General features: G+C 44.0%; 1 protein-coding gene across 1 annotated transcript; it reads right to left on the bottom strand.

Moving 5' to 3' along the window:
- Positions 1–68647: 68647 nt before the first annotated feature.
- Positions 68648–140876, bottom strand: LOC146780109 (uncharacterized). The gene is made up of 12 exons (XM_085638021.1): positions 140767–140876; positions 118573–123396; positions 114648–114752; positions 109399–109517; positions 105388–105446; positions 105127–105251; positions 99714–99767; positions 96511–96682; positions 92171–92338; positions 90007–90104; positions 84631–84698; positions 68648–71674 (listed from the first exon to the last, which is right to left on the bottom strand). Exons 1-12 carry the CDS (start codon positions 140852–140854, stop codon positions 71639–71641), a joined length of 5916 nt encoding a protein of 1971 aa, XP_085494147.1. The 5' UTR covers positions 140855–140876; the 3' UTR covers positions 68648–71638.
- Positions 140877–144179: the final 3303 nt, after the last annotated feature.

Here is a 144179-nt window from a genome sequence, read left to right as displayed (position 1 = left end):
CCATCTGTACCTCATGCTGCAACACCCTCCGCATGCTGCAAATGATCCACAGATAGATCCACTCCAGGGCAAGACAGACCATCCCCCAGGTCCATGACACCAGCCGGGTCAACTACAGCAATGCCCTGTACGGAGGGACAACAGCAAAACTGCAGGAGAACTTGTCCACATCCAGGGTGCATCCGCACACCTCATCTTCAACATACCCCGCCCCAGCCACATCACCATCCACCTGAGATAGCTACAATGGCTCACTGTCTGCTGTAGGATCACATTCAGACTCCTCAACCACACTCAGGAGGCAGTCCACAACCCCAGACCCAAATCCAACCTTGGACGTCTGTCATCCAACACCACGTTGGCCCAACTCCGTGCAGCCCACCTTGCCCTGGCCACCATTCATCACATCCACAGAACAACTGCATGCAGGAGATATTTCTCCCACCTCGCCAAACAGACCTGGGACTCCCTCCCCGGGCACCTCAACACGACCCATGACCTCTACACCTTCATGATACTCTACCAAATTGGTCTGTCTGAGCAGTATTGCAAGCCCCCCCCCTCAGCAGCTTGAGGCCCTCACGGGTGAGTATTGGGCTCCATGTCTGTATTTGGTGATACATTGTGACCCATGTGTGTCCTCGACCGGATCCAAGTGTATGGATGGCTGGAGTTATTTCCACACTCAGGCATACTTTGACATATCCCCACACGTATGTTGTGGACTCATGCGAAATGACTGCAACATAAAATTACAATTATACATTTTTTTATTATAGGTCTGGGGCGTGATTTGTACACAGAAAAAGGTGCAATACAGGGACCATAGAATCCAAAGTTCACAGGGGGAGATGGGATCCTTGGCATTTGAAGTTATCAGAGTCCAGGCCACAGTGTTTGGCATCATTGGTCAGAGTGGGACCAGCAAGTCCATGTGGCAGATGATGTCAGTCAATGAGGTGATGCTGTCGCACAGGGCGGCCAGGTGCCAGGCCAGGTGACCTGGGAGATGTGGATGGTCCGCTGCCTCTCACGGTCTTTTCCGTGGATGACCCACCTTCCTCCGGGGACCCTCAGATGCAGGCCTTGACGATGCTTGGGACGCTCCGTCGGACGAATCCTCCTCCTCCTCCCTCCCTGTGGCTGGTGGTGGTCTTCGCCTGGTGGCACAGGGAGGCTTGCCCATGTTGTCGGCGATCCAACGGAGTGAATGGCTTATGTCCCTTTGCACCGCCAGGAGCTCAACCAGTCTTGCCTCCATCCATCCTTGGTGTTCTTGTTGACTGGCGTGTTGCTCGGCCTGCTGGTTCTTCATCTCTGTAAGGGTCACCACTACCTTCGCTGAACTCCCTGGTGTCACGCCGGTATGCGTCCATGATGTTGTCTATGTGTGACATACCGGTCCCTTCAGCTGGCTGGTCAGGTTCTCACCTCCGCCTGCCTCCACTCCCACCACTCCTGCCCACACGAGCCTGGGCTGCCGTTGTGGGCACATCGGGTCTTCGGGACCCCTGAGGGATGGCAGTGGCGGTGTTGTCTGCCTCCTCCTGGGTGCCCTGCGCACCTAGTCCCTCCTGGTCAGAGTGGCTCAGTTGTTCACTGCGGGCAAGGCTCCTCAGTGTCTCCTGGGATGTGGCAGGAATGGGGGTGGTGGTTGGCACAGATGTTCCTGAACCAGGTGCAGCAGGGGCTTGGACACCAGAGGGTCCAGGTCAGTCGGGGTCATCGGCGGAGTGTTGAGAGGCGTCGCTGCCGGTGGGATCAGGTTCCTCCTGAGCCTGGGACTGTGATTCTTCACCCCATTGTTGGGTGGAGATTCATCACGTTGCCCTGTGTGTGAGAGACAGACAATGTTAATGCTGTTTCATGCAACATCCATGTTGCATACACATTCAAGTTGGCACTGTTCCTCCAGGTAGTTGTATGTGCCTAGCATTCTCCTCAATGTTCACTTGTGGATGGGTATGTTGCGGGGGACAGATTGATATGTTCTCCGGAGTCTTTGACATGTAGATTTTTGGCTTGGATGCTTCTTTGGCTATGTATTGGTGTTGTTGTGTTACATGTCCATTGAGACAGTGGGTAAATCCATTGCGTGTCCCGGGCGTGTCTGCTTGTGTAAGGGGTGTGTGTGACAGGGCCTGCTGGTGGGTGTAGTGTGATTTTGCACTGGGGCTCCCAGGTGATGTAGCTGTCCCCCCATGGAGCATGCTGCCATGACAGTGAGTGGGAGTTCCTGTCCTAACTATCTGACCTTGTTGTCTTGGTGTTTGTGTTTGCACTGGTCACAGGAGGGCCTTGTGCTGCCTACACCAGGGCCAAGTGTCAGCTATCTTGTCAGTACTTTCCCAGTTCCTGTGCATTGCGCATGGTGCATGGGTATGTACCTGGGCCATATGGGATGAGGGCAATTGTGTCTGATTTGGAGTTCAACAATGCGTTTTTTGACACCCACCCTCCCAGCATACCGGACATCCATTCTTGGGTTGGTGCTTCGTGTAGCATGGGACATAGCATGGCCTTGCTTTCTCAATGGGGTATACACATGTTATTGGCATTAGCGTTGTTTTTGACTGTGGTTCTGGCCGGTGAGGGCTTGGGGGTAGTTGCGCGGATTTTGTGTAGTTGGGGTGTGGATGCCTTTACCCCCATGTTACATAAGTTGTTTGTGTACTCACCAGGCTCTGGAAGTCCTTGAAGTCTATGTACTCCCACCGGCGGAAGCAGGACCATCACCTTCTCGTCCCAGGGATGGAAATGTACTGGTCTACAGGGCCCACCACCTCCAGTGATGTTGCTCTGGGCGTAGTCGTCATTCATTTTTCACTTGACCGCCCTCAAAAGATCGTACCAGCTGGCTTGGCATTCAGTCCTGGTCCTTCTGATGGGTGCAACAGCATTCACCCTATCGACGATCCTCTGCCACAGGCGTGATTTTTCGGCTATGCTGGTCTGTCTGACCAATGTTCCAAACAGCTGTGGCTCGACTCTGATGGCTTCATTGACAAGGATCTCCAGCTCCTCCCTTGTGAACTTTGGATTCTTGTCTGTTGGCATGGTGTGGGGTGAGGTTGTGGATGGTTGTGGGTGTGTGGGTCTGAATGTGAAGTTATGAGTCTGAATGTGAAGAGGGGGTATGTGTGAAGGAGGTTGTGTGAAGGTGTATATGTTAAGGTGGATGGGTGCAGCTGTTGGTGTGTGCTCTCTAGCTGCAGTGAGTCTGTTGCAAAGGCTCATGGTTTGTGTGTGTGGGCCCTTTTTATTGGTCCATTTGTGGGTGGGCCTCAGTTTGAATTTTTGGTGGGTGTGTTATAAGGGGTGGTTGTGAGTTTGGCCCGCTGTTTGCCTGTTTGGATGTGGCCAGGTCAGTCATTTCCATGTTTTGTGCACTGTAGACGTGTTTTGTGGTGTTGTGCGAGTCGAATAGACCCTCCTTGTGCTGTTTTACATTGCCTATGTAAGGTGCGTACATACGTGATGTTGTTGTGAGGTGCGTACATACGCGATGTTGGGGTACGCACCGTACATACGCCATGATGTTGTTGTTAGGTGTGTACATAACCGATGATGTTGTTGTGGGGTGCGTACATACGCGATGTTGGAGTATGCACCGTACATACGCGATGATGTTGTTGTAAGGTGTGTACATACAGGATGTTGTTGTGAGGCGCGTACATACGCGATGTTGCGGTACGCACCGTACATACGCGATGATGTTGTTGTGAGGTGCGTACATACACGATGTTGGTGTATGCACCGTACATACGCGATGATGTTGTTGTAAGGTGTGTACATACAGGATGTTGTTGTGAGGTGCGTACATACGCGATGTTGGGTAAGCACCTTACATACACGATGATTTTGTTGTGAGGTGCCTACATACGCGATGTTGGGGTACGCACCGTACATACGCGATGACGTTGTTGTGAGGTGCCTACATACGTCATGTTTGTGTACGCACCGTACATACGCGATGATGTTGCTGTGGGGTGCGTACATACACGATGTTGGGGTATGCACTGTACATACACGATGATGTTGTGAGGTGCCTGCATACGCGATGTTGGGGTACGCACCGCACATACGCGATGATGTTGTTGTAAGGTGGGTACATACCCGATGTTGTTGAGAGGTGTGTACATATGCATGGGGGGGCCTGTACGACTCATACCCCTCTTTGACTCGCACCCCGGAAACTACTTTTCCCAGGATCCGAGTCGTACAATGTTTGCTTTGTAGCGGGTGAAGTCATTCCCCGTGTACGGGACGTTTTCCGTACGAATCCTAAATCGGAAAGCCGGTCCGGATCGTACTTGTACGGTCGGACTGTATTTTTAGGCTTCGTACGGAAAAGTGTCCAGGTCCGTCTCGTACAACTTTTCCCGATCAAATTCGTATGGATCGGGCCGATCCGTATGTATTTTTCCCGTACTAATCGTACTTCATTGGTGGGACGGGACTTGTACGATTCGTACGGGAAAAGTTACGGATACGAGTCGTACGGAAAACAAAAATACAGGATCGGAATCAGCCCCATAATAAAGCAATGCAATGTTGAGAAATTTAAAAGATCAAAAAATGTAAGTCAAGTAAACATTCCAACTGTAAGAGAAAGAACAATATCATATAAAGAATCGGTGAACATATGAATATTACAATCTATGGGAATATGCACACTACAAGATGAAACACAGTTAAACCATAAAATAACAATATGAAGGAAGTCATGGAGGTTTAGTCATTTCTTGCTGAAGGGGAGTGAGAGACAGAGAGCGTTGAGCACTAGCATCAATAAACAGTGTAACAGAGGACCATAGGTCCAGACGTTTGGATGCCATAAAAAATGGGTATACAAAAGTTGTGTCCAATCTGTGATTATAGCAGACAGCATACCACCATGCTTGATACGACAATTTATTAAAGTCTTTCCAATTCTTAGTTGTTTGCTGAAAGGCAACTGCCAACAACAAATCTATAATTTTTACATTGGAACCAAAACTTGGCCAAATAGGGGATAAACTACCCAAAAAGATATGTGAAACAGAGAAAGGATGACGGGAGCCAAAGATCGAATTAATTTGAGACCACACTTTTTCCCAAAAACTGTGAACAAGTGTACATGTAAAGAGTAAATGATATAAACCGCAAGTGGGGAGGAACAAGACCAACATACATCTGAGAGTGCATTATGTCTTGCATTGAGAATGAAGGGGGAGAGGAGGAGCCTATTGTAAATAAAAAAGAGTGTCTGTGTAGTGTTTGCAGCTCTAGAGGACTTCCTAATTTTAAGCCAAATTCTATCCCAAAGTTCCACAGGCCAAGAAGCTTTTAAATCCTGTTCCCAGGATAGCTCTACGTTTTTTTCCTCTTGGAATGAGTGAACTGTGTAAGAATTTATATATAACAGAGGCCCTAGAGTTGTGAATTATAAGAATGTGTACCTTATCTGCGGAAGTAAGTTCACGCGAAGTAGAGGGACGGAGTTTTAAAATGAACAAGAGCATTTTGGATGGCTTGTGATAAAAGGGAGTATTTTGGGTGGAAAGATGTGAGTAAATCAAAAAAGCTGCTGGCTTGTGAAAAAGTCATAATCTCATCCTGGACATACAACTGTCGCACCCAGACCAGACCTCGCTTTCTCCAAGGTTTCCAAAATAGAGGTTTATTATTTATTAAAATAAAAACATTGTGCCATATGGTGGAGTTGAGAAATGAGGTCCAATCATTGGAGTTCGAGGGGGAAATAGATAGTAAAATCTTAGAGGTGTGTTTAATTACAGGAGTGGACACAGATTGCGGCTTACGTGTGAAAGACAAAGGGCCATATGTAGGAAGGCAAATTGCGATCGCAAATGCTGAAATTCGCCGAATAGCACACAAAAACCCACATGCAAAATAAAGAATCGCAAAATTTGCGATTCCTTATTTTGCTAATGCATTTAAGGAATCCCAAATTGCGATTCCTTAAATGCAATGTAGGAAGCACCCAAGTTGTGCGATTTTGGCTTAAGGAATCGCATATTACCACCAACTTCAGGTTGGTGGTAATTTGCGATTACTTAGAAAAATGCACTATTTTGCATTTTTCAAAGTGCCATGTGGCGCACACACATGCCCTTAGGGCATGTATGTGCGCCACATGTGCACCCATGCTCATTTCAGGGGTGCAACAGGGTGTCCTATTGACACCCTTGCAACCTTGAAATTGCATTCTCAATTTGCGATTCTCTAATTGAGAATCACAAATTGAGAATGTCTTCCTATTCATTCCTATGGGCCTTTTAGCCCATAGGAATGAATGGCAAGGTATTCCTTATTTGCGAATCTCAATAAGAGAATCGCAAATAAGGAATAGGTGGGATTCGCAAAATATTTTGCTAATCCTACCTACATTGCGTTTTGCTATTCTCTAATTGCGATTCCCTAAAAATTGCAATTAGAGAATCGCAAAACACGGTATACCAACATATGGCCCAAATATTCTCGAAATGAGAATGGGGAAATGAAGGACTGTTCAAGCGTGGTCCAAAGAGGACAGTTTATAGAAGGCTCGGAGAGCCATCTCGAAGCCTGATGCAGTAGAAAGGATTTATGATAAATGAGGAAATCAGGGAAATACACCACACCCTCTGATTTTGGACGAATCAATGTTGATAAGGACATACGTGATTTCTTATTATTCCATAGAAGGGAGGATAAAATGGAATCGAATTTCTTAAAATATTTTAAGGTAATAGATAATGGAATATAAGAAACTGTATATAAAATTATAGGATATAGCATAATCTTTATGGTATCCTGGCGACCCCACCAAGATAGATACAAAGGATGCCATTTCGTGGTTAACAAAGACAATCTCTGTGTACAATTCTCCATACATCGTGATATTGTTCCTGAAACTGAGGGGGTAAAATGAAGACCTAAATACTTAATAAACTGGGGACTCCATGTGAAACCTGAAGAGGTAAAGTCGGCTTTAAAAGTATATTTTGTTAAGGGTAGAATTTCGCATTTATCTCTGTTTAATCTGTATCCAGATACGGATGCAAAGGAATCAACCTCCTCCAAAAAGGCGGGGAGAGAGAGTTGGGGTTGTGAGAGAAATAAAAGAACATCGTCATCATAAGCTGCCATTTTGATATTGGTCTCTTTAAAAGTAAAACCATGAATATTATCATTTTGGCAAATTCTCAACAAAAAAGGTTCTAAGGCAAGGTTAAAAAGAAACAGAGAAAGTGGACAACCTTGTCGGACCTCTCTGCCAAGTAGAAAATAGGAAGAAATGCCCCCATTTGCACAAACAGTCGCTCTCGGTTTGGAATACAAAATGGAAATCAGAGCAATTATTTTTGGGCCAAAGCCAAACCATTTAAGTGTATGAAAAAGGTAGGGCCACCCAACTCTATCAAATGCTTTCTCTGTATCCAGGGCTATTGCTGCTAAAGAATATGAAAGATTGGAAGCTTTGGATAGAACATCAAAAAATAAACGAGTATTGTCTGTAATGAGACGTCCTTTGACAAAACCAGATTGTTCTGTTCCTAATAGGTCTGGTAAATGAGATTCTAAACGCGAAGCTAAGGCCGTTGAAAAATGTTATAATGAAGGTTAAACAAAGAAATGGGTCGATAGTTTTTACAATGTTGTGGATCTTTGACATCTTTAGGTATAAGGCAAATTAGGGCATCTGAAAAAGAGCCAGAAGATTTACCTGATTCCAAAAAGGCATTAATGAGTATGTGTAATTTGGGAATAAGTAAATGTGCGAAATGGGGGAAAAATTCAACAGTGAAACCATCAGGGCCAGGTGCTTTGTCTTTTTTGAGTGTTTGCAAGGCGGCAAGAAGCTCCTTTTGTGTGATATCAGATTCTAAAAGTGAAGATCCGAGCACGTGTCAGAAGTACATTGAATATTAGAAAGAAATTGAGAAATAGAATGATCAGAGGAAAGATTTTAAGATGTGTACAATTTTTGGTAAAACTGGAGAAATTCTTTTAGGATATCTTCATTTTTAAACTTCAATGGTTATGATCATAAATAGATTATATATTAAGTTTGTTTTGTTTAACTTTCAAATAATTAGCTAGCAATTTTCCAGCTTTATTCTGACCCCCATAAAATTTTGCAGTAGACTTCAGCCAAAAATTAGAAGCATTATTAGTTGTATCTTTGTTAAACTGAAATTTAGCATTTATAAGTTCAGACAAACAAGATTTCGATTTGGAAGAGTAGTAAGAATGCTTCAATCTCTTTATTTTGGCCAAGAGAGCATTGGTTGTTTCTTGTGCCTTCTTCCGTTTTTTTGAGGTATATCTAATAATAAAATCTCTAGCAGATGCTTAGAAAGGGTCCCAAACCACATGAAAAGGCAAATAAGCTGAGTTATTGAAGAAGAAATATTCATTAAAAAAAGAGACAAAGGAGGACGTAAATGTTGAATCTAGAAGTAAGGCCATATTAAAACGCAATTTTCAAGATAAATTGGGTTTCTGTAAAACATCAAGCTGGATAGTGACGGGGGCGTGATCAGAAATTAAGATAGAACCAATGTCTACCACCACCAATGATTGAGAAATGCTGTGGGACACAAAGATATAATCTAAAGGTGATTGAGTATGGTGTGTCGGGGAGTAGTAAGAATATTCTCTTAATGTGGGGTTACAAAGCCTCCAAGCGTCAATAAGCTTGTGTTGTGCAATTGTTTGTGTGAAAAGTTTATGAGATTTATGAGAGACAAAGGGGACGGATGAGTTTCGATCCAAAAAAGGGTCAATAATATCTTTACAGTCTCCTGTAAGGATAAAAGTATCATCAAAAGATTGTGTGATTTGGTGGGCTAGGGAAGACCAGAAAGAGGTATCTCCAGCTGTGGGCGCGTAAATATTTAACAAAGAGATTGGAGCATTTCCCACCATTAATTTAACAAATAGCCACCTACCATCCTTATCCGTACATTGCGATATCATTTTGATAGGAAGAGACTTGTGACAGTGAGTGAGAACTCCATTACGTTTGCCATCGCCTGGGGAAAAAAAGACCTCCCTCACCCAACCTCTTTTTAACTTTACAGATTCTTCAGCCGTCAAATGAGATTCCTGTAGGCATGCAATAGTTGCCCCCAACTTAGCTAAATGGGTCAAAACCCTCTGTCTTTTAATAGGTGAGTGCAAACCTCTGACATTCCACGAAATAAGTTTTAAAGACAGAGAACAAAACTATAAATGAATGATACGCACCGATTACAACGATTCTCTGAACAATTCAAACAATACCAAACAAACTACATATAAATTGAGTCAGGTAAGAAGGAGAAGAGCAAAGAGAGGAAAGATCGGCAAGGCGAGTAAACAACATTTGAAATGTGAGGGAGAAACGTGAAAAGGAGGATAATGTTACAATGAAAAGGCATCGAGATAAAGCTGTCATGGAGAAGAAAAATTCAAAGAAAAAGAATACGAAACAAAAGAAAAAGAAGCTTAAAACAGTGAAAGACTTACATATAATCCAGGACATACGAAGGTTGGAGGGGTGAGAGGCCACACGGAACGATGACGCGTTCAAAGCCCATGCGGGAAAACGGGGGAAAGAACAAACCGACGGATGATGGAACACAAGGGGAGATGTGACATGAAGACAGAACCAGTGAAGAGAAAAAAGGAAATTATTTTTATAATCGAAGAAATGCTAATGAAAAAATTTAAAAACTTGCATTTTGCCATTAATCAACACACAAGCAACCCATGAACAGATCTGAAAAACATGTAACATGAGTAGAAGCATTTCAGAGGCCAAGGCAACTATTTGACATGTGATGTAGAAATGTCCATGGAGTCAGCATGATAAGAGTAGAGGAAACTCTTCAGCTTTACTGGATCTTCATAGGTGCTGGTCTTGTTGTTGATGGTCACTTTGAAGAGACAGGGATTAAAAAGGCCATAACGTGCACCGATTAAGCGAAGCTGCGGTCTCAATGCTAGGAACTCCTTTTGTCGGTCTGCAGTTGGTTTGGCATAGTCCTGAGAAAAAAATAAGGAGTTCCCTGACCATGTAATGCGATTCATTGCCCTAGCTGCAGATAGAATTTTTAACAAGTCAGTGTATTCCAGAAAGTATAGGAACACTCCCCTCTGTTTTCTGTGCATTAACACGGTCTTCCACATTTAACCATCTATCAGTAAGGAGTTGCAACTTGGAATTGGTTTCTTCCATAAACGGACGCAAGGCCCGGATTTCTTCGAGCAGTAAGTCCATTGTGGCTGAAGTAGATTGTTTAGGAGGAGAAGGAGGATCTTTCTTCAGCCTCTTACTCGGTGCTTTAGTAGCGCCTGAGGATGCGGTGGTAGTAGATGTCAACGCACCTTTAAGTGAGCCGTTGGTAGAATCCTCCATGGAGAGACAACTGTAGTGAGAGCTGGTGCGGATTAAAAATGTACGCGTTGAGAACTTAGGCTGAGAGAAGTTCTTAGTTAATCGTCCCATAAATAGAAACAATCTAGTAAATGGAAGACCAGTAACAATGAATTGTCCATGTGTAAAGCCTTAATATGTGGCTCCTCATTAAGATATAATTGAATAAATAGACAGAGCTAAGCAGAAGGAGAGGTACGGCTAAAAAAGGTGATTACAATAATATAGTTTGTCTAGTGATGCAAAAACAATAAAGGACCCAGCTATCGGTGAGATAACCAGAGAAGGTTGACAAAAATTGTATAGGGTCAGCTATATTGCGAGTAAAAAGTCAGGCGAAGAAAAAATAAATAAATAAATGAATAAAAATAACGCTGATATAGCCTTCACTCGCCGAAAAATGTCACATGCAGAGGGGAGAGATTCACCAAATATATGTGAGCAGACAGGATACAGTTGGTACAAAAGAGAACAGAATCCAGCAGTGCAAGGCAGCCTCGTATGCCGAAAGAGTCAAAGCGTGTGGAAGCATCACTGTTAGATGACCCAGTATTAACTGTATTTAGGCAGAAAAAGGAGAAATTGCTAACAATTCAATCATCAAGCAATCGCCATTCGTTAACCATGGCTCACAGCAGAGCAAAAAATAGCTGGAAAGTTAACAATGCAGAAAGTGAGCATTTGAAAAAGAACCACATTCTCAGTTTAAAAGAATTAGGTGCCGATTACGATCCTGTAAAAACCGGGTACGAACCGTCGGATGGAGCATATTCTCCGTCTGACGCGTACCCGGTCGGAACAATTTACAAACATGGAAGTACGATTCGCACGGAAATACCATTTCCGTACGATTTGTACAAAACACCGACGAAAATATACATACCAATGTGATCCGGGAAAGCGCCGACGTGACGTCGGGACGCATGCAGCCTGCGTTTCATGAACCAGGAAGAACGAATCAAACCCACAGCAGTCCGGACGGCAATATTTTTACGGCACCCAAAAAGTGCCGGGAAAGCGAAGTACGCCGCGAAACGACCAGATTAGGGGGCCCGGTACGTGCCGTACTCCCCCCCCAGCCCCCGTAAGTACGCGCCGAACCCCCACCCGTGTATGTACACCAGTGTACGTACGCACCGTACCCCCACCCGTGTATGTACACCAGTGTACGTACGCAACATACCCCCACCCGTGTATGTACGGCGCGAACCCCCAGCGCCACCCGTGTATGTACGGGGTTCGCGCCGTACATACACGGGTGGGGGTACGGTGCGTACGTACACTGGTGTACATACACGGGTGGGGGTACGGCGTGTACATGCGGGGGCTGGGGGGGTACGGCGCATACATGCGGGGGCTGGGGGGGTACAGCGCGTACATGCAGGGGCTGGGGGTGGTACGGCGTGTATGTGGGCACATGTCTCCATGGTTGCTATGGGAGTTCGGTGCGGATGGTGTTTTTTACATACGGTTGTAACATCGGACCCACGGGATGGATCGTACTTGCGCGGTCGGACTTCACTTTTCACATTTGTACGGTAAATCGTCCGAGGATGTGTCGGACACATTTTCCGACCCGAGGACGTGTGGGGAATTATTCCCAATGCGATTCGTATGGACTTTTTACCATGCGAATCGTACTTGGCAGTTTGTACGGCACTTGTACGATTCGTACGGTAAAAAGACCGGATACGGGTCGTACGGGGAATTGTTTTCCAGGATCGTAATCGGCACCTTAGTCTCTGATGCACTGAGGCGCTTGGGCAGTAGATGGCAGCAAAGCACTTGTGAGCAGGGAAAACAAAGTCAAATATGAGATTCCTGAAGGCTGTAGAAAATATTGCTTAGCATCGAGGAGAGCAAGCTGCATGAGGAAGTGAACTTCGTTATAGCAGGTAAAGCGCATGCAATATGCAAGAAACCAGGCAAAGGAAAAATTGTGGGCTTCAGTACAGCAATATTAAGCTTTGTCAGTCAGCTGAGGGGCATGACAGAGTCACAATATGCAGAAGACTCCCCATATGCAAAGCGAGGTAAAATTCCTCACATAGTGTAGTTTGAAATGGCGGCCGTTTCTGTGACAAAACCGCTCCGACGTGCTAACCAAAAAAGCCCCCCTTACATGCTGTTGCCGCTTTTTTCAATCATTTCAATGTATGCAGCTTCATTTTCGCCGGGTGAGCTCGACTCCTGAGGTCCGTGTGTGAGTTCGTAGTCGCGCTAGGTCGGTCATTCTCTCCCGCGTCCCGGGAGAGCTAGGGACAGTCTGCCATCTTCTTCTGGCGCTAGCCATGCCTCCCCTGCATTAATTACCTTTAACAGTAGGAGATAACTAGGACCCCCCAACTATCTCTGCAGTGTACAGAATGCCATTAATAGGGAATTACTTCTCTTTATCAGCTCTGCTTTATGTGGACAAAATGAGCCCCTATTGTCAAACAAGACGCCCAGGTATTTATCGGTTTTCACTTGTTCTAATTGTCGATTTTGCAAATACCATTTATATTTCTTGCATTTCGATACCTTGTTATTGACTTCCGTTACTTTAGTTTTAGCTTGATTTATTTCCATCCTGTTCTCCCAGAGAATTTTGATATTTTATTTATCAGACGTTGTTATCCTATTTTTGTTTGGCTTAATAAAATAGTCATCGGCATATAGTAGTTTTGAGATTTGTCTGTCTGCCAATTTAGGTGGATGAGCGATCTCATTATCTAAAACGTCTGTTAAGTCAGATAAAAATAAATTAAATAGGTAAGGAAAGAGAGCTGAACACACAAAGGAGGGACTTTTACAGAAATGCACCTTTAAGAAGCCAATATTTCTGAATGCCACAGATAGTAACTAATGACAATCAGTGGATTTGCCAAACCGCATAGAAGAGACATAACCGCGAAGCTCGACCTAATTGGTGTGTTCTCTTCCTCATGTAAAGAGAATGTCCAGTATCTGAAATATACAAAATATCCACCAGATGGTAGCATTGTTTCATGTATTTTGTTTTCAACAGCATTCTAGCCGTAATTACAAGTACAGCATGAAAACAGCTGTGGTAATATCCCACTGGAAATTACTGATAAGGCTGTTTATGGTAATGCCAGGGTTGTGGGTTACTGCACTATGCTGGCATTTAACCCGTGTAATGGGCACCATCTGTGCATTAGAGGTGTTATCACGAGGTTTGGGGAATTATCAAAGAAATTAGGGGCATATTATCAAGCACGGCGTTAACATTATCGCCGCTTTAGCGGCAGAAAATTGCCGCTAAAGCGGCGATAATGGGCTTGATAATATGCCGCAGAGAATTCCAATAGAAGCCCATTTTCACACCAGAACCTGGGCTTCTATGGGAATTCTCAAGGACATATTATCAAGCCCATTATCGCTGCTTTAGCGGCAGTTTTCTGCCGCTAAAGCGGCAATAATATTAACACAGTTTCTTGATAATATGCCCCTTAGTCATTCTGCACCAATTTCAGCATGTGTTCAAATATTCCACGCACTTTTCTTCAGATGCCTTCCACCAGTTTTTAAGTGGCAAAATGATCCCACGAAAAACTTTAGGGGCATATAAGCAACAACCGGCGATAATTATCGCTAAGCGCACTTAGCGCTAGGATAATTATCACCGGCTAACGAGGATTTCTATCGGTGAGATAGCGTGCTATTAGCAACGCTTATCTCAAAAGCGATAAAAATCCTAGCGCTAACTGCCTAACGTGAGATTTTCGCTGGAAACCCAGCGATAATCTCACAAAGTGTGGCGTTAGCTTGTTGATAGGGCCTCACAAATGTAGCCATGATATCCACCTTCCATAGGATATCATGGCTAAGTCAGTCCTGAAGCAGGCGTAAGGAAAGTAGCGATAACAGGGGTTATCGCTACTTTTCTTGCCGCTATGCTTCATAGCGTGGGGCTTGATGATAGCAGAAATGTCGCTTAGCGACATTTCTCCAGTCATGTCAGGTCAGGAACGCCGACTTTGCATCTCATTAGAGATGCAAAGTTGGACGTTAAGAATTTGTGCGCTAATGCAAGGTTTCACGCGTTAGCGTGGGATCACTGACATATTAACGACTACCAAAATATAGACTTACAAAACTATCGATGCCAAAATATAGAATGCAAAAATATCGAATTCCTATCTTCAAACAGGTAAGTACAAAAATATCGATTCTAAAATATCGTTGTTTAAAAATATAGTTAGTCAAAATATCGAATTTTTGTTAATGTCTTAAAAGTAATGTAAAAATAATGAAATAATATATATAATTAACTAAAACATATCTAAAAATACTTAAATAACCTTAAAATAAATAAATAATTAATGTAAGTTAAAAAACAATAAACGTACATTTTTATTTTTTAATAGATATATATTAACGTAATATTAATGAAAAATATTCAATATTTTTTGCGTAGGATAGCGGGCGGGTAAAATGTACTATTACCACTCCAGTACGTGCAACAGTATGGAAAGCGTTGGCTAGCGTAGGGGTAAAAATTACTATTTCCACTCCAGAGAGTGCAACAGTAGGGAAAGCGTTGGATAGTGGGAGGGTAAAATTTACTATTCCCACTCCAATGAGTGCAACAATAGGGAAAGCGTGGGGTAGTGTATGGGTAAAAATTACTATTCTCCCTCCAAAGAGTGCAACAGTAAGGATAGCGTTGGATAGCGTAGGGGTAAAAACTTACTATTCCCACTCCAAAGAGTGCAACAGTAGGGAAAGCGTTGGATAGCGGGAGGGTAAAATTTACTATTCCCACTCCAGTGAGTGCAACAATAGGGAAAACGTTGGATAGCGTAGGGGTAAAAATTACTATTCCCACTCCAGAGAGTGCAACAGTAGGTAAAGGGTTGGATAGCGTAGGGGTAAAAATTACTATTCCCACTCCAGAGAGTGCAACAGTAGGGAAAGCGTTGGATAGCGTAGGGGTAAAAATGACTATTCCCACTCCAGAGAGTGCAACAGTAGGGAAACCGTTGGATAACGGGAGGGCAAAATTTACTATTCCCACTCCAGTGAGTGCAACAGTAGGGAAAACGTCAGATGGCGTAGGGGTAAAAATTACTATTCCCACCCCAAAGAGTGCCACAGTAGGGAAAGCGTTGGATAGTGTAGGGGGTAAAAATTACTATTCCCACTCCAAAGAGTGCAACAGTAGGGAAAGCGTTGGATAGCGTAGGGGTAAAAATTACTATTCCCACTCCAGTGAGTGCAACAGTAGGGAAAGCATTGGATAGCATAGGAGTAAAAATTACTATTCCCACTCCAAAGAGTGCAACAGTAGGGAAATCGTTGGATAGCATAGGGGTAAAAATTACTATTCCCACTCCAGTGAGTGCAATAGTAGGGAAAGCGTTGGATACTGTAGGGGTAAAAATTACTATTCCCACTCCAGTGAGTGCAATAGTAGGGAAAATAATAATTTAATATGTTATTAAAAATAATTTAATTATTAATACTAATAAAAATAGTATTACAATTAATTACCAATCACACAATCTTTAATAATTAATTAATTATAAATACCAATAAATATTTTTTAAATTAATTACCTATTAATAATTAATTAACAACCAATTATTTTTCAATACCAAAAATTAAGAAATACAAATAATACCAATCAATAATTAATTAATACATTAATTATGTATATACAAAAATAATTACAACAATTATTTATTTCAGTCATGTCAGGTCAGGAACGCCGACTTTGCATCTCATTAGAGATGCAAAGTTGGGCGTTAAGAATTTGTGCGCTAATGCAAGGTTTCACGCGTTAGCGTGGGATCACTGACATATTATCGACTACCAAAATATAGACTTACAAAACTATCGATGCCAAAATATAGAATGCAAAAATATCGAATTCCTATCTTCAAACAGGTAAGTACAAAAATATCGATTCTAAAATATCGTTGTTTAAAAATATAGTTAGTCAAAATATCGAATTTTTGTTAATGTCTTAAAAGTAATGTAAAAATAATGAAATAATATATATAATTAACTAAAACATATCTAAAAATACTTAAATAACCTTAAAATAAATAAATAATTAATGTAAGTTAAAAAACAATAAACGTACATTTTTATTTTTTAATAGATATATATTAACGTAATATTAATGAAAAATATTCAATATTTTTTGCGTAGGATAGCGGGCGGGTAAAATGTACTATTACCACTCCAGTACGTGCAACAGTATGGAAAGCGTTGGCTAGTTAGGGGTAAAAATTACTATTTCCACTCCAGAGAGTGCAACAGTAGGGAAAGCGTTGGATAGTGGGAGGGTAAAATTTACTATTCCCACTCCAATGAGTGCAACAATAGGGAAAGCGTGGGGTAGTGTATGGGTAAAAATTACTATTCTCCCTCCAAAGAGTGCAACAGTAAGGATAGCGTTGGATAGCGTAGGGGTAAAAACTTACTATTCCCACTCCAAAGAGTGCAACAGTAGGGAAAGCGTTGGATAGCGGGAGGGTAGAATTTACTATTCCCACTCCAGTGAGTGCAACAATAGGGAAAACGTTGGATAGCGTAGGGGTAAAAATTACTATTCCCACTCCAGAGAGTGCAACAGTAGGTAAAGGGTTGGATAGCGTAGGGGTAAAATTTACTATTCCCACTCCAGAGAGTGCAACAGTAGGGAAAGCGTTGGATAGCGTAGGGGTAAAAATGACTATTCCCACTCCAGAGAGTGCAACAGTAGGGAAACCGTTGGATAACGGGAGGGCAAAATTTACTATTCCCACTCCAGTGAGTGCAACAGTAGGGAAAACGTCAGATGGCGTAGGGGTAAAAATTACTATTCCCACCCCAAAGAGTGCCACAGTAGGGAAAGCGTTGGATAGTGTAGGGGTAAAAATTACTATTCCCACTCCAGTGAGTGCAACAGTAGGGAAAGCATTGGATAGCATAGGAGTAAAAATTACTATTCCCACTCCAAAGAGTGCAACAGTAGGGAAATCGTTGGATAGCATAGGGGTAAAAATTACTATTCCCACTCCAGTGAGTGCAATAGTAGGGAAAGCGTTGGATACTGTAGGGGTAAAAATTACTATTCCCACTCCAGTGAGTGCAATAGTAGGGAAAATAATAATTTAATATGTTATTAAAAATAATTTAATTATTAATACTAATAAAAATAGTATTACAATTAATTACCAATCACACAATCTTTAATAATTAATTAATTATAAATACCAATAAATATTTTTTAAATTAATTACCTATTAATAATTAATTAACAACCAATTATTTTTCAATACCAAAAATTAAGAAATACAAATAATACCAATCAATAATTAATTAATACATTAATTATGTATATACAAAAATAATTACAACAATTATTTATTTACAATTAAATTACTTCCCATAATATTCCCCTATAAACCCACAACCCACTACAAATAATAAATTAATACAATTAACATAATTATCAATTAAACAATGAATACAAATTAATTACCAATTAATACACATTAATTACCAATTAATAATTAATCAACAACCAATTAATTTTCAATACCAAACATTGATAATTAATAAAAAATACCAATTAATAATAAACAGTAATTTAATTATCAATACACAAAAATATTTTCAATAATCACTTAATTATTATTAAATTACTTCCCACCCTATTAACCTATAAACCCACAACCCGCTCCAAATAATAAATTAGTACAATTAATATAATTATCAATTAAACAATTAATACAAATTAATTACCAATTAAAATAAATAAATTACCAATTATTAAAAATTAATTACCAATCATTAATTAATTACAATACATTCATTATGAATACCAAATAATAATTACTTAATAACAATTAAATTACTTCCCACCCTATTCCCCTATAAACCCACAACCCGCTACAGCAGTAAAATGCTAAATTAAATTAAAAATAATTAATAATTCTTAAAAATCAATATTTAATATACTATAATTAAATTACTTCCCACCCTAAATTACACAAAAATTCAATAACATAAAATTCATTACTTTAAAAATATTCAAACATACATTCCAAAATTAATACATACTTTTAACACATATACTAACACTTAAAACACTATTAAAAAATGCGATATTCTTAACAACTTCATTATGACTGTCGATATTACTTACTTCTATATTATGTAAATCGATATTTTATTTCTTACCTGATTTTCGATATTCTTCACCACTATATTTTGGCACTTCGATATTCTGTCCATTCTATATTTAAAACTCGATATTCTGTCCACTCGATATTTCTTTTTCGATATTATGTCTGTTTACCTTCCCGCAGAGCAGAAACACACAGAAGAATAGTAATGAATCGGGATTCTACAATGAAGAACAGGTAAATAAAACGCGCTCACGTTGTTTCGCAGTATTGGCTGCAACGCAATGAGAGTGATTCAGAAGGAAGCGATTGACGGTGCCGAGGGGAGGAAGAAGAGTGCGTACTTGGCGCAACTCTAGAAGTAGACCAGACAGGACCATTTGTAGACGGGAGGGTTAATGATGAAAATATTACTTTCCTAGTGGACACTGGCGCTACTCGATCAACTGTAAGATCAGCTGATGTTAAGAATCTTCCTCTTTCGGATGAAACAATCCAAGTTGTTGGTGTGTCCAACAGACAGATAAAGACATTTTTGACAGAACCAGTAAAGGTTAGTATAGGGAAATTTACAGAGATGCACCGCTTTGTTGTGTGCGACACCAGTCCAGTGAATTTATTAGGTAGGGACCTGTTGTGCAAAATGAATTACACTATATTCTGTACTCCAGATGGAATAGCATTTGAAACACCAGATGAGGATGTACTGTATAAAATGACCATAGCTAACAGAGAAGATGAGGTTGCTGAGACTTATGCAATTTTCAACCCTGATGAATTACCCAAAGAATTGAAGCAGTCAGTAAAAGCGGAAGTATGGGATTTTACCGGAGAAGATGTAGGGTTAATGAGAAATATAGATCCAGTAAAAATAACTGTAAAGGAAGGAATAAGCTATCCAAACGTCCCTCAATATAAATTGACAACTGAGATAATTGAAGGGGTAACTCCAATAATTGAGAAAATGATCAAGCAAGGAATCCTAAGAGAAATAATGAGCAGTCCATGTAATTCACCCATAATGGTACTGAAAAAGCCTAATGGAAAATTCAGGATAGTACAGGATTTGAGAAAAGTAAACAAAATTGTTGTGTCATGCTGTCCCATTGTGCCAAATCCATCAGTGATTCTGTACCAGATTCCCCAGGATGCGGAATGGTATACAGTAATCGATCTATGCCATGCTTTCTTTTCTATCCCATTACATCATGACAGTCAGCAAATTTTTGCATTTTGGGTTGGAGAGAGGATTTTGGCATGGTGCCGAATCCCACAGGGGTATACAGAAAGCCCCTCAATATTCAACCAATTGTTGAAGAAGTCATTAGAAAGTCTACAAATGCCCGAAAGTTCAGTACTAGTTCAGGATATCAACGACCTTTTGGTGGCGTCGAAAACACGTGAAGCTTGTGAGGTACATACTATAGCACTACTGAATCATTTGGCGGACGGAGGATTGAAAGTGTCACCAGCAAAATTGCAGTATTGTAAGAAGGAAGTATAATATTTGGGACATAAAATTGAGAAAGGACTGAGGAAAATAACAATAGACAGAATCAGAATCGTAAAAGGAATGAGAGCTCCCATGACTCAAAGAGAGGTGATAATGTTTCTGGGAATGGTAGGGTACTGCCGTCAGTGGATTAGTAATTTTTCCCTGATCGCAAAGCCCTTGGTGCGTTTGACCAGGAGTGATGTAAAAGATCCCCTGGAATTGAACACGGAAGAATTGGCAGCATTCAAACGATTGAAAGAGGGTTTGTGTGAAGCACCAGCACTAGGCATGCCTGATTATGAGAAAGAGTTTGAATTGTATTGCAGTGAGAGAAATGAATGTGCACTTTCTGTGTTGATCCAGAAACATGGAAGGTTGAGGAGATCAATTGCGTACTTTTCATCAATGCTTGACCCAGTGGCTGCAGCTTTACCTGGGTGTTTGTAGGCAGTGGCTGCAACATGTCGAAGTTTGGAGCAGATTGAAGGAATCGTGATGGGATATCCATTGAGAGTGTATGTACCTCATGATGTGGCGATTCTTTTAACAAGGAGTCGTACTCAGTACATGACACATAGTCGGCTGACTAAGTATGAAAAAGTCATATTAGGTGCAGCAAATATGAGTCTTGCGAGATGTTTGAATGTGAATCCTGCAAATTTGTTACCAGATGCCGAGAATGTGGAAGTGGGAGATGAAGCAGATCATGATTGTTTGGACGTGCTTGAGTATTGTACAAAACCACGACCAGATATAAAAGATGTACCTTTGCCAGAAAGTGATTTTGTGTTGTTCGTTGATGGGTCATGTTTGAGAACAGATGAAGGAGTGCTAAGCGCAGCATATGCAGTACGCACAGTTGCAGCAGTGATGGAAGCATCTTATTTGAAAGGAGTGAGAACAGCTCAAGTAGCTGAACTTGTTGCTTTGACTAGAGCATGTAAAATTGGGAAGAGTGTGAGAGTGACTGTGATAACTGACAGCCAGTATGTCTTCGGGGTTGTCCATGATTTTGGCCAACTTTGGCTACAAAGAGGTTTCCTGACCTCAAGTGGAACCCCTATTAAGAATGTTGAAGTGGTTGGAAAATTGATTGAGGCGATACAGCTGCCTAAACAATTGGCTGTGGTGAAATGTGCTGCTCATGGTCAGGGTAGTGATTACATCACTACCGGAAATAGGTATGCTAATGATATGGCACAGTATTGTGCACGAAATCAGAATTCAGTCAATCGGGCAAAGGAAAAGGAAATGTTTTCTTGCTCCTTAATGTTTACTAACGTTGTGGGAACTTGGGAAGAAGTGAGGCAATTGCAGGAAGAGTCAGGAGATGAGGAAATGAAACAGTGGATAAAAGCAGGGTGTGCACCAAGAGAAAAGGACCGTGTGTGGGTCTATCGAGATGGAAGACCAGTAATGCCTGATAGCATGATATCTACCATGGCAAGGATGTATCATGGCCAGGGACACATAGGGAGAGACGCTATGATCAGGTCCTTCAAGCAGACCTGGTACAACCCCAAGTTTAGACTTGTAGCAGAAAGTCTATGTCAAAGATGTCTAATATGTCAGCAATACAATCCTGGGAGGAAGACAGTGGTGAGTCTAGGAACGATAGGCCGAGAAGGAGGGCCTTTCACTCGAATGCAGGTGGATTTCATTGAAATGCCTCCTTGTAACAGATTGAGGTATGTTCTATTCATAGTCTGTCTATTCTCCAGGTGGGTGGAAGCATTTCCAACTAGAAGAAATGATGGGATGACAGTGGCAAAGCTTCTTTTGAGAGAGTTCATCCCCAGGTTCGGGTTCCCAGTGACCCTTGAATCAGACAGAGGAGGACATTTTCATAATGAGATTATAAAATTGATTAGTGAAGCATTGAATGTACAACAAAAATTACATTGTGCCTACCGACCAGAGGCTTCTGGTGTGGTTGAACAGATGAATGGTACGATCAAAAATAGGATTGGAAAAATGTGTTTAGCCACAGGTATGAAATGGCCTGATGTCTTGCCTCTAGTACTAATGACAATCAGGGCGATACCAGACAGAACTACAGGGTTAAGTCCACATGAAATAATTATGGGACGAGCAATGAGGCATGTGTACATTCCAGTCAACAAGCTGATGACAATAACTGATGACATGGTGTTGGAATACTGTAAAGGCCTGGCTGACGCAGTTCATTCTGTGTTTCATCAGGTTGGAGCGGATGACACCACCCTTGAAAGAAAACCAGCTCATGATCTGAGCCCAGGAGACTGGGTAAGGATAAAAGTCCACAGAAGAAGAATCTGTTTGGCTCCAAGGTGGGGAAAACCAAGACAAGTCATTCTGACCGCGACAACAGCTGTGAAGTGTGCTGGAGTGAAAAACTGGATCCATGCAAGTCATACCTTGAGGATACCAAATCCGGTTGACAGCAAAGAGAAAGAGTACTATGACAAATCAGGATCAAGTACTGAATCAGATAACGAAGAGTCAAAAACACAAGAGAACTCTGAAAGGGGGGAAACAGAACCAAATCAAAATTTGGTCCCCAGAAGTATATCTCTGAGAAGAAGATTGCAGATTTCTGATATCAGTTCAGATTCTGAAAACGAACAAGGAACACAAGGTCCTCAAAAAGAACACAGAAGAAAGAAAGGAAAAGACAATGAAGAAACAGTAAAGGAAAGTCAGGAGAAGGAAGTTTCAGATGAAAGGCTGAGAAAAATTCCACCAGAAATAACCAATTCAAGTGAACAAGGGACAGGTACAGAGAGAGAGGGACAGATTGCGGAAGACCCCCGAGGAGGTGTAGGGAACTGCAACACCCAGTTAGGTGAAGGGACAAGTAGTCAGCAGGAAGATTACGTGTCGGAGACCCGAGGAGGGACAGAAGTAGGGAAAACAGAACAAGTGGTGGAAAAAGAAGTAATTGAAAAGAAAAAACAAGTTGAAACAGAATCGGAAGAGAGTGAAAACGAAATACCTGAAGGTCGAGTTCTAAGGAAAAGGGCTTGGAGAGAAGAAAAGAATAATAAAGAAGGTCCGCGCCGGGACACTCATCTGAGTAGCTGCGCGCGCTAGAAATGCAGATAACATAACATAACATAAACAGAAAAGAGTTAAAAAGGATGAAGTGTAGCCAAACAAAATAAAGAGATTGAGATATCGGCTGACACGAGTGAAATCACCGAGAGCTGAACAGGTGAATGAAGTGACAAGCCAAGAAAAATCAAAAGGAGAGGAAACAACTGAGAATAAAGAAAATAAAAGAACAAGGAAACCTAACCAGAAGTATAAGTCACCAGAATGGACGTACGTGGCGCTGCCTGAAAAAGAAGAAGAGGCAGATAGTCAAGGAAATCCAGAGGAGGCTTTACTGAAAGTGGTTGAAGAAGAAGAAGAAGCAGGAATCCTGAGAGTCATCTTATCCGATATTGGAGAAGAAGAGACGGAAAATCAAGAAATTCTGTACTTGGATGAACTGTAGGAAGTGAAAAACTATGAAATGCCAAATTGAGAAGATCTAGAAAACTACTGATGAAGGAATAACACTTTGAGTCAAAAGATAGATACTGGTAGAACCAAGTAGGGCCTTAGAGCCTAAGGTTAGAAAACTAGTTGTGAAGTAAAAGAGGCCAAGTCAAAAGACACAGTCCAAATTAACGAAGATGGCTAACATAGATAATAGCAAAAGTAGATGTACATTCATGAAAAGATGGTGTAAAATGTGCTGTTGTTGTACAGAATTATTAATGCTACTGTGGAGTATACTTGCTCTACTTATTTCTTTCAAGGTTACTATAGATACATTAGAAGGACACACTGAAAACATTACTAATGTAGGGAAGACTCAAAAGGTAGTTCCGACTAGGATAGATAATAATTATTTGCATAAAGATAGGTCTATTAATGATTTTTCAAATAATGTGTTTTCGAAGTTATTGTATGAATATGTAAAAACCATGGACGTAAGGGACTGCTACGTATGCATGCAGTTACCTGCATCTGTTTCAGAGGGAGTGACTTATCATCACCTTCCAGCAACGTATGGAATAGCATGTAGTGTGATAGCTAGCTTATTTTATCAGACAGGTAAATTAGAATATTTTTTCTCAGATGTAGATAACATTTTTGCGCAAGTACCTACTAATAACAAACTAAACAAAGTAAGTCCTGCTAAGGTATTAGGTGAATTTTTCTTAGAAACTAAAGAACTAACATTAGAATATATTTTTAGAAATAATTTGACTTGCAGTTTGAAGAAAGAGGAGAAGACATTCTTAGACATGGTTGAAGAAAGGAGATTGAAAATGCAAAGAAAAGTAGCAGAAGGAAAAGGGGAGAAAACAGTCTGGGATATAGAAAAGGAAAAACATTTGAAGGGTGAAGCTAGTCCAACTATAGCTTTAGATATGCCTCAGAAAGGAAAGATGTGTATTAGAAGGAATCAAACTGCATATGATAATTATTTTGTAGGGAATATTGAGTACCATGATACATACCGAATCATGGGTGGATGGGGATTTAAAGGTGGAAGAGATCCAGTTTTCCCTGGACTATATTTTATCTGTGGGAACAGGGCATATTATCGTTTGCCAGACCATTGGTATGGCACATGTTAAGTAGGCCTGGTTTTTCCAAAAATCTTTCACATGGACAGAGGAGAAGTTGGTGTACATAGTTTAGGTAATCATTTAGTTCGTAGTAAAAGAGAATCCTGGACCGAGATTATAGGTGATATCTTTGGAGCATTGATACCAGCAGTGGGAATATCTTTGAATGCAGACAAAATTGGAAAATTATCAACAGTAGTGGATCGCTTGTCAACAAGCACCGCTGGAGGATTTATATTGGTAGATACTGAAATGGTTGCCATGCGTGCTATGGTAATGCAAAATCGATTTGCCCTTGATATATTGTTGGCAAAAGAGGGTGGAGTCTGTGGAATGCTGAAAGTTCAACATTTTTGCACTTACATTCCAGACGAAAGTAAAGAGCTGAAAATTTATATTAAGAATATTACAGAATTGCATGACGAAATTGCACCACTGGAGGTTGAAAGTGTTTGGGAAAGGATTGGTAAGAAAATAGCTGCTATTAAGAATTTCTTAGTTAAAATAGGTAGTACATTTATAGGTAAAATATTATTTCCATGAACATGTGTGATTTTCGTATTATTAATATTAAGATTAGGTTGTATGTGTTGTAAAAACAAGACAACTAAGAATAAAATAAAAAGAGAAAAACTAAAAAGAAAAGCAAAGGATCCAGATAGAGATTTAGAAGAGATAACTTTAGAGGAGTGGAAAGAAAGTATGTATAAAAAGGCAAAAAGAGATGAAGAAGAAACTGAATTATAAATAAGAGCAAGAACACATTTTGAGTTTCCGTAAAAGGGGTAAATAAATTTAGTGTTGTTGTGGTGCTAAAATCACCAAAGGGGGGATTGCTGGAGCGGGTTTTAGTTTAGAAATTTGTATACCCTCTCCATTTTGCATGTTTAAATTAATAAGATTAATTGATTAATAATAATCGTATTAGCTGGATTGCTGTGGAATTTAATCAACCTTACTACCATAAAGAATACACGTGGGAATTGCATTTGCATGGCCTAATTAATACGTAAACTAAAACGTGTACGCAGATTGATCATAGATATATGTTGCTTCTGTGATGTATTTGTGATTTGTGCTTTATTAATGTGAGTATAACCCGCATTAAGTGCTGCTTTGCTAGATAAATACATACACATATGGGTATTAGTAAGGGGATAACATTTTAATAGTCATTTCCATGTATTAATTATGTTTTTGTGTCTCTTTGCTTAAGTTGACGATTTGGAGTGGCCACAAAATGGCTGACATCCCTTTTTGACGAGATGACTTCATTGAGAAGGTCTCTGGGTGAAGTGTGCATGCGTCACCAACAGCAGCGATGACCTTACAGTGACCCTAACCCGACTGTGCCTATCAAGGACACACCAGGCAACAAGCCAACTTCCCCTGAAAGAACAATTAAAAGATACATGTAACCATGAGAATAAGAACTACATCTAAAAGAGACATTTTCCGTATGGGAAAGTGGTGGAACGGATTTGGTCAACCAATCAAAAGCTTTCAAAAATATTACTCGTTACTTTTGGAATGTAATTTTACTGTAAAAAAGCATAGAATAGAGAGGTTAGACACGCTCGAGGGCGCATTTTGAATTTCCTGACGTTATGCTGACGGAGAGGACGGTGACACTGCAGGACAGCTGTTTCTAAAGACTCTGACAGATTGAACTGATGACCAAGATTTTGACTTAGAGGACGACTTTAGCCAGAATAGTTAAATATGATGGTCAGCTGCTTGATTAACAAATGATTCGATTTTCAATTATTAGATGAAGATTTAAGATTTATTACAAGAACTGTTTTGGGTCGTTATTATGAAAAGTGTATTTATGTAAATAAATTATAAATTTAGTTATCACTTCAACCAGCAGCTAGCTGATCCATGGCCTATCCATGGAAGGAGTACTAACATTACTGTTACTAACAATTCTGACATTACGCTTAGCCTCAGCCGCAGGAGTGCGTTGTTACGGGGCCATTATCTGTTCCATGGGTACTTGCTGCTGCTTACTCAGGGACATTTGCTGCTGCTAATATTTCCTTTGTTGCTGCTAGTTACTGACCGGATTTCGGTATTTTACTGTGTTTATTGTGTCTTTTATTGTGTTTATTGTGTTTTTACCTGCACTCGAACCGCATACCCTCATTTAAAAACAGAATTCACTCACCTGCCGCTTGAGCGGGATCTTCTTTCTCTCTCCCCCTAGTCACGAGCGCCATCTTGGATCGGTCTAGATCCTATACCTTGAGCGCCATCTTGTAACGCGCATCATTCGCTCTCAGACGGGGAGACTATAAAACACAGAGTCATGCAAGCGCGCATCTGTTTCTGACATTACGCTTAGCCTCAGCCACAGGAGTGCGTTGTTACGGGGCCATTATCTGTTCCATGGGTACTTGCTGCTGCTTACTCAGGGATATTTGCTGCTGCTAATATTTCCTTTGTTGCTGCTAGTTACTGACCGGATTTCGGTCTTTTACTGTGTTTATTGTGTCTTTTATTGTGTTTATTGTGTTTTTACCTGCACTCGAACCGCATACCCTCATTTAAAAACAGAATTCACTCACCTGCCGCTTGAGCGGGATCTTCTTTCTCTCTCCCCCTAGTCACGAGCGCCATCTTGGATCGGTCTAGATCCTATACCTAGAGCGCCATCTTGTAACGCGCATCATTCGCTCTCAGACGGGGAGACTATAAAACAGAGAGTCATGCAAGCGCGCAGCGCGCGCGCGCAGCGGGTGCGCCGCAGGCGCGCCAGAGGCAAGCCCGTCTGCGCCCGTCCGCGACCGGACTCGGCCCAGGGCCACAACCTCTGGCCCTCCAGTGTGTTATTCTTCCCTGCAACTAAGACAGTTGAACCCTGGCCATTCCTACCGACATTGCATTACTCGGCCTCTCTCCACTGCAGTGGGCGTTACCCCCACCCCTTGCCCTGGGTGTCAATACCAACTTCCGCAACCTCGTCTTCCTAGCTCCTCAGCCTCAGACCCCCCTAGCAATATACCTTTTCATGAATTGCATATCACTCAATCCCATGGTTGTCGAGCAGCGCTCATCAATACGCGCTCTCTTCCCTGTCACAGTTTACAGATCAGCGAGTTTATTCTCGCCCATGATCTTGACTTCCTTTTTGCCACTGAAACTTGGGGAGATGCTGGCTCTGGACCGGACTTTTGCCTGGCAACCCCTCAGGGCTATAGTGTCGCTAGGCATGACAGACATATAGGAAGAGGTGGCGGACTTGCTATCATTTACAAGAATCTGTATCGCACTACACTCGATCCCATACAGGCCACTAACTGTGAAGCAGCCACCTTTGCTATTAATATTAATCATAAACAAGCCCTCAAGGGAATTTTGCTATATCGACCTCCTGGGCCCCGAAATTCTTTCCTTGCCACACTCTCTGATTTTAATGATCTCATCATTAGCTCGCCGGAATACATGATCTTAGGAGATTTTAACTTCCCTCTGGAAGAACAGGGCAACCACGAAACCACTCAGCTCACTGCTGATCTCCTAACCTTAGGACTTCAACAATTGGTGAAGGGAATTACACACCAGGCGGGGCATATACTAGATGGTCTGTTTACCAACAACTCAGACATCTTTGTACAGGATATTCTTCCTCTCGCCTGGTCAGATCACAGGGCCATTATCTTTGGGATCCATACACGGCACGCCAACCCTCCCCATCCCAGGCCACGAACTAGGTTAGGGACCCGTGCTTGGAAAAATGCGGATATCCATCAGATGGCAGATATCCTGACACTATCCTCTCCTATGGGGATAGCTAATCCTGTCTTCTCAGCCTCCGACTTCCAAGACTGGATTCGGAATGCTGCTGATCAGGTGGCGCCGGAGAAGCTTACGCGACCTAACAGATTATCCCCTTCGGCGGCTTGGTATACCGAAGAGCTTAGGCTCCACCGACAACATTGCAGGAACTTAGAAAGACGCTGGAGGAAATCTTACTGCCCCATAGCCAAGCATTCCTACAAAGACGCCCTGACAATATATAAAAAGGCTATCATTGCCCGAAAAAGTGCATTTTTCTCGGCTCAAATCGAGAATGCCAGCAACTCTGCTAGAGAACTGTTTTCAGTGGTTACCACTCTGTCCACCCCCTCTACGGGACCTGGAGTTGAACCCTCTCAGTCTCTTTGTAATGCTCTGTCCAGCTTTTTTACCACCAAGGTGGCAGATATATACTCTTCCTTTGCAGGGAATGCAGGGACAAGATCTAAAGTCTGCAGTGGTGAAGAACCTGCCACTGATCATGATCCCTTCTCTGCCTTTGCTCCCATTACGCAAGATCAAATCAGCAGACTTATCTCTACTACCAAGTCTGGCTCTCCCTTGGACCCCTGCCCTCCTTCAGTGATGGCTAACCTCAGCGAGGTGATCTCCTTTCCACTTATGAAAATCTGTGATACCGCATTTCAAACTGGTCGCTATCCAGATCTTTGGAAGAAGGCTGTGATCAAACCTCTCCTGAAGAAACCCTTCCTGGACCCCACAGCTCTGGCCAGCTATAGACCAATAGCGTGTCTCCCCTTTCCTGCCAAAATATGCGAATCTCTGATGAATAAACAACTCTCAGAGTTCATCGATACTCACCAACTTCTCGACGAAACGCAGTTTGGCTTTAAGAAAGGTCATGGAACTGAGACCGCTTTAATAAAAGCTTCAGATGAGATCAGAGCCATTATGGACCAGGGAGGTGCGGCTGTCCTGATTTTGTTGGATTTGTCCGCAGCCTTTGACACGGTCGACCATGATATTCTGGTCGACCGTGTCACAGCCCTGGGGATAAACGGTATGGCTAGAAATCTCATCTCATCTTTTCTTGCCAACCGTACCCAGACAGTGAAGTTGGGTAACTTCTATTCTCCTGTCTCTGCACTCCCTTGTGGAGTCCCACAGGGTTCCTTGCTAAGTCCAACGCTATTTAATATCTATGTAGCAGACTTAGCGAGGGTAATAAAGGCCCATGGGTTGCGACTTACATCTTACGCAGACGACACCCAACTGGTTCTGGCAATCCACAAGGACGGCCCAGCGGTGGCAGCTAATTTCCAAAGCGCCATGCTTGCTGTCAGTACCTGGATGTCCTCCAACTGTCTGAGGCTTAACTCGGACAAAACCGAGGTCATGACCTTTGGTAATCTCTCCCCGGATTGGTCTTCTGCCTGGTGGCCCAACCAGCTGGGCTCTCCTCCCATCCCAGTTGATAAGGCCAGAAACCTGGGAGTCATTTTTGACAGCAAGCTGTCATTTAACCTTCATGTCAACAAGGTTGTGTCATCTGCGTTCTTTATTTTAAAGAAAATCAGGAAAATACTGCCTTACCTTCCCATCTCAGCTGGGAAGATCCTGGTGTCTACCCTAGTGTTCTCCAAAATCGACTATGGGAACGCCCTCTTCCTTAATACTCAGAAACTCGTTCTATCTAAATTGCAGTCCATACAGAATGCGGCTGCAAGAATTCTTCTTGACATCCCCCGCCGCCAGCCAACTACTCCAGCCATTCGTCACCTGCATTGGCTAAGAGTAGAGGGCCGCATTAAATTCAAGGCCCTCTGCATTGCCTATAAGGCAGTGCATGGCGTCGGTCCTAAGTTTCTGATTGAAGCATTCCAGTTGTATAGCCCCAAGAGACAGCTGAGATCCGCCAACACCTGCCTGCTTCCGGTACCTCGCACGAGAACGGCAACCTGGGGAGACAGGCGTTTCCTGGTTGCCACACCCAAACTCTGGAATCTTTTGCCACTCACCATAAAAACTGCTCCCAATTTGATAAGCTTTCGTAGGCTCTTAAAGACATGGCTGTTCAATCAGTAATCCTGCGGCTCGGTCTCTCTTTTTTGTCACATGCGCCGAGACACCTTCGGGTATTTGTTTGCACAATAAAAATCTCGAAATAAATAAATAAATAAATAAATAAATAAATAAAAGGTGAAGCTTAGGCCTTAATGAATAGAGAAAGGTAGGGAAGTCTATTGCTCATTGGGGATAAGTGTGTACTTCCTTCCATTACAGCGAATGGAACAATTGCCTCCTTAGAAAACAGATTAATAGAGGATGAATGTTGGTGTTATGGGCTCCACCAGTGAGTGTAGTGATTTAGTGTGTCTGTGCGATCTATGATCTGTGACGAAGGGAGGGATTTTGCATTCTGCGCTGCAGCAATTAAATCGCAACATCCTTTACATGGCATGCCATTACAACGCAGCCATTACATCGCATGTCACTACAACGCATGTCATTACAATACGTCACTACAACACATACCATTACAACGCATACCATTACAACGCATAGTTTTCACCCTTACACTATCCAACACTTACCCTACTGTTGCACTCACTGGAGTGGGAATAGTAATTTTTACCCATACACTATCCAAAACTTATCCTGATGTTGCACTCACTGGAGTCGGAATAGTAATATTTACCCCTACACTCTCCTACACTTACCTTAAATGCAATGTAATGGTATGCGTTGTAAAGGTATGCGTTGTAATGGTATTATGCGATGTAATGGAATGCGTTGTTAAAGTAGTTTCTAAAAATGCGTTGTGATGGCATGCGATGTAAAAACATGCATTGTAATGGATGTTGCGAAGTAAAAACTGCGTTGTAAAGTCATGCGCTGTAAATGTTTGGGTTGTATCGTGATACATTCGTATGATATGTGTGGTAATCACAACCTCATTTAGCCAACCAGCTTGTGTGTGTGGGGGTGCTTGGATGCTTTTGTGGTGTCTGTTTCTGTAGACAGTGGCATCATTGCTTTCAATTAGGATGCTGCAGCCTAACTTCCTGTTGTAATTTACTCTCTTGGCTACTCTTGCTCTCATGGTGGCCATCTTTGTTAGGCCCAAATGGTCTCCAGATCTCTGTTAATTGTGGCTTTCAGGAACATGCCTGTCCTGGTTCTTCAGGGTCTGTTGTTTTACCCCCGCACTCATTGCCACATCATCAGCATGACAATGTATTTACATCAGTCAAAGAAGCCATCACGGGACTCAGAGTGGTCCTGACCTTGGAGCTTATAATCGGCCCATTTTCCTGGGTCCTCATCTTGGCCATGTTAAAAACAATGAACCAATATGCTCGTCCCACATGATTCATACAACGCATGTTTGGTTTATACTATTGGGTTCTTCAGTGTAATAATCAAGCCTAAGTGAATATATTTTCAATGTTTTATATAAATGGTGGTTGCTTCATTTTCATATTAGCTTGGTATTATTTCCTAAGAGTTTGTAGAAGGTTATTAACTATAGCCCATAGTTTTCAATATTTCACACAACGCAGCTAGCCACCTTCCTGAGCGGTGCAAAAGGGAGAGGGCAGGAATGCACCATATTTAGCATTATACAGCAGATTCCTGCTCTCTGCCTGTGCTGGTGCACAACCGCTGTCTAGGTCCAATGCAGGCACCCTTGCACAATGGTGGAAGCATGCCTGCATTCTAGGCAGGATTGCTTTTGTGCAGGAAGGGGCACCAAAACAAGCCAAACACACAAAGAACAAGCATTGGCATAGCCAATAGGTCTCGCCTTTGGGATCATATAAGTGTTTAGCCATGCAAGGATATTGTGCTGCATGACTAAATTTCAGCCGCGTCCCCTGCCGTCAAGATAAGAAAAAAACGAAATGATGAAAATACTGATGTGCATACTAATAAAATACTCGTAATACAACACCAAGATCACGGGCCCGCTCCCGGGCGCAAAGCGCCGGCACTGACTTCTTATGACGAAATATGGGGCATATTTACAACAGGGCAATCAAAAATTATCGCCGCTTTAGCGGCCGTTTTCGGCCGAAAAGCGGCGATAATTTTATCGCTATATTAGCAAGGTCACGCTAACGCGTGAAACCTTGCTTTAGCGTGGGGATTTCTAACGCCCAGCTTTGCATCTCTAATGAGATGCAAAGTGGGCGTTCCTGACCTGAAATGACAGGAGAAATGTCGCTAATCGACATTTCTCCTATCATCAAGCCCCACGCTATGAAGCATAGCGTCAGGAAAAGTAGCATTAACACCTGTTATCGCTACTTTCCTAACACCTGCTTCAGGACTGACTTAGCCATGATATCCTATGGAAGGAGGATATCATGGCTAAGTTTGTGAGTCCTTATCAACTAGGTAACGTGAGATTATCGCTGGGTTTCCAGCGGTAATCTCACGTTAGGCAGTTAGCGCTAGGATTTTTATCGCCGATGAGATAAGCGTTGCTAATAGCATGCTATCTCAGCGATAAAAATCGGCGCTAGCCGGCGATAATTATCCGAGCGCTAAGTGCGCTCAGCGATAATTATCGGCGGTTGTTGTTGATATGCCCCATGTTTTCACTCGCACTCAGTGTCAGTATACGTGTGTTTCGGCTTGTCTGAATTAATACCCATGGGCATGTCTGGTTTGAAATATTTTATTTTTTAAAAAAGACGCTGATGACCCTGACTTCACGCTGTGTAAATGATATGACACCTCTCCATGACAGAGTGGAGAACTCTGGTTTTGACTGAGATGGATTATGTTTAATTCATGTAAATGAGCATTGACTTGCCTACCTCTGAACATGTAGCTATGTATATAGGTTTAGGCCACCGATACGTGTTTCGCTCTGGGTATTCAGGTCATTTAGTTTTCGTAAAGTTTTCTGATCACTACTATGTGTGTCAAAAGTGTCTGAAATGTCTGGCAGTGGGAGAACTGGCGCAGTCTCTGGTTATAGTTACATTGGTTCAGTGGCGCAATGAACCCCCTTTAGCAGCTACAGCAGGGGTGGGGCTCTTGATGGGCCTCTATTGTCTGAAACTCAGCAGACAAAGGTTCTTAATTAATGTGAAAGGGTGGGTGGGTGAGTGAATGAATGGATGGATGTGTGAATGAAAGGATGGATGGCTGAGTGATTTGGTGGCTAGAGAGATGGCTGTATGAAAGGATGGATGAGTGAAAGAATGAAGGGATAGATGGCTGAGTGAAAGGGTGTATGGGTAGATGAATGAGTGAATGCATGTGTCGATGGATGGATGGGTAGGTGGATGGGTTCATTGATGAGTTGGGTGGATGGATTAGTTGGGTGGATGAGTGAAAGGATGAATGGATGAAGGAGTGCAAGGGTGAATGCCAAGATCTAAATCAGGCCCAGCGTCCCAAACAAACTGTCCTAGATCTGAGTAGCCTTTAGCATACCTTCACATAGATCCTCAACAGGCCTTTAGAGTGTCCCTACCATACCATCACGTCATCCCCAACACACCAACCCCCATCAGACCTCGTCATACAGCTCCATAGAACCAACCCTCGAATCCTTCACAATGGACCCTCACAGAACCTCAAAATAGCACCTAACATAGCTCTGACGCTGGCATCTCACATGGTTTCCAAAAATACACTCTCAAAGCCCTCTAAAGAAACTCACACATAATTATCGGACAGTGCTCAATTTGGGGAACTCGTAATATGCCTGGCTGGACCCCGGTGGTCCTGCCGAGCATATTGCGGCCTCAAAACTGCCAGGGATCCCTGCGATTAGACACCAACACTTATGTTTAGGGACTGGACTAATATTTCATCATGGGACTTGACCGAGAGCAAGAAAATGACAGAAAATGGAGGAAAGAGGATGGAAAAGGTAAGAAAACAGTGATTATGGAAGCACGCAGGCATGAAAAAGAATCTGCAAGAGTGAGATCTAGAGGCAGGAAGTGTAGGGGGTGGGGACAGAAAGAGGTATGAAGTGAAATCAAGACTAGGTAGATTTGGTATTCAGCAACTCGGGTATTTGGCAGTACTGGTTCAGTCACCTAAAGTAAACTGTTGGTTCCTCTGCTTACTTTTTACATTTTACCCAATGTTAACACACCATCAAACAGTTCACAATTATTTGTATGTCCTCAACCTGTTTCTACCTGTTACAGAATGCCTAAGCAGTGCATAAATATGTTTTGTACTTATTTTAACATATAAAATGTAACGCTGAAAGAGAGCAATTGTGCAGTCCCTGGCCTTCCTAAACGTGCTGTTTCATCATGCCCACACTATACATAACACTTTACAGTGTCTGCATCCTTCCAAGGCCTAGGTTCATCCAAGACGTCAGCAAATTCTCCCCAAGCATCCTTACAACAAGTTTGCAAACTCTAATCTCAGAAACACGTCCCTTTCCAGCCACTGACAGTTGAACTTTGACCTCTGAGGCGGAAGCCGGAGGAGAAAACTCGCAGAATTTTTTAAATTGTTGAATCTTTGTTGTGTTTTAACTCACTCACTCGCACTCTCACCTGTGCTTTCTTCTGGGCTGAAGCGCTGACAGGATCCTACAAACCAGCGGATTTAGCGCTGTTTGGGACAGCTTTCTGTCAGGGACGCCATCGCTGCTCTTGCGAGGCCACGCCCACCTTATAGGCCACGACCACACCCCCCGCCTATAACTACAGCGCGGAGCACTAGCGCGTTAGTTGAACTTTGACCTCTGAGGCGGAAGCCGGAGGAGAAAACTCGCAGAATTTTTAAAATTGTTGAATCTTTGTTGTGTTTTAACTCACTCACTCGCACTCTCACCTGTGCTTTCTTCTGGGCTGAAGCGCTGACAGGATCCTACAAACCAGCGGATTTAGCGCTGTTTGGGACAGCTTTCTGTCAGGGACGCCATCGCTGCTCTTGCGAGGCCACGCCCACCTTATAGGCCACGCCCACACCCCCGCCTATAACTACAGCGCGGAGCACTAGCGCGTTAGTTGAACTTTGACCTCTGAGGCGGAAGCCGGAGGAGAAAACTCGCAGAATTTTTAAAATTGTTGAATCTTTGTCGTGTTTTAACAAACTCACTCGCACTCTCACCTGTGCTTTCTTCTGGGCTGAAGCGCTGACAGGATCCTACAAACCAGCGGATTTAGCGCTGTTTGGGACAGCTTTCTGTCAGGGACGCCATCGCTGCTCTTGCGAGGCCACGCCCACCTTATAGGCCACGCCCACACCCCCCGCCTATAACTACAGCGCGGAGCACTAGCGCGTTAGTTGAACTTTGACCTCTGAGGCGGAAGCCGGAGGAGAAAACTCGCAGAATTTTTAAAATTGTTGAATCTTTGTCGTGTTTTAACTCACTCACTCGCACTCTCACCTGTGCTTTCTTCTGGGCTGAAGCGCTGACAGGATCCTACAAACCAGCGGATTTAGCGCTGTTTGGGACAGCTTTCTGTCAGGGACGCCATCGCTGCTCTTGCGAGGCCACGCCCACCTTATAGGCCACGCCCACACCCCCCGCCTATAACTACAGCGCGGAGCACTAGCGCGTTAGTTGAACTTTGACCTCTGAGGCGGAAGCCGGAGGAGAAAACTCGCAGAATTTTTAAAATTGTTGAATCTTTGTCGTGTTTTAACTCACTCACTCGCACTCTCACCTGTGCTTTCTTCTGGGCTGAAGCGCTGACAGGATCCTACAAACCAGCGGATTTAGCGCTGTTTGGGACAGCTTTCTGTCAGGGACGCCATCGCTGCTCTTGCGAGGCCACGCCCACCTTATAGGCCACGCCCACACCCCCCGCCTATAACTACAGCGCGGAGCACTAGCGCGTTAGTTGAACTTTGACCTCTGAGGCAGAAGCCGGAGGAGAAAACTCGCAGAATTTTTAAAATTGTTGAATGTTTGTCGTGTTTTAACTCACTCACTCGCACTCTCACCTGTGCTTTCTTCTGGGCTGAAGCGCTGACAGGATCCTACAAACCAGCGGATTTAGTGCTGTTTGGGACAGCTTTCTGTCAGGGACGCCATCGCTGCTCTTGCGAGGCCACGCACACCTTATAGGCCACGCCCACACCCCCCGCCTATAACTACAGCGCGGAGCACTAGCGCGTTAGTTGAACTTTGACCTCTGAGGCGGAAGCCGGAGGAGAAAACTCGCAGAATTTTTAAAATTGTTGAATCTTTGTCGTGTTTTAACTCACTCACTCGCACTCTCACCTGTGCTTTCTTCTGGTCTGAAGCGCTGACAGGATCCTACAAACCAGCGGATTTAGCGCTGTTTGGGACAGCTTTCTGTCAGGGACGCCATCGCTGCTCTTGCGAGGCCACGCCCACCTTATAGGCCACGCCCACACCCCCCGCCTATAACTACAGCGCGGAGCACTAGCGCGTTAGTTGAACTTTGACCTCTGAGGCGGAAGCCGGAGGAGAAAACTCGCAGAATTTTTAAAATTGTTGAATCTTTGTCGTGTTTTAACTCACTCACTCGCACTCTCACCTGTGCTTTCTTCTGGGCTGAAGCGCTGACAGGATCCTACAAACCAGCGGATTTAGCGCTGTTTGGGACAGCTTTCTGTCAGGGACGCCATCGCTGCTCTTGCGAGGCCACGCCCACCTTCTAGGCCACACCCCCCGCCTATAACTACAGCGCGGAGCACTAGCGCGTTAGTTGAACTTTGACCTCTGAGGCGGAAGCCGGAGGAGAAAACTCGCAGAATTTTTAAAATTGTTGAATCTTTGTCGTGTTTTAACTCACTCACTCGCACTCTCACCTGTGCTTTCTTCTGGGCTGAAGCGCTGACAGGATCCTACAAACCAGCGGATTTAGCGCTGTTTGGGACAGCTTTCTGTCAGGGACGCCATCGCTGCTCTTGCGAGGCCACGCCCACCTTATAGGCCACGCCCACACCCCCGCCTATAACTACAGCGTGGAGCACTAGCGCGTTAGTTGAACTTTGACCTCTGAGGCGGAAGCCGGAGGAGAAAAGTCGCAGAATTTTTAAAATTGTTGAATCTTTGTCGTATTTTAACTCACTCACTCGCACTCTCACCTGTGCTTTCTTCTGGGCTGAAGCGCTGACAGGATCCTACAAACCAGCGGATTTAGCGCTGTTTGGGACAGCTTTCTGTCAGGGACGCCATTGCTGCTCTTGCGAGGCCACGCCCACCTTATAGGCCACGCCCACACCCCCGCCTATAACTACAGCGCGGAGCACTAGCGCGTTAGTTGAACTTTGACCTCTGAGGCGGAAGCCGGAGGAGAAAACTCGCAGAATTTTTAAAATTGTTGAATCTTTGTCGTGTTTTAACTCACTCACTCGCACTCTCACCTGTGCTTTCTTCTGGGCTGAAGCGCTGACAGGATCCTACAAACCAGCGGATTTAGCGCTGATTGGGACAGCTTTCTGTCAGGGACGCCATCGCTGCTCTTGCGAGGCCACGCCCACCTTATAGGCCACGCCCACACCCCCTCACTTCAAATGTGCTTTCCACGCAAGCGCAGCGGACGAGCGCAGCGGGAGCGCCGACTGCGCGCCGAAGTCGCGCACAAGTCAAGCCCGTCTGCGCCCGTCCGCGACCAGCCGGGACCCGGGGCCACAAACCCTGGCTCCCACCCTATCCAGTGTAGGACTTACAGCTTGGCGGCCTTATACAGCATAGGCAGGACTGCCACTTCCCAGTGTTCCCATATCTATGCTCCCACAGAGCTACCCGCCCGATGTCCGGGGTGCAAACACTCCTTCCGCAAATCCTCGTCGGCCACGGCACAAAAGTACAGTATGTACGTTCTAAATTGCCGCTCCTTACCAAAACACAGCACACAGATTGCCATGCTGCTTGAGGAGCGAAAGCCAGACGCGGTTTTCCTGACTGAAACCTGGCTCACTGTTCATTCTGAGCCAGATGTGGTTTTAGCTCTACCCGGAGGCTACAATATCCTTAGACTGGATAGACAGGTAGGGAGAGGCGGAGGTCTGGCGATCATATTGAAGAACCAATACCGATGCCGCACTACTGTAGAAACTATCTCTGAGTGCGAGAGTGTAGCATTCTGCATAGAGTTCAACGGAAACAGCTCCTTCTCAGGCACCCTGATCTACCGCCCCCCTGAGCCTGTAAAAATGTTCCATAGGTCTCTTCCTGAAATTATAGCGGAAAGAATCCTCTCTTCCGCCAACTACACGATTCTAGGGGACTTGAATCTCCATTTTAACTCCCCCTCAGACCACATTGCTCAGGAATTACTAGACGACCTAGAAGCTCTCCAACTGTTCCAACTGGTTGCAGCCCCGACCCATGAAAAAGGCAACTTACTTGACCCTATATTCAGTAACTGCCCGGATATAACTGTTGATCAACCCATTCCTCTTCCATGGACAGACCATTTTTTGGTCCCGCTTACTTGGGTCACACTTAAAACCTCCAAAGTACCTCCTCAAGTCACCACTAGGAGGAACTGGTCAAAACTCCCTTTGGAAACCTGGCTGCACAACCTGGACTCCACTCGCCCGGCACCCTGCCCAGACCCTAATGTGGCAAACGTCAACTATGAAAGTTGGATCAACCACTCGCTAGACTCAATCCTCCCGTTTCATAGATCCGCCTCGAAGAGACTACAGAAATCTGCCCCCTGGTTCTCTGACTCTCTAAGACAGTTAAAACGCCGTTGCAGGCAACGAGAGAGAGCCTGGCGTTTAGACTTCCTCCCAGACAAAAAGGCCTCATATAAAGAGGCGATTAAAGCCTACAGAGAAGGGATCAGAGCGGCCCAGGCAACCTACTACGCTGAGAAAATTTTAGGAGCAAAGTCAAAGCCCAAAGAAATTTTCCAAATTATAAAGCAATGTGCCAGTGCCAATACGGCACCCCTTCCTAAAAAAAACCAGGACCAATGCAACGAGCTTGCAGATTTCTTTTACAATAAAGTTTTAAAAATGTATTCTTCTTTTTCAACTACAGCTACAACCTCGGACGTAATTAATCCATCCCCCCCTAGATTACCTTTCCACCCTGACCAGCCTCGTCTCGATCACTTCCCTCCTCTGGACCTCGACACTTTAAGCAAAGTGGCACGACAGGTCAAGTCGGGCTCTCCTTGTGACCCTGCCCCTCCAGAAGTCCTGATGCAGGCTAGCAAAGCCACCCTGCCTGTAGTTTTGGATCTTTTGAACTCGTCCATATCTGCCTGCTCTGTCCCCACAGCTTGGAAGCAAGCCCTGGTACGGGCGCTGTTGAAGAAACCCAGTCTAGACCCAGATGACCACTCCAGCTACCGCCCCATCTCACTTCTCCCCTGGGCCAGCAAGGTACTAGAGAAATATATAAATGCACAGTTGGTCCAGTTCCTGGAAGAGCATTCTCTATTACACACATCCCAGACAGGCTTCAGACCAAAACATGGTACGGAAACCGCCTTGTTAGCGGTCACCGAAGAAACTAGAAGGATACTGGATCAGGGAGGATCAGTGGCAGTGATCCTCCTTGATCTAAGTGCCGCCTTCGATACGGTCAGCTACACCACCCTGCTGGACCGTCTCCATAACATCGGAGTTTCAGGTGATGCTTTAAGGTGGTTTAACTCCTTCCTGTCTGGGAGGTCGTTTCAGATCTTCGACGGTGAGACAATGTCCTCTAACAAACCCCTGAGCTGCGGAGTACCGCAGGGCTCCTCCCTAAGCCCGGTTTTGTTTAACGTGTACATGGGGCCGCTGGCGGGTGTTGTCGAACCGTATGGCATTAAAATGGTGTCATACGCCGACGACACCCAGCTTGTGGTCTCGCTGGCAACTGGGAATGACAGGCATTCCCCAGCCAATCTGTTAAAATGCTTAGAGGACGTCAAGGGATGGATGACCAACTCCTCCCTTAAACTAAACGGAGAAAAGACGGAGCTCATGCTCCTAGGTCCAACCTCTCCTGTACCTTTCACCTCCTTGTGGCCCAGTACTCTGGGACCCCCCCCCCCTCCCCTAAGGAAAGTGTTAAAAGCCTGGGAGTATGGCTGGACAACAAACTCTCCTTCTCCACCCAGGCCACAAAACTGTCCGCCTCATGTGTTGGTCTACTTAGAATCTTGAGGAAGGTTCTCCCGCTACTTTCCTTAGAGGCAAAAAAGGTGGCTGTACAAGGTCTCATCCAGTCTCGCCTGGACTCGAACAATGCCTTATATGTGGGGGCTCCTGAGATGACCCTCCGAAAATTGCAGGTTGTGCAAAATTGTGCAGCACGTTCTCTGCTGAAAGTCCCGCGCACCCAGTCGGCTAGACCTGCTCTAAAAAGTCTCCACTGGTTGCCAGTGAGGCAGCGAGTGGCCTTTAAGGCACTGTGCTTGTCGCACCGCGCCTTCTGGAAAACGGGCCCAGCGATTAACAACGACCTTGTCATCCCCTACCACCCTAACAGGAATCTTCGGTCGACGGAGGCGTTCCTTGCCGTCGTTCCCAGAGTGAAGCAAGCCAGGTCTGGGGGCAGGCTGTTTTCTTTGAATGCCGCCAGGCTATGGAATGCTCTCCCCTTTTCACTCCGTTCCAATCCAGATCTTTTCTCATTCCGTAAAAACTTGAAGACACTGCTGTTCGCCAAATCCTGCGTACCTTAGCTCCTCCACCCCTCACCTCTCTGTTCAACTTAGCGCTTGGACGCCTACGGGCAGCAATCGCGCTTAATAAATATTTTTACAATTACAATTACAATTACAATTACACTGATGCAACTGAAAGGACGCGGCTAACTCGGCCCATTCCTCTGAATTCCGCAGGGAAATTAGCTCCGCTCCAATTCCTCCAAACATATTATGAACGTCAAATTAAGACTATCATACCTTTTTTAGCAACATCACAAACCGGTGCCGGGCACTTGCACATCCATCAAAGGTGGGTTGCCCAACAATGCAGAAAATAACTACAAAATGCCCAGTAGAACTTCCAAGGCCTCCAGTGGCTACAGGAGCAGGTGTCTCCAGAAAGAGGAGGGGGTGACGCGTCTGATATGCAAAACACTGGCGTCCGATTGGTCAGTTTTTTTCATGTAGTGCACCTTCCTTTTAGATTATAGGTGAGCGCGCTAGGATAAACCAAGCTTTCATAGAAAACCAAACCGCTGTGTCTGGGACATACAGATATTAGCCACACACATGTTTTTTTACTAAAAGAGGGTCAGTGCTAATGGTCCTTAGTTGCAGCTGGAGGGTCATCCTGCTGCAGCGTGGTCCAGCTCAGGGCAAGAAGTGGATTTGTGCAGCTTGACAGGTATTCCCCGGGTTGTGACACTTTCCCGGCTCAGCTCTCCTTGATACCACCTGTCTCCATCACTCTGCACCAACCCCTGTTCTCATTATCCCTATCGCCTCCGACTGGTGATCGCAGAAGAGGAGGCAGCTTTGCATCCATAGCTTCTCGCTCCAGCATGTCCCGGCCACAAAGAAGCCATGTAATCCTAGCCATGGAAGGAGAGCCTGCAAGTGAGTTACAGTTGCATACAGGACTGTGTCCCAATCATGCATGCGAGGTTTGCTTGAGTAAGCACTGCTCATGAACGAGTTCTGAACCCCTTCAACAGAGGTCAGCATATTTTCAAACTATAGGGCGTATTTACAATCCCCTATTGCCACCAGAGCGTCCATTTTGTTCACGCTATTGTGGTGCAGCAACATTCTCAATATTTGCAAGGTGACTCTAAGCCACTTAGCGGGGCTTTACGCCACCTTGTAAATATGCCCCGTCCCGCCGCAGTCCACGGCAGCAAAGGGGCGTGCAATGGATGTTGCTTTGGGTGTTCCACCGCAGCACTTATTGCTTTTTGACATTGCCCCAGATTTACAAGAAGGTGTAAATCTGTGGCAGCGCCAAATACTAATGCCATGCAAGAGCAGGTATTAGAATGGTGCACAAGGGAAAAAGCTTTTATTTCTCCTTGTTTTTGCTGTTTCTATGTGTGAGGCATTCTTCAGAACACATAAAAAGGAGAAAAACCCATTAATGATTGTTTATGTGCAGGAAAGTGTCCTTTCCTGCATATAAACAATCGTTAAATAATGATGATTTGCTACTTCTATGTGTACTGCAGAATGCAGCGCTCATAGAAGTAACCTACAGCTACTATGGATTGCTCATGTGCAGGAAGGGTCACCTCCTGCATATAAACAATCATTCCCTGCAATGCAGACACCCTTGCACCATGGTGCAAGTGTGCTTGTGTTGGCGTTAGGCAGCTAATTATTGCACCACACTAGGGAAAACACAATGGTGTGCCATATAATAGTAAATACTTTCAAAAATTTGAGAGAACGCGCTGACCAAATTTGGCATTGCTCTGCACTCCAACATTTTCTAGTAAATATGCCCCTATACAAGAAAGAACTCTTTTTTCAGAGATGGTTCCAAAAGAGAGTCTGTTGCTTCACCTTCCTTTCTCAAACAACGTAAGAAGATGTAAGTCACTGTACGGTAGACTAGACTGATGCCGCAACCAAGTTACCTTTGCCCTGCAAGCCTCACCCAGTTCTTATGCAATAGACCCTTGGTACATGATAAAACATGAGCCTGCTAAAGATAAAGAAGGACATCCCCATCAAGATACACCTGCAGCCAGGCACGCAGAAGAAGCATAATGTCAATCACAAATACTTCACCTCGACAGTTTCTATTCTCAATAAGTCTGACTGGCTGTTTACATCATTCTGTGCATGTTAGTGACTTCCCCATTCTTCCATTCAGATACTGCTGGCAACGAGATGCCCTTCTCCAGACAGCTCGCTGCCTTTTATCTAAACGAGAATTTTATTTACCCCTAAGTACTCCATAAAATGTGTGTGTTGGCTGACCACCTCACTCTAGGTCTCTGTCCAGTCCTGAAACTGTCACCTACAAATTATCTACAGGTGTTTTTGGTCTAATTAGTTCAATTGGACTGAAAAAAGACTACAACACCCAGAATACATTAGGTTATCAATAATAAGTCCAGGGCTGGATAAAGTGTCCTCTGAGTTTTTGCATACGATTTACAGTTTGAACAAAAATAAAGAAATAATGTGCACAGAAAATATTTGTGCCTCCATTCTGTACATTACTTTTGCATTGCATCAGTTTTGTGCTTGCAGATGCCAGTAGATCCATTTCAATGAGAATGTGAGTACAGAACCGGAGACAGTGCCATTTGCACTCAGCTCTACAGAGGCAGTGAAATTAAAATAAGTGCAAATTCAATGGTATGATAGTGGCTTTGAAATCACTTTGGGCCTGGCACATTTATCGCTTTAAATGGAGTTGGGTGGAGGTTCAACAAGAACGTGTCTTAACAAGCATTGAGCAGTAATGAACCCCATCAGCAAGCCTTTGCAACAATATGATGGTCACTCAGGCCTATGGAGGGAGTTGAGTAGTAAGTAGACCCTACTTAAAGCTCTTAAGAACACAGAAATAGAAAGACTGTGAAACACTATTCCCCTCAACCTCAGAGTACAACCCTACCACAAGCTCAGAAAACTTCTGAAAATTGAACTTTTTCAGATTCAAATTCATCTTAGTTTGTCTTAGAACAAGGGATGTGCTCTAGAATGCCAGACATGGGTAATCACCCCGCTCCCTTAAATGTTAACTTCCATTTCAACAATCAAGATGTTCCAGCACTAGTTTGATAGTGTTGCAAATGGTGCAGGGCAGAATCTCTAGGATGACTCCCAAGTGTTTCACCATTTCACCTTTCTCAGTCTTTTTGGGTTTCAATTTGAGCAAATGTTGGTTTATATGGTCATCAATATTCTTCCCAGTCAAACATAGTGGGGTTTAGGAGTCACCAGTGTAGTCGAAGGATGGGAACCCCATAGTTGTGCCGCAAACGACTGTGATGTAGGATGAAGGACCATAGAGATAATGCCGTCCTCCAAGGTAGGTAACATGATGGTTGTTGCACTGAGTTTTCCAAGCATGCTAGAGAAGACTTCAAGCTAGTTACTGCCAGGTGTTTCTAAAACTAGCCAAGAAATGTAGCCTGCACCCACGATCAGCGAGGTGAGGACCTTACTCGCACCAAGGGTTTGAACACACAGGCCTATATTATTCCTTGTACTAAAGGAGGAGACTGGCTGCCAGGTTTTCCCTGAAGGTCCTGTTGCCCCTACCCTGGGCATCTTTCTTTAGTTGCCTCAAGAGGGTCCGAGGGAAAGTCACTCGCCAGAAGGAGGGAAGAGAGTTCTCGGCCACATGGGCACAAACAGTGGGGTAATCTTTGATAGGAAGGGACAGGAGGTTTATAAGCCCAGTCCATGCCCATTGAGCCCTCTTTGTCTCTGCTCTCGTCTGCACCTACACAAAGTTGCAATTTGAGGAGCCAGGCATATTTTAATTTCAGGTAAAGGTGTTGGCAATGACAGGCAGAAGTTAAGTAGTTTGTAGCTTTCAAGTATTCAATCTTCATTTTAATAATTTTCACTTTCATTCTGTTTAGGCCAAATATTTACTACTTTATTCATTCATTTAGGGCCCGATTCACAGAACTAACTTAAGACAAAATCCTAAACTTACTACCATTGTGGTATTCACAGAAGGCACTTACTCATTTTGGTATTCACAGAAGGCACATACTTATTGATGAGTAAGAGCCTTCTGTGAATACCAAAATGAGTAAGTGCACTTAAGTGGAAGAGTTGGGGCGCAGCGGCCAGGGTGACTGCCTCTGGATCCTGGAGCTCACGGTTCTATACCCAGTGGCAGATCTGCCCAGCACCATGTGACTCTAGGTAATAGTTCAATGGCCCCCAGCACTGGGATGCCTCTCCGGAGGTAGCTGTGGGCTTAACAAATATTGGACATTTACTCATTTTGGTATTCACAGAAGGCACTTACTCATCAATGAGATCAACATTGGATCAAGGGAGGGAAAGGAAGTCTGATGAGATGATGGTCAGTATGAGGCTTGATTTAAGTAGGCAGAAAGGGTGCTGGGTCATCTAGGATATGAGAAGAGCTGCAAGATCACCAGCATCAGGTTCAGTCCCTGGTGTGATTGGCTCCAAGGAGAGCAGTCCTAGATAATATGAATGTGCCAGCAGGAAGGGACTCCTGCATCTGGGTTTCAGATGGAGTGCAGGGTATGCCAGTGGGCTTTAAGGTGACATTCAAGGTCACTCCACATGCCAGCATAATACTGGGAGTGTGGGCTGCTGGTGGAAGGCGGGGAGCACCAGAGAATCGGTGGAGGCTGGGGGAGGTGACCTGGACACCAGAGTTCCGTTTTCTAAGACTGAAGGAGAGGCAATGTGTTCCAGTTTACTCACTTCCCCTTCCGGTGAGAATACAGCCAACCTAAGTTTTTCTGAACTCAATCCCCCAAGTGTTACTGGAAGCTCAGGTGCCCCCAAACTCGCATTTCTGCCTAATTTGCACACATAGCTTAGGTCTCCCTAAATTCACAAAAATCTCACTTTTGATACAGCTTAGTTTTTTCTGAACTCACCGGTTGGCAAGGATATCTGAGGTTTACCTGAACTCAACCAAATCTTCCTGGCTTGTAAAACATGTCCCCTCTGAACTCACATTTGTCTCACTGACTGGCACAGTTCTCCTTGTACTCACAATTGTCTGGCTGATTGCAACAGGGCAGGTCTCAACTAACTCACACAAGTTTCCCTAATTGACATAGGCTGCTTAAGTCTCCCTTAACTCGCAAGAGTCTACCAAGGTCTCTGAATTCATATGCACCTTTCTGTCTCAGACGGCTTAGGTCTGTCTGCCTGCACACATCTCCCCAGGTGACACAGATAGTTCAGTTCTTCCTGAATTCAGACACACCTAGCACGAGGATGTTGTAGTTAAATTGGTGCCTTGCCTGCCATGCCCTCAGTCTGCAGTGCTAGGGCATGGACCGAGTTGGGAGGGCACCAGCAGCTACTAAACAGATGTGGTGATGGTAATCACTGTAGAAGCAACAGAATAAAAGCGGAAAGTGCTCTTGACAGAGACGTTTTAAGGCATGGACAGCGTGAGTAATTGCCAAGAGTCCCCAACTTCCAAGAGTTCCCTGACCCCCTCACCACCACCACCACCCCTCAGCAAAAATGAACATTCTGTCTAGCTCACTTCTGTGAATTTCTGTATCTCAACCTTCAACATATTATTCAGCTGTTTGTGGGGTAACAGTGACTTGAATTAGAAGAAAATGGGTAATAAAATTCAAAGTTGCACCAAACAAGGCCCTCCAAAATCTTTCTTGCCTAGGGCACCCAAAATCCTTAAAATGGCACTGCTCTTATGCTTAAGTCAATCCAGCCTTCCTCTTGTTTGTACGTGTTAGATGTCCATATTCCTTTTATTTTAGATGTTTGCACGCCAGGCTTCACATTACTCTATGCTACACATTTTTGGTGGCCTGTGAGCTCCAAAGACAGATCAATGGGAAAATGACAGTCTGTGCTTACCGGAAAGTCCCAATTTTTGAATTGTGGAGCTCAGAAATGTCTAATTTGAAGTCTGCCTGAGAAGTGAGGGTGGTCACAGTAATTGAATTTATTAGCCTAATTGGGGTATAATTATGGTGCTCTGTTCAGATGAATATTGTCATATAAAAACATTGCTTGGTGGAAGGGGATGCAAATACCCTCCCTAGCCTTGGTCAAAGCCGGGGGAGCGGTGGGGGGGCTCTCTAACTATGCCTGCCCCATAGCAAGGAAAAGTGGGTAAGGAAACACTTTCTCCCAGGAGAACCACCAGATACACCGTCCTAGAGTAAAGGTAAAAACAAAGGACTCTTTTCGAAGGCGGGGATTGCAAAAAAATTAGAAGAGACAGAAATCAATAAATTAAAAAAACTGAAATTATTTAAAAAGGCAATAAAGTTAAAGGAGAGTTAAGATTACAAATGCGGTAATAGTATCCACACTCAAAACCATATAACCCACTGTCCTCACTTGATCTGAACCTGCTGCTCGGCCATGCACTCACATTATCAAACCTCTTTTCACACATATGATACACATTACTTTTTGTACATTATCACAAATTCTATCTTTTGGTAATAATGTACAGGATATCCATGGATACACGGACACAATTCCTAGCAATAGGTGTTAATTACTAGAAGTAAATTAGTTAATTGCTTCTTGTCGCCCCATAAGCGAGTATTAAACAATCGGTTTATTCCGCGTTCAAACGTAGCCACTTGACTTCTGTCTAGTGCTTTATAATACAAGCCTACCACATAATTGTAATCTGCACACCTCTGTTTCACTCTTTGCAGGATAAGTCATCTCTGTGGGAGGCAGCAGGTGTCAATATTTCCCCATTCAATGTTGCTCATGTTGCTGAGCTCAGATAGCTCGGAGGATGAATGGACCCCAATATCTGAAGTGATGACCTCAGGGGACATACACATTTCTTCATCTCATGCACTATTCCACTGAGCTATCTCACTAGCAGTGTCATTCTCGGGATAAACAGACTAATGAGCCATTGGGGCCAAAGTTCCGGGTTGCAGGACAACTTGCAAAGCTCACAGACAGGCTCCTGGCATTGGCTAATGAGTAAATGAGTAAACAGGAGGCGACAGAGGCAGGTGGAGTGGGGCGTACGAGGGTGACTTAACGGTGTAAACAGTTCATATAATTTATGGGATTAATTACATTTTCTACTTTGACCTTGGAGTTTGTTTATTTACAAAACACTGAGGGGCAGATTTAAAGCCCCTTGTGCCACTTTTGCGGCACTTTTAACATTGGAAAAGTGACGCAAAAGTAGGGGCAAGGGGCTTGTAAATAAGCCCCTGAACCTTCAATGATCTTCACTGGTGATGCTTGCTGTGGCGACTCCTCCGCTTAGGCGGAGGAGCGTCGCCCCACTGCAAGGGAGCAGCAAAAGAAAGGAAAAAATAAAATGATAATAATGTATGTTATTATCATTTTATTTTGTCCTTCTGCTGCGGCAGTGTGAGTGAGGGGGCGGAGCTGGGCTGCAGAGCACGGGTGGAGTAGTAGTACACTCCTGTGTGCAATGACTGATTGGTCGCCCCTCTCGAGGCGCCCAAAACAGTCATGCACACTTCTCCGTGCAGGCTTCATTACAACCTGCATGGAGGCTGAGTACTGTGTCACGGCACTCAAACCAATCACAATGCTGCATTGCAGTGTTGTGATTGGCTGCAAGGAGTGTGGGTGCCCTGCTGATTCCTGCTTCCTCACAAGAAGCCAGGAAGAGGACGGGATGGGACACAGGCGAGGCAGCGGCGGCTGGCCAGCTGGCTGGTCGGGAGGCAAGTGATTTTTTTCTCCCGATTTACCCAACGCCCCTCCACCCCCACCCGCCCCACTGCTGCTTCTAGCCTGCAGCAGCGATTGGATGTTTGTCTCCTCCCTCAGTAGGATCAGTAGCCTCGAGTGGTCAACAGTATCAAACGCTGCAGACAAATAAGAGGAGGTGAGAGGATGTGGCCTCACGGCCAGAGCCACAGACTTTGGAGCTGGGGAACCAGGTTCAAGCCTCGGCATGGGCTCAGCATCCTGTGATTGAGGGCAAATCCCTTTATCTCCCGGTGCCTAACAAAAATATATGTGTCCTTGTGTAGCATAACTGGTGCTCAGGTAAAGTGCTCAATACCTTCGGGTCGAGTGTGTGCTATATAAATCTGCAAAATAAATAAAAATAAGGCTGAGCCAGAAGAGCTACTGTTTCTTGGCACAGTTTTGCTTTCAGTTCCTTTCCCAGACTGACACACGGATTACAGACCTCCAGTAAATGATTGACTTCCAAGTGTTGGCCAATGTTATCACTTTCTGAGTTGCCAAAAAGAAAGTGTTTATCCATAAGACCGTAGTTTAAAAGAATCAGGATGTCTGATATAGATGTTTTGTACAGAAACAACCCTGAAATTAGTATATTCTCTGTCAGTAAGATAAGGAGCTTCAGCATTGTCATAAATTAAAGTATTAGTTGAGGAGGGTGAGAACTCACTTCAAATAATAATCACATTCCTTGTCATGGGGAAGGAACCACAGATGTCAATAGATAAATGTGCTTAACCCTCGGGTAGATTGGCACAAAGCAGTCAGGCTTAACTTAGAGTCAATATGTAAAGGATTCATGAAGCACTTAAATGGTAATAACATGGGTACAACACAAGTAAAAGCCCACATGCATTTATAAAAATAATGTAAAGTTTCATAAATAAAATGACACTAAAACAACCAAATTCCAATGAGTAGAACCGGAGATATGAATTTCTAAAGTTTAAATAGCACCAAAGAGCATAATGTGCCCGCTGCAGTTATCTGGTCACGCTAAAAGTTTTCATCAATGAGTTGTCGGCGGTGTAAGCTACTAGCTGGATCAAAGCGGGGCTCAATGATAGCGGGTTGCCGAAGTGTGGGGTACCAGTGTGGTTGTCTGTCCCAATGCAGGCTTCTAAGTTCGGTGGTGCAAACCAGCGAGCTGAGGCTGACCGGCGATTCCACATTGACGCTGCAGATTCAACTACAGTCCTGTCTCCAATGGTTCTCCATGGAGAAGTTTCTAAGTCCCAGAACTTGCAGTTTGGGGACAGGAGGGCTACACTCTAACACCAGCCAAGGGTCCAGGATCTGGGGGGCACCACTTGGTGGTTAGGACTCATTTCAAAAGAGGCCAGCAGCAGAAAATGTAGGTCAAGTTGGTACCGGTCAGTTGAGGAAAAAGGCTTCTGGAAGATTGTTGTGTTCTTTAAGCTCAAACACAGGAGGTCAGCCAACTGACCCTTGGGCAGGGTTGGACTATGACAGAAAATAGACTCAAGCACCAAATTAAAAGTGGCCCCCATTAGCAAATCAGATAAATCAATCAATCAATTAATCATGGCATTTGTAAAGCGCACTACATACCCGCGAGGGTCTCAAGGCGGTGAATAAAAAGTGGTCCACAATTTGAATTCAAGTTTTAAACTTTGTAAAGACAAGCAGTATAGGTTTGACACAAGGTATAGGTGACTGTATGCATTTGCGCTTTCTGCAGGCAACATTTGTGGCAATATCCAAGAAATCAGCTGTAAAAACAGGCCTAGCAGACCATAAAACAGGCCTGCAAGCAGCCACAAAATGAGCCCATCCACTGATCTCTCATATGAGCCCTTCGGCACTGCCTGATTGCCGTAAAGGCCTACCCAGCCTTGTGGTCACTTCTGGGGTCCTGGATCCAAGGCAAGCAGGTCCAATCTTATTTCAGGTTTTTTAGACAGCAAAGCAGTCTGCCTTCTGATTCTCCACAGGTCCAGGGGTGTTCTGAAGAGGGTACTGAGGCTGCAACATTTATGCACAGTGCCACCCTGTGGGTGTGGGACACTTTGGCCACCGACTAACCGGTGGTGTAAAAGATACCAGGGGTGATCCTACCCACATTTTCAGCACCACCCAGGTATTTTACTGTAAGCTATCCCGCAGTACTCCTCTTTCACAAAAAACAACATTTCAGAACCTTTCTTACCTCGTGCAGAGCTCCTGTGACCACCCAGAGGGATATGGAAATGGGCAAACCCTCCGTTGTGGTCACACCAAACCAGTTATTGTGCAGCTACCCTTCCTATTGGGTTTGCAGGCAGGTTGGCTATGAAGACAAACGGAGGCAGGCTTAGGTATAAGCTACATCTGCCAGTGACAGTGTAGGCATCCTATGAAGTTAATTAAGTTCCAGGGCACAGACTAGATGGCCATCCTGCAAGGGGAAGATCAACATTTTATCCTTTGATTCAGCTCTGGGATCCACTACACACCAAATAAAGGAGTCAATCAGCTGTATTGGGGTGTTAACGTGGTACTCATGAGGTGAAAGCTTTGCTAATGCAGTGTCAAAATAGGTAAAAATGTCAAAATAATGTAGTAATACTATCACAAAATATGCTGCATCACGCTGCATATTTTGCCTTTTCTTGCCACATAATTTGGTCAATCCTACCAAATAATTTGGCCCTTGTCTGTTGCAAAGTTTCAGTGGCCCTGTTTATAATGTAACCCCAGTGCTTTCCTTTGAGAGAACAAGCCTTGCTGCGGTAAAAAACTACTTTGGTGTTTTTTACTGCCAGGACATTTAAAGCATAAAATATACATGTCCAACCTTTTAAATACCATGCACCCTGCCCTATGAGCATTTAGGGACTACCTTAGGGGTCACTTATATTATTAAAAAGGAAGGGTTAGGCCTGGCAAGAGGTTTATTTTGCCAGATCGAATTGGCAGTTTGATAACTGCCTACCCAGGCTACAGTGGTAGACCTGGAGACATGCTTTTCATTGGCACGTCAGTGGTGTCACAATATGTGCTGCAGTCCTCTAGTAATGTTTAATTTACAGGTCCTGTGTACACTTTTGTACCTTATACTAAGGACTTATAGGTAACTTAAATATGCCAATTAGGAGTGTAGCAAGTTTGTGAAAGTACATCCACTGGGGCCTCATTAGCAGTATCCCAGAGCGCAGAGTAAAACATTAGCAGCATCAGTTGTAAAAATAAATGGGTGTGACCATACAAAGAGAGGCTCTTTCTTTCATGTCCATCTACAGATAAAAGGTGAGCAGCAACTCACTCATGCCATTGGCAGTTCTCATCATCTAAGTGGAAGAACATGGAAGAGGCATCTACATAGGCATGGTTAGTCCCAGGTAGGTGCTCCACTGTAAAACCCTAGTCTCTATGGAGATGGACCACCTCTACAGTTCCGGTTTCCCCCTCTAATAGGCATGAATCATGTTAGGGGCTTGTGGTCAGTTAGAACCCTGAAATGAGTCCCAAACAGGTATAGTCTCAGTTTCTTCAGTTATTAAATCACAGCAAAAGTTTCCTTCTCTATGACACTCTAACACCGCTGTCTGGAGAGTAGTCACCTGCTAATAAAGGCATCTGGTTGATTCAGTCCCTCATAATTTAGCTGTGATAACACTGTCCCAATTCCATGTTCTGAAGCATCTGTTTGGTCCTTAAGAATCTATTTCTAGTCCACAATACAAGTAGGAGACATGCCAGCCCTTAGTGGTCTCCCCACAGGTCACAGCGGCAGGTGCAGTCTTCTTTTGTCTTCCACAGGTCCAGAGGTGTTTTGAAGAGGGTACTAGGGGTGCCACATTCATACCATGCCACATCCATATTCTTATAGGGGGTGAAACCCTACTGAAGCAACAACCCCAATTCCTATCAGTCTGAATCACAACAAATCTCAGATTAACCTGTGCTGAACCCTCTAGTTGCTAAGCACCAAGCAGTCAGGCTCAACTTAGTATTTATGCAGCACTGCAAACAGTAATAAAGTGAACACGCAATGCAAGAAAAATCCCACAGTAATTTGGAAAAATAGTGTAAAATGTAACAAATTATTCCGGACCAAAATGCCAAAAATCCAATCAGCAGAACAGAAGATATGACATTTGTATACATTTAAGTGAAAATAGTGCCTAGAAGCTCAAAGCACCAACTTTGGCTAACAGGTCACACCAGGCTGGGATAAAGTTATAAGTTCAGGCCAACAGCGATTGAGCATTGACCAATACAGGGAACAAGTTAGACCCGCTTAAATCCTGGCTTGCATAATGTTGCTAGTTCCAGCATAAAGGATGCGTTGAACAGCTATGGCTAAAAAAAAACTGCAGTTCTGTGTTGCGGAGTCTTGCATCATTGTCAAGGATGCCGTCGGCGAGTGGCTTGTGATGCAAAGTCCTGCACAGACGATGCATACTGCAGTAGTTGCAGGGGCGCAACTAGGGCTTAAATTTGGGGGGGGGCTAACATGGCGAACAAAGGGGCATGGCTAATATGTTAAGACTGGTCATAGATATAATTCACACAAAAGGTGACTCTGGACACGTGTCATGTACTTGTCCACCCCCCAAAGACACAGAAGGAGTTTCAGATTTTGCAATATGCCTATTTGCAGTGTTGTTACAAACTATAGCACTAACTAACATTAATTTATTGGCAGTGAAGTCATTAAAGCATGTTTCTTTAATGTATAGGCAGTGGAAATATGGGTGGGGGTGCTGAGCAGCAGCACCCCCAAAATAACCATGCTGGAATTTAGAGGGTGCGTGAGAAATAATAAAGCATTTACATTTTGATAATATCGTGTTACATTTGCTGTTCTTCAAAAGACAGGTCAAATACCAGGCAATGCATACTTCGAAAAACACAGACCTTGGTAATTATATCCCTGTCACAAAGTTCCTGTCCTCACCTCTTCAGCTGGCGCAGCTCCAAATGTAATTACATTTATAAAGTGCTTACTACCCCATACGAGGCGTCGGAGCACTTTTCTGGTGAGTAGCACACGACTCTGGAACCCATAGAGAATTAGTGGTGAATTAGTATAGTGAAATATGAAATTAATTTGAGGGTTGGATATGTTAGTTTGTTATTTGGATTGAGAAGGATAGTGGAGGGATAGAAGAAGGAAAAAGTTTGCATTTATATAGCGCTTGTTACCCCTGATAAGGTGTTGAAGCGCTTGTTGGCGGTAGCACGCTACTCTGGAACCCAAACAGGATTAGTGGGGAACTAGTATAGGAAAATATGAAAGTAATTTGGGAGGTGGCGATTTTAGTCTGTTATTTGTATTGAAAAGGAATAGTGGCAGGATAGAAGAAGGAAGGGTCTAGAATTTCTTTTTTTGGAGGGGTTCATAGCAGTAGGAGGGATTTGGGATGAGTAAAGGGGAAGTGGAGTGGGAAGAGCCAGAGGAAAGGGTTTAGGGGCATATTATCAAGAAACGGCATTAAAATTATCGCCGCTTTAGCGGAAGAAAACTGCCGCTAAAGCGGCGATAATGGGCTTGATAATATGCCCTTGAGAATTCCCATAGAAGTCCATGTTCTGGTGTCAACATGGGCTTCTATTGGAATTCTCTGCCGCATATTATCAAGCCCGTTATCGCCGCTTTAGCAGCAGTTTTCTGCCGCTAAAGCGGCGATAATTTTAACGCCGTGCTTGATAATATGCCCCTTAGAAAGGCTTGTTTGGGAGATCTAAATAGTAGAGGAGGTATGAGATTATGCAACGAGGGTTAGAGGAGCAAAGAGTATGGGGCTTGGGATGAATGAAAGCGTGGAGGTAGAGGATATATTGATAGAGGTATAGGGTTAGAAATAGGGTAGTGCATTGGAGAGAGTAGCAGAGTGACGTTTGAGATGAGTCAGAGTGGAGGTAAAGGATATATTGAGAGAGATATAGAGTGAGCTCTAGGGTAGTGCATTGGATATGCTGAATTAGAAGCAAAGTAATAAATATAAAGATACTTAAGTATATGGAAGGTATATATATTTATGCATAAGGAAGGTAATATATGTAGAACAAAGTTGCATTTAATAAACTGAGACCACTATCCCACCTGAAATAACGGAAAAAGCTAAAAACCTGTATTTTCACTCCGTAATTCCTTCCACCAAGCTGAATCTGCTATCAGTTTCATATCTATAGTGCCAAGAGACTCCTAGCGAGTGAACGTCGATGTTTAACAAGTAGTCAAATAATACTATAGAATGAAGAAAATAACAAAATGAGACTACACACAAGCCATTTTGCATAGTAAACAAATAATTAAATGAAACTAAGAAAAAATAGTTATCTTAAGCTAGCCCCATGGCCTGGGAACAGGCCTGATGTTATACATCACTTAACACATTGGGGCCTGACTTCAGATGGAGGAAATTCTTACAATGTGTATTATGATGGTGTAACAAATGAATTAAAGCACAGTGAATGTTTAAGAGTGGCAGGTTTTATCGGTCTTTATTGAGATAGATAATGAATCGAAGAAAAACGTGTAAATAAACTAAAAATCCACAAATAAACTTAGGAACCAAGTAAGGCCGTTCAGTGGCAAGTTTGTTAAAAATGATTAAAACGGATTGATCATAGAAAGGACTAGTCGGGCATTAAATTAAAGAGTTGCTTTACGCATGGCTGCTAGCTCCTTCCTATTAGAAGTTGGGCCACTTTAGCATGCTTCTGATGACAGCTCCACTCCAGGCACCAACTGTAGGTGCTTCCATGCTCCCTACCTCAATGTGCCACTTTCATAGCCAGCACGAGCACTGTCACCAGTGCCAAAATCCACTAGGTTGTATATTCGTGCTTACGCACATTCATAGCCCCTCTCCACCCTAATAACCACTTCCAATCAATGAAGGGGCCATAGGACGCAATGAGCAGCACTCATTCACGCGCCCCCATTCACTGTGTTCAGTTAGGAACTGATCATGTGTGTAAACCTGAGATGTACGTGCGCATAATGGCAGGTCACACTCCGCATCACAAGCTTCATTCCCTGCACAGACTGGATACAAGTAAGGACGGCTCCTGGGAAAAATTCGATTGAGGTGTTCCTCTAGAAGCTGTGTCCAAAATGCCCAGGGCAGGCAGGGCCTCACTTGAAAGGTCAGTCACGAAACCCAAGCTCACGCTACAGGACTCTTGATTCTGGGAGTGGGAAGATGTGCACAGCAGGGGGAAAGGGATGGCCAGTGCAGGTGTCACTTTTCTTTTGTAAAGGAAATCCTGCAGGCGCCATATCCCCCTGCTGTGCACATCTTCCCACTCCCACCCCATGCTGCACGCACATCAAAATTGCTTTGGTGAAATCCCTGTCTTCAGGGAAGGGTAGCACCTCCGTGGCAGCCCATCTCCAAAGAAACAAAGTGGGGGGGCAGGGCAGTTTGTGAAACTTTGTAGAGGATGGTAGGCTCAGGCTGAACCTGGGCCTCTCGGAAGTGGTATTTAAAATCTGATTCTCAGATGCGATGCTAAAGCATACACTAATAAAAAAGCTACGCTGTGCAGCCTTAAAAAAGTAAACTGGGGAAGAACAGTTTGCTTACTTTCGGTATTGTAGTGCATGTAAATCAGCAGCCCGGGCTGAAGACGATGACGGGGGAGGCTGAAGCCCATTTAGCCTAATGGGTGTTGCGCGCCTCAGTAGCGGTTCTGAGGAAGCTGCGGGTTGCGATGTGAGGTACTGTGTCACTGTTATGCGTTACCAGCAGTTCTAATGCGGCTTCAAGGAGATGCATCACCCTGCATTGTTTCTGCTAACAGGACCACAGCTGGGCTGGCAGAGCACCTTGGGGGGTAAGGACTCACAATTTAGCCCATGTGCTGGGTTCAAGGTTATTGGAACCTTTTCTGTCCCTGAGGCTCTGATCAGAGGCCAGCCAACTAGCCCTCGGAGTCACTTTGGTGTTTCTGGGCAGCTCCTGTCCTTCGCACTCAAGAAGCAAAGGCAGCAGAGCAGCAGGGCATCAGACCACCAGACTAGCAGACCTTACTAAAGAGCAGCATAGCAGTCCTTTTGAGTCTTCTAGAGGTTCAGAGATGCACTGAAGAGTTGAGTCCGAGGGTCCAATATTTATACCGTATGCCAACTTTGAAGTAGAAAAAGGTTCTGGATGGTTCCACCCTAGAAGTGCTCTGAACTTCCTGCCTCATTGTCCTGGCCATAGCTTGCTTGATGGACACAAAAAACTACTGCCATACCTTTTCAAGCTGGTGCTTTGGGATGTGCAAGGGTGCTAGGTGACAGCTCCTCCCTCTATCAAGTTACAAATGGCTCATCCTGCCAACACATATTCCCCCTTTGTCTCACTGTCAGGAGCAAGATACAAAGGCAAACTGCCAGCTACAGCTGGTCATGTGACCTAAGATACAGGCTGAAGGCACCTAATGGTTGGGATAAGAAAGTGTCACATTTTTAAAAGTGCCATTTTCACAATTGTGACTTCAAATCAGACTTTAGCATTAATGAGGGTTGCCAATTAAAATTCTTTAGACATCAACCTTGATATTCCTATTTGCTCCCAATTGAAAGTAATCAATTATTAAATGTAGTAAGTTAACTCAATGTTATCTCATGAGAAGGATAGGCCATGCAATAGTGAAAAACCAGTTTTTCATTACCCAGACATGTAAAACTTAAAAGTACATGTTCACCTTTTTAATACACAGTATCCTGCCTTCTGGCCTATTTATGACCTACCCTAGAGGTGACATGTGTAGTAAAAAAGGATACGCCTGGAAAAACATTTATTTTGCCAGATCGAAATGGCAGTTTGAACTACACACACAGACTGCAATGGCAGGCCTAAGAAGTGTTCAAGAGTTTAAAAGCCTATTTAAGTTGGTGGCACAATCAGTGCTGCAGGCCCACTAGTGGTGTTTAATTTACAGGTCTTGGATACATATAGTACCATTTTACTAGGGACTTACAAGTAAATTAAATGGGCCTATTGGGTATAAGCCAATGTTACCATGTTTAAAGCAGCAAGCACAAGCGCTGTACCCTGGTGAGCAGTGGTAAAGTGTGCAGAATCCTGAAGCCAACAAGAAAGAAGTTAGCAAAGACAGTAGGATGGGAGGCAAAATATTGTAAAACCATGTCAAGGATGTCAGGTCCAACATCCATCAAGGTTGCATTTTGTTCATAACAGTGCTTAATAAGCTCCTGGCTCGCCTTCAAGTTTTTATTATCCCTCTTTATGTACTCAGCCATGCAGGAATGCAGGCCAGCACAAAGTCCACAATGCCCTGTTTGGTTTCGTTGAGAGTTTCTCAAGACAGACTTAAGGTACTTCTGACAGGGTGCCCAAACAAAAGCTCAAAGGGGCTAAATCTCACTCCCTTTTGTGACACCTCCGTGTAGGCAAATAAAAAGCATGAGAGTAGGGCCTTCGACTTCTTATGGAGTTTTTCAGGCAATCCCATAATCATATCTTTTAAGGTCTTGTTGAACCTATCAACAAAACCATTGGTTTGAGGTTAGCTAAGCGTGGTGAACTTGTAAGTCATCCCACACTCATTCCACATAGACTTTAAGAAATGCAGACATGAAGTTTGTCCCCGTCTATGAAATTAACTATTTGGGGACCCTACCCTGTTAAAGATACCAAGCAGGGCCCTGTGCACTCTGGTCCACTTAATGTCCTTAGAGGTACGGCTTCAGGGTACCTATTGGCATGGCCCTCCACAACCAGGATGAATCTGTTCCCTGGTGAAATATTTGGATCCAGGAGACCGAATATTTCGATTCCAGGCCTCTCAAAAGGTGACTCAACCACAGGTAGTGGAATTAAGGGTTCCTTGGTTTGCCCTCCTGTGTTGACACTGATGTGACAGGTAGTGCAGGAGCAACAGAACTCATTCACCTTCTCAGACATGTGAGGCTGTAAAAGTGGTAAGCCAAGTGGTTTAGGTCTGTCTCAAATGCCCAGTTAAAGGGCTAAACTCAAGAGGAAGACCCCATAACATAGAGTGACCACCAATCTCCAGGTAGCTCCATGCTTTGGGTCCTATCCTCACTATAGAGGACACCTTCCTAGTAAATCCTACAGCTTTCACTGATATCCTCCTGCTCCTGGACTTCAAGGATTAGACAAGCTCTCTGTACTTGACAGAATTCCTCCCTGGAGGGTCCTCATGTCCCAAGGAACTCAGAGAGCGTTGGTAGGTCTCTCAGGTTAGGCTCTTCATCCCCTTTAGGTCCAGACCCTCCCTTAGGGGTCCGATTCATTCTGGATCATGGGAGATTTGGAGGATAGTTTACTATGCCTCATGTTCTTTCTCTTGGGTGTAGGACACTAGCTATTCTTCCAGACTCCATGCTCCTCAGACTTTCCTAATGAGCTGTCTGGGCCCTTAAAGCTACAAACAATCACTAACACAGACCAAACATTTCTGATTAGTTTTCCATTCTACCTCAGTCCAAGCATAGGTTTCTAAATCTTTTCCCAACAGACACTCCACGGCAATGGCAGGTCTCACAGCGACCTTCTTCAGACCAGTAACCATGGGATGAAACATCACCACATTGTCAGCATTCTGGGGAAACCAGCCAGTCCATCACTGTAATCATACTGGCTCCTGTATTTCTCAGAGCCTCTACCTTGGTATTTATTACTGGCCATTGCCTATTCTTAATCAAGCTGGAAGGTAAGACGACCTGAGTTGTGACATCCACCCCACCCATGGAGACTAACGTGTTTTCAGCATAACCCTTGGTAACCTCTTGGCAAACTTACACCCCAATTCATACAGTAGCAATCTCTTTGGACTGCCCACCAGTGGGGGGATTCTTAGAACAGGCTGAGTCTCCCTACATATGTCCTGGTCTTATTACAACCCAGGCACTCCCCAAGCTTCATGGGGTCAAAGGGTTTCTTTGCTTATACTCTACAAACTTGGATTTAAAAAAGGTGTGGGACTCCCCCTCTTAAGGAGACTTTTGGGGCCCTTCGGAGAACTCATTAATGTTATTGTTGTTGCTCTCCTCTTTCCCCTGAGGAGGGGATACACCCTCTTTCTTGGGATCACCCCCCGGGGGATTCTTACACAGTCTGGTGCACAGCCACATACCAGCTGCCGTAACAAGCATTCAGGGGTCAGACAATTTGGAATCTACTAGATGCTGTTGTAACTCTGAATGACAATTACTCAAGATGTGGTCCGTCATGCTAAGATTATATAGCGCATTGTTAGAAATTGTGTTCTGGTTGACAGAGGTATGCTCCCTGTCCAAGCAGGAACCACAATCCTCTTCAGGGTAACTCACAAACACACCCTAAGTTAACCTGGGCTCATCCCTGGTATATTGACCCAGAGAAGGCATGCTTAACTTAAAAGGCAATGTGTAAAGTATTTGTGCAACACTTCAAACAGTAAACAGTGAGAACACCACACAAAAAGTTACCACATCTGGATAAACGAATAGAGCTTAATTTAATTAACAAAACAAGACCAAACCAACTCAAATCCAATAAGTAGAACCGGAGTTATGAATTTGTAAAGCATAAACTGATATATTGTGCTTAAAACCATAAAGCTCCAGCTTAAAATTGTTAACCCTTGACTGAACCTAACAAGGATAAGGCCATCATTACTTATGGTAAGCTACCATCCACCCCAACTAATATTTCACTTTCTCGCATTGGTGTTCAGAGGTAGGATCCAGCACTTGTGGTCAACAGTACCCTTCAGCTATTTATTTGGGAATAAAAAATCTCTAAATTGAACATTGAGCAAAAATGTATTTTTGATTCTTTTGGCATCAGTTCGTTGATTGGGTCATTTTTTTTTCCAGATTATTTATAATTCAAATGTTTGCAACGTCTTAGATCAAAGGGAACATGATGCTGGATCTGGATATTTCGACAACTCTCATAGCGGTTGCGATGAAGGCCCTGTGCAAAGAAAGAGAGTAGAAGCTGGGTCACAATGACAAGAAGGCAGATTTTAAGAAGGCCCTTGGGGCCGGGGAGGAAGCATGCCAGGCATTGATTCCTTCTGAGGAAGACACAACTCCAGAGAAGGGGGCAGCCTGTTACAGTATGGATCGTTGGTCGACTATCCAGGGCTGGAAATGAGGGGGCTTGGTCCTTACAAGCCCATTTGAACTGGCCATCTGCCAGTTCGAGCTCAGTGACAGGCAAACAGAAAGGGGGCTGCATGCCATAGCCCAGGAGGATAAGTAACTGGCATTAGATGAAAACAAATAGGTAAGAAGGCCAAGATGGTGACAGCAATGGTGACATGTCTACATGGGGCCACACAACCTTTGCAACCTAGCTTTGTGGTGAAGGGATGACATTGACAAATGTTTTGCTTCCTACAAAAGAGCCTTGAGAATGCGCAGGGTGAGTCAACAGCACTAGGAAGAATTTCTGTTGGAGTTAATGCCAACATAGCAGAGGAATACACTTGTGACTCTGAAAAAAGAGGGAGCGTTGAAAAAGAGGGAGCTGACTCCAACAAGTGCAGAAGCCTGGTTTCACACCTGAGGAGTACCAGGGGAAGCTCCAGGACAAACTCAAAGACACACAACAAACCCTAGTTGACTTTGCAGATGCCTCACTAAAGACATGAGAGGGCTGGGGAAGCCAATGCAGTCACTACTTATTGTTAGATCTGTTAGCCTTAGTTAGGTGGTGTTCCCCCAAACATTTGCCTGCTTGCCTCCAATATGTGCACTTTACCACTGCAGACCAGTGCTAAAGTGCGTGTGCTCTTTCCCTTAAATATGGATTGATTGGATTATCCACAATTGGCATATTTAATTAGGCAATTACATAAATCCCTAGTAAAGTGTACTACCAGCCCAGGGCATGTAAATTAAATACCGGTAGTGGGCCTACAAATATATGACGTCACAATGCATGCAATTACAACGCATGCTTTTACAATGCAGTCTTTACATCGCAACTACCATTACATTGCATGATTTTGCAACGCTTGCCATTACAATGCATTTTAAAACTACCATCGCAAAGCATTCCATTACAACGCATACCATTACAATGCATACCATTACACATAATACTTTTAGGGCAACAGTGGGGTACGTGTTGGATAGTGCAGGGGTAAAAATTACTATTCCCACTCCAGTGAGTGCAACAGTAGGGTAAATGTTGGATAGTGTAGGGGTAAAAATTACTAAGTGATGAATAGTGTAGGGGTAAAAATTACTATTCCCACTCCAGTGAGTGCAACAGTAGGAAAAGTGTTGGATAGTGTAGGGGTACAAATTACTATTCCCATGTACCCCAAAACCCATACCTATCCTAATACTAAAAAAATCTCCATTCCTTACCTTATAATGCGTTGTAATGGCATGCGTTGTAATGGTATGCGTTGTAATGGTATGCGCTGTAGTGACATGCGTTGTAATAGCATGCATTGTAATGGCATGCGATGTAAAGGCAGTTGCATTGTAACAGTTGCGCTGTAAAGGTAGGTCGTTGTAATGACTGCGTTGTAATGGATGTTGACGTCACAACGCATGCAATTACAACGCATGCTTTTACAACGCAGTCTTTACATCGCAACTACCATTGCATTGCATGATTTGGCAACGCATGCCATTACAACACATTTTTTAAAACTACCATTGCAAAGCATTCCATTACAACGCATACCATTACATTGCATACCATTACAATGCATAATACTTTTAGGGCAACAGTGGGGTACGTGTTGGATAGTGTAAGGGTAAAAATGACTATTCCCACTCCAGTGAGTGCAACAGTATGGTAAATGTTGGATAGTGTAGGGGTAAAAATTACTAAGTGATTAATAGTGATGGGGTAAAAATTACTATTCCCACCAGGGCCGGACTGGGAACCCAAACCGGCCCTGGCAAAGTGCTCGGCCGGCACCACCCAGAGGTTGGGGGTGCGGCCGAGCTCTTTGCCACGGCCAGTTTTTGGCCGATTTTGTTACAGGGCCGATTTTGCAGCTGCTGCAAAAAACGGCCCTGTAACAAAAACGGCCCCCAGGGGCCCAAAACCGGCCCCCACCCGTGTGGCGCACCGGGGGATTGCCCGGTGCCCGCTATGGCCAGTCCGGCCCTGATTCCCACTCCAGTGAGTGCAACAGTAGGAAAAGTGTTGGATAGTGTAGGGGTACAAAATACTATTTCCATGTACCCCAAAACCCATACCTATCCTAATACTAAAAAAATCTCCATTCCTTACCTTATAATGTGTTGTAATGGCATGTGTTGTACTGGTATTCGTTGTAATGGCATGTGTGTAGTGACATGCGTTGTAATAGCATGCATTTTAATGGCATGCGATGTAAAGGCAGTTGCATTGTAACAGTTGCGTTGTAAAGGTAGGTCGTTGTAATGACTGCGTTGTAATGGATGTTTCCCGGGCCTGCACACTGATTGTGCCACTCACTTAAGTAGCCCTATAAACATCTCAGGCCTGCCACTGCAGAGCCTGTGGTAGCGGATAGGCTTAACTTAATAAAATGTGTAAAGCATTTAGAGCACCAAAACTTTTAAAAAGTCACAAACACATCACATAAAAATCTCACTCTAATTCATAAAACTAAAGATTATTTTAATGAACAAAAAGAGTCCAAAACAACAAAAATCCAAACGGGGACATATAGATATGAATGTTTAACGTTTGTACATAAAAATAGCATCATAAATTGCTATATCGGAAGCAACTGGTTGTGCTTGACTGGGATCAGGTTAAATTATAATGACAAACGCGATATAGTTTGGGTCGGATACAAAGACTGGGGCCTAGATTTACTAACATTTTGCGTTATGGTGGTGTCCCAATTTTGGCATACCCATGACACAAAGTACTAGTTAAGATTTGCAATCCCACGCAAGGACCGATTGCGTTGTCTTCCGTGGCTTTCAAACATAATGCATCACCTTGTGCTTTGTTGCGTTACACTGCATCAGGAAGGCATTACATGGGTGGGGCATGAGCATTCCCATGCATCACCCATGCATTTGTAGGCAAACCCAGTTTCTAAAGGCAGCAAACCTGAGTTTGCACCACAATAGTGCACCTACCTGAGATATGTGTAACAAAGAGAGATATATTTATTTCTCCTTGTCTCTACCTTTTTCCATGAGTGCTGCATTTTGCCGCACACATATAAAGAGAATTTTTCCTTTTTGAATTGTTTTTGTGCAGGAAGGTATCCCGTCCAACACATAAACAATTCTGCCCATGCTGCAAGGGTGCCTGCATTTGCGCCAGGCTGCCTGAAATTCACCACCACAATGAGAGAGCAGAATTGGCCCAGATGTTACTAGATATTATGCATGTCTGCTCTCTCTCTTTCATGCATAATGGAACATTATACTTCATCATAGGGTTCCACCTCAAAACCATAACAGACTGTTGTGTTGTGGGATACAACTCCTACAATAAGGAGTGAGTGATGGGTGTGGGTGATAGTGCAGAGTGCATTTAAAAAATATTGTGAACTAAAACCATCTCTTGGTGGAATTCCACTGCTTTATTGCGTCCCCACGGATAGGATTAAAAGCAAAACAGAGGACGAAATTCAACCCAGAGTGTAAGCTTGGGCAACATTTTTCTGCAATGTGAACAATAATGTGAAAATTACAACTGGGGATCTTGAAAAGGCGATAAAGAGCCACCATTGTCAAATACCTGTAAACATAATAATATAGAGACAGGCAATCAGTACACAAGTACAATATAATGTACACAGTACTGCATTATGTGTGAAAGACAACAGTGAGCCCTATACACCCATAAAAACATGTGAAGTGGGTGGCTGATCATGCTCTCTGTGGAAGTTTGTCCAAAGATGAAATGTGATGCCGCAATCAACCAGGGTTAACTGTTTTGACCTTTTTGACCAGTGCCACTCACTCTTAGAGCACGCCATTAAAAGCAGCTACTAAGCTGGCAAGCAAGCATATTAAATAAATTATTATTTGGGTTGCACAGGCCAATAATAGAACACACCATTAGTAATAGTTCTGTTAGATAGAATTACGGATGGGGAGGAGTCCCATATGGCACTTCCGAACATATATATGTTTTTGGTTTGGGTAAACCATGCCTATTATGGCTTCGGTTAGTCAGCACATCCTTCACAGCTGTATTCTGTTGTAAAATTCAATAATAATCTTTTGGAGCAGCATTTACTAGACCTCAAACCCACACAATAACTACAAGTATTTGAACTACATATTGAAACCTCAAATACAGAAGTTGAATATTGTGCTACAAAGAGCTGCGTCAGATAGTGGGTCTAATAAAGTGAGATAAAGCTCTGGGTGTGTCCCCTGTTTTTGTTGGTCTTTCTTGGTGACCTTTGTTGATATACAATTTGTTTTGGTGTGCCTCTCAGTCACAGCCCTGGTTCCTCTTGCCATGTATCTTTGAGTTGGGGGTTCATACGCCAACGATAGCGGGTAAGTAACTATCATGCTTACACTCTCGTCTCTGGATTCTGATGGTGGGATCACATTAAGGCTTGGCGCAAACTATCACAGAGAGCATAAGCATCCACCCAAACCGCATGTTTATATGGGTGTATAGGGCTCCCTGTTGTCTTTTGCACATAGTTCACTACTCTGTAAATTAAATTGTACTGGCGTTCTGATGGTCTGTCTCTATATTATTTTTTTTTTACCGGTATTTGCCAACAGTGGCGCTTGATTGCCTTTCCCAGACCACATGTTGTAATTTTCACATTATTGTTCACAGTGCTTACGTTAGCAGAGTGACTACCTAACATTTAGGCCTGGGTGGAGTACGCAGAGTTCCACACCATGGACCTCCACAAAGTGACCCAAAAACTCTGACACGGTACGTGGAGCTCTGCAAGCGGCGGAGTGCATTATTGTGCCATTCGCACTGATTTTTAGCTCTGGTTATTCGTCCAAACAGTACCATGTGCAGCGCAAGAGGGCACTGCTTCCTTATGCAGCTCAAGTAGACTTTCTAATCAAGTGACAGCCTCTTCAATGAGAACAAATAGTTTCTTAATGTGAGAGGTTGCGACCATCTGCGACTGCCCGTGTTGATAAATCTTGCTAGGAGGTGGTCTAGCGATGGATTTTCCTCGCTCGCCAACGCAAGGAAAGAAATCCACACCGGAGTACGGAAAACTCCACAAACTCTGCAAACGGAGCAGAGTTCACCACCCAGGTCTTCTTACATTCTTGATGAATGCTACCACTCCTCATCAAGGGTAACAATAGCGCAGAAACATGCTGACCAGAAACATTTTGATCATGTTTACTTTCATTTTGGGAGTTGAATTTCTTCCCGGTTTTGCTTTTAATCTTATCCTTAGGGACACAATAAAGCAGTAGAGTTCCACCAGTGGATAGTATTTGTTCACAATATTTTCCAATTGCACTCTGCACCATCACTCACACTCCTCATTTTGTATGGATTATATATCCAGAAGAGCCTGTCCTGATTCTAGGAGTTGTAGCCCACACCACAACAGTATGTTGTGGTGTGAGGAGGAATGCTAGCCAGCAACAACGACATCACACCATCGCAAGACCTCTGCAACTCCCTCGCCACGTTCTTCTACCGCAAGATCGCAAGATCGCCGATATACACAACAGCTTCGGCGCCCAGACTCCGCCTCCAGTCACCAAACCAACGCCCCCCACCACCACCCTCAGCACCTGGACCCCCATCAGCACTGAAGACACCACCCACGTCATCAACACCATCCACTCTGGCTCTCCCTCTGACCCATGCCCTCACCACATCTTCAACAAAGCCGACACCACCATCGCACCCCACCTTCGGAACGTCATAAACAACTCCTTTGCGTCAGCCACCTTCCCAGAGAGCTGGAAGCACGCAGAGATCAACGCCCTTCTGAAGAAACCCACAGCAGACCCTAAAGACCTCAAGAACTTCCGCCCCATTTCTCTTCTTCCCTTCCCAGCAAAATTCATCGAGAAGACCGTCAATAAACAGCTGACTGCATTCCTCGAGGCAAACAACTCGCTCGACCCATCCCAGTACAGAACGCCTCCGCACGACTCATCCTTGACATCCCTCGCCACAGCCACATATCTGCACACCTGAGAAACCTGCACTGGCTCCTAATCAGCAAAAGGATCACGTTCAGGCTCCTCACCCACGCCCACAAAGCACTCCACAACATGGGCCCCGAAAACCTCAACAACCGCCTCTCCTTCTACACTCCTACCCGCCAGCTCCGCTCCGCCAGCCTCGCCCTCGCCATCATCCCACGGATTCGCAGAACCACCACCAGAGGAAGATCGTTCTCCCACCTGGCTGCCAAGACATGGAACTCCCTCCCCGCACACCTACGACTGACCCAGGACCATCTAACCTTCAGGAAACACCTCAAGACCTGGCTGTTCGAGCAGCAGCAGCACCCCCTCCCTTCAGCGCCTTGAGACCCTCACGGGTGAGTAGCGTGCTCTATAAATGTATTGATTGATTGAATGCTATGATGAATCATGTCACCTAAAGGTTAGGTGAGTATTCTTTTTCTATAAAATATCTATTTCTAGCATGTTAGAGATAGTGCCTTTCTTTACTGAGTGACAAGAAGTATCATGATAGTGTATAGAATGATGTAGTTTGTGTATTTTGGTGCAGCATTTATGCCTTTTGTCAACTTGTGAGTGGGTTAACTCCTGGCTACTCCCTGACCACTGGGGTAAAAGTTCCCAGCGGTGGCCATGCCCACTTTTACAGTACCTGAGTGTTCTACTGTAAACTATCCCAAAGTGACCGTCTCTTACTAAAATCAAAATACCAGAACCTTTCTTGCCCTGTGCAGAGCTCCCTGTGCCCCCCTAGTGGTGTGGCTATGAAAATGGGCAAACCCTCCCTTGTGGTAATTCCAAACCATTTCAGGGGCAGCATCCCCTCCCACAGGGTTTAGAGACAGATTGACTAGGAAGACTAAGGGAACGCAGACCTAGGTGACAGAGTTGGCATCTTTGAAGTTAATTAAGTTCTTGGGCAAAGATGGCCATCCTGTAAGGGAGTGATCAACCCTTCTCTTTTTGTCTCATCTCTGAGAGCCACTTCACACCTAATCAATGAGCCATTCAGTCCCTGGGTGACAGTAAACATGGCAGAAAGGCACATTTGGAGGAGGCAGAAAAATACAACTTTCTAAAAGTGTCATTTTCAAACTAGTAAATTAAATCAGAATTGACTGTTAAATTGGATTTTAAATGATAAGATTAAAATGAGTCCTTTAATCACTTTTCTAGCTACATAATAAGGTGTTATAACGTAACCCATTCCTTTCCTATGGGACATCCAACTTTGCCACAGTGAAAAATAACTTTGGAGCTTTTTCACTGCTAGGACATGAAGCACATAAAATATAAACGTCCTACTGTGTAAATACCATGCAATGTTCTCTATGGGCATTCAGGGACTATCTTAGCTGTGACATATAATTATTTAAAAGGAAGAATTAGGCCCCACAACAGGTTCATTTTGCCAGGTAGAATTGGAAGTTTTAAAACTGCTACCCAGGCTGCCAGAGCAGGACTGGAGGCGAGCTTTTCATTGTCACTGTAGCTGTGGCACAAAATGTGCTGCCGTCCACTAGTGACCTTTAACTTACAGGCCCTGGGTACACATTGGTACCATAAACGAGGGGTTCATAGGTATGTTAAATATGCCAGAGTCAGGAGTGTAGCCAATTTCAGCATGTTTTATGGGTCAGAGCACATGCAGTGGAACCCAGTTTCTGAGTGCACAGACTCAAAGACCAACAGCATGAGTCCAGAAAAAAATGGGGGTGCTCATAGAGAAAGAGCCAGTTATTTCGATTGTGCTCTCATCAGTAGGGGAGTGCCAGACCCCCACAAGCTGTAACATCCCTGTGTAACCCTCTGCAGTAGAATGAAAGGAGATGCAAGTCTCAGCAGAACAGGATTGTCACGAAACATCTAGTTCCACCCAAAGTCGGCTACAACCTTTGCCTCCTATAACCAGGATTCTCTTTGCAGAACAACAAGATGAGTGTACAGTAGATTTTTATTATACAATAATATAAAATATAAGTTTAAACATTTATAGGTGTGCATACATACAGTAAATATAAAACTTCATACCAAATAAATTATTCTCTGTGTGAGCGATCAAAGATTGTTCTGTGCCTTAATGACTAAACAACATGAAATCAGTGACATATTAACACCATATAAAGTGCTGATCCCTCACCCCGCTCTCATGGACAGCAAGGGGGAGGACGTGCAGAGACAGAGGAGGACATGTGTGAACGATGAGTAGGATGAAAGCATCTAATGACAACAGACCAACATCATTTTCCTCCACCTAACTGAAAGGCACAATTCCACCTTCTTTACAGTGGAGGTTTGTCGCCTTACCCGGACAGAAGACTATTCTATGTTTTGTAGTAGGGTGACACCCCCTGCCCTTTAATCATCTTAGACAACTTTTTTAGAACTGACCTTTATACTTACAAATCATTGCTATTGGGTGTGTTAGTCTAATTAGTTCAATGGAAGCAAACCAAGTATACAAAACCCACACTGCATTTGGCAGACACACAATCACCTAAGACTAGAAACTTTTACCATAAAGACATGGGGGCATATTATCAAGAACGGCGTTAAAATTATCGCCGCTTTAGTGGCAGGAAACTGATAATGGGCTTGATAAAATGCCCTTGAGAATTCCAATAGAAGCCCATGTTCACACCAAAACATGGACTTCTATTGGAATTCTCAAGGGCATATTATCAAGCCCATTATTGCCGCTTTAGCGGCAGTTTCCTACCGCTAAAGCGGCGATCATTTTAACGCCGTTCTTAATAATATGCCCCATGGAGTGAGGTGGCAACCCTATTTTCTGGCCTGGTCTTACGTCCATTAGATCAGCTACCTTCAATTTTAAGCATGCCCTTTCAAGTTATTAGCAAAATAGTTATGCATAGAAAATGTGTTCCTCCCTTGTAAATCATTAAACAGTTCAAGAAAACCAGGAAAAAGGCTATACAGACATATAATTTTTCTGGCAAAGTGAGGCGAAGTTGTTAAGTTTGTAACCTGCATACAAATTTCACACAAAAAACGTTGTAGCTGGAGATTTTTTCTGCAGGTAGTTGCACTAGGATTCAAGGGGGATTCAACTCCAAACGTTAGGGGCTCAATTCACAAAACAGTCAGACATTTATTCTAGTAGTTACTACCTGGGACCTTTTTTGGAATTCACAAGTATTTCCAAGAGAATACTAGGGACACTGTGACAATCCTAGGTTCCCATGAGCACTTGTGGAAAACCTTTATGAATTCCCATTTTCCAACAATGTAAGCACATTTCTGGAAGTTTAAATGCATATGCATATGTGTGTGTGTGTGTGTATATATATATATATATATATATATGTGGCCAGCACAGCGAATATTTTTTTCTTTTTTTCAAGAAACACCTTCCCAATTTTGAGGGCATTCCCACCTCTTTCAGTCCTAGGATTCTGCTTTACTCCTGTCTTTGCCATGATCAAATATTTGACCGTTTCCAGGGTGCGAATGGGCCTGGGAAAGGTTTGTGAATACCTGTAAACATGGTGCTGTCACCTTTTCTGGGCCTTCATTCTCTGCCATTAATAGGTGTCACCCCCGGGAGAAGACTTAATCACAAGAAGAAGCATGCTTAACTAAATGTTTCTATCCGCATAAATCCATGCTTTCTGGACACACAGATTTACACTCCTAAAACTGCCCATTTGCACATGAAAGTTGATCCTAAATATGCAAATAGCTTTGTGAATGGAGCCATGGGTTTTGAGGGGATTTTTACTCTGCAAACCCTAATTTTGGCTATTTTTTCTTAAACTTCCACTTCTTGAATTTGTCTAAGTGGCAGTGCTTTAAATTAAAAACCTTAAGGAAGTTTGTTACATTTAACTTTGGCATCTTTTCACAATTCTAGGAAGGCACAGATGCGCAATCTAGGAGCGAATGCTCCAAATGTCTGAAAATAACTCTCCAGGTGATGGGACTTATTAAGAATAGAACACCCCTTCTTTACTAGAGAGTTTCAGACTGTTTCTCTTCTAGCACCTCCTGTTCCCATGCTGTAACTTGCCATCTCCTGTCTCACCTTTTACAGCTTTTGTCATGCAGTGAGGGGTCACAGTGGAGCAAGCTTAAAATGAACCAATGTCAAACTGAGGTGCCCCAGTGAGTACCAAGGTACCCAGGCTTGCTGAGAGTTTTCATCACAGTGGAAATGGCTTAAAGTTTCTGGGTAAGAGATCATTTCAGCCACCCACAAAACCAGAATCACTCACTGCTTGCTGCCACACCCCAGTATTTGTATTTGTATTTGTATTTATAAAGCGCAACATTCATCCTGCCGGATATCACGGCGCTGTTTAGCGGGAACATGCGGTAGGTTGTGTTGGGGGTCATCGACTACTTGTACTTATGACATCGGGAAAAGGTGCGTTTTTAACTGTTTCCTGAATGAAACATTGTTCTATGCTGATTGTCACAAAAAGAGAGGCTGCATTAATCACCAGGCTGCATTCCACCTTCATAAGCCTCATTTAATAAACATGAAGAATACAGATGTGCAGTGCCTTCTAGGGCTCTCAGGGCGCTGGAACATATTGGTTGTGGTTTACAGCGCTCACACAAGTGTGGCGTTGCGTGTCTTTGCTAGTGTTAGAAGTTACGCCTCCCGCTGTCCTGGAAAGGTTGGGGAGCAGTCTTTGACAGCAATCCAGTTCAATTGACCTAATGCAGCGTAGGATCCTCCTGAGAATAGAGCGCTGGGAATGCAGGCAGTCGGCCATTTTGTTTGTACTGTTCATTGACAATGTCCAAGGTTCCCTGGCATGTCTGAGAGCAGACTGTTCCAATCGTCCATCCAGTGCTGCATTGTTAATGGCCACGACGCCTGTCCTGGTAGCTGGAGAAGGGCTTGGTTCTTGGTGATCGACAAACCCAAGACCCTTGGTTCACTCTATCGCTGGAAGGTTCACCTGCTTGCCACCTGAGGTCTTCCGATTTTGAGCTATAAAGGAAAAAGGAACATTGTGTGATTTTGAGCATACTCCTCATGTAACATTTATGCAATAGAAAACACAATTTTCAAAGAAACCTTTTTATAACCTTTACAAAATGCTAGAAAACTGCAAAAAAAAGGAAAGGATTTCCCAGTGGAATGCTTTTGAGTCGACTATACCTTCTGTATAGTGGAGGTAGCATCAGCCAGTTACACGGGCTTCGAGGAGACAAAGATACCCAAAGATGTCACTAAAATTCACCTCTCCATTGTAATCACAACACTTATAAAATGCCCTTAAAATTATATTGTAAAGAAAAAAATCTCTCATGAAAATCAATGTGCAGGGTTTGCTTTCTATAAAATAAAATAAAAATCCTTAGAATGATTGCATTTTTTTTCTAGCAAAAAAATGAAGTCAATTTTTTCCTTGTCCTGGCCACAAAAGATATTTCCATCTTTTTATTTCGCCCTTGTTGCTTCTTTTAAAATTTTGTGACATGTCGAAAGGAGTTTGTCGCAGTTTCATTACTTGTGAGCATCTCTAGCTCCTGGATAAGCAGAGTGGCCAGCACGACACCCCAAAAAAGCTGCTGTAATGAGCAGTGATTATATTTTATCAGTGATATAACTATAGCAAACACTTTCGTAACGAAGGGAGAAACAAAAACATATTCTTATCTAACTAATCTGGTGAGTAGACATATCTGATAATTAAGGAGATGAAAGCACAGGTTTCTGAGGGAACTTGACAAACTGCAGAAGGAAGGCCAGCAGCGAAAGACTTCCATGGCCACTGCATACAACTGAGGGATGTTAGATGCACCCAAGACACTTGGACCACAAGAGCCTTTATAAAAGAGAAGTCGATGGGCAGTGGGGTTGGAGCATTATAATGGGTAGGGCTCTGTTCTTTGTCTCCACTTTGATCCACTACTGATTTCTGCAAACCAGTCCCAAGGGATAACAAGACTGAGGTACAGATACAACACTGCACGTGTGGATGGGTTTCCTTCCAGTGCCTGCCTGCCCCTTCCCCCTGGTGTGGGCAAGAACCCCCAAAGCTCAGACACAACTCAAGTGGGAGCATCAGCAGACTGATGCTCATGGAGGTGGTGGTGATGGGAAGCCATACACAACATACAAGAGATGGGTAGCTATCAGTAACAGAGTGTCTTCCACCTATGGGATTCAAGTAGCATCAGAAACAGCGGGAGAGTTGCTCTTGCTGGCCATCATGTCACCAGCAAGCCCTCGGTGGAAAACATCTCAAGGTTTTCCAATATTCATGTGTTTAGAGCTGCAGTACAGCTGCTGAGTGTCTGACCAGTCGCTGCTCACCTAGCAATGATCATTCAAACAGGGAAGCATGGCAGCCATTTCCTGGGAATGTAGGTAAAACTCTAGCCCTGCACTTAGGGGCATAACCAAACCGCATGAGCTTTAAGAAACGTCTGAAATCCAAGCATAATATTCAGGCAATTGTGCACTTACAGAACTCACCAAGGGGTTGTAGGTCAGAGGGACAGAATATAAATATTCTCGAGGCATACATATATCCTTTACAATTACAGCAACTCCCTGGGTGCAGATTTTCTCTTATTAACTCCAATGAGGCGTCATTTTTGCAGACCACATTTAAGGCACCCTAAGCCAGATAATGTTTGACAATGATGCTGTGGTACTGCGCCTGGCCCAGGCAGCATCAGAGGAGCCCTTTTAGTGAACTAGAAAGTAACCAAGGAGATACTGCTTTGTAAAACAAACACAGACATTAATAGAATACCTGCAAACAATTGTGCATTCTTCTTGGAGGACATTGCCAGTGCCTTCGTGTGAACCCCTTCCTCAATAAGTGTGTAATGCACAGCAATGGGATGCTGAGTTGAGTCCTCGTTGGCTGAGGTTCAGCAGGGGGCCCTGTAGTGTTAACCCTGAGGTCCATGCAAGGATTGTTTACATATGGGCTTCTTGTCTACACTGTATATATTGTCCAATAATTGTTATAGTCTGCGAGCTAGACTGGACCGTTTTAATAAAATGGACTTCCCCGCGACACAAAATCTGAGTTTTTGGTCAAATGTGTTTTGATTGGGATCTCCTCTGTACAGTTTTGTCTCTTAAGAAACCTGTGTATTTGGTACAGATGTGGGATCCCTCTTGTAACATTAAACTGTTGTAAATAATTGTAACCTGCTGAATTAAAATGCAAGAGAATGTACTATATCACTTGCCTTCACCAGATGCATTGTATTCTTCCATTAATTTAGTCCATCTTGCAGCATAACTTGGTCTTTGATTGTTGTATAATACATGGGATTCTGAAATCCCTGCATAAATACCGGTCTCTAATTTCTTCATAATCAGCGACTTGTGACGCACCTACTCGCCCATTATAACAGAACCCAAGCGTAATAAATTATTACAGTCGAGTTCCGGCATCACAATGTCTCCTGCCAGAGACAGCAACAGGGGTGGGATGCAGGTCAGGTTTTGGAACAGATATTTAAAGTAACAAAAATGAAACCTTGCTTTTCTTTCTTCTGCTCTATTGTTCTACCTTTTAGTGACACACAAAAAACGAATACGTCTTTTTCTTTGTACTCGTTAGAAACTATATAGCTAATTATAGAAAAATTAGAATCTTTCTGCATGTTTCTACTCCAGGCTTCTCCAATGAGTAGCTCATGAGCTACAGGTAGATCTCCAGCTGCCTGTAAGTAGCTCTCCTCGTTGCAGCCCAGCCTAATAAACTAGAAGCTGTTACTTAGTTAAATGAACATGTGCATGTCAAGATTCACAAGCACATATTCAAGACAAATGTGTGTATTTACAGAACCCACCTGCTGATGCTTGGAGTAAAATGGTTTAATTCTCAAAATATATATTCAAAGCTGATAATTGAGTGATAAATCTTGTCTCATGGGAAGGATTGTTCAACACTAATAATATCAGTAGGTTGGGATGATTTTCATTGAACATGAGTAGCTCTTAGCACAACAAAGGTTGGACTACCCTGCACTACACATTCCCAGCTACTGCAGCTTTTTTTTTTAAACAACCTGACTTGTATTGAACATCTTTTGCAGCAAATATCTAACATGTTTTTGATGTGTTCAATTTTGCATTATAGTTTTTATTTTTATTCTTCATGGTTACAAACTTGTTGTCTTTCATATGAAAGAGCTACGCACCAAGGTTTTAAGTGGTTTGTTGGAAAGTTAAGGGTGTGACCGTGTATTATATGGGATAAATTATCCCTTGCTGTACATCATTTTATAGATGTTGCAAGTCACCTCGGAGTTCCATACAATGTACTTCAGGGGGTATTTTATCCCTTATATAATAACAGTGGCTTGGACACATTTCTTCACTTGCTAGGGGTGCACAGTATCATACCTTCCAATCAAGCAACTCACATACTGCTATGTATCGACGTTTGAAGACATGAAACACAATTCCCTAGGACAGTGCAGATCTCAGCATGGCTACAAGTGTTTTTCTTGTTATGGCCTTTGTTAAACTGACTTTACATACATTAACCAGAGAAGGGCGCAGTGTTAGGTATGTAGAATGTGCAGAATGGAATTGCACATTTGTGAGAATTATTAGAAGCTCTTTGTCAATGTTTTTTTTTTAACTACATTTTAACTCTTAATTAGCTGAAGTTATAGGAGATGAACTTTGAAACAATAACATGGTAAAAGACATGGTAAAAGAGACTCATGAAAACAAGTTATTTGTACAGGGTAAGACTGAGATAACTGGATATGCCATAGACGCTAGGACCCACCCTCTCTTGGAATCACATGAGTGTTGTGCCATCTAGTGGCCAGAAACTATATTAATTACATTAAGAAAAAATCCCTCATCATTTTAATGAACCCAACAACACATGTGCAGCACACGTTATGTTACGTTTCTAGAGTTTTACAACGCACTACTAAATGTGTGAGCTCTTTACCGTTGTGGAATGCTCACTGTCCAGAGCACGGTGGTCTGGGGTCATGGAGACTAGCCAGTAAAGATGTGTATGCCCCATGTATTTATATAGCAATGTTTAGTATTGATTGGTTGATGGCAGAAGTAAGATATGTCCAATCCTGCGGAGTGCACTATGTTTAAGAAGGATGCGTGTGCATAGGACCTGTACTTGCATTTTATTGCACTGGGTTTATCATTTGTCCAATTTACGAGATAATGAGACTTTTCTATTTTACAGCAGTCCGCTTATCTGTTCTCTCTGACAGCTCACCCCGACTGATAGAAGCAGATTGAGGGTCCTATATTTTTAATGGGAAGGGTCAGTAGGATGGGGCCAAGTGCCCAGGAATCAACAAGGTTAGGCTGAGACGTTGCTACCAGCTTTAAAGAACTAAGAAATAGCTTCATGTTTCCTGGAGCGAATGTGGTTTGGCCCTAATTGTATCGGGTGGATCAATCTGCTCTGCAGCGAACCACTGGTGCAGGTCACAGTCAATGGTGTGTGCTCCAATCCATTTAGGTTGCGCCGGGGCACCAGGCAGGGGTGCCCATTGTCGCTGATCCTCTTTGCCCCGGCTCTGCAGCTCTTGGCATGTTGGATATGGGCGGATCCGCTGGTGACCGGACTGGACTCTGGAGGAGGCTGGGAGGACAGAATATTGTTGTATGCTGACAATATCCTCCTATATGTGACCAGTCCTGAGACTACTCTCCCACAGCTCCTTCAAATATCTTCCATCTCCATGGCACCTACTCCAGTTTTCAGATCAACTGGGGAAGTTCCTCCTCTGCCCCCTGTGTGAGTGGGTGGCAGGTCGACACCTCCCAGAGGGACTAGTGGTGGAGCAGGTGCACTTTGGCCTTTATGTCTCCAGGCGTCCAGATCTCTTGATTTCAGTCAATCTACACTCTGTACTGGAACGCTTTAGGGCAGGCATGCAGCACTGGCAGAAGCTCTGGTTATCGCTTCCAGGCAGGGAGGCTATGTATAAATGAACGACTTTGCTGAGACTCCTATATGCCCTCCAAAATTCTCAGTATCGGGTTCCACAAGAGTATTTTAAACGGGTCAACCAGATAGTCATCAGATCCTTTGCGATAGGAGAGCAGCTAGAATAGCTCTCCCCAAGCTCATGCGGGGGTTGTATGATTGAGACCCTGCCCTTCTAGATGTTGAAAATACTACTGGGTGTTTCCAAGATGATCCTTCAGGAGGAGCCCTCGATTAGGTCAAAACATAGAGCGCTGGGAGACATGTATTCCAGGAGAGGCTGTAGGTCACTCACTCTTTTAACAAGGGTCACAGCATCGGTATGGTGGACGGGTACTACATTATTATTATTACTATTATTATTAATGCAGTCTTGGTAGAGCGCATGCCTACCCTAGGCATCCCAGCGCTAGTTGTAACCACAAGAAGATTACAGTCTCACTGCAGTTTCTGGAAGAGCCACGTTTTTAATTGCTTCCTGAATGCTAAGTGGTGAGTAGTGGATCTAAGTTGGATCGGTAGCGTGTTCCATATAGTGGACGCATTGTATGAGAACTTACTCTCAGGATTTTAGGAACATTCGCTTGGAATAGGTTGGCCGATCTCAGGCTGCGAGAGGGCCGATGAAAGGACATCAAAGACTGGTTAATTTTTTAACCTGTCCCCCAGAGGGTTTTGTGTGCAATGCAAAGTGATTTGAACATTATGCGGTCTGTGATGGGTAGCCAATGCAGTGCCTTCAGTGCTGGCTTAGCCGATTGTTTTCTGGGGATGTTGTGTAGCAGCCTAGCTGCGCAATTCTGCACTACCTGAAGTTTCCTTGTGGTGGCAATCGGGGTGCCCAGGTATAGTGAATTACAATAGTCCAGCCGAGGCAACACCAATGCTTGCACCATAGTTCTGCGTGCCGTTACCGGGAGCAGTGGCAATATTTTCCACAGTTGCCTTAAGATTCCAAAGCATGTAGCCGCTACTTGTACTGCTTGGTGGTCAAGTTTTAGTGACCTGTCTAGTTAAATTCCAAAGCTTTTGATCCCTTATTTGGGTTTTGGGGGTGGACCCAGGCAATTGGGCCAGTTCACAGCTGGAGGGCTGCTCGTGTAATTGCCAAGAATCATTAGCTCAGTCTTGTCCTTGTTAAGCCTGGGGTATGATTGGTCCATCCAAGTGGCCACCTTTCCTAGGCAGGCTTTGAGGTCGACTGCGCTCTTCTTAGGGTGGTTGAGGGCTACCACCAACTGAATGTCGTCAGCATAGGTCACTAGCTGGACCCTATATGGGAGGACTATCTCAGTCAGAGGACTTAAGTACACATTGAAAAGGGTGGGGCTCAATGACGATCCCTATGGAACACCACAAGTTAGTGGGATCTTTCTTGAGGTATGACTGCCTTCATATACCTGGAATGTTCTATCTGTGAAAAAGGACTTAAACCAAGCTAGGGCATTGCCTGCGACTCCCACCTCTTTAAGTCTATTCAGGAGAATACTATGATTTACAGTGTCAAATGTGGCACATAGATCAAGCAGGATGATTGCCACTGTAACTTCCTGATCAAGGACTTACCGTGATTCCTCCATAACTCTTAGTAGTGCTGTTTCTGTGCCATGGTTGGGTCGGAATCCTGTCTGGGAGGTGTGTAAAATCTTGTGGGATTCAAGGTAGTTAGTAAGGGTTTTATTTACATGTTTTTATAAGATTGTACTGGTCATGGGGAGTTGTGAAACCGGCCGGTAGTTGCTCCAAACGTCCGGGTTAAGGTTGGGTTTTTTAATTAGTGCTTTAACCATGGCGTGTTTCCAGGTCCTTGGTACTTTTGTGGTAGTTATGGACGAGTTGAGAACTTCCAATAATACCGGCAGTATGACTTCCTTTACTTTGTGCAGCAAGTGCATTGGTGCTGCGTCACAGGGAGATCCTGATTTGACTGTAGTCAAAAGTTTGGAGCAAGAGGCCAGGTCTAGGATGGGAAAGTTGACTAGACAATCCGATCCATCCTTAGAACTTTCTGATTCTGAGATTGGGTTCTCGGTCTCCAGGAGCTGGTGGGAATGCATTGTATATATCAAGAATTATTTTATTTAAAAATTCTACTAATTCCATGCAGCGTTGAGGTGCTGATTCTACTGACCTTTCTGGCTGGGGGCAGTGTGACAGCTTTTTTGCTATTCCCGCAATTTCCCTAGGATCATTGGCTGCAATGTTAATTTTCTCCTCATAGTATTGTACCTGAGCTCTCTTAGTTTCTGTCTGATAAGTTTTAATCGCCTCTCTATATTTCTGTTTTTTCTCTAGGCAGTAATCCTTTCTCCATGCCCTCTCTAGTTTTTTACATTTTTGTTTAAATTCTCGTATTTTAGGGGTGTGCCATGGAAATCGTTTTTCTATGGGTCTCTTTGAGCTCCATTTCTGTGGACTAATGGAGTCCAGAGATGTTACAATCCATTAGTTAAAGTTATCAGAGGATATACTCGGATCGGGGTCACCTGGGGGGTTGGCGTTCGACAGTGTAGTAGACCAGATTTCAGGGGCTAGTTTTGCTCAGGATCGGTCCCAGCTCTTCATTGCCTGATTGTTGGGTATAATCGTTGATGACTCCCAGACGATCGGGATTATAAAGTGATCTGACCAAGGGACTGGAGATGGACTGTCTACAGAAAGCTTTTCTTCATTCGAAAATACTGGGTCTAGCATGTGGCCTTTGTCGTGTGTCGGACTAGTGACTTTTTGGGTAAGTTGTAAAGCCTGTAGATTTTGTATAAGTCTAAGGATCTCAGCTTTATTGGGATCATCTAAATGCAGATTGAGGTCCCCCCAAATCGTGAAGTTAGCGGCGGAGTTTGCCCTTGATACCGCCGTGTCTGTAAGGGATTCGACAAACGTCCCACATGGGCCCGGGGGTCGGTATATTAAAATTCCTGATAATGAACATGTGGGGGAAAAGGTGAGTACGAATCCCATGTTTTCAACATCCTGGATGATATCTGGTTCAATACATCCCTTTACGTGATCTTTAAGGATCATTTTTCAGCTGGTAGGGGAAATCCACAGAGATGACACCACTTTTGGACAGTTATACACTGATGGAGGTAGATAGACTCAAGGGCTTTGCTAGTAGAACCTAATTGGGATCTCCAATCTGGGAGACGTGTGGAGAGGGAAAGCTGGTGGACTGGGAAATATTGTAGGAGAGTATGAGATGACACCAAGGGAGTTCCTTCGATACGACCAGTTGAGGCATGCCTTGTTGGTGCATTTGGAGCAGAATACGATCTTGGAAGAGGCGTCCTCTCTGGAGGATAGGCTTTTGACTGAACCCCTGCATATGAGTGCAGTTTCTTTTATATATAGCAAAGTGATGAACAATGCCCGTGATCCCCTGGGGAAGCTACAGGAGGCCCGGTAGGTAGGTGTCGGAGCCTTGAAGCATGAGGAATGGGAGGAAGTGATTTGTTCACCCAGAGAGAATTCCATAAAAGTGCGCTTTCACTTAGTTCAGTTGCATCTATTGCACAGGTCCTATGACCCTAGAGTGCTTATGCATAAGATTGGACAAGCTCCCACAGACAAATATGTCAGGGGGTGTGGGCTGCAAGAGAGCTTCCTGCACACTCTTTGGGATTGCCCAAATATAAGGGACTTTTGGGCGGGAGTCTGAGAGGGGCTTAGAGAAGGATCTGGTCTCAACACCAAGAAAACAGCTAAAATGATCCATCTAAACGTATGGGAGGAGGAAAATCCAGGCAAGTTCTCCAGTCTACTGTCCACTCTGGGATTTGCAGTGGCAAACAAAATGTTGTGTGCCTGTGTGGAGCAGCCGAGCCACAGAGTGTGGAACAATGGCAAATGGAGATGGATTGGTGTAGGGTGGTGAAATGTCAGTTCTATGAGGGTAGAGGATGCCCACGGAAGTGGGAAAAGATCTTTCAAATGTGGGGCACTTTTAGGGGTCTCAGTGACATACTTGTGGTGACAGAATTAAGGGTCGTATGATTCTGGTGCATAAAAGATGCAATTGGCCCTTTGCTCGGAGGGGTAAGTTTTCAGAATTGGAAGGGCGTATCTGGGGTAGCTGCAAGTAAACTATTGTGATATCCTGCATGATACAAATAGCTGACATGATGAATTGGTTGTGTTTTTTGATTAAATAAAATTGTTTAAAAAAAACAAAAGAAGTAGTTACATGTTTCCCTAAAATGTGCCAACAGGGACCAAAGCCAGAGTACTTGGATGAATAAGGCAAGCAAATGCACTTTTCCACAGGAGAGACGGGAGTTGCAGCATACAGCAGCTCAGTCGACACTTTGTGCTGGCTGCATCTGGTCTTTGGAGAATTTGAATAGGCAGTTGTCTAGGATAGGAAATGCCACCTTTTGCTAGTATTGGTTTAGATCACAGGAATTTTGCTTGAGGTGAGAGCAAAGTTAATGAGGAAAGAGGCGACAATAGGAAGGGTCCCCACAGGAAATCTGAAGAAGAGTTAAATGGTAGAGATATATATGAAAGGTGTTTGTCACAAGGCTCATAGTTCAGAGAATAATTGGGCAAGATTGAACAGAATGAGAATTACCAAATTTATGCTTTGCTGCTGTCTTATATGGGGCTCTAAAAACTGGGTATGTCATACTTCACAACATTTTTTCTTTTTCACACTGAAATATCATACTCTACTTTTAATGGAAGTGGAAGGGACCCATTGGGAGAATGCTAGAGGGCCAGGAGAATGCAGGAGGATGCCTAGAAAGAGCAAGCGTCTCTGGAATAAAAAAAAGTATTAGCCGCACATGGAGGGGTGACAGCAACTGACAAAGCCCTATCTTTCTCACTCTCCCATGCACAGGGTGCCAGTCTGGCTAGGGTCTGAGCCATAACCTGAGTAGGACTCAACCGACTGGTGCTCTTCTACTTTTGTGAGCCTTCAGGAGCTTGAGAAGTGTTTTATTGTATTGTGCAGTTTGTAGACCGGTCACAAGTTTCAATGCTCTTCCACTTACTTCTTCTTTCATCAACCTCCCAAAGTGAATCCACATCAGCCCCCACCTTGCAAAGCTCCACTTGCTCCCTATTCGGAATATATGTCAATTCATGATGCTGTTCCACACCTAAAAGGCCCTACACAACCAAGGACCAGCATGCATCAACCACCGCCTGAACTTCCACCAATCCTCTGGACACCTGCCCTTCGCCCCCTCTCTCTCATCTACACTCCCTAAAGCAACAGTGGAGTATACTCCTTCTCCTGCCTTGTTGCGAAGGCTTGGAACAAAATCCCATTTGACCACTTGCCTTCATCCTCACCATTGGAATTCAGGCAAGGACTCAAGACCAGGCTGTTCAACTGATCCACTACTAGCAGCAGGTTATTTTGCAGCTGGATACCCTCACGGGCGATTGACTGTGCTTTAGAAATCCTGTTTGATTAATTGATTGATGGGACATATTTGTTCAGCTATAGGCAGTGCCCTTGCCTTTGAAAAAAAGAGCATGGCTATTGCTCATGTCAACAATTCAATTTCTTGCAGTTTGGGCATATCTGCCAGGCACTTTGGGAGGTCCATGAAAGAAGAAGCACACTGGCCAACACAGTCTCAATCATTGAATCTGATATTAATCTTAGCAAGAGGAAATACATCTATCTGGTCGCTATGAGAGAAGATAAAATGCCATCCTAATCGCTAAAGCTGCTCACTTCTCCTCCAGAATTCTGACCTCTAGCAACAGATCCAAGAAAATCTTCGCAATTGTAAATGAACTGTCCAACTCGGACAGAGTTTTCACAAAACCCACACCCACTCAAGCACTCTGCAATTCCTTGAACAACTTCCCGGCCATTAGCCTACAGGCATTCGAGGACCTTATGTTTAAAGTAAAATCTGGATCATCTACAGACTGCTATCCACCCCATATCCTAAAAGAAGCCTTCACCAGTCTCCTGTGTCCTCTATCCCTTTCGGAATGAGTCCTTATCACAGGGTTGTGTCCCCAAGGCTTTTAAAGAGGCAATTGTGGTTCCCCTTCTGAAGAAACCAGGGACTGACCCCCAGATCCTGTCGAACTACTGTCCAATCTCCTTGCTCCCTTACCTGGCTAAGGTACTGGAGGCCCATGTGGCTAAATGCCTGTCCAACTTCATTGAACAATCCAACTATCTCGATTCACACCAAGCTGGGTTCTGCCCTGCCCACTCAACTGAGACGGTAATACTGGTGGTACTAGACTCCCTGCGAGAGAAGGCCGACAGGGGCACCCCTCAGGCCCTGGCGCTTTTGGATCTCTCTGCTGCCTTCGACACGGTCGACCATGGTATTTTGGTAGACCGTGTCAAAGAGGCAGGTATCCAGGACTCAGAGGATCCCGTCCAGTCAGTCCGCACTGCCCAGGTCACTGCATCAAAATTAAAAACCAGTTGCGGGGTCCTGCAGGGTTCCTCGATATCCCCCATCTGTTTAATCTTTACCTTCTCCCTCTGAACCAGTCCTTAAGGAAAGGAAAGTTGCCACATTCAATTACGCTAAGGATCTACAACTATTGTTCACCATCGACAACTCAACTCAATCTGCTTTTAAATTTCAGTCTACTATGCTGCACATCCGCCATTGGATGGACTATAACCATTAAAAGCTTAACCAAGGCAAGACCGAACTGGTCCTGACAGGGGATGGCCACAACTTCTGGGGCCAACATTTTTGGCCAATGGAACTAGGACCCTCCCTCACCCATTCTCCTGCTGCAAAAAGTCTTGGCGTCACAATAAATAATAGCCTTTCACTAAAAACCCAAGTTGGCTCTGTGATCTCCACCTGCTTCTTCCAACTACAGAAGATTAAAAAGATCAGCGGACTACTCACACAGGAAGCATTGACACAGGTTGTGATAGCCACGATTATGTCCCACTTAGACTACGCAAACTCAGTCTACCTTTCTATGCCACTATTCTTAACCAAACGCTTACAGTTGGTGCAGAATCAAGCGGCCAGACTGATCGACCAGCAACCTAGGTGGCAACATGTCACCCCACTTCTGAGGAAGCTGCACTAGATTCCCATACCCCAGCGCTGCGCCTTTAAAGTAGGATGTCTGGTTTTTAAATCTCTACATGGACGGAGCCCCAAATTCATCGATAGTCTTATTCAAAGGTACACTCCCTCACGCAAGCTACCCTAGGCTCACCTTCATTTCATGGCAACTCTCGCCTTCAAGCTAAAGCAACTAGGGGGCTGTAGGTTTGCAACTCTGGCACTCAGACTTTGGAATTCCTTTCCCCTGGAAATTAGATCTTGCACTGATCTGTTGAGCTTCAGGAATTCCCTTAAGACATGGTTGTTCACCCAAGCATATGAATAAATTCCACCGGGTTCGGTAAGTCCTAGACACAGTGCCATGAAACCAATTGGTGTACGTGTGCTTTATAAGAATTTTATAACATAACATAACTACTTTTGGTAAATACACACTGAGCATCCCACAGCCCTTATGGCTGGTGCTGCATAGTTGCCTATATGTTTTTAGCCTTATCACAAATTATAATTTGTGAGTTTGTCTCTCGCACATCCACTGCATTCCAAAATATAACAGCAACTTGGGGGTCATCATGCAAAAGGTGAGGAGACTTCCCACATAGCCACAAAACAAAAACAATAGCCTTCCAACCACACACCCTACAGCTCTACAAATGCTACAATGCAGTACAATACAACTATGACTTGAGAGCTGCAAAATATTGTGAGAGGCTTCTGAGAGTCCTGCATCCTAGAGGGTCCTTACACGCCCTCCCTCAAATAAAACAGCTTTATGATGCATATTCAAAGATCTTGAGCCAAGCATGGCTGTCTACAAATGGTGGTGGTCCACTGCAGCATAGAGACACATGTTATGCCCCTAGACATTAACATCTGCTTAGCTTCTAAATGTATAGTTAACCCCTCTTTAGTAATTCCTGCATGGCCCTTTGGAAATTCACAGTCAGGCCAGATGAACATATGCCCCCTACCTGTGCTTTAGTGTCCACTTTATCCAGGGATGGTCTGAACGAGCCAGAATCTGAACCGCCTTCTGCACCTGAAACAACCAAAGGCAGAGTTGTGTAAACAAAACATTAGGAGCACGGAGGACAGACAGATGAGGAAAGACCCTTGACAGACATATGTATAAAATAAATTGTCAGCCAAAGGTGAGGTGCTATATGTCTCTTCATACCTTGAGGATTCTCACAACTCCACAACCTGCATACTCGACCCAGAAGGAATTAGCTGCATATCCCCACTATCACTGGGTGCATGGTGCCTCTGGACTCTTACTTTCTCTTACCTAGTTTCTGTGTTTGATTAGGATGACGTTTTGTGATCGGGAAAACTGTGCATTGACACCTGCATTTTCTCATCTTCATCTGAATGTGGGGTTTATGGTTACATTTACGAACAATGTGCTCGCTTGCTCCCTTCTGGTTGTGGTTTTAAGACTAACTATGTGTATTGTTTTGTTCTACTTGTTGTTCCACTTGTTGAAGTAGGGTTATTATAGTTGTTTTATCACTGATTTTAGTGTTGGTTATGGCTAGGAATGCTGTGCTTGCTCCTTTGTTCCTGGTGTGGGATTCAGATCTGCCTTATGAAAGCTGAGACCTATTGATTTGTTCTGGTTTTAAGGTTATGTTATCTTGTCCTTTTCCAATAAATTTGGTAATGGGTCTAGTTAGAGTAGTCAAATATGTGCTCTTTTACTTGCTTAGTTCTCTGTATAGCCATTTGGCCAGGATTGGGGGCTTTGGTAGTTTTGAGTTTGGTCTAGGATTAGTGTTAGGTTTAGGGTTAATATTAGGGTTAAGGTTACACAAGTGGTCCGTGGCCTCTCCTTTCTCTTGCTTTATTCTGGGTGTGATTGTGATTTAAGTTTAATTCTTGAAGTGATCCATTTGACTGTTCTCTTCTCTTGCTTTGTACTGAGTGCGTGTCTAGGGTTAGATTTAAAAATACAGGTGTATAGCAATAGAGTTTGAGGATTGAGTTCATGACAGAGTTATGCTTGGAATTATGGAAAGCCTTAAGACTGATATTATTGTTATGAAAGCTCTTGTGGGACTTTTATATTTGTCTGCTTGGTTACAGGTGTGGGTTTATGGTTAATGATTGGATTAGAGGTAGAATTGGTTTTAGGATTGTATTTCATATTGTGGTTGTTAATCAAGTTAAGCAAGATGTTTACAGACTCTTTAGTGATCTTACTTTTTTATTTTGTGTATGGGATTAGGGTTAATATTTAGATTCAGGGTTTGTTTTGGGTTTACATTAGGGTTTGTGGCAAGAAAAGCTGTAATTAGGCTATTCCATTTAGTTGCTTTGATATGCCTCTTGGAATAGATTCAGAAATGGGGGATAGAGTTGTGGTCATGTTTAAAGTTATCAAAGCTTTGTTATCATCTCCCCTTTTAAAAAAAGGTGCTTTATACTCTTCTATTCTTTTGTGTAATTACATTAAATACAACTTGTATTGAGGTAGGAGCTGGATAGAAAACTATCTCACATTTATCTCTTACTACTACTGCCAACCGCTGACTAAGGATGAGTTTCCCTTTGAGTTTAGTCCTGGCCATAGGCTTTGGACTAGGTATGTGAAAGCTTTCAGGGGACTTTGTTATCCATTCCCTTTATGCTTTGTGCATAATAATGGATGGTCTTGGGCTTAGGTGAGACAGTACTTTGGATGAGGTCTTCTGCTTATCCAGTGATGGGTTTAAGATTACTGTGATGGTTTTTCTTGGCTTCAAATATTATTTTTGGTTTAGGACAACTCTATGTCTTGAAGTGAGATCTTTGCACCGCAGCAGTTTGCACCTTTGTAATAAATCATCCAGTCTCGCAATATCCCATCAGTTTAATATACTTTTTTCCTCTCTGTTTTATCAGGATTGGTGTGGATATCTGAAAGATTAAGAAAGTAATCCACAGCATATGCATATTATATATATATATATATATATATGCAATATTATAATGTTTGAACTATATTACTGTATATTAAGGGCCTCATGTAGGAAGCCAAATACCGGTCGGTAACGGCCGATTTTCGGTAATTATACCGTTACCGACCGGTATTTTGGCTTTTGGTATGTAGGGGGCTCATTTCTGTATTCGGTAATTTACCGAATCGGTAAAATTACCGAATCGGTAATTTTACCGATTCGGTAAATTCCGAATACAGAAATGAGATGTAGGGGGAGTGTGTGGGTGTTTTTAGGAGTCGGTATTTACCACCAACTAATAGTTGGTGGTAAATAATTAATGGATGTGTGTATGCATTATTAAGCGCTTAGCAGTGTGCAATGTGGCAGACATACATGCCCTTAGGGCATGTATGTGTGCCACATGTGCACACATGGCCGAATCAGGGGTGCAACAGGGTGTCAATGTGACACCCTGCCACCCTTGCATGTGTTCCCCCCATTACCGAATCGGTATTTACCGATTCGGTAATGAGGCATACCTTCCCATCAATGGGAAGGTATGCCTCATTACCGAATCGGTAAATACCGATTCGGTAATTACCGAATGTTAACGAATCGGTAAAAATAACCGACACTTTACCTACATACGAGTTACCACTTCTTAAATACCGATTCGGTAACGTTCGGTATTTAAGAAGTGGTAACTGGTATGCTACCTACATGAGGCCCTTCAGTGTGTAAAACCACAATGTACTTTATTAGAGTTAATAGACCAATGGACTCAAGGTAATGCATAATGCGTGAAACAAATCTTCATGGCATAAGTGGACATCTAAAACACCTCTTCATCTACAACAAGGTTGTCATCTATATGTACAGGAGGCCAGATTGCAGGACAATCCCTCACTATGTAACTGATATCCATTTGATATCTTGTATGTAAATGTACCTAATGAGGATATCCTTAAGGTCTAGCATGGCTCTGGTTGTCCTAGAACTAGAGAGCATGGCTAAGGAAAAGTGGAAAGGGTAAATCGAGAGGAGAATCTGCTAGTGGAAGTTGCTCCATTGAGTCATTTTGCAGAGGATTCTTTTTTCAGAAATTCTCCAATGGGATCAGCATTTGTTTCACAAATTGGAGGGGATTTGCATTACCACCCAACTATAAATCTGTCCCAAAGACGGAAGCATACATGTTGGGGCTCTTACAATACTCGCTTCGCTATCAGGGTAGTACTGCTAATGCTGCTTGATATTGCCTTTGTACTCTCTATTCTTTCTTAACCTCTTGATGCCCATGACGAGATGGTCTCGTCATGGGCCGCGGTTGCGCTGTGCCCATGACGAGACTATCTTGTCATGAACCCCGCCCGCTAATGAAAGGGCCGGCACAGGGCGGGGAAAGGGCGGGGCACTCAAGGGGTTAAAGTGCCGTCAGTCAATTGCTTGTTTCGGTTGTAACCTCAACTATGTATGAGATAAAAGGTCCATCAGTCACGGAAATTGAAAATTCAGGGGCGTAGCTTGGCCAGTTAGATGGGGGATGAGTTTCAGAATTTACAATTCTCACGCTGGCTTATCATGATAATCACTGCATGACAAGCAGCGCATGAGGAGGGCTTAAGAGGTGGTGAAAAGGAAAAGGAGTGAGGATTGTGAGAGGTGGCTAAAACACAATGGGGTATATTTACTAGGAAATAATGCAGCGCGGTGCTGCGAGCAAAATTCCAGCACCACTCTGCATCATTTGAAAAATGAAGGGATGCGCCATATTTACAATAATACGGTGCACCGCTGTGAATTCCCTTACTCTGGTGCTAAAAAAAACTGCCTAGCACCAACACAGACACACTTGGGCCATCGTGCAAGGGTGCCTGTATTGCAGGTATGATTGTTTGTGTGCAGGAAGGTGTCCCTTCCTGCATAGAAGCAATCAATAATGGAAAAGATCAAGCAGAGGTCGCTTTTCGCAGATTTAGACAATGCCTGCTGGATATTTCTTCATGGATGACTGACAGTTGCCTGAAGTTGAACACCGATGAAACGGAGGTGATGTTTCCTACCACAGGTCGATCTATGGTGGCCGGTAGTGCTCAATCCCCCTCCTGTCCCTGTCACATTTGCAAGAAATGTAGGCTTCAAATTTACTCTTCACTTTCGTGCAAGGTCCAGATAGGGCATGTCTCCGCTTCCTGTTTCTGGAAGCTGAAAGCCCTGCGGAGATTTCTGCATCTTCTGCGGATGGACTGCAGAGAAACGGTGGTTCACACTCTGTTTACATCCCAGCTGGATTATGCCAATAGCTTGCACCTGGGCCTTCCAGCCTATCTGATGAGAAAATTGCAAACCATCCAGGATGCTGCTGCTAGGCTTATTAGAAACGTGCCGCCACGTCATCATATCTCCCCTCATCTGCGCAGCCTACATTGGCTCCCAGTTAGGAAAAGAATAGAGTTTAAGGCTCTGTCTTTGGCCTTCAGAGCCTCTAGAGACAGAGGCCCAGGATACCCGAAGGTGAGACTCCAGAAGTACAGCCAGACTAGGACTCTGTGATCCACTTTTCAAGAATTGCTCCGGATTCCTCGCTTTTCCAAAACCAGGATTGGTGGGCGAGCCTTCACGGTGAGAACTGGTACCCTCTGGAATTCCATGCCTGACCATCTTCGTAAAGCCGAGTCGGAGACTGCATTTAGGAAGGCTGCTTAGCGCCGGGACACCACCGTTGGTGGTAGCCGTGCGTTCTACAAATGAAATTGAATGGAATGGAATGGCGATTTGCTACTTCTATGTGTGCTGCAGAATGCAAATTGCCTTTATTCAATTATTGTTTTTGTGCAGGAAGGGATGCCTTCCTGCACATGAACAATCATTAATGGCATTTATGTGTTCTTCCGAATGCAGCACACATAGAAATAGCAAGTAACAATGAGAAATAAAAGCGTTTCTAATTGAGCCACACTGATGCCTGCTTTTCAGTGCTGCCCCAGATCATTGTAAATCCGGGGCAGCATCAAAAAGCAATGGGTGTTGTGGTGGAACACCTACAGCATCATCCATTGCACGCCCCTTTCATGCAGAATACTGCTTGAAAGAGTAGCATGTTTACAAAGCAGTGCCATGCAAAGTGGCTTAAAGCTGCTTTGTAAATATGGTGCAGGGCACTGCGCCACAGCAACGTCGGGAAGTGCGAATCCATTGTAAATATGCCCCAGTATTTTGTAAAATAACCATGTTTTATGACCTTCAAAACAGAGACGAGAGTATATGTTTCTGAAGTGAAATCCGACAAACACCTTCTCATACCCGACTGAAAACTCCTGTCTCCAACTATTTATTAAATAGTACATTTATTAGGGGATGTGACACTCAAAACACTCCCACCCCGAAGGTACGCCCCTGCGAAAAGTTAGAGGCAAAGGTTCTTACCATCCGAGTTAAGGGCGGCTCGATTTCGGACTGTGAAGCCTCCACTGGACCCTGACTCCCACTCGTCCTCATACCATTTCTGCTCCTTGTCTATCATCCTGAAAAACAAACATTCATAGCATGAGTGATCCTATCACGTGCTGCAGATGAAGATTCCTGGAGGTTGCCTCTTTTTTAGACCCACTGCCCTCCCTTTTGCTTTTTGAAAATATTTGTTCTGGCTGCGTCTGGCTTTTGTATTTTCTATCACTTTGCAGTACCCCTATGACCATGCTACCACAGCAAGCTGCAAGACAATGATATAACATTCACAAAACACATTACATACTTTTGTGTTACTTTGGTTGAGGGTACATTTTGCCACTCCTTTGCTATTCCTTCATGCGTTGAGTTGGGGATTCCCTTCATACTTTTCATGTGTTTCTCAAATTTTAATTTATAATTATATAGGCTTTCTGACTGGTCCTTTATCTTGGGAACAGAACTCTTGTCTTGTAATTAATATCTTGTTTCATATTCTACTGACTTCCCAAGCCCATGTCTCTTTTCTACCTGTTCATCTCCTGGAATTCTTTCAGTTCTGATAACCCCTTCTCTGAGAGCTAAGTTCATGCCTGACTTCTGCTGGCTTGCTTGAGGTTTTTGCTTCTGGAGTTCTTGACAAAAGACTTGTTACATCTGGGGCATGAGCTGGCTTTCATTTGACTGTGCTCAAAGGGCTGGCCTGTGTTCTTTAGTTATCTGTTCCATCTGCTCTGCAGCCATCCACCACTGATGAACAGCCTCAGCTTTTGGGCTTCCACCTCATTGGATTAGGTTATTTTTGCTTTATCTGTTACAACATCAGTGTATGTTTGGAGGTTTCTTTGGTCAGACAGCCTTTGAGTTCTCCCACTCACCTAATTTATAAGTACCTGGATTCCCAAATGGTGCGAGAAACCCTTAGGTAAGCATGGGTGGATATGATCCACACCTGCTCTACTCCCTGACCATTATGCAGCACTTTGCCCCAATATTCTCACTGTCCAATAGTGTTGCAACACTGCCCTGTAACCCCTTTCTCCCGATTCATATTGCCACATATCTGCATGTCATCTGTTCAGTTTTCCACCTCTCTGTCACCAATCCTCACCCCAGTATTTACTATCTCCAATATCCAGCCGCAGGTAAGAGCGGTGGGGCAGTGGGGCCAGGTGGGGGCATTTCAAGGGAAAATTAGATAAGTAACAAATTTTCCAACTTCATCATCTGTCAAAATCCCCCCACACCCCCACCAAGACCCACCGCCCCACCGCACTTACGTGCACGGGCCGCAGCTGCCAATATCTCACAAGCATTTTGTTTGCAACCTGGTCTCCACTACCTCCTTTTCAATTTCTCTCATCCCCATTATTGAATCCCTGTTAGCACTCTGCCCATTTTTTCCTGAATGATTGGAACACAATATGACCTGTCCAACAATTTGATACCACCTAATATACAGGCTGAAGTCAAGAAAAGGTAATCTATATTTCCACCACTTCTATTTGTAGGCCAATGAATGAAACAATGAATGAATGAAACAAATCTTATATAGCGCTACTAAGCCCAATGGGCGTCAAGGCGCCTACCAAAAAAAAAATACTGACTGTAGGATAAAAGGAACTTACTGGTAGGCCTTCTCAAAGTACCAGGTCTTAAGAAATTTCCTAAAAAGAACCAGAGAGGGTTGAGATTTAATCTCCATAGGAAGTGAATTCCAAAGTAGCGGGGCAACGGCAGAAAAAGCTCTGCTACCCCATCTAACCTTCTTGGTTCGGGGGACTACCAGTTGATTAGCATCAGAGGAGCGAAGATATCTACTAGGAATGTAACGGGTCAACAAAGACCCCAGAGCATCCGAGGGGCCGATGAGAAGGGCTCTATATGTGAGGCATAGGAGTTTAAAAGAAATCCTATGATGAATAGGGAGCCAGTGAAGATACTTCCTGGCGGCTGTTGCGGAGGAGTCTTTTGGAAGAGCCAAAACAAATTTGGCGGCAGCATTTTGCACAACCTGGAGGCGCTGGATAAGATGTTTATTAATCTCCGAGTATAATGAATTACAGTAATCGTTCCTTAAAAAGAATCCTGACCCTTGAGCTAGAAAAACAAGAAATACATTGAAGCAGAGAGCATTACTTACTTCTCCTTGGAAGGATCCCTTTTCTTTCGGCACACCAAAACGACGAGACTGACAAATATGGCCAGTAGCACAGCCAATGCCAACGGCACACCAACATAGACACCAATTTTGCTGACCACTGTTTGACATCTGTCCCCATAGTACCAATAGTAGTCTGAAAACTCACAGCTGCAGGGAAAAAACAAGTAAACTGTGAATTAAGACATGAAAAAATGACGAGCAAACGCCAACAAATTTGTGCCAAGTAGGAAAAGAAAGTGAGCCGATTCCTGCAACTATAACTGTATCACACTCACTACGTCACTCTAAGGAACAGCAATTCCTGGTTCATACTGGTTAACCTGTCCTGTCTACAGCCAATTTCGCCTCAGTCTCTTTTTTTAAGACAGAGAAGGCATGGTGCTGCTCCTTACCTTGCCCCATTTACTTTCTATGACTTTTACTTCCACCTCATCTTCAAGTTGTCTCCATTTAGTGAGTTACACCATCACTTTGCCCAAGGCAAAAGAAGAACAACTTTTGAGCTTAAGTATAATTTGGTACTAGGGTGAGTAGTAAAAAAATGACTTTAATGCACTTTAATTAAACTATGGTTAGAATTAGGGATGATAGTTTAGCTGTAATTCATTGAAAACAATAAAATCAATTAAGATTTAGTTTACGATATTTACTTAGGTTGAATATGTTCAATTTTAAATATTTCATTAACATTTACAGTTATGGTTAAGTGGGTGAGGGCTGGGGGAGCTGGTGTTAGTATTAACATAATTGAATAAAATGATATTAAAACATACTTGGTCAAATATAAGGCTGGGGTGAGAGTGGAAACAGACTGATAAATTGCTTGAACATAATTCAATTCCATATACAGATAGGGTAAGACTTACTTTAACACAATATAAAAATGCCATTTGAAGTACATTTTATTAACAGAATTAAATATAGGGTAATGCCTAGCGTTGTTGGTATTACACATTGCTATTATTTATTTAATTTAAATAAATAGAAAACAAATAGCTTTAGGGTTAACGATAGTGTTAATGAATCATGATTAAAATCATGGAATTTAATTTGTTGATGGGTTATGGTCAGTGCCAGAGTAAGATACCTGATTCAGTGTTGGATTAAGATAAGAGGCAGTAATAATGCATTGTGAACTGTTAAATTATAACATGATATAAGATTAAGGAAACTGTTGGCTTTACAGCAATTTTTAGAGGCCAGATATACTAGGCGTATTTATGGTTGCAAGCGATCTGATTCAGAGTTTGTGACCATGAAATTGCTTTTTCAGTTGTACTAATCCCATTTTAAGTATCAGAAAACATTTACCGACCCATAAAATGGCCTCAAAAATGGATACTAAATCAATATGCTATGTATCACATTGAAAGGTTGCTGAGACCTTAAAGGAGGTGCTAACGCATTCGCAAAATTGAAGGTGACCCCCTTGGAGCCTCTTCCCCTTTGTGAATTTAAAATAAGTTTGCTGAGTAATAGGCAGGACCACAACCAACTCTCAAATAAAGAAAAAAACGTTTATTTTTAAACACAGACCCAATTCCTTTATGGAAAATGGACTGTCTGTAGTAACAAAATGTTTGCTTTATTTAAATGCAATTACCAGCATGGTGATCTGCTGATCCCAATAGGCCACCATCCCTGTGATGGCCTCCAATTAAAGTGAGTCACAATTTGTAATGTACCTCATTAATATTCATGAGGTAGGTCAGATTGTGACCCACTACAATTTGGAATTTTACGACCCTACCTATTAGTACAACATGTTGTTTCATAAAATTCTTTACTGGTCATAAAAACACTGGTCGCAATTTGGGCTAGTATGTTTTTGACCAGTTATTTGTGCACCCAGCTTTAGGTAAGGGGAAAAATTGAAGGCAGGATTAAGTAAAATGGACAAAGTAAATCTTATCATCTATAACTCTCTGTAGGAAAGTTAGAGAAGGACTGCAACAGTGTTCAGACAACCCTCCTCTCATAACTCCAAGGGCCCTTCCATTGTGCAGGGAAACATACTATTACAAGTATTTTAGATGTTCAAGGGGAATTAGAACATTGGAATGTTGATAACTCCATTGAATAAAATGGAGGAGCTCCGAGCTTATAATGGCTGGTAAAAGCCGGGAGCTCTAACATTCCAATGTTTCCCTTTCTTTTTCTCCCTCTTTAATTTAAAACATCCAACCCTTAGTGAGTAGTATGTTCTAATAGCCTTATATCCCTTCTGCCTCGGACTATACCAGTTGTTAAAGGCCCTATCCCTTGTTATTGGCCCTCTCCTGAGGCTCGAGCATATATTCGGGTTCAGGGCCTTTAACAACCGGTATAGCCTTTGGCAGTACGCTATAAGGCTATAATAGTAAAGTATTGCTTCAATCCTCAATTTGGTAGTAGGACTGGGGCATATCAACACATTCAGGCCGTGAATTTAATTAGTAGCATCTCAGTGACAACGACAGCATTCGCTGGGGAAGTGAAGAGGCATGAACATCAATAAGGAACAGCCAGCAGTAGCATGTTCTACTCCTGGCAGCCGTTTCGCACCCGGGTCCTAGGAGTCATTATTGCAGTGGCACAGACAGAAAATGAACAGTTGGGTATACATTTTGCAGTTCTCAAACTTACCCTTCTTGTAACCTTTCACCTGTAAATAGGGGACTGTTGGGACAAAGGGTGGCAAAGGAGGCACATCTGTTAGAATGTCAAAGTTATAAAGGTGTGTGATTTCTCTTCTGACACCCCTGGCATTTTAATCGATTGGTGCCCTTGTAAGGAAGAACTGAGGAACTAGATGTCAGAGAAAGTAGGGTGCTATTTACTGATGATGGTGTTATTTTAAATGTAATATGGTTTAATAAGTGTGAGTCCCTGGCTCTAGGCTCTACTCTCCCAAGGGAAATTATGAGATCAAATTAGGCCATTGTTAAGCTGTTAGTAGTAATGTGTGTTTTAGGTAGACCATCATAGTACCGCACATCTACCAGTTGCAGGTGCGGTGAAAAAGCAGGTGCTAGTACTACCCAATTTAATGATACTCAGTTTATGACTTTGGAAGGATAGAGGGCTGATATAGCAGGGTATACATACACTGCATCTGCCTAAAAACTGGGTGCATCAGTGGGAAGACGTCATTGTCTGGGATACTCCATAAACGGACATAGGCTGCAAACCGCAAATTGCTTTGTCGGGTGAAAGTGACAAGGAAAATTTGCTTCATCAGCAAATACTGATTTAGAAAATACTTGCTGAGGACAGACTTATTAAAGAGTCGAGTCAAAAAAAATCTGGCAAGATATAAACAGGCAATCGTGCCTGAAATAAGGGAAACTCTGCAGTGATCAGCGCTCAACCAGTGGTTGTCGCTTCTTCTGAGAACTGAAATTTGGAATTGGGAGAATATCTTGCACCAGATCAATACTGCAGCCTGGGGTAGAAGTAATCACCAGCTGTGGAGCCTCCATGCTGATTAATGCCAGCTTGTAATGACGGGCAAACTATCAACTTAGGAAGGACTTTGGCCAAACACAACCTCTATTAACATGGCAATGAATTAGTCCGATATTTACATGACGTTTGCTGAGTTCCAGGAGCGTCTACAAACATCAACAAAGGGAACTGGCGTTTTTTATCTAATAAAGTGGCCTCAACAGAGGCCTCAACAAACCTTCTATTGTCATGAACTGAATATACCCCTTGTGCCTTTGCAGTAATCAGCCCCAAGTGAATGTAAATTTGCAAAATGCACCATAGATGTCCATGGGCATCACTAGGGCCAGGCAAGTTTAGCAAACGCTGCCGCTGGTTTGCCAGCCAATAACCCTGGTAGAGCCGTTGCACTCCTGGCCCTAAGGGTCCACCAGACAGCAGAAAGAAAAGAAGCTAAACCACGCTCCAAGACCCTTGTTCACTTGTCCAAACACAGCCTCCATCAACATGGTAATGAAGGAGGTCCATAACTACATGACGTTAGCTGATTTCCAAGAGCTCCTAAAAACATCAGCAAAGTTCCCGCTCCTTACTAGGATGATATTAATGATCTTGAATGGAATTAAGGACCATGAGTCAGTTCCGCTACCCCTTGTGTTTTCATGTAAACAATGCCCTTGGGCAGACTTCTGTATGTGTTTATTTGACCCAAGCGTCAACCATCATAGGGAACCATGTACCTTGTTTTGGGTATTGTTATGGGAAAGATATGGAGGCCATGATCGAGCAGAAAGCGCATATCATTCAACGCAGATCAATTTGAAGTAGGTCCCCTTCAAGCACATCCTCCCCTCACTCCTCATTGGCTAGCAAAGGATGCATGGTTGACTTACAAGCAAGTTGGCCCATTCTTCCTCAGAGAACATTCTCCTCTTTCACAATTTATTTGGTTGGGATGCAGGTTGCTGCATCTGGAGACGCAATGAATACTGTTCCTCGAGATATTTACAGCATAAAAATACTTCTTGTAATCCTCAGAAATTGAGTTCGCGTAGGTGCAAGCATCTGCAGAGAAAAAACAGGGGTAAGAACCAGAACAAAGGTGGGAGGACTACAATAAATACAGAACCGCGCAATTTCCTAGATGGTGTTTGGGCTGCTGTGTTACTATACTATGGATAATCGTATTTCTGTTGATTCCTCCCTCTTGGTGTCTTGCTTCCTCCTCATCACAACACACCCTCTTTGTTCAAAACTTCCGACACCACTCAAGTATATGTATTCTTCCATCATTTCAAATTATCTATATTCCATCATATACCTTATGTAAGACTTTTCTGGTACAAACATCAAGCCGACTGCTCTAAAACTATTAAATCAATTGATTAATCAATAAATACATTCTCTTCCCAGCACAGCCAGGGCTTGCCGCAGTGGGGTCCCAACCAGGTCCAGCTGGGCTGGATCCATGCCATAGTTTCAGTAAAACCATTAACACTGTACTTGAGCTCAATTTAGATTCTCTATACATTTGTCTGATGGGCAGATCTTGATAACGTGGCATGGATCGGGCCCTCATGAACCCATGTTGCACACAGCTGCTATTGAAACATGGGATGAACAGGAAGGCACAAGGGAGCATGAGAAACTCCAGGAGCCTCATTTCATGACTGCAAGCCTTCTGTCCAGCTCTTTCATTTCTCTCTGGAGGTTATTGTGAAGACCCTTTGAAAAGCCCGCCACTTGTCCTAGGGTGACCCACTAGGCATTTTGTGCGGTATATCAAATGATAATTATATTGCGTCCCCTAAATCGTTGTACCATTACACAACAAGGTAATTATAGATAAGTAAGATATTTGAATACAATAATTATTAAGGTAGATAAACAACGTAAGAGTAAAAATATTAATAATATATTTACCATGGTGATGTAATGGTAGTCAATGTACTGGATTCAATATGTGTGCAGGTCGATACTACTGACCTTAATTTAGTGTCATACAAATGTAAGAGGGTATTAAAAATTATATAGGCTCCCGAAGGACTCTGGGTGGGAACATACCATTACCACTCCAATATTACTACTTTTAACCATTACTTCAGCGAAATTATTTCTACCCCACCATTAGCTAGCCGGGTTACATTATGCATCACTATAAAGAGTTATTGTGATTAAATAATTGTTGTGTAATATTAAAATAAATATGATTGGTTGGGTTTAGGGTTAGGATGAGTATTATGATTGTGATACAGGAAGCCATATTAGGAAAATAAAATAATAAAAAATAGATTGCCATTGATGGAGTTATTGAGTAAGAGTTAAAAATGGTATTAGGTTTACAGCAAGGGTTTATTGTTTTTAAAGTTTAAATTCGTGCAAATTAATATAATGTATTATTAATATTTAATTTTAAGAAATGATTAGTGTTAGAGAAATGATTAGTGCTAAGGTTAGAGTAAAGGTGCCATATTTCACACATATTCATTTTAATTAAATACTTAAAGAGTTATCACTATTTAGGATAAGTGCTAGGGAAAAGGTTATAAATTCAATAATTTCATTTTAATTTAAGTAAATGTCATTTTAATTCTTTTTTTTTTTAGAAAAGGCAATTGTTTCTACCTGAAAAGGGATATGTTGTTGAGGACATTCATTTGAAATGTAGTTAATTAAATAAAATATTTAGCATCTTTTAGAGTTGGAGTCATGGTAAGCAATAGAGTTAGCGGAGGAGTACAATACTTCTTTTACTTCAATGTTAAAGTAATTGAATTCATAATAAAAACAAACATGTTTGGGAATGACTCGGTTAGTGCTAGTTGTTAGTGGCAAGATAAAGGACATATTGACTAGATGGTGTTGAAGCAATTGTACAATTATTGTTATTTTATCATAATTCCACCTCAGTTTGTGAGAAAGTGAAAAACAAGCTGTCTCTTTGTGCTATGTCCCTAACCTTGGGTGACAGACAGGCATCAAAGAGGAAATCCTAATCCCACTAACTGAAAGAAAAGAATGAGGGCTTGATTTAGATCTCGGAGAATGGGATACTTTGTCAAAACGTTGACGGATATCCTGTCTGCTGAAGTTGAAATCCCATTGGATATAATGGGATTTATATTTTGCAGGATGGGTTATCCGTCACTGTTGTGACAGAGCATCCCATCCACGAGACATAATCAGGCACTTAATCTTTTACCTCAAATTTCCAGATTTTTTTTTTCCGGTCTCTTTAGGAAGAGTACGTCAGATCAAGAGGGTCTTATAAAGCACGTATGCTTCTCTCTGAGGTGAGGTACATGGTAGGGCTCTGTCCATTGATCTGAAGCATACTACGAAGTCCTAGCTCTTGGCAATTCTAAAGCTTTTCCACAAATGTTTGCATTTGTAAACCGCCCAATGTGGACTAAAATTCCATAAGAACAAACTATGCTCTCTTCTTTTGTGTATTCTTCTAACTAATTTTGAGTAATACAGAGTATACAGAAATGTGGTGACACACTGAGGTGGCATGGTGTGCAAAACAACGATGGACTGAGATGCGCCCGAGTAATTACCAGTGGCTGAGAGTAATTCAAGCATTTCATGCACCACTTTTTGGAAACTTCAGTGTGATTAATAAAGAGCAAATCTTGCTACAAAGCAATGGAACAGTGTCCACAAATGGGAATGCGTGGGCACAGGCATGAAGAGCAAGCAGAGACACTGTCCCCTCTAGTATAGCGACATCATAAAATAGACACAGCTAATAACATGTTAGTAAAACAAGCGTATCATCTCCCAACAGTGACTAAACATTCTAATTAAATAAAAGGATGGCAAGTGAAAGCAGGTCTAGTGGTGAATTCATGCAATCTTTGCAAATACTATTTCCACTCTACTTCATGCACTGGGTGAGTTTTTGCTCTTTTGTTTTATCTACCATAAGTTCACAATCCCATGCAGTTCCCCCATGAATGGTAATAACTCATCAAATGTCATCGCCAAAGGGAATAGGAATGTCTGTGAGTAAACTCATGGCTTGGAACCCAAGAGAGAAAATAAGAGGATTAGTAAGTAGGGTGGTGTCTGGCACTAAATGCTCAGGTCTTACCTTGAAGGTCCACTTTAGCTTGTCCAACTTCAGTCAGATTAAAGCATAGATGATCTAGGGATGGAAAATACACATCTGGTTAATAGCTTGTATTTCTGTGTGATGTTTGTAAGCAGCAGATGTGAAGTAACGTTGTCCTAAAGAAGGAATTTTCTTAAACAAGGACATCATTTGCAGTACAAATTAAGAGAGAAACCAGCCTTTTCAAAATTGACATGAGACAGAGTTCCATATATCTAACAATGATCAGAGGTGGAACCCACCTTCAAAGTGCAGTTCAATTATGGTACCCTGTCTCACTTTCTTAGCCTTGATTGTTAGCAAAGTTACCCTGTCTTGCGCTGCCAGGATGCATAATTACATTCTAACTTCTGACTGAACCACCCTTTGATCCTTGAACTGCGAGAGAGTCCCAGCTTTCAAGCCCTGACCTTCAGCCAAGTCCTCGTGTTCAGGTGGCACATGAGGCAAAGGACCCATCTTCACTGGGGTAGATTTATGCTTCTAGCCCTGACCTCGGAAGGAGTTCCACTCTTTCAGTCGAGAACTGGGGTCGAATCCCACATTTTGAACCCTAAACTGGGGTACTTGGCAATTATTTGAGCCTTGTCTGCCAGGAAAATACATTATTTCAATCCTGACCTAGCTAATATTCTGTTCTACAAACATTGACTAGAACAACTTCCCCCTCTTTGAGCTCTGATCAGGGGTAAAATCTAATTCTTTCAGTGCTGATCTTTGGTTGAATCTCACATTTGATCTCTCCAGGTGGCAGGTGTACTGTAACACACTTCAAGCATGACCTATGCTGGTGTTGCATTGATCAGGTATTAAACTGAGTTAAAATCCCTCTCCTTGATTTCTGACTTTGAGCTCTTGTCTGGGGTAGAGTCCCACTATTTGAATGCTGAGAGGTTAGAAACAAGCCCTTTAAACTCTAAACAGCCACACCCTTTAATGATTTTCAGTGACCTTTAATACTGCCCCACTCTTTACACATGGACCTGTGATGGACTTTCACCTTTCAGGATCTGATCTGAGATACCTTTTTAACCTTCAATTCCACATCAGGCAGCAAGCCACCACTTGATCCTCGACCTCGTGTACAGACACACCAATTCAGCCCTATTATAGTATACAAATCCATGTTTAGATTACCTTAAATGACCTAGTGTACAGTCACATCATTCAAGATCTGAATTAAAGCAGAACAATGTGGCTGTAGTATGTGCTGTGGAAACTGATGCTGTGCAGACTCCTATCAGCTGGGGGGAACAACCTTTACAACGCAACTTTTACAACGCACTACACTTACAACGCATTTTTTACAACGCACAATCCATTACAACGCATGACATTACAACGCAGGACATTACAACGCATTTTTAAAAACTACCTTTACAACGCATTCCATTACAACGCATACTACCATTACAACGCATACCATTACAATGCATAATATAGTAATTTTTACCCCTAAACTATCCAACACTTACCCTACTGTTGCACCCCCTGGAGTTAGAATAGTAATTTTTACCCCTATACTATCCAACACTTTCCCTACTGTTGCACCCCCTGGAGTTAGAATAGTAATTTTAACCCCTATACTATCGAACACTTACCCTACTGTTGCACCCCCTGGAGTTAGAATAGTAATTTTTACCCCTATACTATCCAACACTTACCCTACTGTTGCACCCCCTGGAGTTAGAATAGTAATTTTTACCCCTATACTATCCAATACTTACCCTACTGTTGCACCCCCTGGAGTTAGAATAGTAATTTTTACCCCTATACTATCCAACACTTACCCTACTGTTGCACCCCCTGGAGTTAGAATAGTAATTTTTACCCCTATACTATCCAACACTTACCCTACTGTTGCACCCCCTGGAGTTAGAATAGTAATTTTTACCCCTATACTATCCAACACTTACCCTACTGTTGCACCCCCTGGAGTTAGAATAGTAATGTTTACCCCTATACTATCCAACACTTACCCTACTGTTGAACCCCCTGGAGTTAGAATAGTAATTTTTACCCCTATACTATCCAACACTTACCCTACTGTTGCACCCCCTGGAGTTAGAATAGTAATTTTTACCCCTATACTATCCAACACTTACCCTACTGTTGCACCCCCTGGAGTTAGAATAGTAATTTGTACCCCTATACTATCCAACACTTACCCTACTGTTGCACCCCCTGGAGTTAGAATAGTAATTTTTACCCCTAAACTATCCAACACTTACCCTACTGTTGCACCCCCTGGAGTTAGAATAGTAATTTTTACCCCTATACTATCCAACACTTACCCTACTGTTGCACCCCCTGGAGTTAGAATAGTAATTTTTACCCCTATACTATCTAATACTTACCTTAAATGCAATTTAATATTATGCGTTGTAATGGTATGCGTTGTAAAGGTAGTATGCGTTGTAATGGAAATGCGTTGTAAAGGTAGTTTTTAAAAATGCGTTGTAGTGTCCTGCGTTGTAATGTCATGCGTTGTAATGGATTGTGCGTTGTAAAAAATGCGTTGTAAGTGCATGCGTTGTAAAAGTGTGCGTTGTAACGTCATACATCCATCAGCTGGTGCTGGACTGGGATGCTGCAAGTTGTTTTTCTCATGTGACACCTGGCCTGAAACCCAAAATGCACTAAGACACCTTAGATCTTTTTTCTGCCATCAGATGTGGACATGTTTCCACCGCTCTGCAACAGCTGCACATCAAAAAAAAAAAACAACCACAGTGCAAATGTATAGAAGGCACTATGCATTTACCGATACTTTGATCACTTTGGAACAGGACTAAGTGACAAGCTTGGGGATAGGTCATATTCGAATGGATCATTTGGGGGAGTGTATTGAGGAAACACAATATAAAATGTGCTCTTCATGCAACAGCAAATTACTGCATTTGGTCCAGCATCAGGTATGTATTCCCTGCCCACTTACTGACCACAATCAAAGTAGCTGTACCATGTGTATAGTGTGCAATAAATCAGATATAAAAAGATCGTTTGTCATAGAAGGGTGGAGCCTCACTCTGCCATTGTCACCAAGGGTGTCAAAGGAATCAATTCTAAAACTGACAGGGATGGTCCATCCAGTAACATGAAAGACCTAACAGAGAGGCGCCCATGTATGTGTCCTCCTATAACCCTGAATCCATTGGTCCCATCTCCTGGCCCCCACTGAAACCTGCACCCAGAATTAGGACAACATCTTGAGGTCCAGGGACAGACACCAAGGACCAGGCAATCCAGCCATGACCTCAAAAACAAGACGATTCATACACATTAACTTCTTCCCCCAGGGACTGACATCAAAAGGAACCTTGCCTTCTTGGCAAGAAACAGCACCGAGAGCACCATACCATGATTGACGCCGCCCCTTTACGGACTCTGCCCGGCATGGCTGCAGGGCAGACCCTCTGAGTGACTTCTCTTCAGAGCCATATCCCGTTAAAGATTCTCTACCTGATGATACATTAGCCTATAATGCATTCATAGTCAAGGTGGGAAAACACCATAATGTTCCCATAAATGAGGATAAGAAGGAAGAAGACTTCCTTACTGAACCCCTTTCTTTCAAAAAGAGTAGAGCACACAATTTCTACCCATGCTCAGAACAATGTTAAACTGCTCTTCGGAGTTCTTTAAGGTCCCAGTACAATCAAGTGAAGTAGCACCAGGGGTTGAAAGACCATGCATCCCCAGTCTCTCTTGTCATGCACACAGCATGGAAGAGAGCATGTATGCACGGTGCAGGTGACAGCTGATTATCCAAAAAGAGATAAGAAAATAATGGAAAGCGCTTGCCATCAGGGGCAGACACACAGTGGCGCTTTTTCAACTTAATGTCTCTATCGTCAAGTCATAAAAGAGATGGAGAATAGAGATCAATAGAGATTCAAAACCATCATCTGATGTGCCTCTGATGCAGCAGGTATAGCTTCAAGGCATATAGATACTAACATTCTGCTTCATCGCAGTGTCAAAAAGGAGATGGACACTGCCAAGGCCAAGAGTATCTGGAAGCAAATCAGTTTTTTTTAGACCACAAATCCATGCAAAAACTACTGCAGCATCCACTGTGCCAAGGCACCAATTCCAACCACAACAGCCCTTTCAAGAATGGCAGCAGCAGCCCAAAGACAATACACAAGAAATGGCTTCAGAGGGCATAGTCACTCCAAGGGTAGAAGAGCACAAGTCAGAGGTGTCTCCACCAGCAACCAATAACCTCATGTCTGTCTCCTAACTATCTAACACCTGCCATTGGATGTCTGAGGTTCTATCTTTCTCAATGCCAGAATATAACCTCAGATCAGGGGGTAACACCCACCATTGCCCAAGGTTATTGCTTAGAATTTCCCACCACCTCTCCCAATATCTCAGTCCATCCTCACAACATAATCAAGGAACATCACAAACTAATGCTAGAGCAGGTAGAAGCTCTCATTCGCAAATGTACAATATAAGTTGGCCCACTGCAGCAGAGGGACCAATGGATCTTGTATGTCTCCCTCCCAGCCAGGAACTTGAGGCTGATACTCAACCTTTGAGAGCTCCACTGTTGCATCACATGCAATTCCTTCATGATGGCCACTCTGCAAGGTGCCTACTTCCACATCCCCATCCATCCAGCTCTCCACCAATACCTCAGGTTTGTGGTCTTGGAGATCATGACCAATTCAAAGTCCTACTCTTTGGGTTCACTACAGCCCACAGGGGTTTGGCCAAATGTCTAGCAGTGGCGGCAGGGCATCTCCAACGCAGTCACATTATTGTGCTCCACACCGAGACAACTGGTTGTCTGGTAAAAAACCAGATGACTGGTTGATAAAAGGTAGCAGTGGGGCACAATGCCTCATCTCCTTTCGACACACCTTGCATGTCTTCACCAATGGGGATTTACAATCAATGTTAAAAGTTCAACCTAGTCCTTAACCGAGGCTGGGGTTCCTTGGAGCCACACTAAATGCATTACCAGGTAACGCATACCACAGCAGTGACACTTGATGGCATTTCAGAAACATCTTCCTGTTACCGGGCATTTCATCCTCTGACCGTGAGAATGATTATGAAACTGCTAGAAACGTCGGTGTTTTGTATTGCCCCGCTTCCAAATGCCAGGTCACACATGCGCCCCCTTTAGGAATACCTTGGCAAACATTGGTCACAGGGAAATGGGAAATGAAAGGTTTTGTTTTAGGGGAATCAAGTGTTCCAAACAAACTGCTAGGTAAGTTGTATTTTCCATATCCTATAGATAACTATATGTTCCCCAAATATCATGGCAGAGTTAGGTGAAGGATTCTAAAAACTTGTAGCACTAAATAACCAAATGTTCTAAAGCCGTGCAATGGCTGATCACAAGGAGTTTTAGCATCAGAGCCTCTTTTACCGGTGGACCCAGATGTGCATTCTACGCCGTTAAGCTTCGCCTTGATCTCCTGCTCAAAGTCGACAGCGCCACCAGAGGATCCTTCCTTAAAGATGACATTGTGCTCCACAATGATGCTGCCTTTCCTGAAAGGAGGAAAGTAGAAACGCAGGTCACTCAAGGGCAAAGCATGGGTAGCAGCAAGTTTTTTGTGTCCATTGAGATGGGAAACTTCATTAGAGGAGAAGCAACCATTCTCAGGGACTGGTGCACAACACTCACCTCAGTCTAGTGATCTCCACGGTATCGTAGTAATCAATGTCTTTATACAGAAGACTCATCTGAAAGGGAAAACAGAGCGTTTTAACTTATACGAGAAGTTGTAAGCATCGTGTGTGATTTTATGTTTGTCCTAATGTTGCACTAAATTGTTTTATCACCTTCTTAAATATCTCGTCATAGTTTTGTAGGTTTGGTTTTCTATTTTAAACTTTAATGTGTATCTCTTTTATAGCATATTACCGAAATAAAGAGTAAAACAGAGCGTAGGTGTTAATGAGGAACATAATGTTAATGAATGCCCCCAATTCAAGCTCATGGAAAAGTGCAAAGTGGGTGCAAACCAAAGTCACTAAGGGGCAGATTTACAAGACCCTTGCGCCACTTTTGCGTCACTTTACCCATGTTAAAAGTGACGCAAAAGTGGCGCAAGGGTCTTGTAAATCTGCCCCCTAAGGGACTAATATACAAAGCTAAATTTACACTATTGCGTAAATTTACAAGTATTTGCTATTCACAAGGTTAGTGTCCTTACGAGTGGGGAGTCTCCGCACATAAAAAGAACAGCTACGTCTTTTTACGTGCGGGGACTCCACACTCATAAAGGTAAAGCTACTACCCGTAAATCCCTTTGTGAATAGCGAACAATAATAAACTTACACAAAAGTGTAAATTTACTTTTGTGAATCATGCCCTCAGTTCCTCATTTCAGGTACGTTCGTAGTATTAAAACAGGGGCAAATTGTTTTTTGCATCCAATCTGATGGCACAAAACTCCCATTCACCCTGTACTTCTTCCTTGCACAATTTTCTCTAGGTAAACCCTGGTAATATTTGTGTGGGGGCAAAAACACGATTCCTTATTTTGCAGCTCAGAAAGGTGGAAACATGCAATTTTGCCATGTTATACCCCATTGCGATCTGAAGAACAGCTATGTGGAGGTAAAACACCAGAAAAGAAAAAATGTACAATGTGGCATTGGTCATCCCCAAGCCCAAATACATAGGCAATAAAATCTGAGCAAAATTCACTGCTTGGACTATCTCTACTCCCCGCGGCTTTTGCCTTTTTCAATTTTCTTTTTAAAAAAAAGCATTGGCATAGCCAATAGGTCTCGCCTTTGGGGCCTTTTCAGTGTTTAACCATGCAACAGTTAATGTTGTTGCACAAAGGATATTGTGCTGCATAACTAAATACTTATAAGGTCCCAAAAGCCAGACCTATTGGCTATGCCAATGCTTGTTATTCAAGACCTTAAAAAGCAGGTCAGTTTGTAGTGAGCAGTATCAAGTGCTATACAAATGTAATTACAGTATCAATCTGGGGCCAACCAATTTCAGGACTGAATGCTAATGTTGGGAGCTGTGGAAATGTCTGGAACAAGAGTGCACCCGCACTACATCGAAGGCATAACATGGGAGTCACTACATCGCAGACATTACATTCGAAGTCAGGAAATTTCCTCGGAAGAATTACAACAGGAGTCACTTGGGTCTACGTATGTGTGTCTGAACTCATGGACCCAAAAAGGATGATTGGTAAAAAAAAACCTCCCTTATTCAATAGGATTGGGTTAGTTTGCAAGCGGTATTCAAGCCCTGGTTTGCAGACCATCAGCAGACTAATGGTCCACATACTTATAACTTTTTAACACTTGCAAGTCCATGCAAAAGCATTTTTAAATGCTATTTTCTCAAAAATTTAAATCAAGTAAGACACATCCTTAAATTACATGGTACGTTCTTATTGTTTGGTCAAATTAGATTAAGTCTTTGTTTTTTTTAGAGAAAAGCAAGGAATCCTATTAAGATTAAATTACAAGGTCGGTTTTTGACGATCCCCCCCACCTTTTTTCCCAACCCCTTTGACACATCTGCATTAAACTTGCCATTACCAACCCAAATGGAATGATCCTTTTTTGGAAACCCTCATATAGATTTGGCGAATATTTCCAAAGTTATTAAGAAGACCTAACCATAACTACTCAGTTGCTTTCGCCAATTGTGTAATATCGTTCGGGTTCACAGAACTGATTTGTGGGACAGCATATCAACAATTTAATTGGTTGGAAATGATATTGTTTCTATATGGCACACACTGGAGGAAGGAGGGAAATGCCTTTTACATAGAAGCAACTAATGTCTATTCACCTCCTTTCAGGATCCACCATGTTTCCATCCATGTTACCTTCTCTGTCCCCACTGAAGCTGAAGAAGAAGAGGAGTTGGTGTAAATCAGTTTCCAATCGTAGGTTGCTGGTGGATCAGATTTCTATGACTGCATCCCTACCCAAGATGGTCTTCACACTACCTCCTTCATTTCCTATTTCTACAGCACATACAGCTGCAATGTTCTGATATGTGTGAGGTACAACTCCTCCAATAATATTTTTGTGTTGCATTTTCAACCCTTGCTCTAGCTTTTTGTACCATTTCATTTTTCTCTCCTTTAGTTTATATTTCCATGCATTCAAGAATCACCAGCAAGTCTCCTGTATCCTCCTCTACTCACACTGGCTAGTTAAGAGTCTTCTGCCTGGATTCCTCACCTCCAATTCGCCCTTGCCTAGGGAGGTCATTTCTCCATTATTGTTTTTGTCTCCTTCCAAACATTTTTGGAGGTACCTGCTGGCCACGCTTTACTGCCTATTTAGCAGTTGAGTTCTTGGCTACAGAAGTGCAGAGGTGGAGTTGTGTGGCTGTTTTATTTTCTTCTACAACAAAGCAATATTTTACTACTCCTACACTTGCTTGTATAGTCTGTACGTTTCTGTCCAGTATATATACTCGCATGCTTATGTCATTTGCGTCTACATGATGCCAGGGTTCACTTGCCGTCTTGATTAGAATGATGCTGGACAACAAATAATAGAACTTGCTCTTCCGACCAAACCAGTCCAAAAATATCACCAAAATATTGCATTGACAATGTTATCTATTTTCATTTGTTGACAGATTACTTTCAATCTTTTCTGCATCATGAAATTCTGCTTTTGGAAACTTCTTAAGATGCTCATGAAAGGAAATAAAAGGCCCATAATCCTAGGATATGTTTGCAGAGAATAGATTTGCAAGTGTGGGGCTAGGATCCATTGAGTCAGGCTTCATGCGGATTCTTGGAATCAGATGACCACCTGATTATAAAATCTTCTCTGAGAGACTGAGATAGAGAAAAAGACCTGCTCTCATTGGACCTACATCAATGAAATAAAGTAGGAGTCTGATGATGGGTTTACACCAGCTAGAGCCACATGGAATAGGACTGCTTTAAACACCAAACCATTGTTTAGGTGTAATGAGAATGAGTGATTTACCCAGAATCATACGATGTTGAGCCATAACAGGACTGGAGGAACTCTGTTCCCCAGCTCCTAAGTTTCCAGCTCCATCCTTTAGACCACACCTCTTTTGTGGTCATAAGGACCAGGAAGTCCCAAAGCCCTCTTTCTATCTCTATTAGTCAAATTCATGGTTAAACAGTGCCGGCTCCTCTGCTATGGCGGAGGAGCGTCGCCCCACTGCTTTTGAGCAGTGCAAAGTAAAAGAAATATAAAATGATAATAACTTTGAGTTAATATCATTTTATGTTTCCTTTGTGGGTGGGCAGGTGGGTGGAGCTGCTCTGCTCTCGGAGCAGGGCAGGGGAGGCTGCATTACAGCCTGCATGGAGAATAAGTCCAGGCCCCTATTCCCTGGTGGAGCGTTGAACAAGGATGCTCAAAACCAATCACAATGCTGCTGACCAATCACAATGCTGCAATGCAGCGTTGTGATTGGTCAGGGGAGCCTGGCTGTTCTTCTTGGCTTCCAGTTCCTCGAGTCTCACAAGGAAAGCAGAGACGTGGGACCTGGCGGCAAGGTAAGTGCATTTTCGTTTGTATTGCGCAACCCCTCCCCCCGTGCCTACCCCCTGCGCCCGCCCCACCCCACCACCTGTGCCTCATGCTGGCCACCACTGTGGTAAATGCCCTGCCTTCAGGGGAGAAGTTAATTCATATATGTGTTCTTACTAACCTGAACCTTAAAGCGGTTATCAAACTTCTTATAGGCTTCAGAAGATGGGTTCTTTAGATCATCGCTAAATGTTTCATTTTGCACGCTTATAGTGACGTTGACAACAACAGGAACAAAGTCTGTAAAAACATATGCACGAATCATTAGTAACCATGGAGTGATATCTGAAAAATAGGGAGGGGAGATGTGTGTGATTCTCTGATGGATACAGCTTGGGAGGCCCTGGGGACAGGCTACCATGTGGAAGGAGACAGTGTGACAGGACAGCTAGAGCGAGTGAGATAAACGCAGTGTCCAGAGAGAGAAAGATACAGAGTGAGTGACGGAGAGACAGAGGACTGAGGTCAGTGAGAAAGCAAGAGCTGGAGACATGGGTGGGTGATGAAGAGTGAGACTGGAACAGGAGACTGTAGTGATCTGCTGGACACGTTCTAGTGTTCCAGCATATACCCTATGTAACCAGCCACTCCCCGAAGGCTGGCGTCTACAATCAGCCCCTCACTTTGTTTATTTTTCATGGTGGTTACTAAAAGAAGGCATGTAGCATTTTACAATACATGTTAATATAAATAAAATATAATTAAGTATTTGCAACTACAATGCCTTGGTCTTCAGTGTCAAATTGTGCAACTCTGTAGTGCATAAGGCTGCATGGCCCCCTTTTAATTTGAGTTTTATTATCGGCTGCCATCTTTCCACGGCCTCTCATTATAAGTCAGGTTCTCTGTGAAGGTAGTAAAGCATATTTCATGGCTTAAGGAGCGTGGCGGGATTGGTCAGTTACTCCATGAGGCTTTTCCATAGGGTGCTGCAGCCATTGAAGGAAGGGTTTTGTAGTTCGATGACCCCGCCTTTATTTTGAGCTCCCAGGAATTATGGTTTCACGCATAGCAGGCAAAGAGAGAGTAAGAGAAAGAGTCAGAAAGACAGATAGAGATAAAGAGAGAGAGAGAGAGAAAGAAAGAAAGAAAGAAAGAAAGAAAGAAAGAAAGAAAGAAAGAAAGAAAGAAAGAAAGAAAGAAAGAAAGAAAGAAAGAAAGAAAGAAAGAAAGAAAGAAAGAAAGAAAGAAAAGGGATGGGAGAACAGGGTAGATTGCATATTGTAGCATATTGTAGCAGAGGTTGGCATTGTTAACCATTCTGGCCCTGTTTAAAGAGAGGTTGTTTTAAAGGGCTCCATCATAGAGGTAAAGACAAAGTGGTACGAACTGGGAGTTGATGGATAGATGTGCGCGATTACTTACCGGTAATCTTCATTACTCCAAGTCATAGTCTTCCTGGTAGCAGTCACCTTTGAGTGCTGTGTGTTTGGGGCACAGCATTCACCCACAGAAAAAACAGCGATCTAACAGGAAGAACCTGTCACCTGACCTATAAAGGTGGGCAAACCCATACAACATCCTGTGAATCCCAACAAATCATAAACGCCCGCCTGCAAGCAAACCCACGACCTCTCACCACAGGTCACAGAGGTGTCAGGAGCTTAAAGACCTCCACAGATTTCTTCAAAAGTTCCTCTAGTTGAGGACAAGACAATTTTGCCCCATCAAAAGGTAGCCAAGTGAGGAGTGCCTTCTGGGACACCTCCACTTTCCGTGACCTCAAACATAAGTGTCTCCTAGCCGAGACAATGGAACTTCAACTGGATGCTGCCAATAGAGAATAAAAAGTTAAGTCTGACAGGAAGCAAACCTGTTGATCAATGGTAAATAGTCTTGTATTAATCATCCCCTTGCTGAAGTTCCTCAGGCAAGGCCTGAAAGTCATGCAGGGGGGACTAAACAACGTATGTGGCATAAGCACCTGCCCTGATTGAATAGTTTGAAGAAGAATAGGCCCGCTTGGTGGCATGTCTACCTTTTTATCAACCTGGTCGTTTGTAGATGCATCTTCAGAGGTGATGGAGCCACTGATAGGCAGGCCTGCGAAAAGAGAATCCACCTTCACCTGAGGGGGAAATTAATTCTGAAAATTGTTAAGTGAATACTTCTTAGCAAGGAATCTGGGGAACTCTGATTTCTCAACTTCAGACCATTCCCTAAACAAATTCCAAATATAGCCTTATGGATCGGCAAAGCCTCAGGCTCCTTCTGAGGGTATTGTGAGAAACATCCTCCTCATCTGGTGGAACCACAGTAGGAAAGGCCAAATTGTCCTTCAAGTGGGTCATCATAGCCTCCTTCAACCCAGCTCTCTTCACAAAGCATGCCCTCTGTTCCTCATCTGAACCATCAGATTCTGGGTCAGGCTGAGAGGAGACCTGAAGGATTTTAGGTGCTGGACCCTCTTGTGCCGTAAAAGTTGTATCAACAGCTTTATTAATCATAGCCTGAAGGACACCTAGATCCATTTCAGCAGGCTGATGCGAGGAAACTGGCTCTGATTACACTTCCAGCTCAGAGCCAGATTGAGAATTATGTCTCCACTTTCCAGAACGCTTTCCCTCCATGGCTACAATCACCAAACAAACACTGACATGGAGGGAGCAAGCTGGCCACCTTAAATACTTCAGTGCAGCACTGTTGCCAGTGGTGGCCCCTCCACTAAGTCACCCCACTGCTTTTTTGCAGTGACAGACAGAGAAAATAAAATGATAATAACAGCTTTGCATGATGGGGCTGGGGCGGGGGGGAGTGATAGCACCCTTCTAAAGTGCGCAATGACTGCTTGAATGGCCCTCCTGGGCCGCCCAAATCAGTCTTGCGCCCTTCGCATGTTCTCCATGCAGGCTGCTTTACAGCTTACGTGGAGAACATGCCCATGCCTCCAGTCAGCGTCTGAGCAATTCAAAATGGTGCTCAGTGCAATCACAATGCTGCTAAGGCTGCGTTGTGATTGGCTGACTGGCAGCCTGGGTGTGCTTCTTGTGGCTGAGCTAGGGAGGACTATGGAGGAGAGACAGGCGAGGAAGCGGTGAAACAGCACATCTTTAATTTTTTATTTAATTTTTTCATGCATGATTTAAGTTCCCAAATGCCCCTCGGAACTAATTCATGTGCTCACCGGTAAGCTGAAGAAGAACTACAGCTCCCAAACACTCAGCACCAGAGTGGCAGCGTGCAAAGAAAAAATGCCAAAAATTAAACCGCTGCTCCTGACGGTTTCAGCAAAGGAGTGGTGGTGCCCAAAACTCTTGTGCCGCATCAGGAAACAAGAGACACCGCTGCTCTCAATCGCTCAGAATTGGAGCGGTGGTACAAACAGCATAAGATTGCAGTGCAACCTGAAACTGCCACTCCCAGTCGCTCAGTGGAGAAGTGGCAGGACAGTATAGATACATAGACATGCATGAACGCTATAGCAGTCCATGCAACATACTACTAATAAACAAGAAACACTTACTTCTATGGGCGCCCCTTGCTGGAACTCAGAAGAAACATGGCATTTGCAATGCAATGGCTCTCGCAATTGTAAGATTTTGAGCTATTGGCATTGTAAATGTAATGTAATGTAAGGAGATTTCTAGAGCGCATGGCTGCCCTTGAGCGTCCCAGCGCTGGAAGATGCGACAGCGAGTTCAACCGATAGCGAAGCAGATGGTTATGGGAACAGCCATGTCTTTAGTGCCTTTCGAAACAGGAGCAGATGGCAATGCCTTTTATTTTTGTTTAAAAAACCTGCATTAATAAAAGGCATTGTCATTTACAATACCAATAGATCAAAGTTTCTAAAATGCGAGACCTATTGCATTGCAAATGCTTGTTGTTTGCAAGCGCCCCATGCTGCGCCTTTACTAGAGGCCACGCGCCGTTCTTTCGATGAGCCATGTCTAATGAAAGGTCCGCAGCCGCTATTAAAGTGGAATGCAAATACAACAGTTGATGGACAGAATGCAGAACAATGTCATACATTCACCCCAGTACAGAGATCGTTTTTTTGCTCACCATGCCGTTCCAATTTGAACCCAGCCATATGCAAATCAGTCTTGGCCCTATGCCTCATGGGAACAGCTCAGCCCGAACTGCCAAGCAAGGTCCTCTCTGGACTAGAAACAAGCATCCTTAGACCGGTTTCGGGGTTTCACCCCTCTTCAGCCAGGATAGCTTGATTCCAGTGGGATGAAAAGCACTGGACCCACGTCTGGGCATACTCTTCCCACTCGGGGTGACAAATGCAAATACAACAGTTGATGGACAGAATGTATATCAATGTCATACATTCACCCCAGTACAGATTGTGTCTTTTGCTTTCTCGCTCCTAAGTGCGCCAGGTATGCCCAGACGTGGGTCCTGGGCTCACTGTGCCACTGGAATCAAGCTATCCTGGCTGAAGAGGGGTGAAACTCTGAAACCGGTCCTAGGAGGCTTGTTTCCGGTCCAAGGACGACCTGGCTTGGCCTTTTCGGTCTGGACTGTTCCCATGAGGCACAAGGTCTAGATTGATTTGCATATGGCCAGGTCTAAACTGGGGTGGCATGGTGAGCAAAAGAATGATGGATTTACCTCAGATCTCTTGACTGGGGGAAAATGTTTTGATTTGTTCTGCATTCCATCCATCAATTGTGTGTCTTTTGCTATTAAAGTGGAAACGCTGTATGGAGTGCTTTTACCAAAAAAAGCATTTGATTATCAAGTTGACAAACAAATGTTTTTTTTGTAAAAGCGTCCTGCGAAAGCGCGCATGGAATGCTGAATGCCTTGAATGTTGCAGGCAAGCATGTAGTGCCTGCAATAGGAGAAGCCATTAAAGAAAATAGTGCTTACAAAGTAAATAAGACGTACCATGTAACAACCGAGGTAAAAGGGCCAGTCCTCATGGGAGGTTACAAATGAAGACAAGGCGGTACTAAGGAGGGACTAACAAGCCTATTAAGGAATCAGAAGCCAGCATTTACGAAAGACAATGACATAAGCTAATGACAAATATGGGTGGAGAGTGGGCGGAGCTTCAATTCCATACTCCAATACAGCATGGCTCGCAGAGCAGCGCATGCGCTGCCCAGGCTTGACCTAATAAACGGATGTGGCATGGGTTTGCCCCACCATTTCAGGTCAGATGACAGGTATTTTCTGTCAGGGCACCGTTTTGGAAGGGGATTTTTTATGAGGAAGTTATGTGCCCCGAACATATGGTGCTCAAAGGTGACTATGACGAGGATGACGGAGGAGGAAAGTAATGGTTGTTTATAGGCACTCCCTGATTCTCTGCTACAAGGGCGTGTATGTTCTAAGTGATAACTGGGTCACCCACACATTCCATCATGCACCCCCAGGAAGATAATGTTCTTGAAAGAAAACAGTCACACTTACCAAGAACAACGTCATCCAAGATGTGTTGACACAAAGGACCATAGTACTGTGGGGGGCAGATGCACTTTATGCTGTCCCAAGTGCCTCCATTTTGACATTGGGCGCCTGCATGGAAACAGAATGTTAGAAGGATCTGTGAGGACCGGCAATGGTGAGAGCGGACTATCTTCTCATAGACAGTCAGTGTGCCGAGCCCTGCTCTGAATGCTGCCTGTGGAGCAGAGCAGGCGACCTCCCAGGTAAGCAGATCGCACTCACCTCTACTCTTACCTCAGGCTTCCACACACACCTGAACCCGCACGTCAGCAGCTGACACACAGCAGCCTAGGCTGCCCTGCACATTCACGTGTGGGCGCAGACACAAACTGAGAGCACACACGCCTGGGCTAGGATGTCAGCAGAACACACACACCTCCAATCTTTCTTATCAACACCCCACACAAATCTGTCTGTCCTATCATGTCCAGCCCACACACATGTGCTGACCTGTAAAGATCCGGAGGCCTCATAGCAACACTATCCAAGCATGTGTGCTCTCTTGTGAGCAGCCTGTAGGACCCTGGGCTCTTCTATCAGCGTCCCACATGAGATGCACCCCTGGCGAGTGTTCCCCCGTGTCTCCATGGCGACTGCTGCCTTCCATGCAGACTGTGGTCTCCTTGCACTGCTAGTGCAATGCCATTAATGTGTACATACATCCCGCTTCCTCTGACCTCAGGCAGTAGCAAGGCACTCACTCCCAACAGGTACATTTCTTGCTTCCATGCACAGACGTTTTCTACAAAGGACCCGGTTCCTTCCCAGGCTCAGTACCACCCAGGTCCCCAGTTAGAAGCACGTGTCTTAGCATAGTATGGCCACTCTATAAGAAGCTCGAAGCCATTGGAGTAATGCACAGAATCCGTGTGGCAGAAAAGCTGGTTTTGCGCAGCTCTCTCTGAATTCCCATGTTTATCAGCTCACTCGAGCTGGCTGCATTACTAAGGGGCTCCCAGGGCATGAAAACACGAACAGGCCAAACTGGCCTCTACCAAACATTCACAGATTTCCTCTTGCAGTCACATATTCTGGGTTGTTTTTATTGCAAAGACAAACATATGTTTTGTCGTAAGTTGTAAAGATTGCTTTTGCTGTATGGCTTCGAGTCACCCTTAGTATATGGGAGTGTAAACTGCAAAATCCCTTCACAGAGGAGAAGGTCGTGGCTTGGCCTGTATTTGAGCACTGAGTTTCCCTTGCCAGTACCTCTGTGTCAGTCAAGCATTGAGGAGAGACGAACCGCCCCAGCTCTCTAGTAACCCATCCGTTCTGGGCATTTGGGTTACATGTCCCTTTGTGGCGCTAACTGCAAACGCCTTCGCGGACCATCGTGAAGCTGTGAGGTTACAGACACTACTGTTAATAGTAAACAATCCAGGCGATTGTGCAATCACGCCCACTTCCAATGTTTCCTTACTTTTGGGATCTGAGAAAGCTGGCATGGCTGCAGAAGGCCATTCTGGGCAGGAAGCCACTGGGCCTGAACCCCCACGCGTGGTCCAGCGCAGCTGGAGAAGGCTTGGACACACAAGGGAGCAACACCCATCCTTTCTGCCGTGTCCACACTAGTGGACTTTTTGCTTTATTTCTCCATCAGATCGAGGATGGCCTCCCTCAGTTTACAGGGCACAGTGCCCTGGACCATCAGTTGCCTTCCGCAGGCGGCCTCTCTACCCAGTTGTGTTTCCACGGGAGTGGCCTCATGGGTGAGAACATGTTACCGCTCTCGCTCACATGGGTGCCATGCTCCAGGTCCAACCGCGGAGACAGTCACGTTCATGAGGCACATCTCCTAGGTATTATCACTATATTGACTACTCTATTCCCTATACTACTACTATTATATCTTACTTCCTCCAGTGAGTAGCAGTCCACACACTGCCACCGACATGTCTTCCCTGATAATCATTGAATACCCTGGTGTTTTTGACTTCGTAGAGTTCATCTCAGTGTGAATTTGTTTTACCATTTCTGGTCTCCTCTCCAAACTCTACTATCTCACCTACTCTGTTGCTCTTCCTCTGCCTTATATAGTGTACTATATTGACATTTCATCCACACGCCCTCTCTGTATCTGACTTTTTTCTGCCTCTCCTCTTTCCCACTCACTTTCTCTCCTTTATTCTCTGTTCGTCTCCCCTCACTTTCCTTCTTTAATATGTTTTGCCTAGATCTCTACTACCCCTACACACGTTTCCTTCATACAGTTTTGACCATTTGCTCTCCTTTCTCGCTCTTTCTCTCTCTCTCTTTCTCTCTCTCTCTCTCCCTCTCTGTCTTGCTCTCTCTTTGTTATTCAGCTATATCACTAACCCCCTTCTCTCTCTCACTTTCTCTCCTTTTACTCTTCATCACCCTTCTTGTCTCTCTCCCTCACTGATTTCCTTTAGCCTACTCACCTCCGCAACACCTCAACTCTTGTCTCTCCATTTTACATTTTCTTCTGTGCAGTCTTTCTGTCTTCTCTCCACCACCTTCTTCTCTCAGTCCCCTACCTCGCCTTTCAAAGATATCTTATCTTTTCACGCACAAACCGAAAATGGACGTCACCCTCCTGTCCTTTTTGTTCAGATGCCTTTACCCCATCTGTATGTATTCTTGCCCTCACAGTTTTTGCGGTAAAGTAAGTAAGTGGTCTTACTGTCTGTGAATGTAGTGGTCTCTCTTCCTGTCAATGCAGTGATCTCACGCTCCTTCATGTGGGCGTAATGGAAACTGAGGGGCAGATTTACAATAACTGGCGCATCCCTGCATATTAGCAGGGATGCGCCAGTTATCTTGCGGAACTCAAAAACCGCCTTGCGCCACCATGGATGCGCCGCATTTACAATGCAGCGCACCATGGCACAAGGATAAACAGATGCGTGACGCATCTGTCACCGTAAGGGTGACACAGTGCTGGAGTTGTGTCGCAAGCGCAACCCAACTCCAGCACTGCTCAGGGGTGCCCTATACCTTATATGCTGCGTCACTCCTTAAGCCTGTTTCAAGCAGGCGCAAGGATTTGACGCAGCTGGGACGTAAAAGTGACTCAGTGAAATCTTGTAGATTTCCCTGCATCACTTTTACGGAGGTTCCTTGTGACGGAACGCCCACCCTGCACACATTACACCTGACGCAAGTATAATGTAGCGCATGGGTTTACAACGTGACGCATCTCACTAGATGCGTCACGTTGTAAATATGTTACATAGTGGCGCATTGTTTACGCCGCTTCTTCGTCACAAAAGTGACGCAACGGTGGGTAAAACTGTTGCAAGGGGCTTGTAAATCTGCCCCTGAGTGCTCTCACTCCATGAATGTGCAGTACTGTCACTCTGTGAAGGAAGCGGTGCGCTGGATTTACCAAAAAACACGCAGTATGGCATTCAAGTCAGTAACTCCTCTAGTGCGTGAACTGCACACACGTCATAGCGCACAAGCATACACGTCATAGCGCACGAGAATGACTTCTTTCTAGTTTGGCACTTTCCCTTGGCCATCCACCTCCTTTAGACAGCAAAACCCAAGGCAGAAAGAACCGAGTACGCCCCTCCTTGGCAATCTCTTTCAAGGACTCGCTCACTTCCTGTCACAGCATCTCTACTCGTGGTGAGCATAGAACCTTCTAGAAGGAGAGGTAAGGCCCCCCCCCCCCCCGCCCGTATTAGAGACCCCTGATGCCACATGCTTAGCACCAGTTTTCAGCAATGGGATGCACTTGGAACCAATTTTGCAGACACATTTGTGTACACTTTTATGACGTGGGCACCTCTTTTGCTTTCATTCTTCTTCTAGGAGGCTGTGTGAAGAAGGGCTCAGGATCCTCACAGAGGAGGATTTCTGGACATTTCGCACACTCTTTTCCCTGATAAGTATACTTATATTAACAATTTACAGCAGGTACCTTGTGGAGAAGAAGTGGTAGCAGAAGTCGTTTTAGAAGTGCTGGCTGACGTGACTCTGGCAGTAGTGCTGCTGTCGGTGGGCTTCGTACTGGCTGTGCTGTCACTAACGGTACTCTTACTGGTGCTGACAGTGGTGGGCTTCGTACTGGCTGTGCTGTCACTAACGGTGCTCTTACTGGTGCTGACGGTGGTGGGCTTCATACTGGCTGTGCTGTCAGTAACAGTGCTCTTACTGGTGCTGACGGTGGTGGGCTTCGTACTGGCTGTGGTGTCAGTAACGGGGCTCTTACTGGTGCTGACGGTGGTGGGCTTCGTACTGGCTGTGGTGTCACTAACGGTGCTCTTACTGGTGCTGACGGTGGTGGGCTTCGTACTGGCTGTGGTGTCCCTAACGGTGCTCTTACTGGTGCTGACGGTGCTGACGGTGGTGGGCTTCGTACTGTCTGTGGTGTCAGTAACGGGGCTCTTACTGGTGCTGACGGTGGTGGGCTTCGTACTGGCTGTGGTGTCACTAACGGTGCTCTTACTGGTGCTGACGGTGGTGGGCTTCGTACTGGCTGTGGTGTCACTAACGGTGCTCTTACTGGTGCTGACGGTGGTGGGCTTCGTACTGGCTGTGCTGTCAGTAACGGTGCTCTTACTGGTTCTGACAGTGGTGGGCTTCGTACTGGCTGTGCTGTCAGTAACGGGGCTCTTACTGGTGCTGACGGTGGTGGGCTTCGTACTGGCTGTGCTGTCAGTAACGGTGCTCTTACTGGTGCTGACGGTGGTGGGCTTCGTACTGGCTGTGCTGTCAGTAACGGGGCTCTTACTGGTGCTGATGGTGGTGGGCTTCGTACTGGCTGTGGTGTCAGTAACGGGGCTCGTACTGGTGCTGACGGTGGTGGGCTTCGTACTGGCTGTGGTGTCACTAATGGTGCTCTTACTGGTGCTGACGGTGGTGGGTTTCGCACTTGCTGTGGTGTCACTAATGGTGCTCTTACTGGTGTTGACGGTGGTGGGCTTCGTACTGGTTGTGCTGTCACTAATGGTGCTCTTACTGGGGCTGACGGTAGTGGGCTTCATACTGGTAGTGCTGTCAGTAACGACGCTCACACTGGGGCCGATGGTGGTGGGCTCAGTAACGGTAGTGCTGTCAGTGGTGGTGCCCTCACTGGGGCCGATGGTGGTGGGCTCGGTAACGGCAGTGCTGTCAGTAATGGTGCCCTCACTAGTGCTGATGGTGGTGGGCTCAGTAATGGCAGTGCTGTCAGTGGTGGTGCCCTCACTGGGGCCGATGGTGGTGGGCCCAGTAATGGCAGTGCTGTCAGTAGTGGTGCCGTCACTGGTGCTGATTGTGGTGGGCTCGGTAATGGCAGTAATGGTGCCGAAGGTGGTGGGCTCCGTAACGGCAGTGCTGTCAGTAATGGTGCCCTCACTGGGGCCGATGGTGGTGGGCTCGGTAATGGCAGTGCTGTCAGTGGTCGAACCCTCACTGGGGCCGATGGTTGTGGGCTCGGTAATTGCAGTGCTGTCAGTGGTGGTGCCCTCACTGAGGCCGATGGTGGTGGGCTCGGTAATGGCAGTACTGGTGCCGAAGGTGGTGGGCTCCGTAACGGCAGTGTTGTCAGTAGTGGTGCCCTCACTGGGGCCGATGGTGGTGAGCTCGGTACTGTCAGTGGTGGTGCCCTCACTGGGGCCGATGGTGGTGAGCTTGGTAATGGCAGTGCTGTCAGTAGTGGTGCCCTCACTGGTGCCGATGGTGGTGGGCTTCGTAATGGCAGTGCTGTCAGTGCTGTCAGTAGTGGTGCCCTCACTGGGGCCGATGGTGGTGGGCTCTGTAATGGCAGTGCTGTCAGTGGTGGTGCCCTCACTGGGGCTGATGGGGGTGGGCTTGGTAATGGCAGTGCTGTCAGTAGTGGTGCCCTCATTGGGGCCGATAGTGGTGGGCTCTGTAACAGCAGTACTGGGGCCGATGGTGGTGGGCTGGGTAATGGCAGTGCTGTCAGTAGTGGTGCCTTCACTGGGGCCGATGGTGGTGGGCTCCGTAATGGCAGTGCTGTCAGTGGTGGTGCCCTCACTGGGGCCGATGGTGGTGGGCTTGGTAATGGCAGTGCTGTCAGCGGTGGTGCCCTCACTGGTGCTGATTGTGGTGGGCTCGGTAATGGCAGTGCTGTCAGTGGTGGTGCCCTCACTGGGGCTGATGGTGGTGGGCTGCGTAACGGCAGTGCTGTCAGTGGGGGTGCCCTCACTGGGGCCGATGGTGGTGGGTTCGGTAACGGCAGTGCTGTCAGTGGTGGTGCCCTCACTGGGGCCGATGGTGGTGGGCTCGGTAACGGCAGTGCTGTCAGTAATGGTGCCTTCACTAGTGCCGATGGTGGTGGGCTCCGTAATGGCAGTGCTGTCAGTGGTGGTGCCCTCACTGGGGCCGATGGTGGTGGGCTCGGTAATGGCAGTGCTGTCAGTGGTGGTGCCCTCACTGGGGCCGATGGTGGTGGGCTCGGTAATGGCAGTGCTGTCAGTGGTGGTGCCCTCACTGGGGCCGATGGTGGTGGGCTCTGTAATGGCAGTGCTGTCAGTGGTGGTGCCCTCACTGGTGCCGATGGTGGTGGGCTCCGTAATGGCAGTGCTGTCAGTGGTAGTGCCCTCACTGGGGCCGATGGTGGTGGGCTCGGTAATGGCAGTGCTGTCAGTAGTGGTGCCCTCACTGGTGCTGATTGTGGTGGGCTCGGTAATGGCAGTACTGGTGCCGAAGGTGGTGGGCTCCGTAACGGCTGTACTGTCAGTGATGGTGCCCTCACTGGGGCCGATGGTGGTGGGCTCGGTAATGGCAGTGCTATCAGTGGTGGTGCCCTCACTGGGGCCGATGGTGGTGAGCACGGTAATGGCAGTGCTGTCAGTGGCGGTGCCCTCACTGGGGCCGATGGTGGTGGGCTCGGTAACGGCAGTGCTGTCAGTGGTGGTGCCCTCACTGGGGCCGATGGTGGTGGGCTCGGTAACGGCAGTGCTGTCAGTGGTGGTGCCCTCACTGGGGCCGATGGTGGTGGGCTCGGTAATGGCAGTGCTGTCAGTGGTGGTGCCCTCACTGGGGCCGATGGTGGTGGGCTTGGTAATGGCAGTGCTGTCAGTGGTGGTGCCCTCACTGGGGCCGATGGTGGTGGGCTCGGTAATGGCAGTGCTGTCAGTGGTGGTGCCTTCACTGGGGCCGATGGTGGTGGGCTCCGTAACGGCAGTGCTGTCAGTGGTGGTGCCCTCACTGGGGCCGATGGTGGTGGGCTCGGTAACGGCAGTGCTGTCAGTGGTGGTGCCCTCACTGGGGCCGATGGTGGTGGGCTCGGTAACAGCAGTGCTGTCAGTAGTGGTGCCCTCACTGGGGCCGATGGTGGTGGGCTCGGTAACGGCAGTGCTGTCAGTGGTGGTGCCCTCACTGGGGCCGATGGTGGTGGGCTCGGTAATGGCAGTGCTGTCAGTGGTTGTGCCCTCACTGGGGCCGATGGTGGTGAGCTCGGTACTGTCAGTGGTGGTGCTCTCACTGGTGGCGATGGTGGTGGGCTCGGTAATGGCAGTGCTGTCAGTGGTGGTGCCCTCACTGGGGCTGATGGTGGTGGGCTCGGTAATGGCAGTGCTGTCAGTGGTGGTGCCCTCACTGGGGCCGATGGTGGTGGGCTCGGTAATGGCAGTGCTGTCAGTGGTGGTGCCCTCACTGGGGCCGATGGTGGTGGGCTCGGTAACGGCAGTGCTGTCAGTGGTGGTGCCCTCACTGGGGCCGATGGTGGTGAGCTCGGTACTGTCAGTGGTGGTGCCCTCACTGGGGCCGATGGTGGTGACCTTGGTAATGGCAGTGCTGTCAGTGGTGGTGCCCTCACTGGGGCCGATGGTGGTGGGCTCGGTAATGGCAGTGCTATCAGTGGTGGTGCCCTCACTGGTGGCGATGGTGGTGGGCTCGGTAATGGCAGTGCTGTCAGTGGTGGTGCCCTCACTGGGGCTGATGGTGGTGGGCTCGGTAATGGCAGTGCTGTCACTGGTGGTGCCCTCACTGGGGCCGATGGTGGTGGGCTCCGTAACGGCAGTGCTGTCAGTGATGGTGCCCTCACTGGGGCTGATGGTGGTGGGCTCGGTAAGGGCAGTGCTGTCAGTGGTGGTGCCCTCACTGGGGCTGATGGTGGTGGGCTCGGTAATGGCAGTGCTGTCACTGGTGGTGCCCTCACTGGGGCCGATGGTGGTGGGCTCCGTAACGGCAGTGCTGTCAGTGGTGGTGCCCTCACTGGGGCCGATGGTGGTGGGCTCGGTAAGGGCAGTGCTGTCAGTGGTGGTGCCCTCACTGGGGCTGATGGTGGTGGGCTCGGTAATGGTAGTGCTGTCAGTAACGGTACCCTCACTGGTGGGCTTTGTGATAGCAGTGCTGTCAGTAACAGTGCTTTCACTGGTGGTGGTGCTGCTGGTGGGGGGCTTTGTGCTGGCACTGTTAGCACTAATGGTGCTTTCACTGGTGGCACTGTCTTCAGTAATGGTGCTCTCACTGGTGGTGCTGCTAGTGGGATCTGTAGAAGCACTGTTGTCATTATTGGTGCTTTCACTAGTGGACTGAGTTGTTTGGTGGTCTGTGAGAGCTGATGTCTCACTCACTGGAAAGCTGGTGGGTTTGCTCCCTGTAGTTCTACTCTCTATAGAGGAAGTGGTACAAATGCAAGGAGTCCCCGTGAAAGTTGTGCCCCGAATCTCCGTGGTTGTAGTGGTCACCCTCTCCGTGGTAGCTGAAGTCTTAATCCCCGTGGTTAAAGCTGTCTCGCTGTCAGTGATGGTTGCACTCTCGGTCTTTGTGGTCGGGCAAATGCATGGACTCTCTGTTAAAAGAGACAAAAAATAACATGGTTAGTTACATCACTTGAACAGAGAGGAAGGTTTATCCAATCTGCCCCCCCAAGCCGTGGGGAAGGGTATGATGGGCCCCTTTAAAAGAAATGCATGCTAGTTAAACATATATTAATATATCTATATTCAGGTGACATAAAAATCTCTTTTAGGGTGCTGTTACTGAGTAAATATTGGCAGACCTAAAGAAAGAAGCGGCAAAATAAGTCCATGGGAGCAGCATGAGTCTGTGCTGTTTGTTGTTGAATTTGATCGAAAAACACTGGGGAGCTTTTTCTATTTTGCTTCATGACTGTGCAGAGTGCGCCAGAGTGCTTTCATAGGGAGGGCATGGATATTACAACCACTGAGGTAAGAAAAGACGCCATGGAGTCCCAGTGTGGTGGCAACTTTGGAATTTGCCATTGTGGCTTTTTAAATTTTTTGGGGAAAGGATCAAGGCGGTGTCTACCAGTCTAGTAAGGACTAGCAGTGGTCTGGGCAAATAACTGACGAGAAGGGTGTCATTTAAAGGTGTGGTTCTGGATACCCAAGGTTAGTTTATGTCAATGTTTAATTTAAAAAAGAATAAGTTGTGAGCCCCAAAGTTTTGCTCAGAAGCCGATTGCAGGCGCTTTGAAAGGTCACGGTGTTGAATCCCCGGGCTGCATAGTCTTGATTCCACCTCAAGCCTATTTAATACTCCGTCTGACACTCCTGGCCTCTTTATCTCACTCTTGCAGATACCTTTTTAAATCTCTTTCCCCCATGTGATGTTTTCCTCATTCTTTCCACTGTTTGTGTTTTTCTATCTCTTGCTTTGGATCAAAATCTGTTAAACATAAATAAGTGCTGGTCCCCAAAACTGGCCCCATCTTCAGGCACTAGCTCAAATTAAGCACTGGTCTACATGGGTTATGTTTCAGTGTAGGCAAGCTCAGGTACAGTACACTAGAATCAACTGCCCATCCCATTTTGATAATTGCTGAACAGGCGGGTTGGGACCACTTCCCAGTGCGTGGGCAGTAGGTGTGAGGCTGTGACATCTAATCCTGTGTGAAAAATTCACCTAAGGGTCCCTGCTGTTTAGCCCGGGCTAGGGTCTACTCAAAGATATCATACAGAAGTGGAGAGGAAAAGGTAATCAGCCACTGATTGTTGTAAGCATCATTCACACATTGATAGGCCTGCTTTCATCAGGCATTGGTTGATAATAACTTGCATTATAGATGTATGGAGCTTTGTATGCACCCTTGGATATGGTAATTTAATGTGTGCAACAGTATGATGAGTTTGCATGAGGAGAGGGTCACTTTTCATGTGTGCCACGGCTTTTGTTTAATAATAATGGATAATACATATAAAATAGACCTGAATGGATGGGAATATGATTGCATTTAAAATTAGGGAATGTGTGTAATCGGCAGAAGGCCTAAATAGCTGGCTAACTATTTCAATGGAAATGCTAACAAATGTTTGGTTGATCGCTGTATTTTCTCTTTTAAAACTTCGGACCAGATTTACCAACTTGTCAGGCAATGCAAAGGAGCAAGGGAAAGCCCTGTTTGTGAAACAGAGAGAGAAGATATGTGCCATATCTACTAGGAAATGGTGCCCTTCTGTCCCCTGCTAGTGCTGGCACACTGTGTGCTACCTAGCACCAATGCAGGCATGCTTTCATGGTCCAAGTGTGCCTGTGTTACGGGCAGTATTGTTAAGCACAGGAATGTGGTACCTTCCTGCACAAAAACAATTCTAAGACACGTATTCCTCTTTCTATGTGAGCTGCAGAATGCAGCACATATGGAAAGAGGAAATAACGAGGCAAAATAAAGATATTTCTCCTTGTTACGGCTCTCTGTGCCAGGCGCACACTTTTGGCTCAATTCTAGGCTTCCTACCTTTACTAAATCTGGGATTACGTCAGATTCAGTGAGTGGATGTAAAGCCTACTACAACGAAATGCGATGCAGCTCGAGCCACTACATTGTATTACATTTCTTTACAAAGCCACACAAGGCTTTGTAAATTCAATTTAAGGACCTGTGCTGCCGTGCAACAACATGGGACATGCGAGGGAAATGCAGTGCATTCGTAAGTCTGGCCATCTTTATTTTCTATTTAGTAACTCCAGGCCCGATAGTACTAAGATTTCAAGCAACGCAACACAGAAAGAGAACTTGCTGCACTGCGTTGCGTAAAACAGAGAGAGCATTTCTGCAAAGATATGGTGCACTTCTGGTCCCTCCTAGCATCGGTGCACTGCGTGCGGCCTAGCACCAATTCAGGCACCTCTGCATCATCATGCGGGGTGCCTGCATTACAAGCAGGGTTGATTTTGTGCAGGAAGGTGTGCTTTACTTCACAAAAACAATCCTTAGAGGCGTATTCCTCTTCCTATGTGTGCTGCAGACTTCAGCACATTTGGAAAAAGGAAATTATGAATCGAAATAAAGATATTTCTCCTTGTTATGCCTCGCTGTGGTGGGCGCACCATTTTGGCTCAATTCCAGACTTCCTGCCTTAGTAAATCTGTGATTTCTTCAGATTTCATGGGTGGATGCACAGGAGCTCCCATACTCCACCCGTGGAATGCCTACCACAACAAAATGCAATGCAGAATGAGCTGCTGTGATGCATTACATTTCTTTAAAAAGTCACACAAGATTTTGTAACTCCCATTTAAGAACTTGTGCTGTGACAACATGCGGCATGAAGGACAATGCAAGCCCTTGGTAAATCTGGCCCACCATGTTTCCTGACATTATTCAAACGAAGCGCACAGTGAAGGAAAACTTTATAATTCTCTACTAAACATGTTGTAACTGTAGCTGCAAAGAAAGATGGCCTTGTAGAGTTCTGTCTTGGAAGGAAAAAAGTAGCATTAGCTTCTGCAGCTTTTAGATACTTCTGTATCCAGTCATTGCTTGTACATTTTTGTAGCGGAGCAGGAGCCGAGCATAAGTAACCCCTCCTTGCTCTTTGAGACATCCTTTAAGACAAAGGAATAAAAGGTAGTGGTGCAGAGACTGGGTTAGACAAACAGTCCATTTGCAGAGGGGGGATGCTGAATGGCTGCACTCCAACTGCCCACTCAATAACAACATAAGGTACGCAGGGAAACTATGCATGGTTTGATATAACACAAGTTTAGTGAGATAATACACATAGTTAGATGGCTTCCAGCATTCTAGACACTCTGGATAGAGGATAGACTAATAGCTTAGGGGCATATTATCAAGCACGGCGCTAAAGCGGCGATAATGGGCTTGACAATATGCCGCAGAGAATTCCAATAGAAGCCCATGTTCACACGAGAACATGGGCTTCTATGGGAATTCTCCAGGGCATATTATCAAGCCCATTATCGCCGCTTTAGCTGCAGTTTTCTGCCGCTAAAGCGGTGATAATTTTAACGCTGTTTCTTGATAATATGCCCCTTAGTGATTTGTGATGAAATATGACTGAGGTGTAGCTACCATTTGCCCTACTTTGAATATTAGCTACTGAGTGTATAATAGCTGCACACTTGAGCTCAAGTCATCAACACATTTCAAATCAGAGACACAAAAATATCACAGAAAGAGCCCTGGGGTCAGCCCCCTTCAACCTTTTCTTGATCTATGTGTCCTCCACAATATAGATCTGCCCACAGAATTTCATAGGTGTTCACACTTTCAGATTACAATTAACATGGATGATATGCAAACAAAGAGTCCCTCAGAGGGATCTTGCAGAAACATCCATGAATATGTCATATCGCGACTTCCAGCCTCACGTTTTGCGCTTGCATTGGATTGAAAGGATAAAGAGCTGTTTAATATTTATAAGAAAGGCACTGACTAAGTATGAACGACTGATAACATCTACATATATTAGATTGTCTTCAGCAGCTACATTGAGACAGACAGGAGGAGACCCACTAATAATAATGATATTAACTATAACCTTAATTAAGTAAAGTTGGAATATTTATTTAACCCATGGAAAGAATGCAAAAGTGAATAAACTAGGAAAAGTGAGTTTGCAAATATGTCTATTAAAACCAAGCACTCACTATAGTCGGAGTTATCAAAAGCCAGTCAAGTTGTTTTCCTTTGTTCTGTATGATTTTTTTTAAAAAAGACATTCAAGTGGTCTGCTCTGTTCATAATTCTCAGAAATTCCCAAATTCAGGGGGCAGAGGTGTTTGTTTTAATTGGGGGTTTCTGTGAGATCTCTGGTAATTGCTAAGGTACTGCAACCTGCTTCTGCAAGGACTTGTGTCCAACTTTTTTAAACTTCCAGCAGTTTCAAACAGATGAAGTGTATTTTTTAACATGTTGAATAGAGTCATTTATTAATTCATTAAGGGTTTGATGGTGTTTCTATTACCTAGGGATGCCTACTTTAGCCTGTTACTGCAAGCACTTGTGTGTGACGCAAAAGGGACATCCAGACATTACTTACAGTGATGCACCTTTGTGAAAGGTTTGCACATGTCTGAAATACTCCCATTTCTCAACTCTAAAACGAAAATTCTCCTCCTCGATGAGATTATCCATGAAGTGAACAAAAGTGAGCTCAGTGCTCCATGTATACCCAAGATGTTTTCTTTCACATGAGAGAACTGCAAGTGTGAGATTTAGGCCTAGATTCACAAAGATTTAGCGTCAGGTTAGCTAACCCAATGTTAAACCTATTTGGGGATTAACAAACCAACACTAATTGGTATTAGCATTAGTTTGTACAGAAAAGTAACTCAAAGCAACATGAAACGCTGCTTTGCATTACTTAGCATTAAGGAGGCGGTACATGGGGGTACATAGGAGTTCCCATGCAACCACCCATGCTTTTTGATGGTAAACCCTGTCTACTAACATTAGTAGACAGGGTTTAGCGTCAAAAAGTAACTCCGCTGGAAAGCAGGTGTTAAAAGGAGAAATGTTTTTATTTCTCTTTTCTTTTCCTACTTTGCAGCACACGTACAGAGTAGGAAAAGGTTTTAAAAATGTCTAGGCATAGTATTTTATATAGGAAGGATACCTTTTGTGTACAAAACCTATGCTAGACTCAGGCACACACTCAAGCACTATGGCACTAAGGTGTGTGCCTGACACATGGAGCTGAAATTAGCGCCGGTGCTTGGGAGAGGGGAGTGCCATACCTCTGTGAATATGGCGCCCTCCTGCTGTCTCCCTGTCATGCAATGCAGCGCAGCCTCTTTGTTAAAGGTTTTAAACATGTCTAGTCATAGTATTTTGTACAGGAAGGGTACCCTTCCTGAACAAAACCTATGCTAGTCACAGGCACGCACTCTAGCACTATGGAGTTAAGGTGTGTGCCTGGCACATGGAAGCTGAAATCAGCACCAGCACTTGGGAGAGGAGAGGAGAGTGCCATATCTCTGTGAATATGGCACTGCTCTCTCCCTGTCACACAACTCACTGCAGCCTCTTTGGGTAACGCGCTGTGTTGCGTGACACCATTCAGAATCTGGTCCTTAATGTCATTGCAGGCAGACCTCAACCCATCTTGAAACAATGGTATATATGTTATCATGGGCCTACATGGCATGTTCCCTGAAGCATGAGTTGATAATAAGCTCTCTGCTTTAACTTATTATTAACCCTAGGCGGTGAACTCTGCTCCATTCGCGGAGTTTTCTGCGCTCTGCGCTCCGCAGAGCACGCAAAGTTCCCCAAAACTCCGCTCCGCAAATCGGAGCGGAGTTTTTTTCCTCTCTCACACTCGTCAATGTCAAGTTGGCGAGCATGAGCGAGGAAAATCCACCTCCGGATGACATTGTTCCTTGCTCACTCTCGCCTAGGTCTAGTTGGCGAGCACGAGTGAGGAAAATCAACCTCCTGGTGGGATTTTTCAACGCGGGTGGTCAGATGTCTCAATGCGAATTGTTGCAACAGGTCGTGACCACTCGGGTTGAGAAACTTTCCGTTTGCGTCGAGAAAGCTGCCGCTCGAGTAGAAAATATACTCAAGCAGCTGAAAGAAAGCTGCCCTCTTTTGCACTGAGCATGGTGCTATTTGTGATGATTTTACAGTGCGGGACAAACACCCCATGCTTAAAAACACCCTGAACGTCATGACCCTAACGCACTCCACCGCTCGCTGAACTCCGTGTAATGCGGCACAGTTTCTTTGTCACTTTGTGGAGATCCGCATAGCGGAACTCCGTGAACTCTGCCCAGGCTTACTCATTATTTAACTTCAGTGCATTATTTGAGCCAACGTCTTTTCATCTACTTCAATAATAGGTGTTCTTTAAAGTGCCAAATCCTGCAACAACATTTGTGCATACCTGTGTTTGCCTGTGGTAGAACATTGAAGCCAGACCTATTGAGTTTGACAACGCTTGTTTCCCTTACTCTACACTATTGCCTGCCCTGCATGTTTCAGTATATGTAACAAGGGAACCCGATAAAGGTAGCTATTGGACCTCGGGTAATTACGTATTATTAAAGAACAAAGGTCCTTAGGTTAACCATGGATAATGTAACTATTAAACACATAGACTTGAATAAGACCTATGCAAATTCTTCCTGTGTCCATCCGGACAGAGGAACATTTATTTTGAGAAAATACAAAAGGTTTTAAACGAGATAAAGGAAGAAAAATGAAACAAGGGCAAAAGCCTGTACCGAGTTTTCAACAAGGGGAGGAGAGGAAGAAAAGAATAGCAGGCAAAAACTTTGGGAGCAAACAAGGAGGCTTACAGTACAATAAGAAAATCATGTAAGCTCAAACCAACAGAGACCACAATACATTTTTCGCAATGGATAAAATGTGGTGCTGTTACAGAAAGTCGACGTTTCGATCCCTAGCTCCTAATACAGCCCTGCATGTTTCAGCATGAGAAATGATACTTTGTGCTCCGACTTTCCAAAGTATGTCACTTAATATTAAAAAATATGTAACAAAAGCTTTGCACATTTTATTCATTGAAGTATTTTCTGAGTATGTATATGGGACCATGGTTTAATGCGGTGGAGTGAAGGGGGAGAGGGGGCTGATGTGATGTGCACACTGAGAGTATCTTGAGGTCTCACATTGCACCTGTTAAAGGCAGGGAGCTATTGCAGGAGCAGCACCTAAAGCACATTATTGCCTAAGCTAAGGTTGGGCCTTGGAGGAAGGGGAGGTAGAGATTTTGGGGCAGATTTACAAGGAAGTGCCGCAGCGTGGCATCGCAAGCCCTCTGGCTGCGCCACGCTGCGGCACTTCCGAAGCATAGGAATGCAACATATTTACAATAATATGTTGCATTCCTGTGCTCTCCCCTGCGCTGGCGCACAAACTGCAGCCATGCGCCGGCGCAGGCTCCCTTGCACCATGGTGCAAGGATGCCTGCATCATGGGGAGATTGTTTTTGTGCAGGAAGGGGCACCATCCTGCACAAAAACAATCACTACAGGCATTTCCCTCTTTCAATGTGTGCTGTTGAATGCAGCACGCATTGAAAGAGGAAAAAACGAGGAGAAATGAAAACATTTCTCCTCGTTGCACCTCGCTACGCCGCCTCTAGGGTGGCATACCATTCAGACGCATTTCCAGATTTACAATTCCTCGTAAATCTGGAAATGTGTCTTGTTCCATTTTATTTATTTATTTAATGCAATTTTATATAGCGCGAACATTACCTGAAGGTGTCAGAGCACTTTACAAAAGAACCAGTTGCGTTACATAAGGAATTTGAATTACGTGAGTTACATAAGAGATATAAACAGGAAAAAAAATTGCAAATGTACAAGTGGAGCGAATGGAGGGAAACATTGCAAATGTGCAAGTTTTAAAAGTCACTAAAGGAAGAGATACAAACAGAGATAAACTCTAAAATCACATAGGAATGGTAGTAGGTACAAAGGTCTACTACATATACTAGTGGTTAGAGTTATATATACAAGAGGAGTGAAAGGAGGGAAAAAATTGCAAACGTGCAAGTTGTAAAGTCACTCAAGGAAGAAATACAAACAGCTAAACTCTAATATCACATAGGTAAGTACAAAGGTCTACTACATATTCTAGTGGATAAAACAAAAGCTAACATGCACCACACATTTGTAAAACAATCCAATAATAACAATGTATATAGGTCAAATTCAATTCAAGAAGACAGAGTATTCCTCGATTTTAGTCTCTATTCCAAGTTCAATGGACAATACAGTGCGATACAGCCGACGCGTTTCGTCCTGAGACAGGACTTCTTCAGGGTAAATTGTAAAAGAAGATTAGATCACTCCGACATGTAGTAATCATAATTTATACGATGGGGGCTGAAAGTCTCCTATCCAGTTTCTTATCGTCCATATAGAGTTATCTTTTCTATATATGGGATGTCCAAAACCTTGACTTTTTCAAGATTTTTTTTTTTTTTCCAAGAATTTTTTTCAATAAAATTAATGAAAGGAGGTAATCCACTCAGATATTCGAGAAAAGAAACGATCCGATCGTAATATGCTAGTCACGACCAAAAACTGCAAACAGTCTACGTCAAAAAGAAAGGTCCCTCGATCCGGCCGGACTGTATTGTCCATTGAACTTGGAATAAAGAGACTAAAATCGAGGAATACTCTGTCTTCTTGAATTGAATTTGACCTATATACATTGTTATTATTGGATTGTTTTACAAATGTGTGGTGCATCTTAGCTTTTGTTTTATTCATTTGATTATGTTCCCCAGGGAACTAGCATTGTAACAATGGGTGCTATTCAGAATGCACACATCCCCTTAATCCATGTGTGATAACACTTCATTGAGGGAAAGATATTAAAGGGTGACATTAATATCAGGTGCTGGTAAAATAGAAGGTCCCATTGTTAGCTCCATTGGTATTTTGGTACATATTCTAGTGGTTAGAGATATAAATATATACAAATTGCAAATTCACTCAGGATTACATTTTAACAGTGATGAGGATAGGACAATTATATATTACATATTTACAGAGCAGGAAATTCTTGCCATCCTTCAGCCAGGGGTTGCATTCAAGAGTGGTGGTCTTGGGTCTGGAGGGATCCACCGAGTTAGAGATGTCCATAGGGGTAGAAGGCCGGATGGTGGTAACACCCACAGGAACACCCATGGAATACCCCTTTGACGCAAAGTGCTGCTTATAAAGGCGCCATATTTACAAGGACAGGAAAAGCCACGCAGGGTGGCTTTTCCTGTTCCTGTAAATATGTAGCAGTAACTTGCGCCACCAGTACGTGACAAAAAGTGACGTATTGGTGGCGCAAGAGGCTTGTAAATTTGCCCCTGTATTTTTAATCTCACTTCATAAACATTCAAGTGCTGCTGCTTACATCTTCATCTCAGGGAGTGCTGGGATTGCTGCTGGTGCTCTGTGCGAATACCAGAGTACCCAATAGGCCCCATAGCTCTGGGCAATCATCTCTTTTTAGTGTGCACTTTTGTTTTTAGAGCAGAGTTGATGTTAGACTGTAGACAGCTGTGGGATTCTCCAGTTTCACTCGAAGGACAGCTCTGCCATATAATTTGACTACTTAACTCTTGATTGACTACAAGAAAAAAGGCAAAACTTCACTATCTTATATTATTTTTGCTTTTTGAAAGTCTTCCGTGTTGCACTGACATGATATCACCAGCTATTTCTGCCTTTTTGAGCCAACGGAGCTTCCAGTAAACTGCCAATGCAGGATCAAAAACCACCTATCTGCAAACTGGTTTTGGCTCAAAAGGCACAATTGGTGGAAGGCGGAGAAGTGAGTGAATAATAAAGTTCTGTCACTACTGTCTTGTAGGTAACATTTCACGTCAGCACACTGGCCAACAAACGTGCTTTGTGTTGATTCTTTGTTTACGTGTATGAAGGGGTAGCTTTCACTTTAAAGGTCAGTTCGTTGGGGTAGCCCGGCCAAAGCCTGAATAATTACGATTAAGCCAGGCCCTCTTGCACCACCTTGTTCGAAAAAGGTGGTAAATTCACGTGCAACATGCTGAGGTCCCTTTCGCCGTTTTCCACCGTTCAAAATGGCGTGGACCGTCATTTGCGACTCAGCAACTCCCCTGAACTGCCGCTCCCGTTGCCGGAAATCGGAATGAATACAATAGAAGCTGTCTGGGTGCAGTACCTTTAGTTACCTAAGGATGGCAGTGGAAGTTAACTTAACGTCGAAGAGAATTGTTGGTTTTACAATGTGTACTGTTGATTCGACCAAGCGACCCTTTCTTAAAGACTAGTTATTTTTTTGGAAAAAATATAAGCAAGTGAAGAAGTGGGTTTAGCGTTCAATTAGCATTTCTGTTAATCACTTTACCATGCAGTAATTAATTTTAACGTTTAAAATGCAATAACATTAATTAATTTAACATATTGTTTTTAATTCATATAATTTACCTTGCACAACGTCCCAGAATTACCTACTATAAGTGAAAGTAAGCGGGCACTATAGTCATCTAAAATAATTTAAAATGCATTTAAGTTTATAAAGTTTTGTAGAATCATTTACCAAGCATTGGCAAAAAATATAGGTTTGACATTTTTATTTTGTACGCAAATTTATTTGTGCATACAGGACAAATGTCAAAGATGTTCTTCTAACATACAGATAAAAACGTCATAAGTGGGCAGGACAGAAAAAAAATCACTGGCTTTATTTCTTGTAGCATCAATTTTTCATGGTTTCAATGAAATATACGAGGTTGAAGGGAAATAAATGTTTTTTGGTGCTCACAACTGTCCTCTAAACTTAATTTTAACTAGCAATACACCCCCTTACTCCGTCCGGCTCGCCCAGAGCCCAGTCCACCCTTTGCCGATGGCTCGCGGCATTCCTAAAACACTTCATATAGCATTATCAATATACCACCGGTCACGTGGCTTCATGGATACCATCATTCGGTATTTTTTAATTCTTTGTTTTTAAGTAGCACACGAAACGAGGAAAAAAGTCAAAGAATGATTCGTTTTGAAATAGCAGTGTGTTTTGAATTTTTCGTTGCTTTTAAAATTGCACACTAAAAAAATAAAATAAAAAGATTTTGTAGCCCAAAAAGTATTACAGGAACCCTTGTAGGGTCTCCTGTAAACATGTTTTTGTGTACTGTGCCCTTATTAAACTCACCTGCGTGTAAAGGTATCACATTCAGTTTCAGCACCAGTTTATTAGTCACGAGGAAAACATTGAAAATCAAAGGGAATTCTGGAAACTCCGCAAAGACCAGTAAGCAGGAATTTCTTAAAATAAGTGTGCATTATAAAAACATTTGTACACTTTGAAATAGTAGATAATGAGTTAAGGGGCAAATTTGCATACCCATAACTATGCACAATTTATCACACCCACATAGTGAAATAATTTTAGTAGCCCTGGCATAGACCCAGTCAATCCAGGTGAAATATTCCCATGCTAAGCAAGACCACACCTCCTCTAATGCCAGTTATTCACGTTATCATTTTAAGTTTATCAAAGTACCACTTTTCTTGGGTGTGAACCAAACCATATTTGTATTATCTAGTAGTGTGTGTAGATATACTCCATAAATAACAACTAATAACTCACCTATGTTGTTAACTATGTCACAGAAAGAAGCAAGTACTTGGTAAAAATGCCACTGTGTGTCTCTTTTGGAACTGCCATTTAACCCCTAACTCTGTCCTCAGGGCTCCAGGACTGCTATGCCCTTCTTCCCAGAGGCCAGACTGCTGTCAAGGACCGAGGTTATGGCCTGGTGAAAAAAGAGTTTAACAGGGAACAAGTGTATACACCTCAGTGAAAGTGTGATGTGAGTGAAACTCAACACAAATCTGAGACTATCCTCTCTATTATAGGATTATTTGACGAACTAGTCTCTTATTTTTTTATTAGAATGTATTGCACACTGTAAGAAGGGCTTGAAAATAGGAGATAGCGTTGGATTTCACAAGGAATAAGGTGGAGTCTGTTAAATGTTGACAAGGAATAGTAAGCAAGACAACACAAACAAGAGTCTGCCCACACTCAGAGATACTCAAAGTACGGCCCGGGGGCCGCATGCGGCCCTCCTGACCTTTACATGCAGACCCCTGGTCAACAGAAGCACTGGGCTGCTTTTTACTCGACTCAGCACTAACAAAAAAAAGATGTTAAATAAACGGGCAAGCATTTATGTCTGCATTTACTGAGAATGGGAAAGAAGAAAAGAGGGTGTCCTGCACCACTTAATTTTAGGCACACCATTTTTAAAGACATCTAGAAGCAAACGTTCAAAAATATGATGAAATCGCTTCAAAATCCAAAAAGTGTACTGCATTATCATGCAAAAGTGTTTCTCCTTCGTACATCAGAATATATCAGTTTCATGAGAAGCATTTTTTTTTAAAGTGATGTTTCAAACCGAATTTTAGAAACATTTATAGTTCCCTCCCACCCTGACAACCATGGCAATAGTGAAGTCAGTTGTCATGCACCCTCTGGGTGGCCTCCGTTGCTATTGTACATGGACAACATTATAGCTTATCAAATCAAACATAAGAGAAGCGTTTGTGAAGTGCAAATTGTGAAGTGTTTTGAGGTGATCTTTCATGTGCTATGAAGAAAAAGAAGGCAAAGTGAAATAAAGCAATTGCCTAGGATCACACTATTTGGTCAAGTGGGGAAGCCGGGATTCATCCCAGGTTTTCTGGTTTCACATTGTACAATTCATCCACCGGATGTGCATGATTCACTAGCACTACACCCACCTTGGCCCTCCCCCTGTCATCCTCCCAGGCCACCACCTTATGGCTATTGGTCGCACCACAGACAATATTTTTTGGCCCCTTTGTAAATATTTGCGAGTACCCATGCTCTACAAGAACCATTTAAACGCTGATATAAGGGACAACCGACACTCTATAACAGTCATTGTAGACAGGAGATAGTCCAGCCAACCCAAGCCCTGGGGTGGCTTAACATTGACCCTGTGATTAAAGCTTTCACAAATTGTTTGAGCAGGGCCAAGGTTTATTCATCGCAAATCATAGTCAAACCGCACACCTAACCATATTTCACCCAAAAATCTAAAGATTAATAATAAGTGATTGAGAAGAATGGTTCTAAACCCTAATCACAAGTCCAGCATACACCCTAATCACAAGGACCGATACACCCGCCCAACCCTCAATGACAAGCGATAAACGTGCAGCCATCTCAAACCTTAAATCATTGATCACGTGGAACAAGAATATGGAGATACCAAACCCAGCCACAGGCATCGAAATATGACCAACCTAGATCCCAATCAGAAGGAACTGAGTAAGGACATCTGAAAGAACAGTCAAAGGTGAAGGAGTGTGGTCATCCCGAAGCCTGTCATTTATTTATTTATAAACTTTTGTATAACACGAACGTGACCCTAGTGGGTATCAAAGCGCTTTACATGACAGGGATTAGTGTAGTATTTGGTCTGATAAAAAACAGGAAATACATGTGTGAAGAATCATACAAATCATACAGTATAATAGTATAACACAGATTTGTCTAGACTAAAGACCGTAATAGGAGGGGATAATCCCCATAAGAGTTTGCTGGCTATACATTATCAGTGAGACTGGTATATTGTCTTAAGGTAAAAACTTCTTCAGTAGAAAAGATTTGGCTTCTTTTTTGAAGGAGGGGGTAGCGGATATTAGGGGAAATTGGCACTTGCCCAGTCCCCTCCTTGCAAGACTATCTCTCCTCTTTATTTTCTTGTCTCTCCCTCTCCCTTACTTCCTCTATCTTTGACTCTGTCAGTCTCTAACCATCCCCACCTCACCACCCTCTACATTTCTCTCTCTCTCTTGCACTGTGTCACCTGTCTCTTGCTTTATCATCTCTCTCTCACCACTTTATTTACATTGCCTGTTTCTCTTTCTCTATTTCTACCTCTTTAACTTACTCTTACTTCCTTCTTGCCTCTCTCTCTCTTCCTCTCCTCTCTGGGCCTCATCTATCTCTACTTCACTTCTCTCTCTGTTGGTCTGTCTTCCTGTATCACATCTCTCTCTATATCACCAATGACAAAATCAAACCGTCTAACTCACTTCTCTATTGCCTCCTTTCTCTTACAAACTCTGTTTCACCTCTCTCTGTGACTTCTATCTCCTCTCCCCAGCCTCATATATTTTTCGGTCTCATAGACCTATCCTTACTTCTCCTCTCTTCTTTAGCTCACTCATCTCTCTGACATCTTTGCACCTACCTCTCATCTCGACTCGCTCTATCTTAATAGTATCCACTTCACCTTTGAGTGCATCTCTCTCTGCCTGTCTCTCACACCATCACCTGTCTGTTTACCACTCGTTGTACCTAGCTCTACCTCTCTGCTCCTTCTCTTTACCTCATCTCTCTCTACCTCACTGTCGTCGTGACCCCTCAGTTTCCATTGCACCCTCCAGTATCTCCCTCTATTTACCTCACCTCCCTCCAGCCTCACCTCTCTTCCTCTCTCTTATCACCCTCTCCACCTCTCCGTAGCTCACTCTCTTTGCCTTTCTTTCAACCCCTCCTCACCGCACCTCTCTCGACCACCGCTCTCTAAGGTCTCCTGCAGCCTCCTCTTTCTCTTATACAGAGCTGAGAAGTGTACACACAGAAAGGAGTCTGGGGACAAAGCAGGGGAATTAAGAGAACGTTATTAGATCCCACCCGATCCAGATAACCCAGGATGCAGCACAATGATTGACTCTACTGCAGAGAGGAAGCCAGTTGTGCAGAAGGATTTATTTGCGATTAAGAATATTCAGCAATTAAAGTTACCGATTTAAGTGGTATGTGCATTTGTCATATTTTAATATAAAGCACGGGTCAACTAAATATATAGCAATCCACCTTACTTTGTCTTTCCTGCTCTGGGAGGGAACAGGATGCTAAGCATTAGATCCCATGTAAAACATTGTTGTGAGACAAAAACAATTTAGATACATCCATACATACATACACATACATACATACATAAATACCTACATACATACATACATACATACATACACATATACATACATACATGCACACATACATACATACATACACACATATACATACACATATACGTACATACAAACATACATGTCACTATTTCGCTGGTGGATTCCAGGCAGCTTGAGGTTGAAGCTGTTTTTGTGTGTTTCTGTTTCAAAAACTTCAACACATAATTTAATATTGTCTGGCATCAGGCGGGCATAAATTCGTGGAAAATGGGTAATATTCTTTTTTCTCTTAATATGTGCCCCTTTAATATAATTTGAGACCCTCATGCCGGCCCTGTAGCTAACGAAAGTGACTCAGGGTGGCAGCCTGAAACCCTGATCAAAGAGCCATATCTGTGACCAGTCCAAACCGAACTCATAAGAGAAGGAGTAAGCCCACCAAGCAACTAATTGGCACAGCGTATAGCAATGCCCACGTCAAACGATGTGAAATACTAGTATGCCGTTCCCAAAACTAACATGGGAACCACTGGGAATATGCCATTGTGACGCCCGGTGTTTTTCTTCACTTGACACAGAATCCATATTTTCTTCATAATTTGCAGATTTTAACAAAAAAAAAGTTTCTCACTCAAATGGATCAATAGTTAATATAGACAATGCCGCTGCTGTTACCGCATAATGAACAGTCCTTTGTCTCACACACCTTTTATTTTCTGATTACTGTATTTATTTGTTGAACTGATACTAATAGAGATGAAGTGTTTGCCTATACAGTGTTGACATTTTAAAACGACAACATGGTGCGTTAATGCTGCCACAAAATGTACCGCATTATACCACATAATGTGCTTCTGTCTGCTGCATGATTTAGTTAAAGCAGTGAGATGATTTGGTCTTCCCTTGCCCCATAATTCCTATCGCCCTGACAATAATCACAGAGCGCAGTTTATGAATTCGAGGACGGATTTAGGGCAGTGCGACCGGTGCAGCCGCACTGGGCGCTGACCTGTGGAGGGGGAGCTGTTTTTAACACTAAGTTCTGATCAGAGACATGAGGGTCACTTTTGCCTGGTGGTAGTGAGCTGTGGGGGCCCCAAAAATGATTGTCGCACCGGGCTTGAGTCCTGAATAAATAAATGTGAGCATGACCGCCTGAAACCCCAATAAAAAACGAAATCAACACACAATCTTCTTAGACCACAAATAATGGGGCAACGCACAGCAACCTCCGACTGTAATGAAGTACAACAGGGTATTTCAATCATAAATTCCACTCGAAGCTGAAAATGTGTGTCATCCCAAAGCATTATCACAACTTGCACAATATGACCATTCCTAGATTCAGTAAAAGGAACGTATGCAGCCATCACAGTCCCTAAATAAAGAAGACAGATGTGTATAGCTAGCCCAGACAGCAGTGACAAGGGATCGCACAGCACCACCCAGACCCCAATAAAAGAGGGCCGTCCAGAGCCCTTATTAAAGCAGACAACACAGGACCATGTCAAACCAAAAGAGACAAGATGTTCTCTTTATCAACTCCAATTATAGGAAACATTGTATGGCCATCTAAAGCCCCAATACAAAATACATAGGGGCAGATTTATGTTGCACTTGCGCCACTTTTGCGCCGCCGTTGCGTCACTTTTGTGACGCAGCAGCGGCGCAAATCCTGCGCCATGGTGCGGGGTATTTACAACGTGACGCATCTGGGAGATGCGTCACGTTGTAAAGCCCTGCGCCACATGTAGGCGTTCCAGGGCAGGTGGGGGCGTTCCGGCGCAGGAACGCCTCCTAAAAGTGGCTGAGTGAAATCTACAAGATTTCACTCAGTCACTTTTAGGCCCATGCTGCGTCAAAACCCTGCGCCTGCTTGAAGCAGGCGTAAGGATTGACGCAGCATTGTACAGATAGGGCCCCCCAGAACATTGCTGGAGCTGCGTCGTGCTTGCGACGCAACTCCAGCAATGCGCCACTTTTACGGCACAGATGCGTCACGCATCTGTGCCGTTTTTGCCCCATGGTGCACCGCATTATAAATGCGGCGCATCCATGGTGGCGCAGCTGTGGCGCATAATAATTGGCGCATCCCTGCTGATATGCAGGGATGCGCCAGTTAACATAAATCTGCCCCACAGTATGACCAACCCATACCCAAAGATAATGGGTAGCGTATGACAAGCCCAACCATAATGACTTTAGATAGAGACACAGTTTGTTTATTGTAAACCGTATGCATAAGAGAGAAAGAATGACCATCACAAACCCCGATCAAAGATGGCAGCTCATGACAGAGGGCAGCAACTCCATGGTCACAAATCACAGGATGCTACATTGTTGTGAGCCAAATGCACCAGTCAGACACCAGGAAAAAAAGCAAATGGTAGACCCCCAAGAAAGCCGAGAGGGTCTCGGAAAATAGATAGTTGTGCTCTGGCAGGGTAGGAGACCACAAACTCTCAGTCCCACCCACCTGTTGTGATGGCCGTGCTACTGGAGAGCAGGCTGAAGAGAAGGAGGGCTCCTAGGGTCTTCATCCTGGATTCCGCACGCGGAGGCATGCCCGCTCGCCTGGAGATAGGGCTCAGTGAGGATGGGATATCCCAGCTAGATATATTTATGCCTTTATGGCAGGGCTGTTACTCCTATCCTGATTACAGGCGGTAGGCTAGGCACTCATTAACAAGGAGATGTGCCTGGAGGGGGCAAAGGGCGCCAAGGATAGGCGTCAGAACTTCCTTCATCGCGTCATGTTCTGTTCATCACGCGCAACACAAATTTACACCCATTACACACTGTTCCAGGGTATCGTAAACTAGTCTGGCCATATAGACTGTGCTATGGACATGCACGCTAAGAGAGATCTTTATGTACTTTGGTGATGTGGCGTAAAGTGAAATAGTGTTTAATTCACAATTGGTTTGAAATACCCAAACCATGCCTTTTCTACAAGAATAGTGTTTCATTTGTCTGAAACCTTCCTGCGAGGATGTATGAAGGAACCACGCCTGCATTTCCCACGCATGCCTTGACAACGCAGTCACTACCCTGACTGTGACCGTACTACATGTTCCTTTACCATCCAAGTCATTACAGTGACTTGCCTTAGGGGGGCGCTGGCCTTCAGAATAACGTATATTACTATTCCAACTCCAGTGGGTGTATCAGTAGGGAAGGTGTTGAACTTAATATCCAACAGCAGTGCAACACCGCCCTCCCTGAAGCAGGTAGTTGTAATCGCTTGCGAGATAGAGGAACGCATGGTAAGGTCGCACTCAGGGTAGTGCCTGCGTTGTAAAGGCAGGCCGATGTTAAGACTGCATGATAAAGGATGTTTCCCTTCCTGAGATCTAAGGATGTAGGATAGGGCTGTTCATTTCATCCCACTGGACTCTCTTTGCCTACTACTTACACTGCGTTTTGTGTTGTTTCCTTTTTTCTTTCTCTATGCCTCAGCACCTCAACGTTATCCCAAGTGACAACTACTGCTTTGTTGGACCCCTAATTAAAAATAACTAAATAGAAAATAAATGTATTATATTGTACTTCACATACCATGCTACTATTTTGTAATTGATGGTAGTGCTTCATACAGTAGGGCAGTAGTTCTCAGGTGGATATGTTTATAATGTGGTAGTGTTTAATATACTTGAATGATGCGTCTTGGGGTAAGGCAGTACTTGATGTACTAGAACAATGCCTCTTAGAGTAGGGTAGTGCTTCATGTAGTAGTATGATGCTTCTTGGAGTAGGATAGTGTTTCATGTACTAGAACAATGCCTCTTAGAGTAAGGTAGTGCTTCATGTAGTAGAATTATGCCTCTTAGAGTAGGGTAGTGCTTCATTTACTAGAACGGTGCCACTTAGCATAGGATAGTGCTTGATGTACTAGAATTAAGCCTCTTGGAGTAGGGTAGTACTTCATGCACTAAAATGATGCCTTTCAGATTAGGATAGTGCTTCATGTACTAGAACAATGACTCTTAGAGTAGGGTAGTGCGTCATGTTCTAGAATGAAGCCCCTTAGAGTAGGGTAGTGCGTCATGTTCTAGAATGATGCCCCTTGGAGTAGGGTAGTGTGTTTTGTTCTAGAATGATGCCTCTTGGAGTAGGGTATGCGTCATGTTCTAGAATGGTGCCCCTTGGAGTAGGGTAGTGTGTCATGTTCTGGAATGAAGCCCCATGGAGTAGGGTAGTGTGTCATGTTCTAGAATGATGCCCCTTGGAGTAGGGTAGTGTGTTTTGTTCTAGAATGACGCCTCTTGGAGTAGGGTAGGGTAGTGTGTCATGTTCTAGAATGAAGCCCCTTGGAGTAGGGTAGGGCGTCATGTTCTAGAATGATGCCCCTTGATGTAGGGTAGTGTGTCATGTTCTAGAATGATGCCCCTTGGAGTAGGGTAGTGTGTCATGTTCTGGAATGAAGCCCCTTGGAGTAGGGTAGTGTGTCATGTTCTAGAATGATGCCCCTTGGAGTAGGGTAGTGTGTTTTGTTCTAGAATGACGCCTCTTGGAGTAGGGTAGGGTAGTGTGTCATGTTCTAGAATGAAGCCCCTTGGAGTAGGGTAGTGCGTCATGTTCTAGAATTATGCCCCTTGGTGTAGGGTAGTGTGTCATGTTCTAGAATGATGCCCCTTGGAGTAGGGTAGTGTGCCATGTTCTAGAATGATGCCTCTTGGAGTAGGGTAGTGCGTCATGTTCTAGAATGATGCCCCTTGGAGTAGGGTAGTGTGTCATGTTCTGGAATGAAGCCCCTTGGAGTAGGGTAGTGTGTAATGTTCTAGAATGATGCCCCTTGGAGTAGGGTAGTGTATTTTGTTCTAGAATGACGCCTCTTGGAGTAGGGTAGTGTCTCATGTTCTAGAATGAAGCCCCTGGAGTAGGGTAGTGCGTCATGTTCTAGAATGATGCCCCTTGGTGTAGGTTAGTGTGTCATGTTCTAGAATGATGCCTCTTGGAGTAGGGTAGTGTGTCATGTTCTAGAATGATGCCTCTTGGAGTAGGGTAGTGTGTCATGTTCTAGAATGATGCCTCTTGGAGTAGGGTAGTGCGTCATGTTCTAGAATGATACCTCTTGGAGTAGGGTAGTGTGTTTTGTTCGAGAATGATGCCTCTTGGAGTAGGGTAGTGTGTCATGTTCTAAAATGATGCCTCTTGGAGTAGGATAGTGTTTCATGTTCTAAAATGATGCCCCTTGGATTAGGGTAGTGTGTTTTGTTCTAGAATGATGCCTCTTGGAGTAGGGTAGTGTGTCAAGTTCTAAAATGATGCCTCTTGGAGTAGGATAGCGTTTCATGTTCTAAAATGATGCCTCTTGGAGTAGGATAGTGTTTCATGTTCTAAAATGATGCCCCTTGGATTAGGGTAGTGTGTTTTGTTCTAGAATGATGCCTCTTGGAGTAGGGTAGTGTGTCAAGTTCTAAAATGATGCCCCTTGGATTAGGGTAGTGTGTCATGTTCTAGAATGATACCTCATGGAGTAGGGTAGCGTGTCATGTTCTAGAATGATGCCTCTTGGAGTAGGGTAGTGTGTCATGTTCTAGAATGATACCTCTTGAAGTAGGGTAGTGTGTCATGTTCTAGAATGAAGCCCATTGGAGTAGGGTAGTGTGTCATGTTCTAGAATGATGCCTCTTGGAATAGGGTAGTGTGTCATGTTCTAGAATGATGCCTCTTGGAGTAGGGTAGTGTGTAATTTTCTAGAATGATACCTCTTGGAGTAGGGTAGTGTGTCATGTTCTAGAATGATGCCTCTTGGAGTAGGGTAGTGTGTCATGTTCTAGAATGATGCCTCTTGGAGTAGGGTAGTGCGTCATGTTCTAGAATGATACCTCTTGGAGTAGGGTAGTGTGTTTTGTTCGAGAATGATGCCTCTTGGAGTAGGGTAGT

Source organism: Triturus cristatus, chromosome 12 (assembly GCF_964204655.1).
Source record: "Triturus cristatus chromosome 12, aTriCri1.1, whole genome shotgun sequence".
Taxonomy (NCBI): Eukaryota; Metazoa; Chordata; class Amphibia; order Caudata; family Salamandridae; genus Triturus; species Triturus cristatus.
The sequence above is the reverse complement of the archived record's forward strand: the minus strand, read 5'-3'. Positions and strand labels throughout refer to the sequence as shown.

Excerpts from the sequence above, each read along its gene's own strand:
- LOC146780109 (XM_085638021.1), bottom strand. The coding sequence starts at position 140,854 with ATGCCTCCGCGTGCGGAATCCAGGATGAAGACCCTAGGAGCCCTCCTT. Across the intron at positions 105,252-105,387 it reads GTGGAGATCACTAGACTGAG|GAAAGGCAGCATCATTGTGG; the intron begins GTGAGTGTTGTG and ends TCCTCCTTTCAG. Across the intron at positions 99,768-105,126 it reads ATGCACATCTGGGTCCACCG|ATCATCTATGCTTTAATCTG; the intron begins GTAAAAGAGGCT and ends TTCCATCCCTAG.